General features: G+C 35.8%; 2 protein-coding genes and 1 non-coding gene across 8 annotated transcripts; 1 reads left to right on the forward strand and 2 right to left on the reverse strand.

Moving 5' to 3' along the window:
- Positions 1-807: 807 nt before the first annotated feature.
- ATF2 (activating transcription factor 2) lies at positions 808-74,560 on the reverse strand. Of its 6 annotated transcripts, none has more exons than XM_074338262.2 (15): positions 74,407-74,560; positions 64,560-64,661; positions 54,854-54,928; positions 53,333-53,402; positions 42,459-42,555; positions 39,301-39,419; positions 39,026-39,154; positions 36,815-36,993; positions 36,026-36,140; positions 34,165-34,251; positions 21,322-21,471; positions 17,769-17,975; positions 8,247-8,352; positions 5,666-5,701; positions 808-3,396 (listed from the first exon to the last, which is right to left on the reverse strand). In XM_074338262.2, the coding sequence occupies exons 3-15, from the start codon at positions 54,883-54,885 to the stop codon at positions 3,170-3,172; spliced, it is 1,554 nt and encodes a 517-aa protein (XP_074194363.1). In that variant the 5' UTR covers positions 54,886-54,928; positions 64,560-64,661; positions 74,407-74,560; the 3' UTR covers positions 808-3,169. The 6 variants fall into 6 exon arrangements, with proteins under 6 accessions (XP_074194363.1, XP_074194371.1, XP_019583036.2 ...); XM_074338270.2 differs by lacking the exon at positions 74,407-74,560 and adding an exon at positions 74,180-74,292; XM_019727477.3 differs by lacking the exon at positions 5,666-5,701.
- Positions 74,561-85,919: 11,359 nt separating this feature from the next.
- ATP5MC3 (ATP synthase membrane subunit c locus 3) lies at positions 85,920-89,301 on the reverse strand. Its single transcript, XM_019727479.2, has 5 exons — positions 89,168-89,301; positions 88,861-88,969; positions 87,581-87,658; positions 86,860-87,053; positions 85,920-86,177 (listed from the first exon to the last, which is right to left on the reverse strand). Exons 2-5 carry the CDS (start codon positions 88,894-88,896, stop codon positions 86,063-86,065), a joined length of 423 nt encoding a protein of 140 aa, XP_019583038.2. The 5' UTR covers positions 88,897-88,969; positions 89,168-89,301; the 3' UTR covers positions 85,920-86,062.
- A 4,070-nt stretch (positions 89,302-93,371) lies between these two features.
- On the forward strand, positions 93,372-93,477 carry LOC141568027 (U6 spliceosomal RNA). The gene has a single exon (XR_012491040.1). It is a non-coding gene; the product is annotated as a U6 spliceosomal RNA (small nuclear RNA).
- Positions 93,478-144,179: the final 50,702 nt, after the last annotated feature.

Raw genomic sequence — 144,179 nt, forward strand, 5'->3', positions numbered from 1 at the left:
TGAATATAACAGTGAGAGGAGGTAAGGCCAGAAATGAAGGGGATCGGGAAGAGAGCATCTAGGCCTCAGAGGCCATTATAAAGACTCCAGCTCTGAGTGCAACATGGAGCCACTCCAGGATTTGGAGCAGAGGGCCGAACCTGACTTCTCTTTGAAAAGCATCACGCTAGCTGCTGTATTTGAGGATGTACTATAGTAAGCAGGGCAGAAGCAGGGAGAGAGTTATGAGGCAGACACATAGAGAGTTATGAGGGCACAGGTCAGGGTGATCGGAGTATAAATGGTGAGATGTGGTGGAATTATGGTTTATCTTAAAGGTAAAGCACACAGCATTTTCTGATGGGTTCGATGTGGGATGTGAGAAAAAGAGAGGAAATCAAGAATGGCAACAAGGTTGTTCTGGCTTAAGTAACTGGAAGGAGTGTCATCAGCTGCCTTACGAAGGACTGTGCGAGGAGTACATCGGAGGGGAGGGGAGTGTTGGACATGCTATGTCTAAGATGTTTTGTTAGGCACCAAGACACCAAAGGCTGGTGGATCTGTGTGGCTCAAGTTGAAGGCATGTTTCAGGCTAGGGACATAAATAAAAGGTTCACTGTACATGAACGGAGCTAAACGTGAATGCAGAGAAGAGGAATGAGGCCTGAGCTCCCTGAAGTTAAAAGGTCTTTGAGAAGGAATAAATTTTATCATAGAAATTGAAAGAATGTCAGGTTCTTCTCAGGTAATGAATGCCCTGAAGGAAAAAAATTATCATTATCAGGTGATGTTAGTTTATGAAAGGTAAAAACAAGCAAATTATGAACATAATTTAAAGATAGAATTTATTCTCTGATGGTTTACTCATGCAAACTGCACATAAAAGAAAACAGTACAGTTTGTGTAACATTGCAAATATAAGGACTCAAAATGCTAGGTACAGAAGTAGTGTGACACCCTGAAAATCAAAATGAAATTTATGTTTATACAACTAATAATTTTTATTTGCTGAGTACAGACTGCTTTACAATGAAAATTTTGCTAACGTTGGTAAGCTCATTAACCGTTTACATGACTTCTTACATCTATGTAGTTTTATTTTACAGTTGCAAGAATTCCTGTTATCAAAGAACTTTAACTTGCATAAATAATAAAAGGAAAGGAAAATGCACTGAAGGACTTAAGAGAGAAAAACTGAGGCTTTTCCTAACCCATCCGAACTACAGTAAAAAATAGATAGCCTTCTTGCAGAATTCATATTTTGTGCCTTTGAGATCAACTCCTTCACATAACTATGAGAAAATCATGATTAGAAATTACTTTAAAATTATAAAATCAGTTAAACGTAAAATTTTAGACGTAGAATTACCAACTAAAAATGCTCTCGTTTTCAATAAGCCAAACAATAAAATTCCTATTATCTTCTTAACTTAAAAGTCCTGAAATGTCATTTGTATAATTTGAATGTTTCCCAGTTTGGAACTTAGGCAGGTGGGATATTTCCTTGCATTATCAAGGATTTTCCATATAGGCTTTTAAATGTCAGTCTCATTAGGAGATGGCACTGAGACTTAAGCAAATAGTGTAGTATGGATACAGAACAAACTACACAACTTATTATAAATGCATTACAGATATTTACATAATGGAATCCTGCTTGAATGCCAGAAGTTGCTACTGGGTAGGACTCATAACTATTTTACAAAGTTTTCTTACACACATCTACTACTTCTTAATTTTTAACAATTTAGTCTATTTTAAAATAGTGTACTGTATTTTGAACTTAAGTGCAGAATAAAAATAGATAATGGCACATTAGAAAACTCAGTATCCCACAGATGAATGGATAATGAGAAATGTGTACCTACAATCATCTCATCAGAAACAAACTACATCATGGAATGTTAGTTATCCAAGCCTGCACAGTAATGACGTTTTAAATTGCAATCATCTATTGGCCAGCATCACACTGAAGGCATCGTTAAACATTCAAGCAAAGATTGCTGGCATAAACTATTGAAAGATGCGCGCGTGCGCACACACATACACATACACACACACACACACACACACCTCTATACACATACACATACTGTCTCGCACTCACTCTTGCTTCCCACATTATAATTACATTGTTCTAAAGACAGATACTGATTTTTTCCCACGAGAAACATTATCAAAATTTGCTACTAAAAGATGACAGTGCTTTCACAAGAATAAGTACAAGTTAGCTTGCAAGTACAAGACAATGGGGGTAGACAGTCTTAAATGTTCTAAGTAGTAATTTTTAGGCTTTTCTGGCAATCATACCATACTTGATTATGCATAACCTTCTCAGTTTGTAACCTGAAATCTGCAAAACAAAACCAAGAACAACCTAATTTCAAAAAATTATTAGATATCTGATAACCCTGTATTGTACATTGTATAAATTCATATTAGCCTCAAAACATAGGGTTTAAAATAATACTGAATTTGTCTTGAAAAATAGTCATTTTTGAAATGATTCCAAAATTCATGTCTACTTAAAATCTTTAAAAAGGAATATGCACTATTAATAATCTTTAGTTTCAGATTAAGAGTGCATAAAAGCACTGTATGTCTTTTACCATGTTTTCACTCACTTAAAAAGTGTTCTCTAATGTTCTTCCTTTTGCATAATGTGCAAAATAAAAGGCAAAAAGATTAAAAGCAAATTTCTATCTTTCTCTTGCTAGTGCTTTATGACTTTGTTAACCTTACAAAGTCAATAGGGACTTAAGCAGAACTTTGGTATAAATGATGTAGCAATATTACCATCACAGTTGAGGATTAAGAGGTGGTCAAAAGAAATGGAAGTGGGAAGAGATTCAGCAACACCCCCATTTATTAAAATACCACCAAATTAAAAGTGAAATAAACCACAATGAATTATAATACCATTTACACATTGAGCACAGAAAAATTAATAAATCTAACAATATTTATAAAAAAAGCAAAATCAGTCTTTTTCCAGAGACTAAAAACTGTTGTTCAGTCTGATCATCAACTGCTGCTACACGAACTTTAGAGCCAAATTTAATTTCAAGTAAAAAAAAAAAAAAAAAAAATTTACAACCACAGATTTCACATACATGGAAACCGGTCTTTCCTTGATTTCCCTTTGAAGTCACTAATGAGTATCTAAAACTGCTGCACTGCAGGTTTCTAATCAACTTCCTGAGGGCTGTGACTGGGAGGAAGGAGCCAGAACAATCTGTGAAAGTGCAGGCTCTGTACTCTGGTCCGCCATCTGGGTGAGGACTGAAGTGGCGACAGCTTCTGCCTTGGAGGTTGAACTGACTCCATTGGATGTGCTGACAGAACTATGCTGTATAGCTTCAGTATGTGGACTACTCGGCACTGACAGGTCTTCTGAACTATCATCTTTATCAGCAGCTGAGTGGAAAAAAGATATTACGTGGTTTCTTAAAATATCTATAAGAATGTATCAGTAGGTTGAGTCAATACACAGAGTAAATAGAAGGTATTTTACAAAATCAGTTATTTAGATACATCAGTATACGGGGGTGTGTGTGGAGGGGTACTGAGTAACTGAAAGATAGCTATAAGTCATGAAGCAGACAATTTTACCTGCAACAGGTCAAACGAAGGCACAACCATGCACATAGAAACAACAGGGTGCCAGTGCCTCAGAGAATAGAGCTGAAGAAATATTTGCTAAACAGTGTTAAGAAAATGAGGTAGGAATTTGGGAGCTAGCCTCCTATAACTACTATAATCAAACACTTAAACCAAACAACGCATTTAACAAAACCAGTTTGCCTAACATCCCATTCTTATTAAAAGATTTATAAAAAAATGTATAACCACATGCACAAAATAAAGTCTTAAATATAAATTGTATCTTCAAATTATTCCCTCTGCATTCTCCAGAACTATATTTATTCTGGCTGACTTTCCATCTATTGCAGCACTGGATGATTACAACACCTGATTCTAATGATGCACACACATGAGAATAAGCAACATTTAGAATCTAAATGCCAACCAGCTGTTATAGTTGCATGAATTGAGAGTCAAATAAAAATCTATATAAAATTCCAGATACTGCAAAGTGAAAATCAGATATTCAGGAAAGGGTATTTAAATATTTATGGAAATAAATCTACCAATTTTTAGGCTTAAATAATGAATCTCCTGTATCTTTCTTATTTGAAAAGAATAGAATCCAATCATTTCACTTAGTGAAAAAATGTGATATGCACAACATGCAGTTATATGTCATCTAAGTTCTGAGACACAGGAACATGAACACCTGTGAACCCGACCCCTAACCTAAGAAAGAGACCATTGCCAGTAACACTGATGCTTCCTTCCTGGAAGCTTCTCTCCTTACCAAAGGTACTGACCGCTCTGATATTTCGTTAACCATCCCCTTGTTTTTTCTTTGAAGTTTTGACAAATAGGTATGTATCCCTAAACAATACTACCATGTTTCCCCGAAAATAAGACCAGCTGGACAATCAACTTTAATGCGTCTTTTGGAGCAAAAATTAACATAAGACCCGGTCTTTTATTATTATTATTATTTTATTATTACACCTGGTCTTATATTATATATAAGACCCAGTTATATTATATTACATTATATTATACCCGGTCTTATAGTAAAAATAAGACCGGGTCTTATATTAATTTTTGCTCCAAAAGACGCCTTAGAGTTGACTGATTGTCCGGTTAGGTCTTATTTTCGGGGAAACACGGTATTTAGCTTTATTACTGAACATTCTATGTTATACTGGATATATTATTTTGCACCTTGCGTCTTTCACTTGGCATTAAAATAATATTTAGTGTTTAGAAGTGACAATAAACATGCTTTCTGTCAAACCTGAGAACGCATACTGGCCTGCTTCCCGAAGGCCAAGTCCCTATTCTGAAAGTCAGTTATTAAAAGACTATGGACCCTATGAAGCAGGACTTATCCTATGATTTACATGAAGGAGGAGGAATCTAGCAAGCACAACTTTTATTCAAATAAAATTCCTTATTTTAAGGGTTTTCTGAAATATAGTAGTTCTTACAGAATTTTGATACAGTTGCCCCAAATTCATGCATTTTTGAAGAGCAGGTTTTAAAACATATAAGTGAAATAGAAGCCCCCATCTTCTCTATAATGTGCAATGAATACAAAACCACACCCCTGGATAAAAATTTGACCTCAAGATATTAAGAAAAATCACAATCAGTAATGCTTTTAAAATTATATAAAGAAGAAAGGATACTTTCTGATCAAGCAATAATGAATCTTGTAAATATTTACAATTCAGTTAAATAACCAATACAACAGTTATGTGTCTGAAGAAAACACTAGCAACGACAGTTGAACTGGAGAGAATACTTTTTAAAAAGCCCTCTTTGTTTATTTTACCATTATTCAACAGGACAACAAACCGACCTTCCTCTCCATGGTAAGTTCTAGGGATACACCAGCTTTCAAAAAACTAGAGGCTGATCTGTGATGAGTGGAACAAGGAAATGTAAATACACAGTAGAGACAACGACTCAAAATTAAACAGTAAATTCTAAGGGACAAGGATTATCTCCAGTCTTTATCGCCAGATTCAGGTAAAACAAATCTTCAGTTTGTACAAAGAATCAGGTACTTAGTTATGAATTCTGTAATTATAAATTTAATATATACCTTTATAATGTGATATGTCTGCTTCTATGTCCACCGCTGGAAGGTGAGGGGAGAAAAATGACCAGTGTAATCACAAGCACTCGAAAGACACAGAGCTCCTAGGGCTCTCAAAGGGCCATTTTCAGCCCCACAAGTAAAAAGAAACCAGCTGTTCTGGCAATTCTCTCTCTCTGAAAGTTCTCTACCTATGTTCATACATATTTTCAGTACTGAAAATATAAGCTCTCAATTACTTTTAGGGCCCAGGAAACTTTCCTTCCCACTTATGATTATGGGAACAACTATAATACAATTTTAATTATGCCCAGAGATCTGGAGAATACGAATTAATGGCAATAAGATCATTCTTGTGCTTTACTCTTCATGAAACCCAAACATTTGGAGTGTGTTCATATTTTCATTCATGTTTTATACTATTTGACTGTTAAGGTGCCAATTGCCAAGGTTTTCCCATGACTGAGGGGTTTCCTAGGATGCAGGACTTTCAGTGTTAAAATTGAGACCCTATGACAGTGTGACTTTATACTGTCACCTTTATCTGCAAGATTATGTAATACTCCTTAATTTCTACTAACCCTTAGTTTTCTTTCACAAATGTTTTGAAAGAGTTAACTAGTACCACAACTCACCACACAACTATGTGCAACATGATGAATGTTAGGTATTTGTGATTTCCCCATATTTTCTACAAGATTTAAATATTCACTTAGCCAACCCCTATATTTACCTTGACTATTAAACAACAGAGAAGTCAGATTTTTCCCCAAAGACTTCAAATTTGAGAACAGAAATTACTTTAAAATTTCTACAAAATCTAATTATCTCCCAAGAGCTGAAAAGAACTAATTGTACTCTAGAACTACACTTTAGTTAATTTGATTATCTGGATAACTAGACAGGAAACAAAGGTAGGAATAGTTCCAAAAACCAAAAATGTCTTATTCAAAATGTCCTGCATTCTTACAACCTAGTATAATATATGTTCACTAAAAACTTATTAATCTAGATTTTCAGTCAGTTTATTTAAGGGTATTGCACATAAACCCATACATCTATACACTTAAAAATACCTTTATATATTATTGCTTACAATAAAAAATTAGCTTGCATTTGCTTAACATATATTGCCTGAGTAACAGAAACAAAATTGTTAGGATTATCCAATAAATTATCTAAGATTAAAAAATTGCAGATAATTTTGAATTGAATGCAATTGAAGAGTTAATTTTCTTTCTAATTTTATAGAATCATTTGTATATTTCCTTTTGAACTATCCAAATTCAAGAGAGCTCTCTTGGTTAAGAAAAATCACGTCCGCATAATGCTGAATTCAGTCGCTATAGGAAATTATGTTAAGTCAGATGGGAGCCATAATGGCCTCATCCCTGCAGCAATCATTGTTAATACAAACTCCAAACATATTTCTATATGGTTCCAATTTACTCTACAATGTGTTTCACCACCCTGTCAAAACGACTAGATATCAAAGGACTGATTTACTTGCTCAAAACTGACAAAAATCAATGTTCTAAATATATATGGCAATAGAGAGTTGCTAAATCTACTGAATCTTTTAAATTAAAAAATATTGCCCATTCTGATGAAACTGCTTACAATGACTACAAGTAAAGATGGTGGCCATTAAGTTTTATCGTGAGCACCTGAGGAACTGTTTGCATCCAATACAAAATGTTTCTTTCTTTTGAATTACTGACACTGGCAAATTAAAATAAAGTGGATACATATGGTTGAAACAATCTTCACATTTACAAATATCCTGAAATATCACTAAATCATAAAAAACGAAAGCTGTGGGTTATATATTATGAATGTTGCCTAATGCATTCCCAGCTCTGTTATTTGTTACAAATTTGTGTACAATGGACAAAATTGGCCATTTATTCAAGAGTAACAGCTGTTTCCGACATTGTGTATCTTATAAAAAAAAGGGTATTACAAGTAGGAAAAAGCACAACTAACCTCTAAAATGCTGAAAACAGAAGAAGCTCATTTTGGGGGAAACCATTTAAAAGGAAATTTATAAGCAGATAAAATTTAAATATTGGTCTATTTTAGCATTTGTATGACTAGCTGGAAGACTCAACATAAAGGTTCACAATAAAATAAACTGCACAATGCTGATATCTAAGAAAGAACAATAGGGTCTGATACTATGAATGGATACTAAATTTAAGTGAAGACAGTTGTGGTTTTTTAAAAAATATATATCATTATGAAATAGAGGTTGGAAAAGCAAGTAGTGTTTCAGCCTGTCAATCTAAGACAAAGTGTTACACTGGGAAGATAAACTAATCATCAGTATTTACAGTATATTTTAAATTATTAATTAACCCATTTTGTTGATCTATAGTAAACCCTAGAAAAAAAGCTAGAATAGGAAAATTAAAAAACTCTAGATTCTAAGAGATATACCCCCATTCCACAATAACCTTGTAGAAGTTCTGATATTTAATATGAAATATTAGCACTGCAGTCTCTGGCTTTTTAATGGTAGCTCGGTTCACTCTGGCAGTGTTTCCCTGATGTAGCCTAGGGCTATAGGTAATGGAACATTACTCACTATGATAGCCAGATTTCTTCTGCATGGCGGTTACAGGGCAATCTTTATGAGCCAGAAGAAGCTGTTTCAGCTGTGCCACTTCATTTCTCAGCAGGGTGACTTCACTCTGGAGAAGAAACAACTTATGTACTTTACCAGCATCAGATTAAATATTTCTTACTGTTCAAAACAAGTGAAGATTAAGATATGGAAATCACACATCTTTAACAGAATATCAAGGAATAAACAAAATATGCTGCTTAAATGTTTAATCAGCACACATTTTTTATATCTTAGCATTTGTACAAAAAACTGCAACTTTGATAAAAATTTATAGACGTTAATACCACAACTAAATAGCATATTTCAAAGTTTTTACACTTCCAGTTGCCTTGTGACTGCTCATACTATATTTCAGGTTATCTGTTCAAGGTATTTTTATTTTACATACTTTACATGCTCTTTTGATTATCTGAAAAATTAGTAACAGCAAGGCAGTCAGGATAAATTTTCACTCACTCTATTCAGTTGAAAATGAAAAATTTATCCTGAAAACTCAATTAAGCAAGTTTCGAGTTTTCTAGACACTAGGAAAAGCTCTGTACAGGACACCAAAATAACCAAATAGTCATGGATATCTAAAATGCACTGCTAGCCACTGTGTTGGACACGAAACCAATGGAAGCAGATGTAATACCTAAATGGCTTATTTGCCTGTGAAGTAGGCAATATGTACACATCTACATTTAAATCTGATGAGTCAAGGGTGACTTGTCTTATTCCTCATTACAGAATGGGCACTTTAGCTTTTGTTTTGGATGCATTCATCTGGAAGATTCTATGTAAAGGTCCCAAATTGAGGGAGTCCAGTGAATTTCTTTGGGTCATGCCCAAATAGTAAATACACATAAATTAGGGAGAATTGCCAATATTCAGGCGTTTTTCTAGTATGAACTTAATAAATTGATTAAAAAATCCTAATTTACAAACACCTCTACTTATTTGGACTTACATTAACCTTAACTATTCATATTTCATCTACGAACCCCAAATTAAATGAGTAAGTATAGCAAATGGCTGTACATAAAAGCTCAGACATTTCATTTTCCACTCCTCAGTCTCTTAACCAGAAAGCTGAATACAAAATAATTTAGCCGGTTAGACCCATTAGGCAAACATAATGACAAACATAAAAATAAAAGAATAAAAGTTAAGCAATCTAAAGGCAAGTCTGTTGGGTCAAATAGTTCCTCATACACCAATAATAATGAACTGAAACACTGTATTAAAGCCCAGAACAAAAACTGATGCTCATAATAACTTTGAACCATTAACAGAAAGGTTAAGTTATGTTTAGAATATTGTATTTGAGACAAGAATGGGTTTGTACTTATCAAAGCACAAAAGGGAAAATTTTAAAGGTTTGCTTTGGAAAATAAGCTGTTATTTAGTAAACTCATTTCTATGAAATACTGCAGTCATTAGTTCAATACTGCTAATTATAGATCTTTATTAATGACACTATTGATGAGAAACTATGTTATGAATAATCCAATATACAACATCAAAAGTTTCTCCGTCTTTCTGCTGTGTATCAGCTTGATTTTGACACTCACTTCTAATAAGTTTCTCTCAATTTCTGCAATATAAAATAGGTCTGGATATGTATTTTTAGTAGTCAAACGTATACATGCAATCTTTTATAATCTGTAACCTGTGAACACCTTTCACATTAGTTTGAACCTATGAAATAATCCATATTTAATCATTTTTACCTATAAAAATAGAAATTTCATATGGCTAAATACATACTGTTGTTTCTACCTAGAAAATCTTTCTCCTTTTTGCCTTGCTAATTATATTTCACTCACCTTTAAGAATCAACTCAGTACAGTACAAATTTGCATAGGAAAAGAAGTTAGGTCCATTTCTGTGTTCCCACAGCCATATATACGTGTGTTCACACACACACACACACACACACACACATATATATGTGTGTGTGTGTGTAAATATATATACACATATATACACACACACATATATGTGTGTGTGTGTGTGGGTGTGTATTTACATAGTACTTATCACACTGGATTGTAATTTTTTGGTTTATTTGTTTGCCACCTCTGCCAGATTGGGGTTTTCTCAAGGGAAGGGATTACCTTGCTCTTTGTATTTTTAGAGCATAGCACAGCCTGGTATAGACTGAGTACATAGTTGTATTAAGAGAGGACCATGGTAATTCTACGTCTAAGGGGTAAAAATACTAAAGAGGGTGAAATGAAATGAAATAGCTTAATATAAAACTGGTCAGAGGTCCCAATTTCATTATTTATGCCAACAACCTCACCAACAAAGCTACACTGTTAATTCTCTGTCATGAAATGAAAATTGGCATATTTTATAGCATCATCTCAATTATAGAATTTTAAATATCAAAAGTGTCTTCTTTCCTAAGTACTCTATATAGACATTCACCATAAACTGTATTATGAACCAAATGCTGTATTAGATAAAATTCCAGAAAGCAGTTATGAGTTGACTAAATTGATAACAAAATAGTTGACATAAATAACTCTGAGGATAAACAATTAATATCCCCATGCACTCAACACTGAATACAGATTTAAAATGTCTCTTTAAATAGGCAGATTTGAAACTGATGAATGGACCATCAATTTCTGTATTTGAAACTTAACAGTTGGTGGTGTTATAGCTGTTCATCTAATTAGACTACCTGCACCATTAACAAATGAACAAATATGAAGATGCCACCAGCTAACAATAGGTAATAAACATAAGGACTGAGGAGTTACGGAACAGGGTTCCTGTTACAACAATGCATTTTTCTCTTAACTGAATTTTAATTGGAGTCAAACTTAACAGAGCAAACAACTGAAAACACCAGGAAAAGGGGGAAGAAACTAAAAATAAAATCTTTTGAACATTTTAATATAATTTAATATAATTGTATCTACCTAGAAGATACAATATAAAAGTATGCTGCTGTTCTTTATCCCGAATTCAAATAAGTGAATATTTCCCTTCACTTTTGAAATGACAGAAAGGCTAAGGAAAAAAACTCCAACAAATTCAAGGTATGAATTTCTCAATACAAATTCAGTCCCATCTTTTACGTCATTCTGATCTAAAATGTTTTACAATGATAAAAAGGTGTTCTAAACGATCTTGAATCTCAAAATAACTTTTGATTGAAAGATTAAACTAAATAGTTTATAATATTATTGATATTAGGTTGTTACAAAAGTAATTGTGGTTTAAAGGTTAAAAATAATTGCAAAAACCACAACTGCTTTTGCACCAACCTAATATCTTTATCAATATTTGATATCTTTAAAAGCTGGTACCAGAACTAGACTGAAAGCAGCAAATGGAACACTGAAACTAGCAAGAAATTGGGACTGAGAGAAATATTGCAAAGCAAACACAGAGGGAGTGCTGATTTAGGAATAAGAGTGGGCCAACCCCTGAAGGAAGTGGATTTAGCTGAGCTATAGAACCCTAAGTGTAAGCATTTGCTAGTGGTTAAGAACAAGTCAAGCAGATGTTGAAAACAGGAGGGTCATGCAGGTAAAGGTTATGGAACTGAATTAGACAGGAGAGGCTTAAACCTGGAAGTTTTTATTTGTGATAAATGTAGTAAAATTGGATAATTAATCCAAACATTCATGAATTGTAGTCTCATACCCATAAGTATAAAGGAAAAGACTTAAACATTTAGGTATGATGATATTAACAACATTTAGATAAAGTGGGTGTATAAATCATGACGTTAATTCTGAAATTTTTCTATGAAGAAATATCAGAAGACAGGTAGAATCAGAGAAAGGCCTACCTACACATGAGAAAAATGCCTGAGGATTCTAGAGAGACCTTATTATTCAAAAAAAAAAAAGGAAAGCAATAACAGATATATAGACAGATAGATAGATATATATTTGCACTAATTTGTGTTTATATAAATATATAAAACCAGCTTGCTTAAGCCAAAGTGACTCTCTAAATGGGATAAATGTTAGCCCATAAACAGATTTTTATTATTAAATGAAAACAGGAGTGTTTTCACCTTCTACTACCTATTCTGGATTATTTTAGACGGGATTTTAATTTTTTAATTGGATTCACCTTGCAGAGCCGATCTTGTGGTATTATCTACTATTAATTAGTATATTTGCAAAATACATTATCTTCTGGGTCATTTTGAAGATGAAATAAGGGACATGAAAACATTTGGAAAACGTCAAAGTCCCATTCAAATGTGAGCAATTATTGATTTTCTTTTTAATTAAAGGAAAACATTTGGTATGATAAAGCAGATGCTAAAAAAATTATTATCCTTGTCTAAAATAAAATGTAAATTATTTTAGCATTGTCTTACCATTGTTCCACTCTGTTTGCTGCTATTCAAAAAATTAATTACGTATTAATGAACAAATTTTTTTTAGTTTACCTGCAGCAGATCAGACTGATGAAATCATGACAAGATAGCCAATTGATTAATCAAATCAAAACTTTTCATTGATATCTGGCCATAGATTTATGACCAGGTTTTTCATAAATTTATGATCTTTGACTTTCTAGTTCAGCCACTACCACCTCCCAAATTAAAGAAATAATGTTTGATAGTTTCTTCTTTGAGGAATTTTTCATTACTGAAAGGTACAATTTTTTTTTTTCATGTTTAGTCTTCAGAAAAACTGAAGTGATTAAGTACCATGATTCCTACCACACAGTTCCAAGGGTTGTTGTCATTGATACAAAATCTTACACTTGAGAACAAAATAATTCTTTAATTTATGTCTACCACAATAGAAATAAAAATAACATTCTTAATATTTTGAAAATACTTTGTAAAATGAATGGTAATGACCCTTCTCCTATTTTCATAGTTTACTTGTTTCATGTCTGTTTCCTCTGCTAGACCACAAATTCTCTGTAAGTGCAAGGACAATCTTTTTTTCACTATTATATCCCATGTCTAATGACATAAACCCTGTATACAATAGATGCTTAATGACAGGATAATAAGTAACTAGTATTTATTTGCGTAGTATACTAATTACAATATACTTTTCTAAGTCCTCTGTCAATTGATCTTTATAATAGTATTCTATGACTTTGACTGATGGGAAATTAGTCTTAGATTTTTAGTAAACGCTAGTAAAAAGAAGTGCTAGGTCTCAAACTCTTAATAAAATGCACGAGATAGAGGTGGCATCACTATTACCCTCCCCCCACATCTATAAACAATTAAAAACTCATGAGGAAAAAAAGGAAGATAGTTATATCATAATATTTATCCCCCAGGAATTAAAACAGGCACTGTATAGCATTTTGAACGCTTGCTATTTTAAGTGATAAATAAGGTTTGATCCTATTCCCTTTGAAGTCAATGGACCAATAAACAAAACCTTTTCCATATTAATTTATGGGTGAAAACTCCTCATGTATTCAGCGATCAAAGAATGTTTCTATGAATTTATTGAGCTTCTAGCCCACATACATTTTACAATACCTAAGCTTTAAAAGCAAAATCCACAATAAAATCCCCACAAGTTTTATCCACAGAGTAATTGTTTAAGGAGCTACTGTTAATAAAGACTGATTTTTGTTCATAAAGAAAACACGCTGGAATTTTAAACTGAAAACTAACCCTCAAAAAGAATAAAACTGAAAGACAAAGCTATAAGAGGTTAAAAACCACTTCAAATAAAAGACAACAAAATCATACCGTTTTTCCCCGAAAACAAGACCGGGTCTTATATTGAAGGTTTGCTCCAAAAGACGCATTAGGGCTTATGTTCAGGGGATGTCATCCTGAAAAATTATGCTAGGGCTTGTTTTCTGGTTAGGTCTTATTTTCAGGGAAACACGGTATATTACCTTAAAAATATAGGATTAGTAATTTATAACCAGTATCCAATTCTTGGTCTAGATTACCATAAATGTCTCAATACAATTTGATGAAATTGCTTTTTTAGCAATGATTTTAGAAAGCTAAAACAAATTCAGTGACTGGGGCAATAAGATCGAATTAATAATTTATTTAAAACGTAATTTATATTTGGTAAAAATATGAACAGTCATATCTCAACATTTGTTAAATGTTTTATTGTACACAATATATAAGTAACCATGGGTCATTTCTTCCCACTACACTGATCAGTTAAGCCTGTACGTCATGTGAAGGATTATTAAAAAAAGGTAGAATTGATGAATGTTTTCACATAAAGTAGAGTTTAATTATTTCTTTGACATTCAATTTTCTTTATAAGTCATTCTGTTCTTCACAGTTAGCGGTTTTGCTGCTGGGAGACTGAAATTTTTACTCCCTGAATCTACTCTAAGCAGTTTAACTCTTCACACTCTGAAAGCTATAACCTGACACTTAACTATTTTAAAACTTTTTATTTTATTTGACAAATAACTAGAAAACAATAAAAAATAAAAATCATACATCCATTTGAAACAACAGAGAAAGTTACATCTTGGTATGTGTCATTCCTAAAATTTTACCTGTATGAGAGATTCACTTCTATACTGATTTCCGTACCTGTATTTACTCATCCAACTTAAATATGTTTCATTAATGAAAAACATTTATGGTATACATTTTAGTATGAAACTAAGTTTTTATTAAGTAATGTCCTGAAGGGAAATTCCCATCATATAGAATTAACCATTGTAAGGTGAACAATTCAGTGGCGTTTAGTACAAATACAATGTCGTGCAACCACCTCCCTCTACTTATAAAACACTTCTGTCACTCCAAAACTAAACCCCTTACCCAGTAACTGGTTTCTCCCTCTTTCCTCTTTCCCCAGTCCCTGGCAATGACTAATTTGCGTTTTGCCTCTATGGATTTATCTGTTCTAGATATTTCATATAAATGGAGTCATGTAATATGTGACTTTGTGTCTGGCTTCTTTCATTTAAGCATGTTTTGAGGTTCATCTACATTGTAGCTTGGACATTCCATTCCTTTTATGGCTAAGTAATATTCCATTGTATGTATGTACCACAATTTATTTATCCATTCATCCATTGATGGACATTTGGGCTATTTCCAGCAACTTTCTTTTTGCCCACAACAAAATATTACATACATCTTCCCAGGTTAATACATACAGACAGACCTTATTCTTTTTCATTTTTTGCAGAAGTATTTTAAATAAAATCCATGACAACACATTATTTCACCTATCTTCATATTTTGATATGCACCTCTAAAATGGAGAATACTTTCTTATCTAACTATCATGCCATTATCACTGTTTTTAATGATTAAAAATACTGATTTTACTTGTTCTGTTTGTAATTTGAGGTATTAACCTCTACAGTTAAATATAACTTTAATTAGTTCAGTGATTTCTTAAATTTGACTTCTACTTAAGTTTTATGCTTTGAAAACGATGTGCTGGCTAACTTTTACCTAGATAATAAATCCTGCCCTTATTCTTCCAATCAAGAAATTTCTACCTCACTTAGGAAATATAAAAATGTGACATATTTTACGATGACATTTTAATCATAGTTTGTATGGTGGCAAAAACATGAGATTAATGAAGATCACATTTATTTTGAATACTGAATTTTCCAAGGTTTTCTCAAATAATAAAGCACCACTGCTATTAATGATGATGACCAGCTCTGCAGAACTAAGGAAATAGTAGTATCTCATGAAAAGTTGTTAATACTGCTGTAACTTTGGTCAAATAGAAAAACTGGTGCAACCTAAAGTCCAAGTATACGCTGTAACTGAGACTATGCATTTACATACCATTTATAGTTTTCGAATATTTTTACTTATTAAAAAGGCATAATAAGCCAAACTACAAAAGAAAATATTGATAAATTTATCTGATTACAATTAAATATATGTATTTAAAATACTTGCATTCATTCTAATTCAACTGATTTATGCAAAAACCCTGAGAAGCAGACTAGCAGGTATTCTCTCTATTCTATGGGTAAGACAACTGAGGCTCACAAACAAATGATGTTTAATGTCACACAACTATAAAATAGCCAAGTCATTAAGAAGAATATTTTAAGAACAGAAAAGAAAAAAATAGATAAACCTAAGTCACTTTGTTAATATAATATGAATACTATTTGAAAGTTTAATAGTTAAAATAGTTTTTATAAAGTTATTATTTTAACAGAAAGACCTGGTAAAGAATAGGTATTTTTATAGTATATAAATAAATTGGTACCTATGATCTGTTTCATTTTATTTAGGAGGAAAAAATTCACGTTTTCTTCTAAAAATTTATAAAAATAGTTCTTAAATAAGAATTCATTTATCAGATGATAATACAATAATTTCTTAACATACCCTAGTATATAAGTATATATTGAAGCTTTGTGACGTGGTAAATCATGTTTAGTTTCTCAAAATGGTTAAAATAAATGGTTCAAGATATGTTTTGTAAGATAATGTGTTCCAAAGGTAACATGTCAATATTCAAGCACAACATAGTTTTAAAAAATGTCTGCCTCACATATGAAAAAATTTAAGTTATAAAATTTACATTTGCTGATGCTAAAAACTTTTTCCTAAGCTTTCATTTAAACAGACATCTATATTGGTGACATCTTTAAAGAAAGATAGATTTAAGAAAGGAGCAGGTCTCATCATCAATTATTATTTATATAGAAAGATTTGTTTTAACTGGGAATGAATTAACTCAGAAGGGTGACCAATAACAACTACAATTCACTAACATCAATTTTCTCGTTGATGCTCATCAATTGGTAGTTTATAAGATTTTACTGGAGAAGATTCACAACAGTTAAAAAAGAAAAAAAAGAAAAGAAGGAAAAAACAGAAGGAAGGAAATAAGACTTGGTACTGGCCCCATATTATTATTGGAAATCTTACCAAAGACTGAACAGGAAGGAGCCTTAAAACCTTTACACCCCATGAGGTTCCTAAGAAATGTTATCTGAGGCACACTGGCAGGGCAGTATGAAATGATTCCTACTGCCACTGGCCATATTGTACCTGTTCTGTGGATAATTAGAGTCCTTCAGTTTCCAAAGCTGTCAATCTGGCACCTCTCTTGAGCACTATATTCACTTTGAATAAAACAAACAAAACAAAATTTATAATTCAAAGAACAAAAGAACTTAAAAACAAAACTGTACTGAAGCAACTTTATAGCTGTGATATAAACCAAAAAGATGAACATAAAAAGTGAAACACCAGGGATGTTTTTAATTTTAACATTTTTGTTTGATTTTATATCACAACTTGATAAAGTTTAAGCCAGACAGTTTAAGTACTTTTGTACTACACAATTAAACACTTAAATTTAAAATTCTTCATTGTATCAGTATTGAAAGTTTTATATTACGTCATCTCAGTATTCAAATAGGTTTATAAAACTATGCTTTACTGTAAGTTCCATACACACTCAATGCTATGTCCTAAAATGTTTAGATGGCTAACTAGAAAAAACAGGCAAGAGCTATGCTCATGATTAAAAATAAAATAAAATTTACATATATGCACCATACCTGCAGTTGACCATTTAATGAACTCAAGTCTTCTGCTTTCTTCTCTAAAGACTGAACCCAGACTTTCCTTTTTTGTCGGCATCTTGAAGCTGCTGCTCTATTTCGCTCCAGAAACTTCCTCCTTTTTTCATCAGGATCTTCGTTAGCTGCTCTTCTTCGACGACCACTTGTATTTTGGGTCTGTGGAGTTGTGTGAGCTGGAGAAGCCTATAGTAAACACACATGGAAGCTTTTCATATTTGTATCTAGTGTGTGAATTAACACAGGCAGTAAAGAGTGGCAGAAAGGGAGAGCTACTAACTTTATTTTCCAAGTCTCATTGTACATGTCAATATTTTGGGGTAATGTGAAAATCACCATGGTTTAATAAATTCCTTGAAATAAATTGAGCATTGCTAAAACAAGGAGTCTCACTAAGTCACTATTATATTAAATATATTTTTAAAGTTTCTATAATATTTTCATTTAATATAGAAATAATATGATGTTGAAAATGCTACCCAAATGACCATGTATATAGATCTTATATTTTCCAAAGTGCACTCTTAAAAGTATATTATGGTTTTGTTCAATACATTATGGTATTATTCAACCCTTTTAAAACTAATAAGGTACTAAAGCAAAATATTTAATAACTTATTTAAATTAACTATGGGAAGCCATGTTTTCTATGCTATTTTTGAAATTAAAAAGTGTTAAATCTGTAAATTTTCTATAAAAATTGGTTGCTCTAAAATTCAGGAGAGAAGTATGCATATATACATACTTTGGTATATCGTCAGGTGCCACTTAACAATGGGGATACATTCTGAGGAATGCATCGTTAGGTGATTTTGTCGTTGTGACATCATCATAGAGTGCACTTACACAAACCTAGAGGGAGGAGCCTGCTACACACCTAGGCTGTATATACAGCATGTTACTATACTAAATACTGTAGGCAACTGTAACACAATGGTAAGTATGCGTGTATCTAAACATATCTAAACAGAGAAAAGGTACATTAAAACTACAGTATAAAAGATAAAAAGTTGTGCACCTGTACAGGGCACTTACCATGAATGGAAGTTGCTCTAGGTGAGTGAGTGGCGAGTGAACGTGAAGACCTAGGACACTGCTGTACATTGTAGACTTTATAACACTGTACACTTAGGCTACACTAACTTTATAAAAAAATTTTCTTCAACAATAAATTAACTTTAGCTTACTGTAACTTTTTTACTTCATAAACTTTTAAAGAACTTTTTGACTATAACACTTAGCTTAAAACTTAAAACACATTGTACAGCTGTACAAAAATATTTTTTCTTGGTATTTCTTATTCTATAAACTTTTTCTATTTAAAAAATTTCTGTATTTTTACTTCTGAAACTTTTTTATTAAAAACTAAGGTACACACACACACACACACACATTAGTGTAGGCCTACACAGGGCCAGGATCATCAATATCTCTGCCATCCACCTCCACATCTTGCCCACAGAAAGGTCTTCAGGGACTATAACACGAATGGAGCTGTCATGTCTTCTAAGAATGTCTTCTTCTCGAATACTTCCTGAAGGACCTGCCTGAGGCTTTTCTTCAGGTGTCATTCTTTCCAGAAATACGTCCACGGTGGTTTGCTTGGTTTGCTTCTTTTTTTCTTTCGTCACAGATTTGCTTGTAAGTAGAGACTGATCTCATGGAACCACCATTGCATATGTAGTCTGTCCTTGACTGACACTCATTATGTGGCCCACGACTCGATTCAGCTTGTCTTCAGTTTTTCAAACTTAGGGTCAGTCTTTTTCTAAGGATCAGGTTCATGGAATTATTAATGCTCATTTTCCTGGTGGGTAGAATCCCACAGGAGTCCAGATTTTCATTTCAACTTGTACCCCATCATTCAGTGAATTGGCCTGGTTATCTAAGCTCAGCCAGAGACAGAATCTTCACTCACTAGTGATATTGTCTAGCGCCTAGGAATACAAAACAATAAATATCTCCAAGGCTTTCACAAATCCCCGAATTGTGCCATAGAACATTTGAATGTGGGAATCAGGAAATGAACCCTTGGAAATAGTGCAAAGGAAACAGAATTTTGCGGTCACAGGCACATGATCCAAAGAAGAAGCCTGAAAACAATCTTTTACCTATAAAATTACACTTTAAAATGGTATGAACAAATAAAACTTCTATCTTCTCCTAATCTATATATTAATCTTTTCAAAAAAAAAATTTCTGACTTCAAGAATGGCATCCTTGAAATATTTTCTTCAACCTCTGAACTTACTGATAATAGCAGGTTTTTTTCTTTTACTCATTTGGCTGAATAGGAGACAACAGTTGTTTTTTTAATCGAGAGCTCAGGTGTTACAGCAAAGGCTAATCATACTATTGTTATAAGTGAAAACTGTTATAGAGAGACATTTGTATATTTTTACACCTAACAAGGATTTGAGGTTAATTAGAAGCATATGTACCTCCTTCTCTCCCTCCTTCCATTGATTCATTCATTCCACTTTGTTAAAAAGAGAAAAGAAAGAAATAGGAACTATTCTAGAAACTAGAGATACAGCAGTGGTGCTTTCATCTAATACAATAAAATGTAAAGATATAAACAAAAATTGGATGCAGGGAAACTATCGTTAGCATAAGGAAATACACTACATTTCTTTCTCTTCTTTTAAATGAACTTGTAAAGATGTAAAAACCATACTTAGCTTGCAGACCATACAAAAAAACAGCACTGGGCTTCATCTGGCCCACCACAGGCCAGTTTGCTAACCCCCGAATTATGACATTGAAACACACTCGCTTACTTACTTCTCCTCTCTCAGACCCTTAGTAAAGTTGTTTAGTGGATTACAATCACTATATTTCACTTTATGCTAAGTTTTGTAAATATAAAATATAATTATCTAAATACCTATGCTTAGGAGGCATTCTAAAACTTGCTGTTTACCTGTGTTTCTTTAAATGGAAAGTTCTACTTATTGTCAACGCTAACATTCTTTAAACATTCTTTAAACAGAGAAGATAAAAGGTCTAGAGTTCTGAAACATTCAACAGAAATATAGTAATGCTTTACTGTGAAATATACTGTAGACATATAGAAATATCAATCATCTAATAGGCAGTCACAAACTAGAGATAAGTCAAAAGAACCTCTAGTACAAATGGCTGCCATAAGACATATCTTTTCCTTTGGTGATGTTTCGCAAATTTAATTAAAGAATCACTTTATGTTAGTAACATAATACATATACACATTACTTGTTGAATACAATCAACAGAAAAAATGTTTCCTTTAAAAAGTACTGATGTCCATGTTAGACATACATACAGGGTGTTGTACACAGTAACAACTGCTCAACGGCTTGATGGACTAGACTGACTATATTTAATACCAATACTTTTACATTGAACTTCCTTTTCCTAAGGCTTCTGACACATTTTCGGAATATGACCAAAAATAATTTTTTTCAAAGTATATAAAGTTGTCATTAAGTTTCACTGTACTTGCTCTTTTAAGGATGGTAAGAGTGCTGAATGATAAAAACCACACACATACCGGAGTTTCTGTAGTGGATGTGGCTGGCTGTTGTAACGACTGTGGTCGAGATTCCTCCGATTGAGTCCTAACCAACCCGCCACCATGACCTTTGACAGTATCACCATTGGTAACAGGAGGATGTTGCTGGGTCAAAGCAGCTTTTAATCTCTGAAATGCAAACACCAATTTAAAAAAAGTTCTCTGCTTTCCACCCAAATCCAACTCCTACATACTCTTTGGCTAACCAAAAAAGGTATTTGTTAAGAAATGTGTAATTCATTCGGCTTTAAAATTATTCACTGCATTCCTAAGACCATTATAAATACCCTTATCGATAAGGTAAACAAAAGGACCTTTGGAAAGCTTCCGAGTCTTTTCATCTAGTACTACTAGAGGATTCTATACTTTGCTGTTCCTAATCAATTTTGAAAAAAGAGTGAAAAATAAAAACACCACTGACCAAAAATAACTAGCTTTGTCCAACTCAAATAAGCAACACAAGTTAACTATTTACACTTTCGCCTATTTTTTCCCACCCCATTCCTGTATCCTATAGCCCAATATTCTCAGACTCTTAGATTCTTCGAACTAAATCTCTTTGCCAGGTTTGGACCCATCTGATCTCTGTTTACAGGTCTGATGTCAGTGTTTACTTCGATAATGACCTGATGCTGCATTTTTTTTTAGGCCACTGTACTGTCTGTCACATTAAACCTCCTCTGAAAACCTACAGCTGCTTTTGCTTCCCTTAGGTCAGGGGTGTCCAAACTTTTTTCAACGTTTTTCACCAAGGGCCATATGCGCGGTAAAATACACAAACAGCCGGGCCACTCACTTGAGGTGAAGTACGTATTGCCTCACCTGGTTTATTTAAGTAAACTAAAATATATTTTTGGAATTTGCTGCGGGCCAATAAAAAATGGATCGCGGGCCGCAGTTTGGACACCCCTGCCTTCGGTCTTCACTGTCTCCAGTAAGCAGGTCTAATTCTAAGTCTATCCCTTCCACTATGTTCCATTTTGCCAGTTAACTGGATTGTACCTGACCCAATCTCTGAGTGTAACAGATCTAGCGTTAGAAGGAGGCCCTAGATATTCATGGTTACCTCTTCATAAGGACACAATTTGAATAAAGTTTATTTTTCTATTAGTAAAAACAAGTCATATGTGAACATATTATCTCCCTAACCAGACAATAAGCTTTTTAAGAGCAATCAATGATTGCCTATATATTTCTTTGCTCCCTTTTAGCAACTAGGTACATTGATTTGCTATATAAGTGAACAACTAATATATTTGCTAATAAACAGAAATCGGTTTCTTTGGTGAAAATGTCACGTGTGATTTTTGGGGTGGTTTTATTGTTATGATCTGTAAATTTGAAATAATTAGCACAAGATAATCAATCATACTATACTATAGTATTTTAGCTATGAAAGATACCTTGGAGACCTGAGAAACCTGGAACTATTATTGCTGATATTGTTCTTAATGAGATGTAGTTCTTGAGCCCAAAATAAAGTTTTCTGACAAAATTTGATCCAGAAATATGGCCACTACATTTTCCTAAGATCCACACATAGGTGCGAATTTGGGGGAGAGAGGCTACAAACATTGGTCTGAGAACTGTGCTGTAGTCTATCCAGCGCTTCCCAAACTTTCTAGAAATAAATGTCAGAATGTTGCATGTTAAAAACAGATTCTTGGCAACCTTTTCTTTCTCCCTTTCCTAGATACAGCAGAAAGGGGTGGGTAAGAGAGAAGAGCTTTCGAAAACACCCCCAAACGATTCTAATACAATTGCTTTCATTCACACCAACGAAGAACAATTTAGAAAATTCTACAACTATTTAAAAATTTGTAGTTTCTTTATTTCTATCTATACATATCCTCTTACCTTCTATAAGTGATCCAGATCCCTTAAAAACTGAAGCATATATGAAAAGATCACCAAGTTTTCCACTGAGGCAATAATTATACCTGGACAATTGTTAGTGGACATTTTCTCCTTACTGCTAATCATTGTAGATTCTGGATATGATTTTAAAAACAAAGTCAGTAGTTTAAAAAAAGTTTTATTGAGGTGTAAGTCACAAACAGTAAAATGAACTTGTTTTAGTGTACAGTTCTATAAGCTTTAACAAGCACATACGGTCATGGAACCACCCCTACAACCAGGGTACAGTACAATTCTATTACCCCCCTTCCCCCCAATTTCCCTTATGCTCCTTTCTTGTCATTCTCTCTTCACACACCCAGCCCCTGGAAACCACAACTCTGTTTTCTGATCCCAAAAGTTTTGCCTTTTCTAGAATACCATATAAATGGATTCATATAAATGGATTCATACAGTATAAAGCCCTTTGAATCTGGCTTTTTTCCTTTAGCACAATGTACTTGAAATCCATTCGTATTGTGTTACCAATGAATTTCTAATAGGACAATATCCCTATTTTACAGATTAGGAAACCAGAGATCATTTGCCCAAGCTCAAACAGCCATTAAGCTAGTTCAAATTTTGGGTTTGTTCGAAAAACACAAAGAAAGATCAAGAAATATAATCTGAGGCTGGGTGGCTTAATGATTCAAAAGACAACCACAAAGGATTAGGAATGCCCAATCTGATACTGCAACTGCTAAAGTGATACCATCCCAGGATCAGGTATGTTTTTTCCTTTTCTTACAGAGTACTACTTCATGAATTGCAAACAGCACCATGTTATGTCCTAGAATCTTCACTGGCTGGTATACATAATGTGTGCTATATACATATTTGTGTACATAATATATAAGCTGAGAAGACACTGTATGTTCAGAATTTAACTCTGCCTCAAATTATCTGTGTGACTTAACAAATAATTTAATATTTTAGTCTCAGTTTCCTTATCTGTAGAACTGGCAATACTACAAATTCCTTGCAGGGTTAAGGCAAAGATTAAATATAACATGCAAAACTACCTGACTCATAAAAAGGTTTCTCAAATGTCAGCTTTCTTATTTCTTCAAAAATAGCGATCGAGGCCTCTATTTTCTTAGCATGGGTGTGGGGGTGGAGATGCCAAAGAATTAAGAGAGTTCCTACACTTTTTTATTTTCAAAATGTACTAAGGAAAATAAATGTACTTAGGGAATCATCTTAAGTACTGGATTGGCCTCAGACATTTTTATTATGTAAAATATATTCTCAAGATCACATCATACACTATATCTTTCAGAATTCAGATAAAACTAGATTCCTGGCTCCTTCCTCATTTTTCTTAAACAAGCAGAAATAACCACATTTAGTGGCCACGACTCAGGAAGTTGGGACACTCGTTACTAACTGATGGGATAATGTGTAAGTGGATTAATGTTTTTTTAAAATTAGGTAAGTGACCAAAGCGGTAGTTGGCTATAATCAGGTAGGGATCCCTAGATTAAATGGTCAAAGAACAATTAAAAATTAGAAAGATAGGAGTTTGAAAGTGTGGGTCATACAAACAGAACAAAGGAGAATCTGGGGAGGTCGTCACTCTGCATAATTATATCTTTATATGTTAGACATCAAAATAAAATGAATGGTACCCAGCCTCTACTGTTAGACTTAAGTTTTTATTTCTGGATATAAAATGTGCATAAATATAAGTAGTGGCTGAGATGTGAAGCTTGGCAAATTGTGTTGGTAAAACATTTTTAAGTCCTTTGGTAGAAAACATCATAGAACTGAAGAGCATTTAAAGTTTTATAGTGAAGAGCTTTACTCTTAGAATTAATGAAATACAGTAACTGCACATAGGGGAGTCTGAAGTACATAAACATCACTCTCTTGAATAATCTTTAGTAGGGCAAGTTACTACCTTATAGAGCACTTAAAAGCAACATCAGTATTCATTCATTATCCTCTCTTGACTGCCCTAGGGTATACAGCACTCATCCAGTGAGGAAACGCTAATGTTTGTTTCATGCTGTTACATTGATTACAATGGGTCTGACTTGGAAAGTGTACCACTGGGTACAAAATTTAAGAAAAAGATTCTCAAGGGTTAATTAACACTGCTCTGAAATGCAAATTTTTTAAAAAAGAAATAAATATATAAGTATGCTAAAAAATCGAACAGATTAGGTGAAAAAGTTATCACTAAATATTATTCATATAAATTTTACAATTAATATAAGGATATCTACAATCCACCTGTATATATTTGCTGGACACATTTTAAAGAAGGAAAAATACTTTGGTTCAAAAAAAATTAATGAAAACACATAAGTACAATGGGAGTTTTACAATATAATTTTTGAGCTAGCGGAGATACTGGAAATCAATAGTCCAATCACCATCTTACGAATAAACTAAGGCCCAAAGAGTAAATTACGTTCCAGAATCACAGAGTGAGTTAGAAGCAGAGTTAGGACAAGAAATCCTGTCAACTGTTGACTCCAAGTTCATTGAACAAGTTTTAAACAAAAGTTTTACCGAAGTAGAGCTTTTATCTAATATTAAGTATTCTAAGTATATTAATAATTGATAGGGGTATTAGACATTGGTCAATACATTACTAAGATCAAAATTTCTCTCAATAGAGAAATTTAATAAGTAAAAGATTTGAGTACTTAACGGAATTAAGATTTAAAAGGTCTATATTCTCTAACATGTACATAAAACGTAGGCATAATTTTAAACTAAAGTAGGAACATTGTCTGAAAGAAAACTAAATTATTGTGTTTCTAAGCAGACTAGTGTTTTAATGTTTAGAATTTTTAGCGATGTAACATTCAATACTCTATTGAAAATGTTTTTCTTAGAGTGACATGGACTGAAGTAATTAAAGGGTGAACAGTTTGTTGTGATCAATTTGACCTATTCATTTAAGAGCTGATGTGCTAAAAATAATTTGCTATTCAAATTCTATGTTGTATGTTGTATCCGGTAAACAAATTTTATCACATCTGTCAGAACTTAGTAGGAACAAACTATTCCATCAGAGTTCAAAGAAAAAATATAATGTTCTCTAGAAACAATTTATGAAAAAGTCAGATCCATATTTCATATGTGCCACAAAAGCTCATCAGAGTAATAACCCTCCTTTCTCCTGGGTGTTATCCTACCATCTGCTGCTCTATTACTTATCTTTATTTTGCAACTAATTAACAGCATAATCTTCTAAATTCAGCAAGTTAATTATCATTATTGTGGTCTTTGCAGCATCATCAGTCCTTATGAAGTCTTGTCTCTCCACCCCTAGAGAACATATGAAAATGAAGGAGGTTGGGAGAGAGTCTGTTTCTTTGGAGTGGGCTCATTAGGTGTTTGCTGATTAGCTTGGCATGCAGAGGCAGGTCAAAAGAATTCTGCTGAACATGAGGTTCCATGCAGGGCCCAACTAAGTTAATGTAGGTTTCTGAACATTTGCCAAGATGCCCTCTGTCAGCTCTCAGTAGAAACCCCCTGCAGAAAACCTACTGGCTACCCACTGTGTGCAAAGATATTTCTCAGTTTGTCACACGAGTCTTAAAGGAATGATTCTGGAGAATGCTACTAAGTACTTTACTAAATCTTCTTAAACAAAACGCCTAGATGATTAACATTCAGAAGATTTACTTTTTGATTACAAATATTACATAACAAAATTTTTTTCTTAGAAGAATAACACGCAGTAAATACCTATGGTTTATGTGCTTAATGACAAACAAAACCTCTCAACTTAAATTTGGTGAGATCCAGCGCAATTTTGTAGAAAATAAAGCCCACGAATTTTTCTGTAGTATTAAAAAGTACTGGATAACTATATAAAGGTCTAACCTCTATTCTGCACACCTCAAATTAACACAAAATAATACTGAATGTCACCATAATTGAAACATTTAAAAGAGGGGGGAGGTGAAGGAGAATAAGAGGTTCAAAATTCCAGGAATGGGGGCCAGCCCGGTGGCTCAGGTGGTTACAGCTCCGTGCTCCTAACTCCGAAGGCTGCCGGTTCAATTCCCACATGGGCCAGTGGGCTCTCAACCACAAGGTTGCCAGTTCAATTCCTCGAGTCCAGCAAGGGACGGTAGGCTCCGTCCCCTGAAACTAAGACTGAACACGGCACCTTGAGCTGAGCTGCCTCCCAGATGGCTCTCAGTTGGTTGGAGCGCGGGCTCCCAACCACAAGGCTGACAGTTGGATTCCTCGAGTACTGCAAGAGATGGTGGGCAGCGCCCCCTGCAACTAACATTGAACACAGCACCTTGAGCTGAGCTGCCGCTGAGCTCCCGGATGGCTCAGTTGGTTGGAGCACATCCTCTCAACCACAAGGTTGCCGGTTCGACTCCCGCAAGGGATGGTGGGCTGCACTCCTGCAACTAGCAACGGCAACGTGACCTGGAGCTGAGCTGTGCCCTCCACAAAAAAGACTGAAAGGACAACTTGACTTGGAAGAAAAAAAAAAAAGTCCTGGAAGTACACACTGTTCCCCAATAAAGTCCTGTTCCCCTTCCCCAATAAAATCTTTAAAAAAAAAAATAAATTCCAGGTATGAAACGAGTAAGTCATGGGGATGTAATGTACAGCATAGAGAATATAGTCAATAATACTGTGATTGTATAGTATGGTGTCAGATGGTTGCTGGATTTATCATTGTGATCACTTCTTTAGGTATATAAATGTTGAATAACTATGGTGTACACCTGAAACTAATGAATACTGTACGTTAGCTATATTTTAATAAAAATCTTAAAAACAAACAAGAGTTTTCTCTGGGAAAAAAAGGTACTCGATAATCTTCTAAAAAATTTTTGGCACACTTTTACTTTTCCAAAGACTTATTTTAAAGTTCTTAAAATTAAAAAAAGAAAAAGAAGAAGAAGCTTGCTTTGAAGACATTTCTTCAGCAGAAAAGGAGGATATTATTTCAGTATTTATAGGAGACACGAACACAATATATGTATCTTCCTGTAAGCACTGGGCATCTGAAGATCAGTTTCCCTTCAACTGCAGTTTGCTACTCATTTTATGTGTTGCAGTGCTGCCATTTCTCTCACATTACTTTTTAACCACAGATCATTTTAGCAGAATGACCACTGCTACACTATTTAGCATGTCATTAATAGACTGACCACAAAGATCAAATAAATCCTTAAGAGAGATGCAAAACCAAACAGGGAGGATGTTTTAAATATTTTCAGAGAACTGAACACAACAATAAAGCAAAATCCAACGGGAGCACTGAAAGAAGAAATTATAAGTTTCATTGAAGGGCTGCAGACTGAGGAACAGTCAGAAAAATTATTTAAAGTTTAATGTGAATCTAGATATGAGTTGGGAACTACTCATTTGAAGAGCATAGATGTGGAGTTCTATCACTGATGGAGAAGAGAATAAAGTCCTGTGATCACTTGTCTGGTCACTAAGAAACTTCTGTATATTGGGATATGAACTTTCTTCACTTGGGATGATACAATTATTTCTTCATTTGTAAGTCTTTTTAAGTTTAGATACCTTGAAGCATAAAAAAGTAAATCAATGACAATAACATTTTAATTCAAATTTAGAAGTAATCTGTACTTATTTGGTACTTTATGTTCTAAAAGTACCATGTTTCCCCGAAAATAAGACCTAGCCGGACAATCAGCTCTAATGCGTCTTTTGGAGCAAAAATTAATATAAGATCCGGTATTATATTATATTATATTATATTATATTATATTATATTATATTACATTACATTACATTACATTACATTATATTATATTATATATAAAACCCGGTCTTATAGTAAAATAAGACCGGGTCTTTAACATTAATTATTGCTCTAAAAGACACATTAGAGCTGACTGTCTAGCTAGGTCTTATTTTCGGGGAAACACGGTACCTAAAATAACTTGCCACATAGACTAGTAGATTACCCCTGGATTTCAATTTAAAATATTTAAGAGACTGATTTATTCCTGTGATTTTCATTGAAGAGCTAAGATAACCTTACTTAGCCTCTAAATCATACAGGAATGTTTAAGAAAACCAAGTATCATTATATCTATAATTTAATTAAATTCAAGTGCTATTCAAGTACTTGGGAAATTTTCTTAGATAACTGAGGTACCATAGAGAAAACAGGATATATTACATTTAAAATGAAGTTTAAGATGTTTAATATTAATTGTATTTTAAGTCCTTTAAAAGTGTTAATTATGTAGTTAGATTTGTAAATTGACCTTGAGAACTAGGGAAGAATGAACTTTTTAAATCTGTAACTTAAAAAAAAAAGCTAGTATTATTTTTAAAAAGTAGTCCCTCAATAATGGTTTTGTACATAAATCACCATATCAAAGATACCAAAAACCCGAAAAAAACCAAACACTTCATTAATAATATTGTTGGTATATGTTGAAAAAAATCAATAATGGCCTTCTTAAAGATAAGACTTTTTTACTCTTTTGATGATCACTGGAACATATGCAAAAAATAAATAAATCTCAGAATTTAATATCACATGTGCCGAATTTCTTGGTATCCAAGAAATGTTTGTTAAATAACAATCAATAGAAATAATTGTTAAATGAGACTGAGGCAAAACATATAAACATGAATTAAACTACAAAAACCAAACTCTTTCTGGTTATTCCCACAAATTATTCTGGTTGATAATTTGTTTTGAACTTGTAACAATGTATCAATATAGTTGACGTTGATGAGAATGACGTGCAAGCACTGAAAATTCTTGAATCAAACAAATACTAAAATAAGGTTCATTCTACACAACTTACTAAGACAGTGAAAACAGACTAATAATACTTGATGAAAATATAAAACCAATAGTGAAGTGTGAAATAAAATAATTTCTGTACAACAAAAAAAAAATCCCAATTAATCAGAATTCCCTCAGCATACCATGCAATTGGTATTTTGTTACCAGTTCATGTTAATTGAATAGCATGGCACCATCTATTGTTTTCACAAATGAGCCAAATAGCTATGATATATTAGAAAACGGAAACACAGGACAATCAAATATATCAAAGATGGTATGTTACCAAACCACAATGTAATTAAAATAGAAATCAGTAAGAAAAAGTCTCAAAATATTTGGAAATTATACAATACACTTTTAAATATCCCACAGTTCAAAGAAATCATGAGGGATATTAGAAAATGAATGATAATGAAAATATAGCATATCAAAATTTGTGCAGAAAGAAAATACAGTTTTAAATTCCTGTATTAGGAAGGTAAAAAGATTTAAATCAATAATCTAAGCTTCCACTTTAATAAGCTAAAGAAAAAGATAAGCAAATTAAACCCAATTAAGTGGGAGACAGGAAATATTAAAGATAACAGTAGTAATCAATGATAGTACAAATATACCATTAAGAAAAATCAAGGCAAGTTACAGACTAAGAGAAAATATTTGTAAGATATATGTAACAAACAATTTGTATCTAGCATATATAGGAAAAAATTCATATAACGCCGTAATAAAAGACAAGTAACTCAAATTAAAAATGGGCAAAAGATATCACAAAAATGTCGGGCCAAATTGGAAATGCAAATTAAAACCACAAGATACTGCTATACACTCCTAGAATGTCTACAAGGAAAACGATAAAACCAAATGCTGACAAAAATGTGGGTACAACTGGACTTCCCATGCACAGCTTGTGGGAATGTAAACCTTTGGAAAAAGCTCTTGCTATTTCTTATAAAGTTAAATGTATGCCTACACTCTAAGAAAGTCTACTCGTTGGTAGAGAGACCAAATGAAAATATACGTCCACAAAAAGTTATATAAAAATGTGCATAGTAGCTTTAGTCACAATAGCTAAACACTAAATAAAAGCCACTAAGTGTCCATCAACAGGAGAATGGATGAGGAAATTATGGTATATTCTATTCACACAATGGAATACTACTCAACAATAAAAAGAAGCAAACTATGATACCCTCAACAACTAGGATAAATCTCATATATGCTTAGCTGGACACAAGAGTATACATATAGAATCCAGTTATATGAAGTTCTAGAACTAATTGCTGGTGACAAATATAAGAACAGTTGGGGGAAGTGAACTGATTGGGAAGGAAAATAAAAGACACTTTCTGGGTAGATGTTAATGTTCTACACCATAATAAGGGTGGTGAGTTTATAAGTGTACTTATTTACCAAAACTGTACAGTTACAATCAGTCCATTTCAATGTATGTAAATTTTACATTAAAGAAAAAAAGTCCATGACAAAATAATTGAGTGGGAGGAGGGAGTGGTGTGAGGTATAGATAAAATAAGAATGGCAGTTATATTGCTAATAATTGGAGCTGGGTGATGGGTACATGGGGATTCATTGTATTATACTGTTTACTTTGTATGTTTGAAATTTTCCATAATGAAATGTTAAAAAAAGGAAATAGACTAACTTCCAACTCTTTATCTAAATAAAAATAGGACAACTTTATTTACTATCCCAACAAAAATAGGCAATCATCTAAATATAGCTATTTCACATTAGCAAAATTCTAGTAAGAAATTTATTTGGATTATTAAATTTAAGTGGGGCAATCTGTGACTCCCCATGCTATTTTGGGGCCTTCAACCAATGACTGCTTTCCATATATAAATTTGTGCAAGTTATAGCTTTGGTATTTTTTAATATACAAGCACACAAAACACTTTTATTCTTATTAATTTCCTGGTGACTTAGAAAATGTTATTTAGTGAAGTGCTCTCTCTATAGATATAATAGTTCCTACCAATAGGGCGTACTCTAGTAAGGCAAGAGTATTTCTTTAAATCTGATTTGTTCATTTTGAATTTGTGAGGAAAAAAGTCCTCTGAATTTGTAAAAATATTTTTAGATGCAGTGTACAACAATATGATCTCTTTAACTCCTATTTCCACTCAATTCTCACTACTGAATTTTTCATTAATACAATATGTTTAAAGTAAAAAGTGTAAAAAACATTCCCAGTGAAGCTCTTTGGCTATCAATTGAAGAAGGTTCATCTTAGTATTTCCAAAATTTTGACCTAAACATGACGTTATGTGAAAAATTTCCCTCTCAGGTTTCCAAGATCTCCCACAACCAATAACCAGCTAATTTGCATACTCCTTAAGCAACTACTGTTTATTCAGATGATGTGTAAGTTTTATTGTTAGAAAGTTATCACATGCCAATTTCAGATTGATTATTTGCACTAATGGACAATATTAATTAGAATACTAATAGAAATTGTAAAGACTTGCAATATATAATGACATTTATGTGTACAAATTTACATTGCTAGTATAGTACCTATCATAGAACTGATGCACATAATAGGTACCTAATAACTATCTGTTGATTTCCTCAGGAGACATTCATTAGTTGCTGTTAAGAATTTGCCCTGGAGTATGTTAGACTGTAGAAGAATTACACTGATTAAAAAAAGATGATGATGCACAGTAGAGGCATCATATTGTGTACAGCTTTTTGGAAAACCAGTCCAGCTGCTGGCTGCCCTGCACGTTGGTTGTAGAGGGCAAGACCCTCCATTCCCACTCTGTAATTCCACACAGGCCATGGCATCGTGCAAGGGACCTCTGCTGGCATTCAATCTGGGATATTCTGTGCCCTTTTTTTTGGCAGATGGGCCCACTGAGGTCTCTTCCCAAAGCTGTGATAGATACTCACACCCACTGTGCGCAAGCTCAGCATAAAAAAACTGCTGTCCTTACCCTCACCCCACAAACCACAAAGAGCTTCTCCAAGGGAGTTTACCATAGTCCTGAGGCCTGGGGGCAAGGAGCGGGGAGGCTAATAAAATAAACCATCCACTGAGTTAGCTCAGTGATGTCCTTGAGCACACATAACAACTGCAGAATGATCCCAACAAATATTCGTGGGGACTCCATCTGAAAGAGCATCATGAATTAACATGCGTTAAGGCTTTCTCAGGTCCTACCATCCTTTGCTTCAAAGGTTCACAACTCAAGTAAAAGACTAAACAGTGCTCTCTGTTGAAAGCCATGATTCAAAATTGTGGTTTTGTTATCCTTCAGGATGGGATTAATTATCACAAGGCCTCTTAGGGGATTCATTTATATATGGTATAGAGTTTACTGTCATTTTAAATAAAGACACTAGATGAAATTTAAGACATATGAAGGGTAGAGAGAATGTTTTTTTAAAAAGCAGCAGCTTCAGGTCTTCTGCCAAGAAAATTAGCAAATTTACAGGATTTGGGCTAAGAGAAACCCAGAAATCTAAATTTAATCCCTTTATTTTACAGATGAGGAAACTGAGTCTCAGAAAAGTTAAAGTGGCTTAGTTAAGGGTGGTGAATAGCAGAGTTAGGATTAAAATTAAAATACATGTCTCCTGACTCTTAATCTATAACTCATCCCTTGGTGTTATCAGCTGAGCTCACTGGCCACCCCCTATAGTTCATCCCTTAACATCAATTTCTTAGTGTTCTAAAGAAAATAAAAATTGTATTTATATATTAGGTGCAATGTTTATTAACTTGTAAACTATTTCAGCATTCTTGTCAATACTGTTCTACAAATTGATATCACTGTTTAAAACCCGTTACTCATGTCAGCACTACCTTCAGATTCCAGCTAGTGTCAGCTGTAATATTCCTAGCCTCCACCAGGAGGAGAGTTTGTTTAAAAAGCCACAGCCAAAAAACCATACAAACCAACGACAAGAATTAGAAATTTACTCCCAATGCGTCCATTTATTTTAAAGCATCACCAACTAGTCACTATGCTACTGGAAGCTTTCCTTTTCCAAATTTTCTAATTCTTCTAATAGTGTAATGCAGTCCATAATTTTACAAAATGGGATCTAAACTGTGCCTTTGAAGTGGTCTTTAATGGAAAATAATTCAAAACAGGCTCAAGAAATATACAGAACGAATAAATCTTGTTTACCATCTTTGCTTCTGACTGTACTGGTTGAGGAGATGAAGGACCTGGAATTCCTGGAACACTAGGCACCATGGTGACTGGTCGGACGAGCTATGCGAAAGGCAGTAAAAACAATTGCTAGACAATATATTCAAAATGAGATTTGTACTTTATTTGCAAAATGGCTACAATAATAATTTGAGACTTCAGAATCAGAAAACTGTATCTATACTCTAAACTCTTATCGATCTTACATCCTGATTTATCCTTCAAAATTGTCAATTTCTCTGAGACATTTGCTTCCCTAAACTTCAATTTCAGTTTCTTTTTTTTTTTTAAATGTTTCCTCCTTATAGAAACTCAATATTCAAAGTGATTGATGCAAAACTTCTCACAGATCTGTCACACTTCTATTTTGAATGTGAAAGGAAAGAATGTCAAAGCTAGGAATAAAAAATAATTTCAACAATGAACTGTGCTTTTCTAAAATATATATAAACTTTTTGTGTCTTGCTTTTTCTTTTAAATCTAGTATCAACACTACGTGATTAGTTACTGTTATAAATTATACCTCTTTTTAATATCAGTTTCTTTCATCAAAGTTACATTTAACAGGATAACCATATAACCTCAAGTACAGGGCAAGAATGCTTCCCCCTCAAAAATATCCTCAGAAAAGAGAAAGTTTTCAACTTATATTTGAGTCCTTATAAAGTCTCTCAAACAATGTATTTTAAACAGCGAAGTTGTTTGAAGATCACATAATCCTGAACTTATTTCAATCAATGCTAATTCTGGATACTTAGAAAGGTCACTTGGAAGAATTCATTAATAAAAAAATACTTAACATTAATTTTAGTAATTCCTCGGTGTATAATCTCACCAAAAGTGTTGGATGTTACTATAAGTAGGCTTTTAAAAGTAATTTTTAAAAGCTATAAATGATTACATTATCCTGATCAGAAATCTCTATCTACAAGGTTAAAGAAGAAATTACCTTTTTATTACATAAATGAGTTTTAGGGCTTGGGGTAAGATTTCCAGGAAGACAATGATAGATTCAAAAAGTCTTATATTGAAATTACTAAGGTAAAAATGAAAATAGTGCATTTTGGAAAAGTGTGTCAGACGTCTTAAAAAGTGGTTCTAATGATGAAAACTTTAATGTTGAAGACACAGTCGAATAAAATTGTTTTATAAAATGGTTTTATAAAACAAAATTATTTCTATCTTACATTATTCCAAAGAATGTGCTTTTAAATATTTACTAAATTATTAAATATTGTAAGTAGATATTAAACTACTGCCAATGTCTTTCAAAATTTATGTAACTTAACATGCCCCTCAAAACACTTTTCTTTTGGATTTTCTCATTAGGAAAGTGGGGGACTAACTATTGTTTTAGACTGTTTAGATTTTCACATTCTTGGACCAGCAAAAAAATTACATAAACCGAACTTGATCATAAAAATTCACAGGAAGTGTTTTTATAAACAATTTCTACACTAATCGAAATACCATGGAATTACCTGACAAGTGTTCTAGTATAAATATCTTCTTAAAAAAATAGAAATCTGTGTTAATATTTGAATTCTACAAATCTACTCAAATTGAAATGAGTTGAATAGGAATAAAGTTCTTAATGTTGAAAATACAAGAAAAACAAGATTTTTAGAGGACGAAAAAATATTTTCTATCCAATTATGTTTGCCTTGAATGGTATATATTATCATAAGTATCAATGAGTAAAAAATACTACTTGCCACTAATATTTTGTTGAATTCAGTTTCATAAACCAATCAAGCAGCCCCATGTGTACTTTCTGATTACAAAGATCAGTTTTGCTCTTAAGAAAAGATTTGAATAGTCTAAATTTCAAACTTACTGGGACTGCAGCTGGAACATGCACATTAGAACTTGTAATTGATGCAGGAATTGCAACAGGCATGGTTTGTCCATTGGGAAGGTGTAACAGAAGAGGAAATGGGCCTGGTACAGGACTAAGAAAAACAAAAGAAAGGAAATTAAAGAAATCTGTATCAATTGTCTCAAAAAAATACAAGAGTATAATAGTTTTACTCCTATTACTGTATCATCAAAAATAAATTTTCTAGCCAATGCAAATTGCAAAATTTAATTATTTAAAATCATATCTAAAATGCGTAATGTATCAGCGTGGAAAAAAATGGAAAAAGTTACAGATTTACTTTGGACAATCTCCAGTATGTTAAGTGAGAAAAATTCTTATCAGAAAGCTTTGAGACCTACTTATCTGAAAGAAATGTCATCTGTGACAGAATAATTTTGTGTTTTGTGTGAAATACATGAAAATAAGAGACCACCTTGAAATCACATTCTATGTTGTTTTGTTTTTAAAATGAAGTTTTAGATATTTAATTTCTAATCTATTAGATAACATTTATATTTAACAAAGACCACCCAAGTACTTAATCCAAAAATCAAAGCATGAATATGATTCACAGACCCAGACACAGACAGACAGACAGACAGACAGACAGACAGACACACACACACACACACACACACACACACACACACACACACACAAAACTAAGGTCACAATTTTTGAATAACCAACTGTCTTAGAAAAATATCATGGCAACAAAAATGTAACAAGTCATAAATAGTTCAATGATTGGCCCAAATCACTTACACGATTGGCCTGTTGGAGGACGGTGCCTGGGTGATTACAGTACTTGAGGTTGGTGAAGGTACTGCTTGCTGAATAATTACACTTGAGTCAGAACTTGTAAGCAGCACATTGGGAACCTGTAATGATGCCGGACGAACAATAGCTGATGTGGGCTGTGCAGTTTGTGCCAATGATACTTCCTATTTAACAATGAAATAAAGGGTGGAATTTAAAAATGCAAGTCAATTCATGTACCTTAATGAACAGAATATACAACACACTTCCAAAAGCATCCAAGGGACAATACTTAATACCCCCCAAAGTAAAATAATAGCTAAAATTAATTTTAAAAAATTTTATAAGCAGCTTAAGGTTTCAAATGCAATGTTTATATTTTAATTTTAAAATATCTGACTGGTTTTTCTCAGTACAATTTATTTTCTTATTAATCCAGAAATAAGCTATGCTGAGCAACGTGGTTGATTCCATGAGAATTTTGGAAAAAAAATAAAAAGCAATCCATTCTCATGGAATCAAAAAACTTAAAATCCAGAAGGGATTGCCTAATCACTCCATCATTATACTGTATCAAAAGAAAAGAGGTCAAGGAGACTGTGTTATGGCTGATACAAGTCCAGTAATAGAAACGTTTAATAAATTTTTTAAAGCAGTACAAATGTTTGCTTTTGGTAGCTACCTCTCCATTACCAGTAATTTCTCAGTATCAAAAGGCCAAGTAATATTGATATCTCGAATATAGAATAAATAATTATTGCACTGAGATCTTCCCAAATTAAAGAAAAAACACAGAATCTGTGAGTTAGCCAGGACCTTACAAATGGTCTTTTCCCCAGTTTTACAAGTTAGGTAACAAAAAGATTAACGGTACCCACAACTCCTGAACTAGTTAGTATAAAAATAGGGTCTACTGTGCACTTTGAATTATGCTGCCACTTATTATCAAAATCTTATTAAGCTACACAGGAATAAAGATAAACTAGTACTACTGAACTTCATCTATTCAACACGTTTGAGAATTTAACATTCCCTCAAGGCCTAGTGGAAAGAGAGAGACAACAAACAAGTAAAACAAATAAGAAAATTGCAGATTGAAATGTGTTTGTTACAAAGTAACAGTAAAACATAATAAATCATGAAAGATTAATGGAGAGAAGGTTGGAGTTGGCTATTTAGCACAGTGAAGTAAGATAAGCTTATTTGAAAAATGGCATTTGAACTGATACTGAAAGGATAAGGAGAACATTCTACAAAGAAGGAAGCAACACCAAGAGTAATGTAATGTCTTTGAGGCAGGAAAAAGCTTGACATATTTGACGCACACACCAGAGAGGCTGGGTAGGTAGACAAACCCAAATCAATCAGGGTTTATGGAAGGAGTATAAGTTACTCTAAGTGAAATGGCAAACCGCTGAAGGGTTTTAAGCAGGTTAGTAACAATGGATTATGATGGCTAAAGTGGTGACACTGAAGACAAAAGAGGATAAATTAAGGATATACTCAAGAAGTAGGTTTGGTAAGATTTGCTGTTGGTTTCAGTATGAAGAAAAGGAAGGCATTAAGGATTCTTGGTTTGAGAAACTAGATGGATGGGGAGAAAATTTACTGAGATAGGGAAAATTGTGGAAAGAATCAAAGGCTCTGATTTAGACATATTAAGGTGAGAGCCCAGGTGGTCCCAAGTTACGAGGCTATTCAAGATCCAGGAATGAGGTCCTAAACCATACACCTACAAAAGGCCTGTACTAAGACATCATCTCAGTTGCTGCTACCAAAGATCCACTGCTGAGAATAAGTAACTATGCCCTTACCCCTTTAAAAGCCTAAATAACCTTTGTTCACAGAATTTTTAGTTGTAAAGATTCTTAATTAAGCTGTCACTATAAAAAGCAGTGAAAAATAAAATAGCAAAACCCTGAAAAATTAAATTTATATATCCTTTTAAAAATAAGTTTTATCTAAAACGACTGCTGTTTTTTCCCCTATCATTTTCCTGTGTAACAAAAAGCTAATTGTCTATAAAGGCAGATTCTTCTTTCCCTGATTATTTCTATGAGTATTCACAGGCTTTCACATATAAGATTGTTACAACCTGACACTGAATTATGCACAATTTATTATCTTAACATTTTATATAGATCAAATATCAAACTTTACGCAGGATGCTGATTTTTTTCACTTGATGTGTTTCTACCATAAATATAAATTTCTAACCTTTTCATCACTGGTAGTAGACTCTGGGTGAGGTAAAGGACTATCCTGGTGAGTTGTTTCTACAACAGAAGGCTCCTCAATTTTGCTTCTTATGATGGGTGTTGCAAGAGGGGATAAATCTAGAGGCATCTAAGATAAATGCAAGCATTAAAGAAAATGTCAGGATTTAAAAAATAGTCAATCAGTATATCTAAAATAAGAAAGCAAGAAATGTAAGCTATAATTATCATTCTGTCAGAAGTACTCTTTTTTTAATTACATGGTTAAAAACATACTTTTTTAATGTCGTCTTCTGAGGCTTTCTTGAATTCATTCTCAAATGGACTTGCCAACTCATTAAACAAACCCACTTCTTCACAGTTTTTCAAGAATCTTGTTGGTGTTGGGGTCTGATCTGAAATAAATGTCAAGATGCGATCACACAGATTTTAAATATCATACAGGACCCTAAAATATAGCTAGTAAATTAACAAATTAAATTAGCAGGACTGGTTCAGTCAGCTGTTAATTCTCCCTTTGGGAAGACCTTTTCCTTTAAAGCAAACAAAATTTGGTTAAGTTTTTGTTGCAGTTCAAGATATTTCCTCCCAGTTTATGAACCACAAAAGTATGAAAGAAGTCCTTCTTGCTCCTTAGTCCACACCTTCTCCCTGAGTAGAGTGACATAAGCATCCTCTACTCATAGATCAACTATTACCATTATTTAACACAATAAAAATTTTTAAAAATTTACATTAAAAATCGTATTTAAAATATATGCAATTTGGGGAAAACGAGGACAAGAGCATGTATATTCACTCTAAGTGGGCCCTCCACTAGTGTTGGTGCTCTATTATGAAAGCAAGCTTAAGATAAAACAGAATCTTTAGTAAGTAAATCAAAAGACTACAAGGAAGAAAAAGGTTAAAACAAGAGCACTGAAACAAAAGCAAAACAAAATCCTCCTTATTACCATCTACTGAAGCTAATTTCCTATTTTAATGCATTTTTCAAGCCTGTACAAATTTCTTATCTATGGAATGTTCTATAATAGCTTAACTGCTAGCCATCAGAGGAATAGTCAGCTCTACATTCTCAAAACTTGAAATATTTTAACTATACTTGAATATATATTTATGCTATGTGCATTAGCACATGTACTGAATGTGTATTTTGTATATGTGTTGGTTACAGAACAAGTAACATCCATACTGAATGAAAAATAGTAAATTTATGAATTTTGCCTGTTAAGTCTTATTATTTTCAAGGCTATTTATTCATACTGATCAGAGTTGGTAGCACATTCAAATTCTAGTCACATTTGATAGATTTGAGGGCATCAATTTTACAGGTTATACCAGGGATCTAGCCTAAGCTAAATAAAAGTATAAGGATGACTCCTAGTTTAAGACTAAATACTCATAAAATCTGTGAATTTAAAATTCATATATTTGTTAACTATTGTCCCGAAAATGGGCATTACTAACTCTTTTATCTTCACCCCACATGTATATTAATGATATTATATTGGAGTACTAGCATATTTACTACATGTAAACACGATAATGCCACTTGTCAACACATATTAGACATAATGTAGGCCTATCTCAGACAACATAGCATTATCAGAATTACTGAAGGGGCTCTACTGTGTCATCATTTCACCTATTAGTTAGTCTGCAACTTATGTACCCTCTACCCCACAAAAGACTTCCAAAATCGTATTATAGTAAGGGACCAATGTGCATGCATCAGCTTAGGTCCAGCATGACTGAATTAGTAAACTGAACATAAATTTGACTCTTCTTCTGTTCATTCTTAAAGGGTTTATCTATCTGAGTTGCACAAAGCTCCTAATTTGTGTTAAAGAGACAGAAAAGTCTTAAAAATAAGATGCATATGTATAAATCACTTTTATCAGATTACTGGAATGATCAGGCTTGAGAAAAGTCAATACAGGCACAGTGAACCATGCAGATGGCTTATGGCTGTTGATCATCAAATATATACCACACACATCATGTACTATATTTATACAGTATTGCTAAACTATTCGCCTCAACATGTTAGTAAAAAAATGGTCAAGTGCTGTGTTTGAATGTGTTCTATTTTTCTATTGTATTAAATGTAAACAGATAAAGTAATTTCTAGAAAGCAATCGCAAACATTTGAGTTAAAAAGTTAGAGAGAGATATTGCTCTAAGGCAATCAGTTTCAGAGAAGCAAAGAACTTCATGCCTAGGAGACTGAATCGTCTAGGCTGTTAGGTTGCTTGTTTGACTGTTTCTTTGGTTCTAGCTTTTAATATCTCACGTACAATATTCTAAAGAAATACAAACCTCACCGTTTTCTGCCCCTTTCACGTATGGAACTGAAGATATATTCCCCTACATTTTTCATAAATAAATAATTTTTGATAAATTACCAATTTTTTGTTACCTCCAATTTTTTCATTACAAAAATTCTAATGCTGAAAGAACAGGCAGAACCATTTAATATTTCCCTCCTTATCTCTCCAAAGATTACATATGACAATTTGGTCTCTGGGTAATAATTTAAAAGTATTAATAACATTCGGTATTCCACTATAATTACAGACTTACAAATAGTATAACCTACGCTTCACAAGATAAGAGAATTTATGGTCAATTTGAATATTTATGATATGTGAATCTGTGATTATGGCACAAAAAAGTCTGAAATTTATATATTAAAATTATATAAACTTTTTATTATAATACTTACAAAATATATAAAATGCAGTGAAATTATACATATATGTGTGTACATATACATAGATGTGTGCTAATATATATTTAAATACCAAAAAAGGGGCAACTAATTAATACAGCATGGAGGAAAATAAACCAATACATGAATTGGGTTTCTCTTTTCACATATTATGAAAGATAATCATCTGCTCAGGTGATACTGTATATTCATAAAAGCTCTGACTGAATTTAGGCGAGTATTAAGGAGAGTATTTAGGAGAGTATTTTACTAACACAGTTTAGTCCAAAAATGAAATATAAACAAAATCCTAATGAACAACTTGCTAAATGCTCTTTCTCAACAGAAAGAACTTGATCACTTTCTATCTTCCCACATCATTATAGACCAGATGTAAACAGCTAAAAAAAAAATAACTAAACATCACATTAGTTCAATTATCAGTTAAATGTAAACTTTGGAGATGATATGAATGTTCCTAGGGTTCTAATTAATTTCCACATAATTGACATTAAAATCTACATTTGAAAACCATACAAAAAAGTGAAATGAATGATCAGAAGGAAACATGGAGATGTAATGGGTAAAATACATGTTGCCAACATTTATTTAAATGAAGTTATTGGAATATCACCAGACTATATTATTTACAGAGAATACACAAAAATTGTGCACATTCCAGGTGAAATATGTATATAAGCTATTAATAAAAGCATATACTAACCAGCCACAATGACACTGTCATTACGTGCTGGACCAAATTTCAGTGTCATCTCATGTTTATGTTTATGGACAGCCAAATGATCCTCGTTGGTAAAACGCTGTGGCAAAAAGTTTTAAAATACAGTTAAGATTTTCAATTTGATCAAATAAGTAAAATAAGGAAATTCATTTCCACAACATGTAAAACCACCATTAACAATGAAATAGCAGTTTGTTAACTATAAAGGAATCTATTGTTAGTATAAACATACTCGATTTCAATCATAGCGAAACCCATTACCAAGAATAAGCAATACTGATATATTACTAGGTCACATAACTCATTTGAGAGCATATAATAACAAAACCTGAGGCAAAGAAACTTTATATAAATTTCACTTGGACACTAAAAACAGACCGCTTTTAATTTTTTGCCATTATCACAGTAGAAATATATGCTTCATGGTGTAATGACTTTTGAAAGAAGTACTATATTTACCTATACTTCAGGTTACTTACCACTTTTAAAATGAGAATTTTCTTATAAACATATTATTCCTGGATGAATTAAGAAATAAACTAGGTTCTTTATGCTACCAAACCAAAAAGAAAAAAGAATACCTCTGTCATAATTCAGTGAAGAAATAGCAACCAATATAATAATAAAACAATTAAATTACAATTAAAATTTTAACTTAAAATAATAAAGTGATTTTTTTCATCACTTTGTTTCGTCAGTTGTTGTATTTTTAAAAATGAAGCAAAATTATTTTTAAAACTACACTTAACTTGAATAGGTCCTGCATTAAAGGTAACATTTATGATTACAACATAATAAATTCATTATTTAAATATCTCCTGTGTTCGGATATCAACCTTTATGAAGATGCTCTTTATTGAACAACATTTATAACTGAAAATAGGGAACACTCACTTTTTATATCAGAGCAAAATTATAAAATGCCAAAGAGATCTAAAGTCACTCTCTAGACTATGTCCTTATAACTGGGGATGTTAAAATTATATATATTTGAACTTGGTTGCCCTAAACCGTCAAAATGGATTCCTTCTCTTGTGGTCCATTCCCTCCCTCCTGCTATGGAATTCACTACATCTTTTCATGCAACTAATAATAGTAGCTTTAGGGTTACTATTAAGTAGTAACATTAAAATAGTTACTATTAAATAGTTAACATTAAAATAATGTAAAAGAATGAAACAGGTCTTTTCATTACGCTTTTTATTCTAAAAGTTTTTAATTATTCTAAAAGTACGACACTTGAGTATATCATCCTTAGCCCAGCCCACCAGATCCTCAACCTGTAGAAGTTAATCCCTCTCATTTATGCCCTATTATGCTCTGCACAATGCCTTGGTTATAGCACCTATTAATATTATATTGATATTTTTTATGTCTGTCCTTTGAAGCAGGCTGAGCTCCTACTGTTTGAGATCCCCCAAAGTTAGCATATAGTAAGTATTCAATAAATGTTAATAGAAAGAATGAGCTCCCTAAAATCCGTTGAATCTTCAAGCCCAGTCAAAAAGAAAAACAAAAAACCCACCCAAACCATAGACTATCCAGTAAGGTGAATTAAGCTTTCATATAATTTGGCTATATTTTGCTATCATAGTAAGAATGGTTTACCACTAAGTCCTAAGGTTACTGTACACACCAATGGAAAACTATCTATTATTATGACCCCTCTTCAGAACCTGCTTCTAGTTTCATTGAAGGTGAGTGTTCAGAGGCAACAGTACCTCTATTCCTTGACTTATTTACCCATTCACTCTTCAAAGATTTATTGAGCACCAACTATAGGCACTGGGACCATAATCCAGCTCTTCCCCACTCAAGTGCTATTTTCCTATTGCTTTATCATTATAAGAATCCCTCCCAATTTTGGAGGAATAAAAAGTAGTCAGCCTTTGATAGATTGTTGAATAACAAAGCTCTTGGAAAATGAACATATCTGTAGAGTTTACCGGCATTATTTTATTGCTTTTTACTTTGTATTATCGTTTTAAATGTACATGTCTTAATTCCACACTAAATGTATCTTAAAGCAAAATTCATTTCATGTTCCAAATAACCTAACAATGTGGATTCTTCACAGAAGACAATCCTTAAACATTTGTGAGTGAATGCATTTTGGTAGAGGTCCTAGATTTTAAAATGGCAAAGTCAGCATAATTAACAGATAAAAACAACTTGGAAAGTTATCTCCTAGGAATTTTATTCTACTAGCATCCTCTGCTTGGATTGGCTTGACCACAAATTTCCAAATCAAAGAGCAACCACATACAGAATAAATAACATTGTTTTGTGCAAAATGTGAAAATGTCACCAAGATGATACGAAGTAAAAAGGAGCAGCTAAAAAGGACCCTAAAAAACATTTAGGGTTATATTAATATTAAAAGGGGAAATGCAGGAAATATGAATTTACAAAGGCTCATGTAAGATCTATACATCAAATTCACCTATATGATATTTATAAAGGGACTGTTGATCATATAATGATATTTATATACATGGATAAAATACACTGAAATTTGCACTTGATATAGGTGAGTTTAACCTTGGCTGTCACGTAAGAAACTTTCATTTACCTCTAATAAGAAACTTAAAGACCATGTCAAAAGACAATCTTGTCAAAAGGCAGTCACCAAGAAGATACACATACACACACACACACACACACACACACACACACACACACAGCCAAAAAAATGTATACACATTTTAAGAAAGGAAAACTGTATTAAAATTGTAATACTCAGTATACACCTGTAACAAAAGATGAATACAAGATACAAGTCACGTTTGACTTCTGCAATTACAGGAGGTGCTCAAAGCGGTTACCATCAGTGTCCAGACACTTCTGATTACAGCAAACTACTGCTTGAGCAATGTTGACCGAAGTGTTCACTTGTATACTTTTTGGCACCCCCAGAATATATGAATGAAATGCATTTTTTCAACAAATACAAGTAGCTAAGATAAAATTTTTGCAGAATCTATTTTAATTGCTTTCCCAGCCAAATTAAAAAATTTATTTTAACACTAACTTTTGTAGAAATTTATGATACTGCTAGTAACAACATTGAATTCATGTAATTTTTCGTTTCGGCAACTGAGAGCAGAAATGCAAAATATTGTAGATATGCACAGTATTTTGTTAAACAAGACTTTGAGCATATAGCTGAACAAACAACGGGAAAGGCAGTCAAGAAAGGTAGAACAGGACAACCATCTGTCTTAAAAGGTTGAAAAAGATGGGTAACCTGACAAACTGATATAAACTCTGATATCGGTGAAATCTGTGTTTCCAAGGCTTGAACATACTCACAAGAATTAGCTTCCTAAGAAATCAGTCATTCTGCATTTAACACATGCATTCATATATATGATACACAGTATTATTCTTTTTTAACAGATAAATAGGTACAACTAAGTTATAAAGCCATCAGGACAAGACTAGTTGAAGGATTCTATTCAACATCAGGAAGTTACTGATTAACACAATTTCTCTCTCTCTCTCTCTCTCTCTCTCTCTCTCTCTCTCCCCCCCCTTCTCCCTCCCTCCCTCTCTCTTGCGCACACACACTTCCACTGAAACTTTAAATAAAATGAATCTTTACCTCCTTTGTAGAACACCTTATAATGTATATATTCTATCAAAAAGCAATTTTCAACGAGTGTCACAAAAAGCAAAGATATTATCAATAAAATAGAAAAGTTCCAATGTTAAACAAATCTTTCACTAAATTATCTTTGTCTCTTTCACTGAATTCAATGGAACACCCCTTTAAAACAAATGAAATTAAATTGAACTCTTTTTGTGAAATACCCAACAGTGAATGAGCATATAAAAAAAGATTTAATAGCAAGTCAACAATTAAAATTCTTTGCATTGACTTCTATGCAAAGAATTTCTATCTCTCTGTAATGATATTATCAAAATCTATGTAAAAATTTTAAAATCTATTTAAAAATTTAAGTTTAATGAAGTCTATTAAGTGTGTTAAAGATAAAATTCAAATTTGGAATAAAGTCATCATTTAGTTGTGACAAAAAATAATTTGCTCTACGACTGAACTGATGCTTCTACAATCCATTATTATTAGAACTTTTTATTTTCTAGGGAATACTGTTTGAATCTAAAGAGAGACTATATGATTACTGTTACAGCAACATTTAATAACTGGATGATGCTGACATTAGCCAAATTACTATTCTGTCTGTAACAGTTACAAGATAGTATAACAGAGATTAGAGATAAATAAAATACAGATTATTTTTAAGTCCCTTAGAGAACAAATATAGGCCAAAAAATAGTAATAATACCCCAAATTGGAATGTTCATGATGAAAACAGCGCTTAAACTATTAGAATAAAAAATTGGTTTAAGCTTTTAAAAAATATACGACAAAATGTATGAAGAACCTCAAATATGTGTATACATTTTGACCAATTCTATTTCTAAAAATGTATTTTAAGGGATTAGATACATATAAAGGGTTATGTAGGAGGATATTCATCACAACGTTGCTTATAATACTGGAATTATAGAATTATATGATTATAAAATAGTATAAGTTATATTATATATTTTTATATAATTTATAATGGTATAATAAAATTAAATATCATAAAAATTTTATAAATCATAAAAGCCCATAATAGACGGATACATTATGGGACATGCTCTGGCAATAAAATACTACATAGCAACTTAAACTCATGTTTTCAATTAACACACAAAATACTCGTGATACATATAAAGTCATCTGCATACAAATAGAATACAAATTTGTATGTGTAGTATGGTCCCAATTTTGTTTTAAAAATAAAAGGAGAGACGAATTCATGAAATGCACGAAATGTTAACAGAAGTCCTCTCTGGATTGTATTTTGTCCTTTTAAACCTGTCAACATTTTCTATCATACTTTTTAATTAAGAGGAAATAAAACGTTTTAATGTCAAATGAAAAGGTAACATATACAAACCCTGTATTTAAACATCCCTTAAAGTCTGAACGTTCTATGTAGGGATGTTTCACTATACCAGGGGTGCCAAAAAAATGTATGTTAAGTGGACACATTGGCCAACGTTGCTCAAGCAGTGGTTCGCAGTAATTAGAAGTGTCTGGACGCTGATGGTAACCACTCTGAGCACCTCTTTCAATTGCAGAAGCCAAACCTGACGTGTATTCATCTTTTGTTATCGGTATATATTGAGTATTACTATTTTAATAGTTTTTTCCTTTCTTAAAATGTGTATACATTTTTTTGGCACCCTCTGTATATGTAATGCAGAGTAGGGTTGGGTACAAACTTAGGTAACTGTGTGTGTGTGTGTGCGTGTGTGTGTTTCTTGGGTAGAGTTTTTGTTATTGTTTTGAATAAACTACTTTATTTTGGAAACCTTTTAAGTTTACAAAAAACTTGCAAGGATAGTATAAGAGTTCCTATACAGGCCTTACCCAGTTTCAGTTCCCTTTAATGTCCTTATGTTACCTCACTGTGGTACATTTATCAAAACCAAGAAATCGACACTGATACAGTACTGATAATTAAACTTCAAGCTTCAGTAACTTTGCTTTAAACTTTAAAAGTATCACAGCAGGTCCTTAAATAACATGTTTCGTGTGTCTCGTTATAACGCTGATAAAATGCTGTAGGAACTTAACTCTCATTTATACCACTTAGCTTATGGTACAACTGCTTTCGTCATCCATCATTAGGCCTGAAATCACACACCCTATTGACAACATTGATGACTTGCTGATGTTTTATGTCCACAAATTCAAAATCATCTCTGAAAACTATGGCAAGGACTGCCAACTGTTCTTCAAGATCCAGTACTTTTTTTTCTTCAATAAAAGAACTTCTGAATTTTACTTGAGTACTTCACTGTCCAGAACAAAAACTACATTTTCTAGTTTTTGTCTTGTTTTCCAATTGGGTGGCCATGTGACTGAGTTCTCGCCAAAAGGAGTAAGTGAAAATTACTGGCATTACTTCCAGTTAATGCCCCTAAAATGGCTGGTGTGTGTGTGTGTGCTCTGCTTCCCCTTCTCTTTCCTTTATTGCTGGGATGTGGACTCGATGGCAGGAGCTGAAACAGTCATCTTGGATATAAAAATGAAAGTCACATATTGAAGACAGCAGAGAGCGAGCCAACCCAGAACTCCTACTTCTGGGTTGTTATATAAAAAAACAAACTGTTCAAGCTATTGTTAGGTTGAGTCTTCATCTTAACCTGCAGCCTAAGTAATACAAGGGCTAAAAATGTGCCACCCCTAAGACAATTTAAAATAACATGCCATAGCCTCCATTTCTTTTGTGCTATGGAATAAAAGAAATGTAGTTTTTTTGTATGGTGATTATATGGAAGGAAATTATGTCTATATGCTTTCTTTTTCCTATTCAAAACTTCCACACCTCATCTCCCCTTTATTTTATGCTCTCAGTTACTATGGATTAATTGTCTGCAGTCCTACCTAAGGCCAGTCCCTCTACTTGAGCACTGGACCCCATCCTCTTACCTACATAAGGACCCCCAACCTGCAATAGTCCCCTCTCTCTGCAGTGTCAGATATGCTGTGATAGTCCCACTTTAAAATGCAAAACAAACAAAAAAGCTCCAGCTTCAAGCCTCCTCCAGCTATATTTTACTGTTCCCTTTAAGTCAACTGCCAAGAAATAGCGGTCCTATAATGTCTCCACTTCTGGTTCTCCCCATTTTCTCTTTAAACTACTCCAATCACACTGTCGTCGTTGCCACTTCACTGAAACTACTCTTATCAATGTATCTAATAACTGCCATATTTCTAAGTCCAATTATAAATACTGAATTCTCACCTAATCCTAACAACTATGACTACATTGTTCACTCCCCACCTTGAAACACTTTTTCTACTTCACTTCCAGGACACGATTTTCGTCACTATCTGTGGCTTCTCAGCCTCCTGCTACATCCGTCCCCTCTTTCTGATTTCTAAACAGTGGAGTGCCTTAAAGCTTACTTCTCCCCCTTCTTCTCTATCTATACTATTTAAATACAGAAGCAAACTAAGCAAATATGGGAATTATAGGTTATCAGACAAAATATAAACCTTGACAATGTAAAAATAGAATAATTATCAAACATCAAGAAATGGGAAAGGAGAGGTAGGAGGAAGTGTGAATGTTAACTCCTTTCATAATACGGAGTCTAAAAACAATTCTAACTTAATTTTTTTAATATTAGAGAGGTCTTTTAAGAAACGATCTCTTATGACACATGTATACAACCTATTTTTATATTCAGCAATGTTTCTTTTTGTTAAATTTAAGTTAATTTAAATGTAATACTTTTTATTTAAAAATGGCATGTGTATTGGTAAAACGTCAATCACATGATAACAAACAGTTCTTACTATTTTAAGAAAACAGAAGAAGGAATTAGGGGCTTGTTTGAGACTGACTTTCTATGAATAGTTCCTAAAACAATGTAACAAAACTGGTCATTATCCAAAGGCTGGCTCTAAAAACATTATATTCGCTGTAATCCTTAGTTTAAAGAATCATGTTTTGTCTATTCAATCCACTCCAGTAAAAGGGATGACTTGGGTAATACGACCTCTCTCTCCATTCAACTAAGTACCAAATCCAAAGAGTAAATGCAATTTACCAGAATGAATAAAACTGGTTGGTGGAAGCTCAAATTATAGCCAGAACCCTACTTGCAAAGCATTCTGGCAATTGTAGTTTTTAGCTTTCCTGACTTTTTAGAAAAATGAATGTCAAATATATTTCCAAATGTAAGCCAGTGTTATTTCTCATGTGACTGCTGCCCGACTATATTCTACCTGCTTCCACTCTTAGCTCAGCAATGGCTTTTCATAGCTCCGTGAATAAAACCCAACACCTTATCACAGTGTACAAAGCCCTACAGGGCATGGACTTTTTTCTTCTACCTTTCCGACCTCATTTTTACCCTTGTCCCCGTTGATCACAATATGCTCCAGCCACAACAGTCATCTTTCTGTTCTTCAACACACCAAGACCATTCCCTCCTCAGGGCCTTTACTTGCGGTCCTTCAGCCTGGAAAACTCTAAGTATGTGTGAGATTTGCTCCATATTTTCATGTCTTTATTCTCATGTCACTTTATCAGAGAGGCATTCCCTGATCAACTAATCTAAAATAGCACCAACCCCAGTAACTCCTATCTTTCCCCTGATCAACATCATTAGACACTATGTACATTAATACCAAAACAAGATACCACTACACTCTCACCAGAATGACTAAAATTAAAAGACTATCCAAAACAATCTTGAAAAAGGAAAACTAAATTGAAGAACCTACCCTACCTCACTGGGAGTCTTACTGTAAAGCTAAAGTAATCAGGACAGAGTGTACTGGCAAAAAAACTTGACAGACTGATGAAAGGAACAGAATGGAAAGCTCAAAAACAGACCCACATTTATAGAGTCATTTGATTTTCAATAAAGGAGATGAAGCAATTTAATGAAGAAAAAAATCTTTTTAGTAAATAATGCTGGAATACATGAAAAACCACATGGAAAAAAAGTAAGCTTCAACTCCTACCTCACACCATATGCAAAAATGAATTTAAGATGGAACAAAGACCTAAATAAAAAACCAAGCTTTCAGAGGAAAACAAAGAATATCTCTGTGACTTAAGGTAGGCAATGGTTTCTTAGACAAGTCGCAAAAAACAACATAGAAGAGAAAAATTAATACATTAGACTTCATTAAAATTAGAAACAACTGTTTATCAAAAAATATTATTATGAAAATTAAGATGTAAACCAGACTTGGAAATACTATTTGACAATGAACTGGTATTCAGGATATATAAAGAACTCATAAACTCAATAACAAAATGGCAGACAACTGAATTTTTAAAAAACAGGCAAAAGATTTCAAAAGATATTTCCCAAAATACATGGTATACAAATGGCCAACAGCATATGAAAAGTGCTCCTCTTTTCATTAGTCATCAAAGAAATGCAAATTAAAACCACATGATATATCAGTATACATACACACAGTGAAAAACATTAAAAGATTGACAACACCAAATTTGGCAAAGATAAGGAACAAGATCTCTTATATACTGTTGATGGGAATGTAAAGTGGTACATCTGTTTTGGAAAGCAGTCTGGCAATTTCCTAAAAAAATATACGTATATCTATCATTTGATCTCACATTTATACTCCTAGGTATTTACCCGAAAGAAAAGAAAGCATGTGTCCAAAGACTTGTATACAAATATTCACACAAGCTTTATTTGAAATGCCTAAAAACTGGAAATAGCCTTAATATCCATAAACATTTGGATAAACTAACTGTGGAATAATGAAACACTACTCCTCAATGAAAAGAAATTAACTACCGTGTTTCTCCGAAAATAAGACCTAGCCGGACAATCAGCTCTAATGCGTCTTTTGGAGCAAAAATTAATATAAGATCCGGACTTATTTTACTATAAAACCTTGATACATAATATGGAGAAATTATAAATTAATTAGTCACAATGAAAGAAGCCAGACAAAAGTACCTACTGTGCGATTCCATTTATAAAAAATTCTAGAAAATGCAAAACTCATCTATAGTGACAAAGGTAGGGTCAGTGTTTGACGGGTGGAAGGGATAATAAATGGGCATGAGGAAACTTTGGGGGTAATGAATATGTTCACTACACTAACTGTGGTTTTGTTTTTATGGGTGTATATACATCTGTTAAAATGTATCAAATTGGGCTGGCCCGGTGGCTCAGGTGTTTGGAACTCCATACTCCTAACGTTGAGGTTTCCGGTTTGATTCCCACATGGGCCAGTGAGCTGTGTGAACGGCTCTCCCTGAAGCTGGGCTGCCATGAGCAGCCGGAGGTCGGTGTGAGTGGCCAGCAGCCATCATGAGAGGCTGGCTGCCAGCGAGAACTGCCATGAGCGGCTGACGAACGACCAGCGACCAACCGACTGCTTCAGCTAGGGGGAGCGCAAAGCTCATAATACCAGCATGGGCCAGGGAGCTGTGTCCTACACAACTAGACTGAGAAACAACGGCTTGAACCGGAGTGGCGGGGGGAGGCGGAAAAAGGGGGGAAAAATGTAAGCATGTGAAGTTTTTTTTTCACTGTAAGCAGGTGAAGTTTTCAATTATACCTCAATTTAAAATATGAACTAAAGGAAACAAGAGCCAATAAGACACTTTAATGCTTATTTAATGATTTACAGTTTTTATGTTACTCTGCAATTTCACTACACATTAAATTTATTCTTTCATTCCTTAGTGTCTAGTTATTTTAAGATGAGAGTAATTATAAGAGCAATATATTAATAATTGAATAGCCTGTTAAAAATACACTGAAATGTTATTTTCTGAAACAACACTGAATACTATTTTCTAAAAATGCTTCCCACACATGCTCTGTATTAAAGATGTTAGACTTAAGAACATTAATATATTAGTAATACTCTCAAGTAAATATTAATTTCTTAAGAGTTTAGCCAGTAAAATAATTTTTATATAAGATAATATACATCTGATTTCCAATTAGGCAGATTACAATGATTTTCAACCAATAATGGTCAAATGAAAATATTTTTAAACCCTGGACTTTGTCCAGGTTTTCCACCTTTCCATTATAAGACTTAACTTTTCTTCCCTATTGTACTGAATTTTTTAAAACTTAGATAATGCTATTGAGGAAAAAGAAGAACGTCTTCCCTAAATTTTTCTGGGTTATTTTCATTTAGTTCCAAAATTGTACAAAACATTGTAAGAGAATCCTTTTAATGACAACATATACTGTCATCAGTTGTTTTAACAAATGTGAATACACATAATGATTTAAAGTAATTTATATATTACCTGGCCACATCCAGGGGCAGTGCATAGAAAGGGTTTGTCATCACTCATATTCCACAGGTCCTTGTATTGCCTATAATAAAACATTAAGAGATGGCTAAATGTTTTACCGTATAGATTTTTAAATAAAAAATAATTTAAAATGTAATATTATTTGATTTTCCACTAAGTTTATTACTTTTTCTATTTGAATGTGAAATAAAACACTTTTACTGACATTTTAACCCTGTCTTCCATCTTCTTATTATGAGTTAACAAATACGCATATATGTAACATGCACATTTTATACTATAGAAAAAAAGGTTAAGGATCCTGGTTTACCAGGCTAAATCTTTCCGGTTCAACAGAAAGAATGAAATACTGTAGTTACAAAATCACCACTTTAACCTCCAATGAAATAATGGATCTAGCCAACTATCATCAACGTCTGATAAAACCATTAGGAGAAAAGGTGATGGGAACATTATAATGGCTGGATTGAGCTGACAGCACCTGACCTCACAGGACAGTCTTAAATTAACATCACTAAAAGTGGGACAAATAGACATTACATACCTCTTGATATGATGCAATAGAAAACACATGAAGTATTCTTGGGGGCAAAAAGTCAAACCTGAATCTAATCAAGGTTCTCTAGATTCAACTACAGGAAATACAGGAGACAGGAAAACATGTCAAACAACACCACCAGGTTGCAACTAGCTAAATTCTATAGGATAAAAGACCTGGTCTCTCCAATACATAAATATCATGGGGAACAAAAGAAGAGAGGAAGTCGGGGATCCAGTTTTAGATTAAAGGAGGTTTAATAAACATACTAACCAAATGCAATATGGCGACCTTTTTGGATCCTGATTTGAAAAAAACAACTACAAAAAGACATTTTTGAGTCAAGATTATTTTCCTACTTTTCTATTTAGACTTCAATTACTCCTTCTACCAACTTGTAGATTTTTATTTTGTTTTTGCTTTCTTTCTAAAATTGTATACACTGTATTTGACTCAACTAAAAATTCTGCAACACTTACTTTTCAACACTAGCTTGTGAACTCTGCAGAGCAATGTTTCCCAAAGCATTTTAAATAGGGATGACAATAGCTACTACAGAAAAAAGGTATGTGGCCAAACAAATTTGGAAAATGCTGGAATACTTTGTTTTTTGGTAGGACTTTTCAGAGCCATTAATATGTTCAAGAGAAATGACTAGAGGAGCAACTAGAATATAGCATTTCTGCCACATCCATTTGCTATTTGAACCCTTTTTCTTTTTCACAGAACATCTCCTGGGACTAGTATTACCTGGAATTCATTTTAGAAGATACTAAAACCCTAAAACATGTTTGTCATAGTTAAGGGTATTTTGATGCTCTATTTGATAATTTAAAAACACAGTATCAGCTAAACTACATACGAGATAAGTGTTTTCTTATTAACAAAAAAGAAAACCCCAAATATTTACGTAGAAAATAAAGATTTTTATAATTTAAAATATTAGCTAAAAATACCAAATATTGCATACATACCTGGCAGAATTCACACGTAACTTGAATTTCATAAGTTGAACAACTTATCACGTCCTTTTTTTCATGGCAATGATACTGCAAAACAAAGTGATTTCCCACTGTTAATAATAGTTTTGAAACATTTCTTGAAACACTGTAGAAAGTAAAAACACTCAAATAATTACACTCCCTATAACGTTACTGTCATCCAAAAATCCAGTCACTATTAAAAGTCTTTGTAATATTGTAATGCTTCTGAAATATGAACACCCATGTAAAATGCCTTAAACCCAGGTATATATTAATATATCCAACTCCATCATTAAGAGGATGAAATATTTAATTTAGCCTTTATAGCTGTAGTTGAAGAGTAACCAATAAAAGGGTGAAAAGCCTGACTTCTGAAGTCAGATGAGAAAGATGAGATCTAATATTTCAAAATATCTATTTAAAATGCTTTTAATTTTTTGAAATGTAGTTGGTGGTAGTCAGGTTTTCAGCCTCATTCATCAAAATCTATTATATTTGTCCCGTAATGTAGTTGATCTATATAAGCAGCTATCACTTTCATAACTTTATAACTTACTCATCAGGTACCAGTTTAAAGACAACATACTGAAACTATCCAGGTCAGCAGCCCTCCCATTTTTAAAACTCGGCTAACACTACTTCATCTTACATTCACCGAAATCCCATCTAGTGGTGAACACTGTAACTATATATGCATATTCAAATAAGCTAAGAGAAAAATTTTATTTTGTATATTTTTGCTTATAAATGTAATGTCAAGGATGTCTTGCTCAGAAAAAGTGTCTAAATCATGTAGGGAAGTGTGTAAATAAACAGCCACAGTTCCAAGTCCTGGAGTTAAGAGTGATCTGGTATAGCAGATAGGAAGAAGAAAGTTTTTCCCCTGGCGCCAGGCAAAATTTGTATCTAGTGGGATTCCATTTCTTCATTCACATCCAACTTTACCATGCTGTCTGTGAGAAGAGGGAATAAAACACTAGAATAACCCAAAGGAAACCTATAAAGGTTATGCTTCTATCATTGCCAGTAGAATGTGGGCTTCTCTTTGATAAGGAACTTATCCTTGGGGTAACTACCTAAAACAGTGCCTCCTAGCTTATAGCATTTACCTATTAAATATTAAGGAATGATAAATAACTGTATGACATGAACAAGTCAAATAAGTTTAGTTCACTTTATCTTAACTCAAAAAACTCTTCTAAAACTAATAAGGAAATGCAGATAAAATTGCTCTGAAAAACCAAAGCAATATTTAAACTTAGTTAAGTTTCAGAAACATTTAAACATTAAATATACACCAAGAGACAAACATGAAAAAACAGTCCCCACACTTGAGAAACTTTCACTCTAGCAGAAGAAAGGAATGCAGAAATCTAATTTCAATTCCTTTGGTAAGAAAAAGAGTTAAAATACTAGGAGAACATAGAGAGAGCACAGGGACCAATCTGATAGTTCTACAAATGCTTTCTGAGGGAGTTAAACCCTTAGTACCCTTCTCTCTCATCTTTTCCACACCTCCACCACTACAATTGTCCCCTTCCTCCAAAAAAGAAGGTCCTTACCTACATATCAGCCTATTTCCCAGTAAACCAATAAAAATTCCCATTCCTTATTACTGTTTTACTAATACCTTAGGTGAGGTAACTAAACATAACAGTTGAAGCACCTTGAGACAGACATAAATGATGATCATTCCTCTGTGAGGCTTAAATGCCATCTCTGTTAATCTCACTGAATCTCGAGCCTCTAAATCCAGATTTATCTCCCTTTTACAGCAAGATTGGAAATATGCTCCTAGGGAAGCCTGGAAGGGAGGCTTTTGTTCAACTACAAATTGTCGGGAAGTCACTAACTGCAGCAGAGGATTATCACCACACACCTCTCTGTGGCAGGCATCCACACCTATACTGGCAGGAAAACCACTGTCAGAGAGAGGAAACAGTAGGGGTCCAGGCAAAATGGAAAAGAAGTCAGTTTCTTTGGTTTCTCTAATCCCTCTCTTAGCTCTGCTTAAACTCCTTTATCTTCCTTGCCCACGTGATCTAGTGTTATCCAAGTTTCCCCTTTTCTTCTTTCAATCAACAAATATTTGAGTGGCTACTTTGTGCTTGACACTACACCAGACGCTAGGGATGTAGTGGTGAATTAGGATAAATACCTGCCCTCAAAAGCCTCCAGGATAGGGAGGGAATTTACACTAACTGATCAAGCATCCAGCTCAGAACCCTTCTTTCCAGTTTTCTAAGACAATTCCACATCTAAACACATATGTGTTCTTTCTATTTTCTCTATTTCATTGCTTAAGGCATTTTATTTTAGAATCCCAAACGTGGTTAAAGATATACTTTAAGTTTTGTTTGTTACTACATACCCAGAGCAATTTCCACTAGTGTTAAGTATCCCACATAATCAATCTTACATAAGTATATAAAACCTTTAAAGATTAAGTTTTAAATGGGGTTCAGAACTAAAGTACATCTTTATCTAAGATGTTGTAAGGAACTTTAAATTTTGCTCCCAGAAAAATATAGAAGAACAAAAATAAACAAATAAAAGCCACCCAAAAAATACCACAATTCAGATATAACTACTGTGTAACATTCCAGTCTCATCAATGTATACAGATACATAACTTTAAAAACTGTAAAAACAGTACAACTTCCTTTAAAACGTAATTATCTAAATTCTGCCACATGATTAAATAGTGGTATCATTAAATCTTAGACATCATTTTTAATAGCTATATGGTCTTCCACCATACAGACAAGACATTTATAACTAATTTTCTTTTTTTTTTTTAATTAAATTTATTGGGGTGACAATTGTTAGTAAAATTACATAGATTTCAGGTGTACAATTCTGTATTACATCATCTATAAACCCCATTGTGTGTTCATCACCCAGTCAGTTCTCCTTCCATCACCGTATATTTGATACTAATTTTCTATTAGTGGATTTTTATCCTCAATGAATATTCTTGAGGATAAATTTTTGCACAATACCTTTAATTTCTACAGGATGAATTTCTGGACGTGAAATTACTACGTCAAAGTGAAGGCATATTTTTAAGGCTTTTGATTTACATTGCTGAACTGCCCGCAAATATAGTGTTGACTTCTACTTTACAATAGTGTATAGCAGGAACTCATTTCTCAATACCCACACCAATACGTGATATTATTTTTTAACATTTTAGTCAGATTAGTGAAAAAACTAATTTTAAAGTTGCATATCCTGACACACTAATAAGGTTGAACTTTTTCATATATATAAAATGGTCCTTTATAGTTATCTGTGAAATAACTATATGTTTTTTCTGGAGGCTTATAGTTATCTGTGAAATAACTATATGTTTTTTCTGGAGCTCCCTTTGCTGATTCTTAAAAACCAGAATGTTAGTCCAGCATTCTCTCACATATAGATCATTGGCTCTTTCTCACGATACGGATCTGTGCTCATGTACCTCACTGTGTTCCTGACCTGGTCCTAGCTACTCAGCCTACAAATGCGGTTCCAGAGAACGCAATGACTTACTCAAAGTAAAAAACAACAACAACAAAAACAACCCATGGGACAAGAACCTTCCTACTGCTACACTACGCCTGCCAAATGGTATGTCTTGCTCTACTAAACATATTACACTTTGCTATTCTGTGCCTACCAACTATGCAGTTCTTATGTAAATCGCCTTTAAAAAAAATAGTACAGAAAGTGTCTTTTGGGACTTGTAGAGTCAATCAACTGATCCATTATCAAAGAAAAATCACACATAATATAAAATGCCAATAATAAAATAGTAGAGAACACTTTAATGAAAAATGAATAGAAGAAAATGGGAGAAACTGGCAAACCATTTCGTGTAACTTAAAATTAATATAAAAGCCAAGCCTCCAGAAAAAACATATATAAGGGTGTCTTCATCGGAGGCAGCTGAGGGAGGGCATTGGGAGACAGCCCAGTGCAGTGTCAGAACCTGGACAGGGTGAGAAAGGGGTCCATGGGGGGGTGCGGAGGAGGAGATGGAGGGGAGTCTGAGTTGGGCGAGGAAAATATGTGGAAGGGTACAGAGCGTGATGTGGGGTTTCAATGCCCAAGCAGGTTAAGGAGGTATCCACATGACGTAGGGAATAGGGTTGGCACCAGTCCAGCAAAGGATATCAGGGCAAGCAGGAGGACATCTACTTGATCAAGAGCAGAGGACATGGGGACAGCAGGTAATTCATTACACACACACACACACACACACACACACACACACAGTGATTGACTGACAAGTAAATATAAATATATCAAGCCTGTGGTGGGTAAAGGCAAATTCACACTGAGTGGAGGTAATTATACAGAATGAGCCTTTGTATTAGATGAGATTTGGCGATATTGGTGTAAACTCATGAGTTTCAATATAGATATAATATACAGAAATACATATGATAGTGTGTACATATATATGTGCATATATATTCATGTATTTCCCTAGCTGTGTCCACTGAGAGGGCCTAGGAACACTGATACCCCAGTAGTAATAAGACCACTCAGCACGCAGATCTTGCTGTCTAAATATCATTCTCCACCAAAAGGAACTTGGGCTCCTTGAAGATTTGGCTGATTCCAGGACTGGAGCAGGGAAAGCACAGGATGAGCCATAAGTATCTTGTGCCAGAAAGTAAAGAAGGACTTACATGTGTATTTGGTTGGAAAGCGGCCAAATCCAGGACAATTTGAGAATCAAAATAAATAATGATACTAGTGGATCATATGGTGAATAAAAACAGGATTCCATTAATCCATACTAATATAAAAGAATAAACTGCATTTAGTCATTGAGCCTTTTATATGGTACCTGGAAATTGAATTCCAGAAATGACAAAAGTTTGTGTATTCATTAAAATAAATTTCACTGGAAAACAGTTTAGATTAATTTAATACTACTAACAATTTCAGAGCTGCTAAGATTTTATCGCAGGACAGGATGTTTGAAATACAGCATTCTGTGCTGACGTCTTAAGGTGGAGTCTAAGGATTAAAGTTCCCCTTTTTCTGATGTTCGAGTTGATTGTTGTTCAGTGTAGCTTATATGACAAAAGTATATTTGAGTCAAATACGGATTTCTAAAACGGATGCAACAGTAGTGTTGCAAACAAAGTTAGCACTATATTTCTTAATGATCTAACGATTAAGTTGAGAGAACACAGTTTTCTTAAATATTATAATGTTTAGAGGGTTTTGGTTTTTTTAGGACAGTCTTAGCAAGTATGATGGTTCTAGTCTTACTTGCTCTAATGTTTAAAGGTGCAATTTTATGCCATTATTGAAAATTCTGATTTTAAAAATCTATATACCATATTATTAACATGTGTTTTCAATATGAGGCAGTATTTATGCAGTATTTAACAAAACACTAGGCTGCCAATAGAGTTCGGAGGTGGATATTCAGTTTACAGTGTACAAATTTAAAATATGCATCCCTTTAACAACGCTTTGTGTTAGCATGCAGCAAATCAAAATGGCGCTTAATATAAAAAGCTGGTTTAGGGAAATTTAATGAAAATCCTGTTCATAAATGTAATGCATATGTGTACTTTTAAGTTTTAGTTGCTTCATGTTTACACTCAGCTGTTCAACATAATTCAAATGTAATTTTACTTCATGCTATATTGTGGCTTTGTGTTTTGACTAATGTTCACCTTTCTGTTTTTGCACTAGATAAGAATCAATTCCTTGAGAAGAAATTTTTTATCTCTCTTAAATTCAGAATATTAAATTTGGAAAATCTAAAATTGTGTGTTATGTGGCTGTAAATGATGTACACGCTGTAAAATAAGATTGTCACTGTTACGTGGGATTATTATTTCTAAATGTTACTCATTGAAATGAGCATACAATAAAAAGCATTTATTGCAAAAAAAAAAAAAAAAGAATAAACTGAAAGTTTGATAAGACAGGATATTTACATACTCTCAAAGTATCTCCCTATAAAATACATTTTAACTACTAAGGGCAAAAGAGTAATTTATAGCACAAAAGCCTGGCAAGTATCACCTTAGTCAGCTGATCCACGTTAACAACACTAGACAGACGGGAAACCACTGTCACACGCCCCCAACAGGATGCAAGGAGGACGTATCATCACTTCCACGATAGCAAGGCAAAAGATAACGTTACCTGAATTTAATCATGAAGAAGTACTATACAACCCCAATTGAAGCAAAATAAATGACCTATAACCTCCAAAAGTGTTTAAGTCATCACAGTCAAGGAAAGACTGAGGAACTGTTTCAGCTGTAAAAAGACCAACGAAACATAACAACTAACTGCAATGTGAGATTCTAGACTGAATCTTTTTGCTATAAATATAAAATTATTGGAATAATTGACAAAACTTAAATGTGATGTGCAAATTAGATGGTAGTAATATATTAACGTTAATTTCTTGAGTTTCATGGTTGTATGGTGGTTTCGCAGAATGTCTTATTGTAGAAAACAGTATTTGGGGATAATGGGACATCATGTGGGCAACTTAGTCTTAAAAGATTCTGAACATAAAAAAAATATCAGGAATTTAAAAATTTTTTGAAGTTAAATTTAAAAAACATATAGAAGTTTAAGTTTTATATAAATAATATGCACTGTAATTCACTATATAACCATTATATAATTAGTATGTAGTTTGTAACAGTAGTTGTATGAGAAAAATGCTGCAAAACATACGGATTCTCTAATAATTCTCTATTTGTTTCTGGTTTATAACTTTCATGTTATGAGATGTCAAAGAGCAGAAAAACTATGTTCTGTACTGCAAGGTTAAGAGCAAACAGAATCATACTATACCAGAACAATTTCCAGACCTGAATAGAGATTTGAAGAGTGATAGTGATATCAGACAATTATTTGTCCAACTAGATAGTTTCCTTTTTTAAAAAATATGAAATGTGGGTCAAATTTGTTAAGCAAGATAGATGATCCTGTGGACTGTAGCATCAATATGCCCATGACATTTTGAATTCTATCATTCAAATGATTCAGTGGATGAAAGTATGTGCTTGACTTACATTTCTATCAAAAATAAATAAGAAGTAACTCACTTCATAGAACATAGCATGGGTAAACGACTCTTAACAAATGGGAGACAATAAATTTCTGGTGACTAGCTTCAGAAATTTCTAAAATGTGAATTTGACTGATCTAGTTAATTGGTTACAGACCTATAAATGTTGTAACCTCTTACCTTTAAAGCATATTTCAAAACAGATTTAAAATAAGGGTAATATTAAGTGTTTACTACAATGTACAGCATTCCCAAACATTTCTAATACAATTTATTTTATGAAATTGATTTGGAAAACATCTGACTGCCTATTGTACCCACTGCCATATTAAGAATAAGAGAGATGGTCCATGTCCTCCAAGTCAGCTTAGTAAGGAAGAGAAACAAATAAAACTACTACTACTAATTCTGTGATATACATACAATACCAAAGACATTCCCAGACTCTATGGGAACCTGGGGAAATAAGGCGCATACTGGAGCAGTCATCTCTCCTCAGCATCCATACTCCTGTCATAGAGTCTGACTACCAACAAAGGGCAATCCCATATATCCATTACCCTGACATACCTGGTTCAAGCAAACCAGGGGACACATCTGACCAAGTTAAGCCAATCAGATTACTGCTTCAGGAAATTTGTAAAAAGGAAAAAAGAAATTAGCCAAACCGAGGTGGGCACCAGAGATCCAAAAATCATACTTAGGACTGATGGGTATTTTCTGTCATGTTCATACTATTAAGAAATTAATGAAAGCCAGACTGGAGTAGGCATAGGAAAACAGCCAAGATGATGGAACGTAGTTTGTGATGCCTGACTATGCTTCTATGACTGGGTGACGTGAGAGTCTTCTGTACCCTGAGTATGAGACGGGGGGAGAGGAGAGAGGGAAGAAGAATAAATAAGTAACAGAGACCATATGTGGCCCCCATGAAGCCTAAAATATTTACTGTTTGGCCCTTTAAAGAAAATGTTTTCCTAACCCTACTGGAAAACATGGAAAGATTTCAATTAGGTGAACTAGATAATCACAGGGGCATGTTGGTAAGAACACTAATCGGAGTGTGGAGGATGGATTAGATAGGGCAACAACACTATGCATAAGAAAACCAGTACAAGTTACTGCTGAATTCGGGAAAGACAATGATGGTCTGAACTCAAGTAGTACCAGTTGAAATGAGAGGAAAGGACCAGTTTATGAAAAAAATGCTCTTAGAATAAGGCCTCATATCCTTAACATTGTTTCCGGACCTTTGCATGGATTGATTCCTGCCTCCCACTCCAGTTTTATGCTACCTTTTCATCTCTTGGCTCTAGTTATGCACACTTTTAATCAGCCCCATCTCTCAGCCTGGAATGCTCTTACTTCCCACTCATCTACCCCTTTCTTAAATAACACCACTCACCTCTGCTATCCCTCCACCCACTATCCCCCTCTACCCTGAAATTCAGATCTCTCTCTCAGTCACTCAGTCAATAAATATTTACTGAGTAAATATTTACTGAGTAAATATTCCTAGCAAGATGGTAGGAACTGTGCTAGACTCCAGACAGACACAGTCCCTGCCTTCATGGAATTTACATTTTATGAAAACTACTTCTAACCAAATCAGTCGACTTGAACATTTAAGTTGGAAAAGTAGCTCAAAATTATTTAACGTAGGTATCAGTGGGAATAATGCAGGAAAAAAATTATCAAGTCTTGCCACCCTTTCCTCCTTACACCAGCTTAAAATTTTTTACTTTTTCAAAAATATATATGTACATTTACATTATTTTCCAAATTTTTGTCAAAGTTAGAGTAACTGTATATTTACACATAGAGGTAGTTTCTTTTGTTCTAAACCTCCAGATTCAGATACAACAGCATAGGCCAATTTGCTTGTGTATCAATACATCTGACAAAGTCTATCACCAGACCACCCTATTTTGAAAGATTTTGTATGCCAGGCCACATTTATTAAATCAATATTTTCCTTCCATCTTTAGAAGCTACATCTCCAAGCTATAAATGGCTTGAGACCAGAAACCATTGCACTTTATAACTTTTAACATCAGCACATTGTGGCAGCCACATATTAGATGTTTAATAAAGGTATGTATTAAGCACTATATAACTTCCTATTAATGTTTCTGATCAGCATGAAATAATCATGGAATTAAACTTAGCTGATATAATTCAATCCAAAAGCAAACAACTCTGACATTTTAGTTAGCTTGTACAGCCTTAGAGTATTACCCAATACTTTTTGTCCAAAATATTTTTGAAATACAGAAAATACCTCCTGGAGTAACTCCTGTTATTATCCTTATGAAATTCTAGGAGAATTGGGACTTTCATACTGCGATCCTTTGCTATAGAGAAGGCTCCCTAGTCAGGTAAGTTTAGGAGCCTCTAGGTTAAACTAAATCAAACACTTTAATATAAGTCTTCAGTGTACTACTATGTGCTGCCATACACAGTAGCTCCAAAAGGACATTTTCAAATTTGCTGAACCTCAGAATTTCTTTTTTTTATTAAACACTCTCAGTATCGTAGGACACTAGCATTCTGAGGACTACTGTCTGAAAATATCTGTTGAATTCAGTAACATTTGAGACAGTCATAAAATAAAATACCATTTTTTTTCATTAAAAGCTTAAAATCTCTTACCTTTCTAGCTGGTGGGCCATGAGCTTTATTCACTTTGCTGCCAGGAATTCCCTCGGCTCTAATCAAGCAAGCAGTGTTTCTCAGGTTTCCTTCTACGTATCCCTATAGCAGAAAAAAGTGAACTCATTACTCTGCAAGATCTAAAGAAATAGCCTCATGCCGTCCAACTCCACTATAGCATTTTAAAAATGTGGATTTTATACTTAAAATGCACGTGAATTTTGCTTTCCATTCTATTACTTTTTATATAAAAGTTAAGATTCCCTCCAAAGTCTTCAGTGCTCCAGGAAGATGTTTATCCTGTGGCCTCCCATAACTTCCAGCACATTGCCACCTATCAGAGGTATGTTTTGAGGATGGACTACAGCAATGGAATCTTGGTGAAAGGAGAAAAATGAAGCTTTTTATTATCACAGCATCGGCAGTGCTGGCGTTGAGCATCACAATGCTTACTGTGGAGATTATAGTGTTTCTTACGTCAGTGCTGGACCGCAACACCCATGGGACCCACTATGTGCTTCTTACTAGGAAATAGCTTGACTTTTTTATACCTGAATCAGTTAGGATTAGGTTCATGTGAGTGACAGAAAACTCAAAATAACATTGGCTGAAATCAGAACTTTATTTCTCTCATATAAACACAGGCAGTCCAGAACCATAATCGTTAGGAGCCGAGGCTCCTTCTACTTTGTTGTTTTGCCATCCTTAACATGTGGCATCCTCTTCATGGTTTAAAATAACCGCTCAAGGTCTAGCCATTACATCTGCTGATCAGACAGCAAGAAGTGGGGAATGGGGGGGATAAGTAATAGCCTCCCTCTAGGGAAACTTTTCAAAAATCTCACAGGAAACTTCTATTGACATTGCATAGGCCAGAACTTAGGTCACACAGCCACAGCTAGCAGGAAAGCTGGAAAATAAATTCTTTATTTCGCCACATGCTCAGTTACAAATTGAAGCCATTTATAATAAAGAAAAATAGGAATGAATACTGGTGGACATTTTAGTAGTTTCTACCATCATACTCATCTCATTCTAAAATGTAAGATGGTTGGATACCTTGTAGGGCTGCCTTGGCAGTCTACTGAAGAAAGCTTTCAAAAGCAGAAAGTCCTGCCAAGTGGCCAAGGAGCAACACCAATGTTCATAAGGACTTCTCTACATAAGCAAGGCCAAGATGTAGGTGACAGAAGGGAAAGAATCTGAAGATCAGAATAACAATGCTAGAGTAAAGAAACAAGCTAAATGATTGTACTTGTGTAGGCAGTCCATGGAACACAGCAATCATTACATGGGACTGTTATGTAGGTAATGGGAGTGACCAACATGAGAGTGGGTAAGAACTTGGAAGAAAGTTGTTAGCAAATGCATTAGGAAAATGCAGTGAACAGAGAAGCAAGACGTAAAAGGGAAAGTAGACTTTCCTATACATTATTTGAGGCCTCAGCTCCCATAATTAGGCTATGTATGAACTTTGGAGATTTCCCTGTTGTACAGACTATTGCAAAGAAGGTTGCACTTTATCTTGAATAAGGTTGGCTGAAACAGCCTTAATATGTTTAAGAATTTAATGTGAATACCGGAAGCTAAAAAGACTACTTCAAAGCTGGCAACAAAATTATGCTCTATATACAGACTATTCCTTAAAGGGAAAGGGACCCAAACAGGATATACCACTATACAAACGTAAAATGGGGACTATAAATGAAGCAACAATTCAAAGGACAAATGGCTCTGTGGGATGGTGTTCTAGGTAAATTACTGCTATCCTACCCTAGCTACTGTACATGTGTTTCTTATATTTGTATATAATTAACCTGTGGGTAAAAGGTCGAATCTCTGCTGAAGGGGGCAAACACTGCTAATAGCAAGTATTCTAAAAAGAAGTAGTTATTGTGCCAGGAAACAGGACCCAAAAGGTAGACATCAACGTGAGAAATTAATTCTCTTGGACGTGGAGTCAGAAGACTCTAACATACTCAAGGGCAATCCTGGGTAGTAGAGAGGTTGGCTTCTGGCCTTGTGGGAAGACAAGAGCTAGCAAAAGAGAGACGGTCTTTCAAGGCAGCAGTGTTCAAATAGGTTTACGTATTACCAAAGGTTAACTAAGGCTTTCCAAAGGACATCTGAACAGGATAAGTTGTAACAAAATCAATTTCCATCTCTTCAACTTCCCTATATTTGCCTTCCTAAAAATGATCTGCCTACTTTCTTTAAATCGTCATTCTTCCGCATTTCAAAATTCATCTCTCTCACCCAGACCAAATCTTATTACAATGCATTACTCCAGGTTGTAAAAACCTCCATGGAACACAACAAGGGGATAATTTTATAGTGTCTTAAAGCTTCCATTAATCAAGGCACCATTAAACCTCAGACTTGTGTCTTTCCCTGTTTTATAAATATTTCTGTTATAGCAAAGCATGGCTTGAAGAATGGTGTTTTGCCCTGTGTTTAGGAATGCTCTGCATTCAGCTATATTGTACAGTGTGATGACAGGAACAATAAAAACTTTCATTTAATGATTGGCTCTTCCATCCTCAAAATACTGTCCATAAATGCACTGTCCTGACAGAGAGTTGCATGAAAATAAAGCAAAGAGGAAATAATAAGAAACTTTGAAAAGTTTAATTCATATTTGTTGCAGCGATAAGGTGATTAATAAAATACTGTAAAACATCAAAATATACTGGATCCAAATAAAATGTTAGAGACATGGAAATTAAATAAAAGTTCAATAATAAAAAGGAACAATGAAAGTTTCCAACTGTTAAAGATGAATTAATTCAAGTTTGTTTTTTAAAACCAATGATAACATCATATCACCATGGAAATTAGGTACTTCAAAATGGTGTCAATATCTACAAAAGCCAGAAATTTTATTTTTTTTCAACTACTTAAACTTATGATGAAAACTTTAGGAATCAATTTAGAAATGTGCAAGGGTACAGTTTATCAAAGTTTGTTTCAGGCTCATGTATGAGTGGAGTAGGCAGAACAGCCTTCCAAAGATGTCCACACAGTAATCCCTGGAACCTGTGAATAGGTTGTGTTACATGGAAAAATGGACTTTACAAATGTAGAAAGATTACAGAGCCTAAAACAGGAAGATTATCCTGGGTTACCCAGGCGGCCCAATCTAATTACATGAGCAGAGAACGTTCTCCCTTTGGAGCCAGAGAGAGCCAGCTGCAGCAGCAGTCACAGAGATTAGAAGCCTGGGAGAGACTTGACCTGCCATTACTGGAGGAAAGCAGCATTCAAAGCATTTCAGCTTCTGCGAACAGTCAGAAGAGGGACCTTGGTCCTACAACTGCAGTCAGCTTACAGTCTCTGCATGAACCTAGAAGTGGATTCTGCCCCACGCCCTCCAAAAAAGAAATGAAGCTCTGCCAACATACTGATTTTGGCTTTGTAAGACCAGAAGCAAGGGCCCAGACTTCTGACCTACAAAAACTGTGAGACAAATTTGTGTTGTTTTAAGATGTAGAGTATGTGGTAATCTGTGATGCAGAATTAGATAATAGAATGAGCAAAAACGTTGAAGGACCCAGGAGGACAGGCTGCGTCCCAGTCTTCATGGGCAGCGACACCTCAGACACAGAGTTTTGTCTATGCTATAAATTCCTTCTTATATCTTGGTCAAGCGCCACGAAATGCAAGGACTGATCCTAGGGCTCACCGTGGGAATAGCAAACTGGGCCTAATGACAAACTTAAATCTCAGAGTTTGAAAACCTGTAGCTATGAGCTGGTAAGGTTACAGTTGAGTTTTTATATTAGAAAAATTTTAAATGGTATGATTTCACTAAGATCCACTCTGGTAAGAAACAGTATACCAGTTACAGGGTTGTTAAAAAGAATAAATGAAAATAATATATGAAAAATACATATTATAGTAAATGGTATTCACTCAGTAGCTATTAAGTTTATTAGCAGTTTTACTGTATTTTATTTTGACTTTAAATGTATTTTCCTAATGCTTAATTAATCCTAATCTTACTACCTTCTTTATTTTTAAAACCAGTAACTGAGAACGACATGTTTAACTCTTAGAAGATTTTTACATTAGTCTTTAACCCATGAGTTTGATGTCATCCCATAAGGCTATTTGGTACATAACGCTTAGTTCATCAATGTAAGGAAACCAAACTCCTCAGATGTGAGAAAAACATAAGCCCAGCTTTAATGAGGAAAGCAGCAGTTTAATTCTGCCCCACTCAGAGCGGGCATGACAGAGTCCTTCACACATATCCAACTCCCACGAGTGTACTAGGGTTTTGATGAAACTCCTCAAAGTTCATGGGATACATAAAGAACATCACAGACTTTTCTCAAATATTGTATTCGTGAAAGTACATTATTAGTAATGTGAATAGTGATATCAGCCTAACATCTCAAAATATAATTTAATAAAAATATCAGTAGCCCAATTTTTAAGTTAAACTTCCTTTTTTAAGTGAGTCTTGATTACTCCCAGACCTTTAATCCGTAAGTGATATAAGCAAATTCGTTTTAAAATTTAAAATTACAACAGAACATTAAACATATATATACATACAAAGAACTTACAGATTAATGGTTACGAATATGAACAGTGCTAATGCAAGCTTTTACTAATAACATCACTTCAGATTTGGTAATCATATCTGTTATATAAATAATGTCCACAACATTGTTTTTGCTCAAGGTAGATATATAAAATGTACATATCAATGCTTTTTTTCTTACTAAAAACTTATCTTTTGTAAAATTAAAAATAGAAATTCATACCTACCCAAATATATTACAATAATTCACAATCTTCATCACTATTAAGAGTACATGAATAATAAATTCTCATTATTAAGAGAACACACAATAAGATAAGGTCTGGGTTAAGTACAATTCCCATCACAACACTGGTAAGCTCCCCTCTCCTCTCCTCAAAGTATGTCAAAATTCAAGTAAGTGAAAGAGATGTACAGGAAAACCCTCAATTCATAATCTATATTTCAACAATTATTAAAAACCTTCCTTATAAATGATAAAAGACACCAGTGACTCTTGACACTGGTTGAGAACCAATGATGTAGTTATATTAGTTGATAATTAGTAACAAATTCAAAAGAACAAGGATTAGAAATGTGCTACATATTTTAATTTAATCATCTCTTCCACTATGGAGAGGAAGAATGAAAGTTCTCACTGAAATGTTTATAAAGTGGGATTGGTGGAAAATAAAATAATAATTGTGTTTTATGGAAATCATAATATCACAATTTATCAGCTCAAAATATGGATATGCTATACTGCATGAGCTTTGTATAGAAAAAGTCTAACTCGGGGAGAAGGCGGGTATGTGAACAAAAAATATGAGATATTCTCTCACATGGATTTATGAAAATTCTATGAAAACCCATCTATATTGCCAAAGCTACCAAAGAGATGGTTGATATACTACCTTCAAGCCACATCACACACACGCCTGGAGAGGCTGTGATAAATTATTGTTCTGAATGAACTTTAACAATAATTACCACACCATATACTCAGTACTCATTAAGTTCCTAATACTGCTCTAAGCATTGTATATACATTATTTGAATTACCACAAGCTAGGAGTTAAATATTATTCTCAAAGATAAGGAAACTGAGGCACAGAGAAGTTATATTATTTGCTCAAGGTGACACAGATAAGTGGTAGAACCATGACAATCTGGCTCCTAATAATTGCCCTAAAACATTGATTATATACTTACTATGTACCAGAAAATGATATTGAGGAAACAACAACTCCAGTTAGCTACAACATGCACATTCTTTATTTCAACGGTTACCTATATGGAAATGTTACTGTGAATTTTTATAACTCATAGATCTATAGTTCAAAAAGTAGCTCTTACATTAAAAGAAACTGGCATAAGACCCAACATGTAAACTATGTAAAACTGCATAAAATTTAAGTACTATTAGATTGTCAAAAAATGTCAGTAATCTTTCAAGAGAAACAAAGTGAAATGACAGAAAATATGCAATATACAGTATCTGTTCCAGCACATAGATAGCTCACTGGTAGATAATACAGATTGGTATGATCAACTAAATAATACTGCTAAAGAAACACAACTTATTCCCATTAACAATTCCTCATTAAGTAATCGTACTTTATTAATAAACATAACTCCAAAGGTGGTAAAATCATGACAAAGTTGGTGCATTCATAGTCTGATTATGGTGTAAACTTGATCAACTGTTTGGGAGGCAAAAATGTGGCAACCATAGAAACATTTATATCATTTGACCTAGTAATCTCATTTGAAATTAGTACTCTATGGAAACAATTCAAAATAAGAAAAAAGATATGTACAGAGATGTTCAATTCAGTGTTAAAATAGGCAGAAACTGAAGACAATCATTTTCCTGTTGTTCATTTAAAATTAAGGAAATTTTAAGTCATTTGGTAAATATCATGTTAACTATTCAATAAATAAAAGGAAACACACAAGCCCAAACAGCAGAATTAGAAAAACAAAGCTATAAAATTGGGGTAACAAAGGTTTAGGATGAATTAGGCAAACTAAAGAGCATTTAAGAAACATATTTATAAACTTAATTATAGATGGTGGTAACCATATACTACCAAAATAAGCAAAATGCACTTGGTATTTTGCCAAAATGGCTTTTGCTAATTACAATCATTCCCCCTCTGTCTTGCCCCACTAATCTTGTTGAGAATCGCCGTGGTAATAAGCTATTACTACTGTAGGGAGTGCTTTCTATTCCTTGGGTATTAAGACAGAGAAAATGGTTGAGAACCTCTATCTTTAAGATACAGAACACAGACATGGGTGACTGGGACTTGCCCCCAAAGCATTCTGTTTATTCACATCCCTTCTTACTGCAAAAAAAAAAAAAAAAAAGGAAAAGTTTTTAATCACTTTACTGACACTGTCAAAATGTCAAGAAAAAAAGCATCACTAAATGTACTTAAAAATGTAAACGAATGTACCAGTTTCAAGGTTAACAGAATAAATGAAAATAGTATATATAATATACAGAGGGTGCCAAAAAAACGTATACAGAAAGGAAAAAACTGTACTAAAATTACACTGACGGTAACCACTTTGAGCACCTCTTGTAACTGCGGAAGTCAAATGTGACTTGTACTCATCTTTTGTTATCGCTATATATGGAGTATTACAATTTTAATACAGCTTTTTTCTTTCTTAAAATGTGTATACAATTTTTGGAACCCTCTGTATATGTATTTCTAATTATTAATTATAACATATGACATATTTATAATAACATATGTAAAAGAATTCCAATTATTGTTGGCCTTAAAGATCCACAAACTTTCTTAAATGCCTATGAAACTATACCTTATTCTAACTTTTTAACCTTTAGCTCAAGAAAGAGAACAAAAGAAATAAAATGTTTTGTGGTGTTTTTCCCTAGAAATAGGTAAATACTATCACTATTACCCAACCATTAAAAACTACATTAAGAGAACATGTAGCATTTTAGGTAAGTTAGCCTCAAGGAATAGGTGTGAGTATAGGATAAACGCAGAAATACTAAGTTAAACTACTGACTATAGCAATGCAAATTTATAGCTTTTTTGTTTAAGTACATTTTAATTACAGAGAATAGATAACAAGTACTACATGTATTGATTTCTATAAGGATCAGCTGAATTTCCAATTGTTGTTATTGGGTTTTAAACGAAGTTTGATTATTTGCCGAAGCTGATACAGATAATAAGATCCACAGAGTTGATCTAACATGATCTAACAATTTTAATACCAGCAGAGAACATATAAATCATTAAAACCCAACTTTTCCAAATTACAAAAATTTAGGTAGAAAAAATGTAGATGATTTCTTGAGAGGTAATACTATTTACAAGTAGCAGACATTCGATGCATAGCATGTAATTTTTTGATATTCATAGCTTCCAAATACCGAATACCAAAAACAATCATCCCTGCAAATTATTTGTTAAAAGAGCTGACATAATAACCATTTCTACTTTTATCTTAGTTGAAAAATATGAAACAAAAACTCCAACTAAAAAAGTAAATACAGGGATTTCTGGAATACATATTTAATAGAATAGAATATAGTGCCCCAAATATGAAATATTCTAATAAGGTATTTAAAAAAGAACTTTCAGGAAATGCAATCAGATCTACAGAAGGCATTATATACCTTAAAAACACACACAAAAGTCCCTGAAAGCTCCTTTCTTACTGACAATTCAAACACAAACAACTAAATTCTAAATTACCACAATATTATATTTCAAATAATTAAAAATGTAATGGCAGTAGCATCTTCTCAAACAAAGATTAAACATGTTTTAGGAAAGCAGCATACACACCACTGTAAATTTGGAAGATTCCTATAAATTACAAAGACTAGGATTGTTAATTGTTAATTATTGATGGCCTTAAAGATCTATGAACTTCCTTTATTCTGTTACTTGATCTTCAGAAAGACATCTTTTTTTTATAATACATACTTTATATCAATATTCCCGCAATTTTGAAAAGTGTACAGTGGATTCCTCAAGTCAGTGTAGCAAATTGAATTAGAAGACATAACTGCTACTAAATGTGTCAGTAGGGCACTTAACCCTGTAGGGTTGACTTTTTAACAAGCTACTCACCTTCACAGCTTTGTTACAATGGACTAAGAATACATGGTTATTTAAAGATTATGCCTAGAAAGGCTATTACTGACAATGCCAGTGGTTATGAATTTCTTCAAATAGGACAAAAAGTGTGCTCAGAGAACAGTTTTGTTCTGCTTTCAAATACATACATTAAATTTATGCATTGTTACCGGTTCCATAATTTAAAATTCCTAAGAAAGTGTAGCTTTCACATTATAATTTCGGGATTACTCAAGAGACCTAAGGTCCATCAGGAGTTATCACTTTCATACCATCGTATTCACTGTAGTTTTGTTCTTGGCCTCACCAGTTTTAAGACTCCCCATTAAGCAAAGACAGTTTTATACTGCCTAAGGGCACAAAAGTAGTCCCAGGTCTTTCACCCTCACCCGCCTTGCAGCCTCGGTTCAATGAGCGAACACAGAACTCGCTCTCTCTCTCTGGCCCTTCGGACATTGATAAAAAGCACAGGTTATTTCCCACCAGAAGCTCTGCAGTGCACCCAAGGAGGTAAAATATGGGGGAAAACACAAGAATCAATCTGCACCCACACCTCAGCCCCGCCCCAGCGGGAAAAAGTGGGGGGTGGCGGGGGCAGCAAGGACAGAAAAGGCCGAGACTTCCAAGTCCCAGGTTCTCCACACCATTTGTTCTATCGTGTTCCACCGCAGCCAGAGACCCTGACCCTATTTTCAGCCGCGCCTCCCTACCCACCTCCCCGCCACCATCACAAACACAGTCCCCAACCACTGAGTCCTGGGTGGGGAGACCAGAGCCAACCCTCCTCCAGGGTTGAAGCGGTCTCCCCGAGCCCTGGGCGCATCCGATGTGTGGCCCAGGGCCCTCTCAACTGACCAGAGAAGATAAACCGGGGGGAGGGGTCTCAGAGCCGTTATTCCTTTTTCCTCTTCGTTAGGAAAGCGTGCGAGCGGGGAGGGGCCGGAACAACGAACACCGGTTACCTAACGGTCCGGCCCGGCCGGTCGGGCTCTGGCAGCAGACGCCGCGCGGCCGCCGAGGCGGCAGCACAGCCACAGTCGCCGGGAGGCTAGGAACCGAGGCAGGAGCGCCCGAGGTGATGGGGAGCGGGGGGTGGAGACTATGGTGAGCAACGTCGCCATGTTAGTGCCTTCTTTCTCCGTATCCCTACAGTGTCTAGTCCTGTGGCCCTCTCCCCATCATTACTCACCTTTCCAGGTCACTCATTCATGGTTCTTTCGGTCGCCAGCGAGGCCTGAGCTCAACCGTGTTTACAAACTACCCCTGGAGGAAAGGGCTGAACGGCACTTTAAAGGCCACGGGCTCCCACAGGCTTCCGTCCTCTCTCGCGAGATCGGATTGACAAGCCTTCTCCCCGCCCCACTCCCGGCATTCCCCCCCTTTCTTCTCGTGCCCCTCCCCTCCACGCTCACGCCCCTTCCTCCCTTCTTTCAGACCGAGCGCCTCGGGGTCAGGTGATGCCGTCAGGCCTGAGGGGAAGGAGGCGGAACTTCAGGAAGGCGGGGATGGAAGAGGCGGAACCAAAGACACTCAGTAGCTGATGATTGGACGAAGCGCCCGGAGGGCGGGCAGCAGTTCTGGAGGGGGCGAGACCACAGAGCCAATGGAGGTGTCTCGGTAGCCCGGCCCTGCGGAAGCCTGTGATTGGCAGCCGGCTGGGTGTGGGGCGTTGGGGCAGGTGGAGGGTGAGGTCAGGGGAAGCGTTTGACGGTGTGCGGAGAGGCAAGGTGAACTCTGGAAAGGCTGTGAGTGGCCAGGGAGAGCGCGGGCTGAGTTCCCCGAGCCCAGCCCCGGGAGCCCAGTATTTCCGTTGCTGTCACTTCCTGGCCCTGGGTAGGACGAAGGTAAAGCACAGGGAGGCGCGCGCCTAAACCCATCTTCCGGTACCCTGAAGCCTGAGAGGGGGAGTTTGGATTACGCTGAGGTTTGGAAGGGGCGGAGTTTGCCGGGAAAAAACCCGCAAACCAGCTACAAGCTTAAAGCGGGAAAGCAAGTATGTCAGTTCTAGAAAGAAAAAACCTTTACTCTGAATGGCGTTCGAATTTCACTAAGCTATAACTAGAAGTGATTCTTTTAGCTCCTAAGCACCTGCCGCCTTTCCCGGAAAATAAGACCTAGCTGGACATTCAGCTCTAATGCGTCTTTTGGAGCAAAAATTAATATAAGATCGGGGTCTTATGTTAGATAAGATGGGATCTTATGTTAGATAAGACTGGGTATCATAGTAAAATAAGACCAGGTTTTATATTAATTTTTGCTCCAAAAGACGCATTAGAGCTGATTGTCCGGCTAGGTCTTATTTTCGGGGAAACATGGTAATAGTGTAGTGTATGTATGATGTTAGCATATAATTATGTTCGAAGTAATGTACCAAAAGGAAATAGAATGCCTTTTACTGTACCACGGTAATTTAAAACAGTGCAAGAACTTGTTTGTAAGAAAAGTCTCCCATATTATGGTGTATCCCATTTTATTAATTTTCCTTTACTTAGCAGTTATAGATAAAACTTATCAATTTAGTAGAGATAATTTCAAATCTTTAAAACATCAACAACTCTATTTTAGAGAGACCCAAAGGACACCAGATTAGAATATGGCATAGAGATGGCACTCTTTCCACAATACTATCCCACTGCTTAATAGGTGGCTGCAATGCCAAAGAAATGGCTGTCAAGCTTTCAAAGTAGTTCTTTAAGAAGAGGAGAGGGGGAGATGACTTGATTAATTTAACATGAGAGACAAAAGAGACCATATTTACTTCTCTGCCTTCACTGTCACAGATAAACTCCTAAAAACACAGAAGTACAGTGCTGAAAATATTTCTTAATGTTGCTCTATGATTCTCTATACAACTTAAATATTTAAATGTTAACTTTAGGGATATTGATTGTTCAATAAATGCATAGTAGCACAAATTGAAAAATATGACCAGGGTCCCTGTAAAAATTTCCATTAACTACTTTTTTAAAAAGCAAGTTATTTTCAGTTTCTTGTTTTCCACTGGTAGATGCTGATTTCTAGTCTTCAAAAAAATTATGAGTAAATTTTAAGTACTAACATAAAATGCACTCACAAACATCTCTAAACCAAAGTGAAACCGAAATTGTTAGAAGATTGTGGGGGATAGTATTTGAGAGTAAATGAACCTGCAGTTCCATAATGGTATTTGGCATAAAAGTGAAATTGTAATGGCACTGGGCCTTTTAACAGGTTTCTGGCCTGTATACATGTACGAGAGCCAACTCACTTTTAAAACTAATTTCATTACAAGAGACCAGAAAGAAGCCAGGTTATTAACACTGTTTACTTCTCAAATTAAATGAAAGTACCCTCCCTATATAATATTAATAACATTGTAGTAGAGTTAGTGTGTAGTGTAATACTATCAACAAAACCTCAGCAGCTGAGATTACTGATGATGAACATGCTAATGGACAAAATGTGCAACTAACAAATCACAACTTGTTAGGTCTAGAATGCATTACCTAATATGGTGCTGCTTCTCTCCATCCCCCAAATTGTCTAATGTGAGAAGAAGAAAAAAGCTATAAATGCTATGACATTTTAAAAGAAGTTTGCATTGATTAGAGTAGTTTTTTAAACTATGATTTTTCATTCACATATCAAAAATTTGAAATTCTTTTCTCCAATTTTGATTTGTTTTCAGTTGACAGGTTCGGTTTTAAATTTTTCTTTGTCCCTATTTCTCCAGTCTAAGTAATTATCTACGTAATGCACTAGAGCAGGGGTGACCAAACTGTGGCCCGCGGGCCAACTGCGGCCCACGATCCATTTTTTGTTGGCCCGCAGCAAATTCCAAAAATATATTTAGTTTACTTAAATAAACCAGGTGAGGCAATACGTACTTCACCTCGAGTGAGTGGCCCGGCTGTTTGTGCATTTTACCGCGTATGGCCCTTGGTGGAAAACGTTGAAGAAAGTTTGGAGACCCCTGCTCTAGAGGAACATGTTATTTTAAAGAAAGTCTTTCAGGAGTCCTCTTAGACAAGAGAAGAATCATTAGTAATACAAATAGTACTCTTATCTGCAGTGAGAATGCCATTTTTAGCCAATTTTCTAAAGAGAAGGTATAAAGTGAGATAAAGGAGATCAGGGAGAAAACAGGTGGGAAGGATGCAAATCTGTTCTATATGCATGTTGACAGCCTGGCGGTTAGCAAAGGCTTTCACTTTATTTACATATTTCTAGCTCCACAGCAGTTCATTTACTATATAGCTTTTCTACAAGTGGAGAACATTGGTGTAGACAAAATGCATGTAATTATTTTTGGTTCTGATCCTGTGAATGTATAAGTCTCATATTTCTCCATATCCTCATAAAATGCTTTCGTTGTGTTTCAGTTTTTTCCCCCACTTCCTCAGTATTCCCCCAAAAGCCCTAATGGTCTTTCCAATCTTTTCTTTACGAATGCAGGAAGCTTCTTCTGGACCCCTTCTTTGCCTGCCTTATTATTCCATGCATGCGTCTACCCAACTTACTCCTAGGAAAATTAGTAAGGATCTGGTAAACCTCCTTTAAGAACTCAGGATAAAACTGGCATCCTTTATTACAAGAACAAGTTATGAGAAGAAAACTTGTTTCTATTGCAAAAGTACCCATTACTAAATACCACACAAATATAATAGTGGCCTCTAAATGCTCTCAAAACTTTCGAAGTGCCACATATGTGTATTTCCACCTTGTTTAAAAGTATTATGTGGTTGTTAAGCCATTTTATATTATTGCTTATAAGAATTCTACTCAAACCTTGCTCAAATTAGATAGATAAGGAGGGAAGATTTAATTTATAAAACATAGCTTCTGTTTGTCTATAGCTAAACAAAACATAACATACTCCAGGGTATCCCTTATATCTGCCTTGGACTCAGGGAAAGAGCCTCTGCATTTTCCCAGGTATCTGCAAGATGTAGCCCAGTACAGTGCATTAGCTGGGATTTTGCCAGTGAGCTCAGTAGGGTGTGTGGTGTGTGTGTGTGTGTGTGTGTGTGTGTGTGTGTGTGTGTGACAAAAGGCGTGGAAGAAGCAGAGCATGATTATCCACCTACCTGATATCAGAGAGATGAGGACAGCATGGCCTTAGACATTTTAGTTGATTTTTAGGGTAGCTTCTATCTCATGGCAGGTCTTCTTTCCCCATCTCTGACAGCCCAGGGTGCACGTTGCCGAAATGACCTGTTATAGTTACCTGCCAGTGCCTATCCTCACTATGGAAATGTCGATTCAGAACATTTCACTGCAGGGAGGACCATGTCCACCTCCCACCCCCAATCTTTGGTTTCTCAAAATTATTTATTGTGTGTGGCATTGTGGGGGAATAAATGAGAGGGCTGTGTTTATCTTCAAATCATACCAATTAGTTTATGCCAGCTTCAGTGAGACCAGCCCAAGGACAGAGAATGGAATTTAAGGGCCTTATTTTCATCTTTCATACCAATACCTTCAACCAATCTTTCATCCCACTCACTAGAAAGAAGGCTTTCCCTTATATTCTGCTTTCCAATAAAAGTAGATAGAATCTCTCAAGGGTAAAGCCTTTTGTCTGGCATTCCAGTATCTGCCCTCCATGGCTAATCTATTTGTCAACCTGAGGCCCACATAATACAAAAGCCATGAATTCCTAGTGCCAGAAACCAAGGAGGGTCTCGTCAAGTGGACCCTTCTGGGCCTTTAGACTAATACCTGGCTCTTTCCAGTTACCTTCTTACCTTAGATACAGGCTTCTTGGATTAACTGTCAACCGAATGCTCTATCTCTATAGTTCATTACTCATAAAGCTGAGATTTATTGAGCGTGAAAATGTCAGGCACTGTTTCTGGCCCTGAGGCTACAACTATACGCAAGACAAAGTCCCTTAACGAGAGTCTCAAGGGAGAGAGGAGACACAATACATGTATAGACAATGAGATAATTTAAAAACTGGTAAGTGTTATTCAGAAAATACAGCAAGGGTGTGACAACATGCAGTATTATAAGCTTACTTTTATATGACTTTAGAGGACTTGAGAGCTACAGACATTTTAGATACCTCGAGAGATGGATAAATGCTTTGAGCTGTCCCTTTAGATACAAGTCTTGAGGGAACAATACTGAGCTGTCCAGGGACTGAAAGACTCAGCCAACCTGTGTAGCTATTTGAGGAGGCAAACCTTGGGACTCGCGTATAAGAGGAGCAGATTCTGGAGTCTCCGTGGCTGGGAAGTGCTGACTAAAAGCTGTTGTTTAATGGCAGCCACTGCCAAGAACCAGGATCCTCTTAGGAGTCTGCCAAGAATATTGTAGTATGTTAGCTCCCGCTAATAGGTGAAACAATCAGAAGCCCTTGGATTTACGAGTCCCTGTTGATCTTCGGTCAATTCCTCTCTTCAATATTTAAGCTCTCTTGAGAATGGAGCTCTAAGGTACTAAATTTCTAAGAGGAGATCATTGCATCAGTCAAGAGAAATAAATACAGATTCTGACTAGGAACCTGGGCCAATTTTTAGAGATTATAAACAGATGGATAACTGAAAGGATGTGATCTAGGGAGACAGAAGATACAGGCATTCCTCAGAGATACTGTGGGCTCAATTCCAGACCACCATAATAAAGCGAGTATTGCAATAAAGTCAGTCGTAATCTTTTTTTGCTGGTGGAGGGTCTTGCCTTCACTTTATTAAAAAATGCATCACCTGTGAACTGCAATAAAGTGAAGTTCAATAAAAGGAGGTATGCCTATGGTTGTATTATTGTATCTGCTTCTGCATTTGATCTGTTGCAATATGTTGTTTTGGTTGAAGTATATGATGAAAATCTAGCCCCACACAGCTATGTAAATGGAAAAGGGAGGACCTCATGAAGCCCTGAAAGGGTCTTGGGGCCCTCAGAAGTCCTCAGACCACACTTTGATAATCACTGATCAGCAGTACATTCCAATGCGAGGGGGGGGAAAGTCTCCCAATGAATGAAAAGTAGTCTGAATCCAAGTCTGGATCACCGTGTGCTGGAAATGGCAGTGTTCTAGTACAGTGCTTCTCAAAGTTTAATGTATATACGAATCACCTGGAATCCTTGTTAAAATTCAGGTTCTGATTCAGAAGTTCTGGGGTGAGGCTCTAGAACAGGGGTGTCCAAACTGCGGCCCGCAATCCATTGTTAATTGGCCCACAGCAAATTCCAAAAATATATTTAGTTTACTTAAATAAACCAGGTGAGACAATGCGTACTTCGCCTTGAGTGAGTGGCCTGGCTGTTTGTGTATTTTACCACATATGGCCCTTGGTGAAAAACGTTGAAAAAAGTTTGGACACCGCTGCTCTGGAGCCTGTATTTCTGACAAGCTCCCAGGTGAAGCCAATGTTGCTGACCATTGAGTAGCAATGCTCTGGTTATGTTACACGCATCACCAGGAAGCCTATAAGAGCATGCGCAAGTGAGCTCAAGTGTTGGGGGTGGTGGGGTACTGGGGAGGGTAAGATAGGGATGGGCAGAGGGAGGAGAGGAGTATAAATAAACTCGTGGTCTTTTTTTTTAATCTATAAAAAGATATTTTCTTATAAATCCTACACTATGACAAGAAATGTAGAAAAAAGATTGTATTATAAATCCTACACTGCTACTTTGTAACTATCTCTACATCAAAGCAAGCTAAGGCACAGTTGCTATTGACAGAGACAGAATCCAACTGCCATGCTTGTTGAGGCACAGGAGGATGGCATTAGATCTGAAAAAATAATTTTTGCCTCTAATAATGTGAAAAATTGGGCAGCTAATTGATGGACTCGGTGTTTGGGACTTAAGTCCATAATATTCTCAGTAGACCTATACCAGGATCTTACTATTATATGCTCAGCATGTAGAAAATTCAACTAATTAATAATTTTATGTGTAGAAATCACAGTGTTTTAAAAGGCTTTGCAGAGACTAGTACCTAGTCAATACAAACTCTTCCTCTCCCAAACACTCAACACCCAAATCAAACCATGTTGGCTAAAATTACTTAGTAGAATTTAAAACTTACAGCAGAAGTATGAGTATAGTTTATTTGGTTCTCAAATGTTACTTCCCATTTGTCTACAATCCTTCCTTAAACTTAACTTCAATGGCATTCATTTCTACCCACCTGTAGCCATCAGCAACTTGATCATAAATTGCAGGTTCACTACAAATGCATGTGATCTACCTGGAGCTGTGTCCTTACTGCTGCTCTGCACTTACTCACATCTACTTCATACCGTACACCATACCTTTTCTCTTTTCAAGCCCACGAGTCTCTCTGTAAGATTATACTTCAATTTTGTTTTTAAAATTCTGTAACAAAACAAAAATGATCACTTCTCCCAAGTTAGCCTTTTCCTTGCCGTCCCTAACATAATCATTCTAAAAATCAAAGCATGGATGTCATGCATGGTGTCAGGTGGGGTCTCTGCTCCCACTTCCCACACAAGAACGCAAGGATATGGTGAGGCCAAAAAGGAACACCCACAGAGCCATAGATAGAGGAGTCATACCACTATATTCTTGCTGGCAGTGGGTTGGAGACACAGGAAGCAGGCGCCACACGAACTGCAACCTGCCGTCCACTTCTCTGCCAACCAACCAACCTCACTTGCTAACTGCAATCCGCTCTTGGTAGCTCAGCCACCATCTTCTTGCTAGCCCCCATTTTCTGCTAGCGTAGCCACAGCAGTTATATTAGTGGCCAATGGCTCACTGGTTACAGCTGACGGCCAACTAGCCACAGCTGATGGCCATCCAATCACAGTTGATGGTCATTTACTACCTGAGCCAGCACCTTTCCACGTGAGGCCAAGAGCCTGGAAACTGCACTCTAGGCTGTCCCCACAATGGACTTTGGAATCAAGGAAGATCTGAATCTGGATCCTTTGCCACTTAATGGCTATGTAATTTTGGGAGTTGTTTAACCCGAGTCTCTTTTTTCTGCCTCTTGGAAAGTAATCCCAGTGACGTAGCATATGTGAAGTCCCTAGCACAGGGAGTGGCACCTAAATTTGATGCATACACCCTCTCCTCTCCTAACTGGTTCCCAAGGTCTAGATACCAATTCCTACTGATAAAACTTAGGCTTTTAAAAAACTCATCCTAGACTAGGCCCTCATTACCTCAGCAAAGCTCCTATAGAGGGGCCGGCCCGGTGGCTCAGGCGGTTAGAGCTCCATGCTCCTAACTCCGAAGGCTGCCGGTTCGATTCCCACATGGGCCCGTGGGCTCTCAACCACAAGGCTGCCAGTTCAATTCGACTCCCACAAGGGATGGTGGGCTGCGCCCCCTGCAACTATAAACGGCAACTGGACCTGGAGCTGAGTTGCACCCTCCACAACTAAGATTGAAAGGACAACAACTTGACTTGGAAAAAAGTCCTGGAAGCACACACTGTTCCCCAGTATAGTCCTGTTCCCCTTCCCCAATAAAAATCTTACAAAAAAAAAAGAAAAAAAGCTCCTATAGAAACCACTGATCACTACTGGCTCTAGTCCATCCTGCACACGGGTCTTATATTAATCTTTCTAAAACACAGCTCTAAATCTTCAATGGCTGGCTGTGGTCAGATGAATAAAACCTACATTGTTACATCTGCCAGTTTACATAATCTGGCCCCAGCCTACCTTTGCAGCCTTATCTCACACTATTTCCCTTCCATACCCATGCAGCTTTTTTTCTCACATACCTTTCCTGATGCTATTCACTAGCCAAGATACCCTCTTCTTCTGGCCTGTCTTCATTCTACCAGTTCCTTAAGGTTTATCCTGATTTGTAGATGAATAACACTTTTTCATGTGATTCCATCGCTGGAAATTCTTTCTACCTCCTCCGAACATCTTAGTACTTACTGACGTTCTTCTGGAACTCACCATTCTACTTTGCTTTAGTTATTTCCACATATACCTAGTGTTTGTGGCTAGATGACAAATTTCTCTTTAGTTCAAACACACATTTCATACTCAAACCTGTATTTTGAGTTAATCCCAAAGGCATTAAAACTGTCACATTTCTGCATTGAGGAAAGGTTTAACAATACCAAAAAAAAAAGTATACTGGAAAACTGAAGCTTTGGGGAACTATATTCTGAACAAATATAGTCGAATGGGCACTCTGCCTCTCAAGTGCTCTTGCCTATTGGATTTTATGAACAGGCCAAACTCTTTTATCAAAATGAATTCATTTGTTATTTGATGGAAAATCATCTTATTGGCCTGTTCAGAAACTGTTAGTGAAAAGCATTTACCATTAATATTTGTAAGGCTAATGAACTAAGGGAGGTGGTACTTCCTGTAAAAAGGGTGCGCAATAAACATTTCTGCTGTCAGATGTATTCCAGTGATGTACTTCAATGTCAGAAACTTGTTACTGGAAATAAAAATGCAGTAGAGGGATATACTCCAGGATGTTGATCTTTTGACGCAATGTATCTTTTTCCCTTCTAGGTAAGTCTGTGGTTGTACTTCTCAGTTATACTGATTTTCTAAAGACTATTTTTTCTTTTTGCTCAGTAACATGGCGCTCAGGAAGCCACAGTCCAGATACTTCCTTTCCATTTTCAGATTTCCTCAGCTGGAGCATCTCTTGCAAGAAACCTTGTTCCAGAATCAATGTTTCAGGCCCCTTCAACCAACCACCAAACCAGTACTAAAAAGAGTTTTGCTTTTTAAAAAACAAAACAAAACCAAAGTTGATTTTATTCAAATGAACTTGGAACAGAGGACTAGTTAATCTAAGTATTTCCCCAGGATTTAAAAATTTGGTATGATTTATACTATGTACTTTGTGTTAATAGTATAGTACTTAATAGTGAAATATAGTTGCTATTTTAACCATTTTAGTGTACAAACTCAGTGGCCTTTAGTACATTCAGTGTTGTGCAACCATCACCACTAATTCCAGAACATTTTTATTACCTGAAAAGGAATCCCATACCCAGTTAAGTAGTCACTCCTCATTTCCCCCTCTCCTCAGCCCTGGGTTATCACTGATTTGTCTGTTCATATAAATGGCATTATACAACATGCAGCCTTTTGTCTTGCTTTCACTTAGCGTGTTTTCAAGGTTTACTCTATTCCTTTTTATGGCTGAATAATATCCCACTATATGGATATACTATATTGTTTATCCATTGAGCAGTTGATGGACATTTGGTTGTTTCTACCTTTTGGCTACAGTGAAGTGTTGCTATCAACGTTCAAATACAAGTTTTTGTTTCAACACTTGTTTTTAATTCTTTTGGGTATATACAAAGGTGTGGAATTGTTGGATTATATACCGTGTTTCCCCGAAAACAAGACCTAGCTGGACAATCAGCTCTAACGCGTCTTTTGGAGCAAAACTTAATATAAGATCCGGACTTATTTGTCTTATATTGTTTTGCTCCAAAAGACGCGTTAGAGCTGATTGTCCGGCTAGGTGTTATATTCAGGGTAACATAGAAATACTGTACTTTTTATTTACATTGCCAAGTTCAAATACTGAGTAGTACTGTTCAAGAAAATACTGAAGGCTCCAGGAATTTGTTATATAGACTAGATGATTAACCAACCAAAAAGCAATAGTAACTTTTTAGCTCATTAGCTTTTTCATGGCCTCGTTTCACTTTATAGACAGTGGAAAGTACGCATGTAAGTTAGTGATTCTCTAACAGTATGTACAAAAATTAGCTGGGAAATCTTTTTAAAAATGCAGACAGCTGAGTGTCATGGCCCAAGATTCAAATTCAGTGGGTCAACAACCCAGGGATTTGTATTTTAAACAGATATCCTAGGTGATTTTGATGGAGGTGGTCTTTCCTCCGCACTCTGAGAAACCCTGGTAATTGATGGCTCTTTCTCAATTTAAATCATATTAGGCATTAAGGAAGTAAAATGCAGGTTTCCTAATTATCATCCTAACCTTCACAGAAACCCTAAAACTGAGATGAGAAAGAGGGGTATTATATTTGCTATGGGGAAAACTCAGTCTTTCTATAGCAACACTTTCTTCCTTTTCATAGGAAAGATTTGACCAAGAAGCAACACATACTGTTAGTAATAAAATACTGTTGAACCAACTATCATTCCCAAAACTCCTACTATAAACATCTGTATCAACGATAAGCAATGCTTCAGCAACTGTTGGCTTTAAAAATGTAGCCAATTCAGTTTACTTACTGGTACCTGGTTTTTAATGAGCCTTGTGTAGGCAAGAAACTAGCTGCTAGACTGAGTTTCTTCTTAAAAGACAGATAAGATTCATTATAGACACACAACTGCTTAATGTAACACTTACTGAAAAGCAAAAATTGCCTCCCACCCCCATTTAACAAGGTTTCAAATCCTAAAAAGCTGATGTGATTTCTAGATCCCGCTGTGAAAGACCAGCCAAGTTAGTCTTGGAAGGTGATCCTGTTTCCAGTATTGAATTCATGTTGGCCCTTAAAAACACAGAATCATCTTAAGCAATTAACTATCTTGGTTTAATTAATCATATCTCATAGAAGCTCAAAGCACTCAAATATTTCTCATTTAATGAACAAAAGCCCTATAATTTACAATGTGCAGAACACTATATAAAAGAATTCCCACAAAAATTACATTAGGATCTTTTTCATCAGTGAGGCAACTGCTGTAGTTCCCTTTGACTTGAACAGCATCTGCCTGAATGCAAGTCCTTCTTTATGAGGATCTAAATTTAGGTAAGTACAAATCACAGCAAAAATTAAAGTTTTCATCTTTAATGAAATAACTTTGGAAATAACGTATATTTCCATGACACCAATACTATAGTTTTCGGAGTCACAGTAAGATACACAATTAATCCGTAATTAAGATGAATGCCAACATTTCAAGCAGTAATTTCTGTTACATGGCAAACAAAATCAAGAAAGCAACCATCAAACAAAAGAGACCCATAGCTTCAGACAAGGCAAATCCCAGGATAGCATATGAGAACAGCTGCTGCTTCAGCGAAGGGTTTCTAAAAGAGATACAACACAATTGTTACTTTGAGATATTATTTGAATTTCAATTGTTTGGTAAATGTTAAAGAATCAGATTACTAATGTGGAGATCTTTGTAAACTGCAAAGCACTGGAAAAGCATTTGCCTGTATCTTTTGCTTTGGCTTTTGACATTCCTTTCTCCTCAATCCTAATCACATGGGGGAAAGGGAGAAAGCTGTCTTTGTATGTCAATATAAATGGTTAGTCTTCATCCATTTTGGAGGGTTCTGACATTTTCTTATCCCTGTGAAAGTATGCTCTATACCTTTTAGGATCTGACAGTTTAGAAATAAGGTCTTAAATAACAAAATGGAAATTGATACTTTTAAAGAATTGCTCTAGTATATTCCTAGTATAGCTTAACAATTGAGAATGCACACTGTAAACCCAAATGCAGTTACAATTTATTTTCTGAGACTTACTAGCTATGATCTTGAGAGACCTGTGTCTCTAGTCCTTCACAGGTAAACTGGAGTGTATCTCCAACACGTGTTAAGGGGAGTTAAGTGAGATAATGCATGTAAAGCCCTCAAAATATAATGCAAGACATAGAGGAGGTACTTAATACAAAGTAGCTATTATTATTTCACTAGTTTTCTAAATTTCCAACTATTTCAAGCATGCTCTTAAACTAGCTTATCTGACAGTGGAAATTACCTGGCGTAGCCAATGATAAGGCTACCAAAAACTGTTCCAATACCAGCACCAGAACCAGCCACTCCTACTGTTGCAGCACCTGCACCAATAAATTTGGCAGCAGTATCAATGTCCCTGCTGATTGCACTGGTCTGAAACTCCCTTTGGATTAGCTGAGACACACCATTCGGGGCCCCATTAAATACCGTAGAGCCCTAAAGAACAGGAAATAAAGGCAAAGGTCAAATCAGTCATCACAGATAGCTATTTTAATTACAGTTTGCCAAAATGATACCTAGTTCTCTATTTTGTAGCCAAGTTTGAATGTGTGTGGTGTGGCACAATAGAAAAATACCAAGGGCTTAGAATAATTCCAATAATGTAGGAATAACAGTATCTACATCCTATAAGTTTGTTGAAAATTAAGAAACAGTGTACGTGCATATGCTTTTTCAGAGTAGGCTTTTCAATGACTGTAGCTATTATAATCTTAAATATAGGCAACCCAAGAATAAATACTTAAATATACATACTGACTATATTTCTTAGCCAACTTGGGTGGATATATTTTGGATACAGAAATTTATTTTACTGGTTCATCTTCTGCACATTTTTTTTAAGGATTCCACTCAAACCATTAATTAATGAGGGTCTGTGTTGTTTTTGGTTTTTTTTGTCTTCACTTTAATCAAAACCATAAGACTTACTGGGAGTGTCACTTAAATTCTATTATTACTATTACCTCTCCAGTCCTAGCCTCTGGTCGGGATAACACTGATGCAGAAATTGGTCTGTATGTAACTCTGGATCCAGCTCGGATCTATTAAGGAAAAAAGATTCCATGTAATAAGTAAGAATACAGATAAGACTTCAAAGACCCTTCTTGCAGCACGAGTTCTAAAATGCAAGCAGCAAAAATGAATCAGAAAGTTCATTACTTTTCTGTATTGGCACATATCTTGGCTCTTATGTCATTTTCAATACATGAAGCAATTTCAGTAGTTTTAAAGTTGCCAATGAAATTTTAAAGCTTGCCTCATAAGCTACTTGTAATACACTAAACAAAATTTCTCACAACAATTACTTAAAAAGAATAGGTATTGCTTTTAAAATTTCAATTATTGTGGTGCTACAATTCAGATCAGAAAAACGACAATAAACACCCCACATTCTTTGGTAAGTTTAAGAGGACCAACAAGTGTCATTATAAAAGACCGTCATTTAAAATAGCTCATCAGTTAATATGGGCTCTCACCATTTCCAAGGTATTCCTGTATGTCCATTAATCATGAAATTAAAAAGCAGTTTAAGCAATTCTACATCAGAGTAAGAATAATCGGTGAGATACTCTGACCATAAGGCCATATTCCAGTCCAGCTGTCTGCCTGTCCTTGAGTGTCCACTAAAGTAAGGTCACAGAAAATCCCTTCAGAACCAAGATCTGATTCTCTAGGACAAATCTCCCAGATCTTCATTTCACCTAAAGCCTCCAAAAAGGTTATGGAAATAACATTTCAGACGCAGGAAGAAAGGCTTTAGGCTCCTCCGCCACCTTCCTCCACCCACACAGGGTGAGGCAAAGTCCCTCTCTCTGCAGCAGCGAGTTTGACCTACAGATACGTAGGCAATGGAGAGCGCTGCTGCGCTGAGGTAGGCCTCGGTGGCCCCCTGCATCCTTCACAGTACCCCAACCTTCGTGTAGACACCAACCCCCCAGAGTGACCGAGGAGGTGGGGGAGGGGGACGCCCCAGGCCTGGGGACAAGGAGGGCTTGACCTACACCGCGTGGGGCCTGACAGCTAGGCCTCGGCTGCCCTCCACCGCCGCGGTGGGGGGAAGGAGCAGAGTGAGATGCCCCAGAACCAGGAGGAAAAGGAGAAAAGGACACAAAGGTTAAGGGGTGAGGGGAGAGCTGTCGCAAGCGGGCGATGTGCGCCGCCCGGAGGCGTCCCATTCAACAACGTGGACGCTCCAGGCCAAGAGGTCCGGCCCTCCGTCCCCGGCCCAGCCTGGGCTACGCACCAGAGCGGGGGTGCAGGCAAGCTTGGCGCAGAACATCTTACACTCCTCGGGGCGGCGCGGCTGGAGGACTTGGGTGACAGGCGACGTGGGCTCCTCTCCCGCTTCCTCTCTGAGGAGGCAAAGAGGCTTAAGGTCAAGTGCCCTCCGAGGGCCTGTCCTCTCTCCCCGACCCACCCTCAGGTCCCGCGGGCTTCTGTGCACGCCGTCAGCTTGGGCCCCGCGCCCAGCGACACGCCAGCAGAATGAATGGGTCCCCAAGGGCGCTGCTCGGCCCCGGCCAGGCCCTGCTCCCGCGTCCTGGGCTTACCGTCCCGGGAGGTGGCGGCGGCGGCGACGGCGGCAGAGGTCGAAGGAGTGGCGCTGGGCGCGCAGGCGCGGTGCGGCTCTTATGCGCGCCGCGGCACCCGGATGGAAAAGGCGGGGAATCGGGTGCAGCAGGGAAGGCGCTCAAGGTCACTTTGTATCAACTTTATTGGTAACCGGTTGGGAAGGAGTCGGACAGGCATCCAATGATGGGCTGGTGGACAGTGGGTGGTAAAGGAGAGACAAAAAGAAGAAATTGAAAACCAGCCCCGACAAAGAGGACTGAACAGGTTTTGCTCTGAGCTGGCGGGAGGAAACTGCTACTTTTTCTTTCACTTGACACCTTGTGAAATTTGCCTTTTATCAGTTGCTTTTTAGTAGAGGGTTCCTCTTCCTGGTCATTCTCTGAAATAGGAGTGTGTGTGTGTGTGTGTGTGTGTGTGTGTGTGTGTGTGTGTGTGTGTGTAGAAGGGGTTCATTCACTGCTTGACAGAAGATATTAAGGTCCCCAGCAGAGTGAATACATTTCTCTAAAGGAATCTGGAAAGGATTCCAGATGTGTGGCTAATCCTTGGGTGAAAGAGGGCCTGACCTAGAAGTCCTGGGACAAAGAAATTAGCAAATGAATAGATCTAAGAGTTTTGTCAATTTGGGCACAAAGTTGGCTCTTGTTGTAAAGTGAGGGAGGTAAATTTTTCTTCCTGCTCTGATTGGAAGAATTAAGGGATTGTAACATACTTCATGTAGGGCCTGGGACTAGAGAAAGTCTGAGTATTTTCAAAGCCTACCCAACTTTAACACCGGTTTTTGGTAACTGTGGACAAATCATTTTCTTCAGATGAGTACAGAAATGTCTCAGAAAAATGGCTTTTACTGAATATATTCACAGATACAAATGCCAATCTCATCCAGAAGCACCTTCACAGACACACCCAGGAATCGTGTTTAATCTAGGCACCCTCATGGCCATTCATGTTGATATATAAAATTAAGCATCATGTCAACGAAAAGACATCCAGCCTAAGAGAAAGCTCATAAGAGTTTATTTGAGCCAAACTGACAATTGCCAGGAAGCAAAGTCTCAACGGATTGGGAAAATGGCCGTTTTGCAACTTATTTTATATATCAGAATCCAAGGAGGAAGGTTACATGAAATCCATTGGTTGCAGATTAAGGGGGTAGGAGAAAGCAAAGCAGGTAAATCTCTAGGATTGGATAAAAAGCAACATGGAGAGACACACACTTCTTTTACATTGGTGGGTACAGGATAGTCAATAGCATTTTACAGCACATAGAGATGGTATTTGGGGAACAAGTTAACAATGAGAGATTTTGTAGTTTCCTGCTCTGGTGTGATGGGATGTGCCCCTTGGGGGGATCTGGATATAAGGATTACTCTGACATTCCAAAGGGTGTATTATCTTAGATGCAAAAAGACAACAGACAGGCTCACTTAAGGTAAAGATTGACCTTTGTCAAGGAAGCTACAGGCCAAGGCTGTGACATCCTGCCATGACCTACCTGAGTTAGGAATTTTTATGTTCACGTCATCCTATGTGGTTATTTTCAGTCTCCTGAGCTTATCAGGTTTAACATGTGGCCCTTTTTCCATTCGCAATCATATGTCTTATATTTCAATAATAGATCCTCTTAAGGGAAAATTTATTCTAAATGGATTTGTGTATGGAATTGGTTTACAGGAAGCTCCTGTCCCTTCAACCATAAATCGGTTAGTAACTGTTAAGGAAGAGGAGGAGGAGGCGGCAGGGGAGAAGCCAGGATCCCTAACAGAAGCTCTTCCAGAGAACACACGGGCAGATGCCTATGGCAGGGAGAGGTGAAATCTTAAGTTCAGGCCCTGTACTGTCAACATGTCAATAAGCAGATGAACTGGTCTAGAAGAGGAGAGAATAGGTCCTTTGCAGGTTCTATTATTTAGAGTTTAAATATTTATGAAGAATTTTAGCTGTTCAAAGAGCAGATGTTGTATCTTTAAGTGTGTGTGTGTGTGTGTGTGTGTGTGTGTGTGTAACAGAGATAGAGAAACACAGACATACAGAAAGAGAAAAAGAGAAAAGATCCAATAATTATTTGCTGGAGGAAAAAAAGACTTTAAGGAATGAGAAAGCATATCCACCTCACATGTCCTCTGAGAGAGCCAGAGGGTTTAGGCTAAAATTTATATTCAAGAGTTACATGAAAACAATATACTTAATAAAATAAATATTATTCCATACTTTTTTTTTGGTAAGATATGCTAGTTATTGAAGAAAACCTATTTTATGTCATGGCCAATAATTAATATAGAAAGACTACTTACATTAAAAGAAAATGAATAAGTACATATGGGTATGTGATTTAGTCTCTGCGGACTCTTGCTCATCTCAAAAGTTTACTCATTTTTCAATTAATTTGTGATATCCACAGCTAGTTGTCTATCCAATATCCATTTTCCCCTTTTTTCTTATTTACAGAACCCTGTTCATAGTTAAGAAATACTGAGCTTCCCAGGTTCCTTTACAGTTAGGAATGGTCAGTGATATGTGAGTTGAGGTTGCCTCCAAGAATGTTTAGAAAGGGGCTAGATTCAACTGGCTCATTTCTTTTTTTCCTTTTCCCTTTCTTTTTCCTGCCTGGAATACAAACCCAGTGTGTGGAAGTGAAGCAAAATCTTGTACCCATGAGTACAGAAGCCACACATTAAGGATGGAGAAGCTGGAAACTAAAAGGAACTTGGGTTCTTAACTTTTTATTTTTGAATAGCTATGGCAGCTCTCAAATGCCTATTTATGGACTTCATGTTACATGAGAAAATAAATCTCTATTTGGTGAAGCTACTAAAGTTAGTTTTGTGTTATAAATTGGTGAAGCCACTAAAGTTAGTTTTGTGTTATATGCAGCTCAATACAACCCAAACTGATATAAATTCTATAGATCTCTGAAGCTGTTTGATCTTTGGGCTGTGATTATAGCAGAAATGGCCTTTCTTGCACAGAATTTACTAACTTACATTTGTCTTTCCCACCCTTTTTCCATGATATATCTGCCAAGGACCAACCAGGATACAGAAACCATATCAGTAATTTGAACAAGGAAACCTTACTATACAGATTGTTAACTAGTAAAAGGTGTCTAAGAAAGATAGAGTGGACTCTAAGGGATGCAGAAACAGCAACTGTAGGAATAGCTACTACCCTTGTCTGAAGAAGAACTTAGAAATATAGAGGGTGTGTGGCTGCCATAGGAAAGTACCTTCCACCTGTATGGGCCACAAGTGAACCGCGAGGACTGCTGAAGTGAACATAACCAGTCACCGGCCAACCAATCTACTGGCTCCATGTGAACGGCACAGAGAAGGAAGTCCTTTTTCTCTTGCTCTAGCCTCACAGTGTCTTTCCATCGCCCTCTATTGGCAAAGCCTAACATTTTGCCAGTTATCAGAGCAGAAATACCTATAGTGCCCAGCTCTAGAATAAGGAGGCAAGACAGAGGATGGATTTGTAGCCGAGAAGTCATAGGTTAATAACTAGCACAGATGGTAAAATTCTCAAGGGCAGGGATTGGGTCTAATTCATATCTATTTCTTCTATAGCAGCTAACAGAGTGTTAGACATAGTAGTCACTCAATATATTTTTGCTCAATAATAAATAAGCTTAGTATGTACAGAGTAATTTGCAATAAATTTATTCTTCTCTTTTAAACTAAGATTTTAGTCAATTTGGACAAATTATAATGACCTCTAGAATGTCTTTTCCTTTCTAATATTGCAAAATTCAAACTTAGAGAACCCAAGGAACATTTTTTGGTATGTGGCATGAGTTTGTTCAAACAAACATTTTTTTGTGCCTATGAAGGATTCTGTGTTTACAATCTCATGTGCCTAAAAAATTTAATTAAAAAAGCGAAAACATTAAAGCACTTCATTGATCCATTTTTGATGCAACAGAATATTGGCAGGAATTGGCCATAAGCTGAAGCAGAGCTAGGCCCTAGGCTGAGCTGTGAGGTAGGCAATGTCTGTCTGCGTTTACCCTTTCACTTCTTTTTTCAATGCCTTTGGTCCACCCCCAGGCAATTTACTCTCTCTGCAGGTACCTGGTATCTTCATGGTATCTCCAGACCATATAAGGCTCTCTGTGGTGAGCCATCTCTCTTCAGGCAGTCTCCACGTTCTGAACTCTTATCCATGTGAAATCTTAGTCTCTTCATGCTTGCTTCAGCAGCATATACACAAAATTATAATGATACAGAGAAGATTTGCATGGTACCTGTGCAAGGATGACATACAAATTCTTCAAGTGTCCTATGTTTTTATAGTATGCTACCATTTACCTCCATAGAAAAAGTGGAGAGAATTGCATTTCCTATATGTAAAAACTAGAAGGTTCATAGATGGTTACCTATGGGGGAAAGAATAGGTTGGAGGAAACAGGAATAGAAACTAGACTTCTTTGAAACTAAACTTCTACAATGCTGTGTTTTGTAGACTTGAATTTGGAACCACGCAAACCATTTATAAAAGTAAATTTTAAATTTACTTTTAAATTTTACTTTTTTAAAATTAAATTTTAAAAAATTTTTACTTTTTTAATTAAAAAAATTCCCTAAAAATTGAAAGTAAATGAAATGAATGAATTTAACAGTATCTAGTTGGTAGCATAACTATACAGGGTAAATACATAGAGTTTCTATAAATGAATAAAAAGACAACTCCTTAATCACTCTGCTTTGGGGGCTCTAGCCCTTTTGCTATTCCTCCAACATGCCAACCATATTCCACCTCACAGAACTGCATGTTTTGTTTCGTTGGCTTAGAACACCTTCCCCCTGGATATTCACTTGGCTTACACCTCCACTTCATTCAACTCTTTGCTCCAGTGACCTCTTAAGCAAGGCCTTCCTGAATCCCTTACATTTCTTTATTTTTCTTCATAGCACTTATTGCGACCTGGCATTATTTAGTGTTTGTTTGTTTAACTCTCACATTAGACTGTAAGTCCATGAGGGCAGGAACTTGGTTTTGTTCCTTGCTGTCTCCACACAGTCTAGAACATACTTGACCCATTCATAAGCACTCTATTGAGTAAGGGGGTTGGAGAAAGAAGAGAGTAACTGTTAACTTTTCTTCACATACCTCTGTATTATTTGGTATGTTTATCATAAGCATGAATTACTTTAAAAATGTAAACACCAATATGTTAGGAAAGTTTTAATAATTCACAATAATTGATCAAATTTATTACATTATCCCCACAATGGTGCTTGCGTTAATTAAATCAAAGGGAAGTGTTCTTAAATGTTGAATTTCAGTTCTTGTTGATGGTCTTGGGCGTAGTTTTAGGCCCAATACTTTTCAAATTATACCAGTATTCAAACTCTATTTATGTCAAGGCCATCCTTGTTTTAAAGTAGTATGTGTTGTGTGTGTGTGTGTGTGTGTGTGTGTGTGTGTGTGTGTGTGTATCTCCTTATCTCTACATTGTCTGGAGTTTCTTATATGTGATAGAAAGGTGTTATGTCAATTTCAGCTATTTTTTTAAAAAAGATAATCAGTTAAAAGTATAAATCCTTATTCTCCTTCAAGAAATTAAATCCATCTGTATTCAGTGGACCCAGATATTCAACTTCTTATGGTTAAGAAATTTTTCAATGCTAACAAACTGTTTGAGAGGACTCGTGTTTATCAAATTTTTCTGCTACTCTAGCCCCAGTGAGGTTTCTAAGAGTCATATTCCTAGTCCTGGTGCCACATGATATATGAGGGTCTTACATCAATTTAGGGAATTATAGGGTTTCTATATGGTGCAAATGCATCATGCTCAGTAGTGCTTTATTTTCTTTCCACTTTTGGATTCTCATGACTTTATGGAGGAGTAACATGGTTACACAGCACAAATCACTCTCTCCTTGGCCATCTATTATATCACTGATTTTAGTCAATTATACAATTACACACTTTGTTCAAATAGTTCCAGACTTTTATTTACTCTTCTCACCTTTCTAAGAATTTCTAAATTATGAGCTTTGATACTAAGGTTAATTTCCTACGTCATGTCCCCAAGCCACGTGACTTGACTTAAAGTAGTGATGGCTGGCTATCTAATAATTTTAAGGGAAGTGTGATTTTCAGAGGCAAAACTTCAAGAAGATACATTCTACAAAGTGGGGTCTGTAAGTGGAAGCCTCAAGGTTCATTTAAGCCTCAAGGATTAAATTAGAGAGCTTGCTGAAATTGCCTTTCTTGATTTGAGCTAGAGGAAAGCATAAGCAAAATGTGCAAGTTTCAAATGAAAAACTTGTATTTGAACTTGAAGTAGAAAACATGGTCAGACAAACACGCAAGATCAATAACTACAGGAAAGGGAAAAAAAGTTCATAGTAGATAAAGGCTTTAATTTAGAGGGTTGCATTCCTGAGTGATGGGAATATTCCAGTTTGGAAAGCCACACGTGGTAAAGCATTTGTTTTATCTCGTTATATTTTTGTTTAGTCTTGTACAATCTTACAGGGCAGGTCAATCATTTCAAGAGAATGGTCATATATTCATGGTACCACAGTTATTTAATTGCAAATTCTATCAGTTGTTCCAGGTTGTTCTTTGGCCACATTCCATCTGCCTTTCTTGGCCATTTAAGGGAGTCCTCTAAACTTGTTCTACCAGAGAACTCCTACCAGCAGAGAGGCATAAACCAATCCCCTACAGAAGTATAGCCTTAAATGACCAGTGAAAGTTTTTAAAAGGTCCTTGTTCTACTTTATCTCTAAAATGCCATGCAGTGTTTATATCATACTCTATTGTAAAGACTGAGATAACTTAAAATGCTTTAACTCACCTGTTAAATTATTTAATTCTCCCCTTTATTCTTCTTCAGTAAAACAGATATACCAGGTGCTAGGTATGCTTTTCTGTGGTTTAGCTCACTCCTTACCCCGCTATTAACCCAATAATGCAAGGACCTCAGCTTTAGTGGGGGGATTTACTGTCAGAGCTTCTCTTCTCTGGTCTGCTCATCCCATGGCCTCTGGCTAATAGAGGGTATATTAATATATAACAATATGGACAGCAGGTAGATAGTCCAACTTTCTGAAAACTTAGTGGACTACAGTAAATTATACACAAATTCTTTTCTAAAGATCTTAATCATTTTAATTTCTCAAGAGTTAACTTGAATCAAATCCTTAACCCCACCCCACTCCATTTCCTCACTATCTTTCAATCTCTTGGCTCAAACATCCCATTAATATTTTTTACACCATATCCTTATATCTGATCAGCATCAGTTAACTTCATTTGATTACATAGCATGCTGAGAGCTCTGGGGAATGAACTGGGAGGGGGAGGACCAGGTATGAGGAATTCAGATTAAATGCAGGGCCTGAAGTGATAGATTCTTTCCCCATAGAAAGCCTGTGACTTCTTTAGCTAAGTTTGAGAGTTTATTTTTGGGCAGAATTATGCCATTTCCTAAAGATGTCCATGTCCTAATCCAAAGAACCTGTGAATATGTTACCTTACACAGCAAAAGGGACTTTGCAGATGTGATTAAGCTAAGGATTTTGAGATGAGAGATTATCCTGGATTATCTGGGTGAGCTCACTTTAATCACGAGGGTCCTTATATGAGAAAGAGGGTGGCTAGAGGGTCAGAGTCAGAGAAGGAGATGTAATGATGTAAGCAGAATCCGAGTGATGCAGCATGAGAAAGACTCTGCTGGCTATTACTGGATTTGAAAATATGGAAGGAGGCCACTAGCTAAGGAATGCAGGCATCCTCCAGAATCTGGAAAGGCAAGGTAATGGATTCTCTCATAGAGCCTGCAAAAGGACTACCGCTCTGTCAGTACCTTGGTTTTAGATCAGTGATACCTATTTTAGGTTACTGTCCTCCAAAATGTAAAATAATAAATTTACGTTGTTTGAAGCCACCCAATTTGAGGTAATTTGTTAACAGCAGCAGTAGGAAATCAATGCAGTAGTCAAACTCTTGTCTTGTTCCAGGCATGGGTCATTCATTTGGAAGTACAAATAAGGAAAGGGAGGGGGTCTTAATTTTGGAATTCAGGCAGCTCAGTTGCCCAGTGTTGTATGGGACGGATCATACATTACGGATCTTAGTTTAGTACAAGGCCAGGGAGATAAGTAGCAGGGGTGTGCTCTGACAAATGATGACATGAACTCCAAGAGCCTAGTAGGTATACTAGCCAGCTGACGAGGTCATAGGACCATGCCCATCCTTGGGAGGACAAGGAAAAAGTCAGGTACCCAAGAAATTGCCCAGAGGGTATCAGAAGATAAGATTGATATCTCTAGGGAGGCAAATACAGGAAGCTGATACATACTCATGCTGCTAAAATGCTCTGGAGCATAAAGCAACAGAATATTTTCTGAACCACACTGACTTCTAGACAAAGAGCTAGAAATAGCTTTCCAGGTTCACCTCCAAGATGCTCATAGGGTAGAAAACCCTGCAGGAAGAGGGCAGCTAGAGGAGAGTCATCAATGATAGGGTGTTGGCTGGAAAGGGAATAGAATGAGGGTCTCTGATGATGAATTGGTTTTAGTCATAGCTTACTGGAGGCTAAAAGTCATAGGCTTCTGGATTCACACTTCTTGATTATTCAGGGGACGTATGCAAGTGGCAATGAATGGGCAGTAAGTCTAGACACATTCCTTTGTGTTCTTCCCCCACTGAAACCGCTCTGTTTAGACCAGTATCTTACTAGTACTAGTCTTCTCGTACTTAATCTACTTGTCTTTATCTCTTCTTCAGAGTCAGATGTCATTCATTTAGTCATTCAGCAAGTATTTTATTGATTTATCATATACAATTGTAAGACTGCTTTCCAAAGATATTTCTTTAGTGAAAACTCTAGAAAAAAATGTATTCTAACTAATGTAAAATTAAAAGCCTTTCCTTTTTCCTGTCCCTGTGCTACTCAGCTATTAAAACACTCTGGTCTGGCCAAAATAGTCTGAGTTCTACCCTCCAAACAACCACTGCATAAGAATCTCTTTGTAACTCTGGCTGCTTTGCTCTGGCAAAGCTCATAGGGACCCCTGAGTCTTCAGTTACCTCTTATATCAACAAAACATATGCTATCCAAATATATCTGAAGATTAAAAACAAAATAAATAGGTGAAAGGTTAAGAATTAAGACCAAGTCTTCTTAACTGTCTCTATTTACTATCGTTGTTACCAGATTATCTGGACAAACAGCATTACCCTTCAGATCTGCTAATTCCTTCCCACGCTATAGTTCTCCAGCTTCAGAGTTTTTAATTGAATTTGGATCTCTAAACTGCCAAAATATTGACCTTTAGCCTACTCGTCCCATGCTTTAACATCCAACCAACTTTATCTTAAAAACAAACAGGAAAAAAAATACCCCACAACTATCTGTTAAAAATTATATAAGTAGGGCCGGCCCAGTGGCTCAGGCGGTTAGAGCTCTGTGCTCCTAACTCCGAAGGCTGCCGGTTCGATTCCCACATGGGCCAGTGGGCTCTCAACCACAAGGTTGCCAGTTCAATTCCTCGAGTCCCGCAAGGGATGGTGGGCTCTGCCCCCTGCAACTAAGATTGAACACGGCACCTTGAGCTGAGCTGCCTCCCGGATGGCTCAGTTGTTGGTTGGAGCGTGGGCTCTCAACCACAAGGTTGCCAGTTCAATTCCTCGACTCCCGCAAGGGATGGTGGGCAGCGCCCCCTGCAACTAAGATTGAACACGGCACCTTGAGCTGAGCTGCCGCTGAGCTCCCGGATGGCTCAGTTGGTTGGAGTGCGTCCTCTCAACCACAAGGTTGCCGGTTGGACTCCCGCAAGGGATGGTGGGCTGTGCCCCCTGCAACTAGCAACGGCAACTGGACCTGGAGCTGAGCTGCGCCCTCCACAACTAAGACTGAAAGAACAACAACTTGAAGCTGAACAGAATCCTCCACAACTAAGATTGAAAGGACAACAATTTGACCATTGTTCCCCAATAAAGTCCTGTTCCCTTTCCCCAATAAAATCTTTAAAAAAAAAATTATATAAGTAATGTATGAATATGGGCTTATAAATAATGTAAAAACTACAACATATATAGAGCGAAAACTGTACCTCTTGTATATCCTCCTCCCCAATATTGTTTTTCTTCCCAGAAGTAATCACGATTTACAGTGTAGTGTGTATCTTTCCAAATCTTTCACTATATTTTTTACATAGAAATATATAAATACAGTTTTTAATTTTCTTAAGTAAAAACTCGTATCTTCTTTTTAACATATAGTACTGGGAAAATTGGATATCAACATGCAAAACAGTTGGACCCTTACCTAATACCATATATAAAAATTAACTCAAGATGGATCAAAGACCTAAATGTAAGATTTAAAACTATAAAAATCTTATGAGAAAACACAGGGGAAAATCTTCATGATATTGGATTTGGTGATTTCTTGTCTATGACACCAAAAGCACAGGCAACAAAAGAAAAAATAGATAAATTGGACTTCTATCAAAATTAAAAATTTTGTATATCAAAAGACACTATCAAGAAAGTGAAAAGACAACCCACAGAATGGGAAAAAAATGCTTACAAATTATATATTTTCTAAGGAATTACTATCCGGAATATGTAAAGAACTCCTACAACTAAACAACACAAAGTCCAAACAACTCAATTTAAAAATGGGAAAAAGTATTGAATAGATCTTTCTCTAAACAAGATATACAAATGGCCAATAAGCACACGAAAAGATGCACGGAACTACTCACTGAGGAAATGCAAATCAAAACCACAATGAGATCCCATTTTACACTTATTAGAATGGCTATTACCACACACACACACAAAAAAAAAAGGAAAATAACAACTGTTGCTGAAGATGTAGAGAAATTGGAATCCTTGTGCACTGTGCATTGGAATGTAAAATGGTGTAGCTGCTATTGAAAACAGTGTGATTATTCCTCAAAAAGTTAAAAATAGAGTTACCATGTGATCCAGCAATTCCACTTATAGGTATATACTCAAAATAATTAAAGCAGAAACTCAAACAGATACTTATACACCGATGTTCATAGCAGCATTATTCACAATAGCCAAAATATGGAAATGACACAAATACCCATCAACAAATGAATGTATAAGTAAAATGTGTTATATACATACAATGGAATATTTTTCAGTGTTAAAAAGGAATAAAATTATGACACATGCTACAACATGGATGAACCTTGAATACATTATGCTTTACTGGTGACCAGAGGGTAAGTGGGGAGGGAGGATGGTAGAAAAAGATAAAGGGGGTCAAATATATAATGATGGAAAGAAAACTGACTCTTGATGGTGAGCACACAATATGATATATAGATAATGTTTTACAGAATTGTACACTTGAAACCTATGTAATTTTACTAACCATTGTCACCCCTATAAATGTAATTTTAAAAAATTTCAGAAAAAAAATCATTATGCTAAGTGAAAGAAGCCAGATGCAAAAGGATAAATATCCTACTTATATGAACTACTTAAAATAGGCAAATTCATAAAGACAGGAAATAGAAGCTACCAGGGGTTGAGGGGCGAGGAAATGAGGATGTATTGTTTAATGGCTATAGAGTTTCTGTTTGAAATGCTGAGAAAGTTCTGGAAATAGATAGCGGTGATGGTTGTACAACATGTCAATGTACTTAATGCCACCGAACTGTACACTTAAAAATGATTAAAACAGTAAATTTTATATTATGTATATTTTGCCATAATAAAAACCCCAAAAATTGTATCTTGATTTTTCAGTGAATGTGTATTAGTAGTGATTCAATTTCAGTAAACACATACTACCACAATCTCGTAAAAATAATGTTTAAAATTTTATAATGGAAATTTCAAACATATTCAAAAGTAAGGGGAATAATATATTAAATTCTCACCCACCACCCAGCCTCAATAGATATCAACAGTCAATCTTATGTCTTCTATTTTCCCTCTCATCTACTTCTTTACCTCTCTACCCCATGTTATTTTGAAACAAATTCCAGAAGTCATACTATTTAAACTATGAATGTTTAAGTATGAATCTCTATAAGGATTTCTGAAAAACATAATCACATACCATTATCATACTTAAAATAATTAACAATAAGTTCCTTAATATCATTAAATGTGTAGCCAGCGATCAGATATTCCTGATTGTTTCATAACATTATTTTAAGTTTGTTGAAATGAAGAATCTGCACAAATTCTATATACTGTAATTAGTTATATGTATTTTAATTTATTAGTTGAAGAAACTCAGTTGTTTGTCATGTACAGTTTCCCACATTCTGGATTTTGCTAATTTTATCTTCATGATGTCTTTTAACATGTGCATCTGAACAATTTCCTGTAAATTGGTAAATAGATCTAGAGGCTTGGTCAGTTTTTTTTTTTCTTTTTCTTCTTAAAATATCCTTTAAAGGTGGTATTTATACTTCCCATGTGCACCATTTAGGAGGCATATAATGTCTGGTTGTCTTTTTTCTGATATTAAAATTGATCAATGAAGTCAACTTAATTATCCATTATAAAGTTCCCCATCAGCTTTTTACTTAATGATTTTAGTGGTCATTGATAATTATTTCCTAGATCCATTATTTCATTAGGATTGAAATATGGTGATATTCTTTTCCTATCATTTCTTCTTGATTTATTAGCTGGAATTATTCTACAAAGGAGAACTTCCCAATATCAACTACTTTTGTTACCCTGTATTACAGTTAGGACAGAAAAGGCAAGATAAATTGTTGGTTCTTTCTATTTATTTACCAATTTTCAGAACAATGAGTCATATATAATTTTAAAACATCAGGAAATGAGTACAGAGTGATTTTTCCTGTAGATTACATGGGTGATGTATCTTTAAGGAAATTTGCATGATTTTCTGCCTTTGAAAGAAGCCTGGACTAGGTGATCTCTAAGGTTCCTTTGAGCTCTTATAACTCATAATTTTTCTTGCTCATGAAAAACATTTATGCTTTAGTCCTCAGTTTCAAAAAGAACTAGTTAATATATTCCAATGTTCTTTAGAGAGTAGACATTCTTTTAACATAAAGCCAAATAATTCGCAATAATTTTGTGGGTTTGTCTCAAAGTCCCGGACAGTTACCTAATATTTTTTGGGGTACTATTTCACTATATTTTAAATTTTTTATATAAAACATTTTAAATCTAGATTTTTAAAAAATGGTTTATTTATTTCCCTATTTTGTTCTTTAGATTCTGCACATAAGAAAAATCACATTTCATCTGTCTTTCTCTATCTGACATACTCCACTCAGGTATATAAAATACCCTCCAGGTCCATCCATGCTGCAGCAGATGGCAAGAACTCATTCCCTTTCATCGCTGAGCAATATTCCGTTGTATATATGTACCACATCTTCTTAATCCACTCATACATCGATGGACACCCAGGTTGCCTCCGTACTTGGCCATTGTAAATAATGCTGCAATGAACACATGGATGTACATGTGTTGAAGTAGAATTTTGGGTTTCTTCAGATAAATACCCAGAAGTGGGATTACTGGGTCCTTCTTAGTCTCTTGTTATAGCCTTTGTTTTAAAGTCTATTTTGTCTGGTATAAGTATTGCTACTTCAGTTTTTGTTTGTTTGTTTCTGTTTCCAAGAAATATCCTTTCCATCTCTTTACTTTCAGTCTATGTGTGTCTTTCTATCTGAAGTGAGTCTCTTGTAGGCAGCATATGTAAGGGTCTTATTTTTGTATCCATTCAGCCACCTTATCTTTTGATTAGAGCATTTAATTAATTTACATTGAAAGTAATTGTTGATAGATATGTATTGTCACCATATATATATATAATTTTTTTTTCCATTTAAAGAAGTCCCTTTAAGATTTTCTTATCTGGGAAGTTCTTTATCTGTCCTTCTATTGTAAATGATAGCTTTACTGGGTAGAGTAATCTAGGTCCTTGCTTTTCATCACTTTGAATAAATATTTCCTGCCAATCCCTTCTAGCCTGCAAAGTTTCTGTTGACAAATCAGCTGACAGTCTTATGGGAGCTCCCTTGTAGGTAACTAACTGCTTTTCTCTTGCTGCTTTTAAGAGTCTCTCTTGTCTTTAATCTTTGGCATTTTAATTATGATGTGTCTTGGTGTTGGCCTGTTTGGGTTCATCTTGTTTAGGACTCTCTGTGTTTCCTGGGCTTGTATATCTATTTCCGTAATGAGGTTAGGGATGTTTTCCATCATTATTTCTTCAAATAGGTTTTCAATTCCTTGCACTCTCTTTTCTCCTTCTGGCACCCCTATAATGTAAATGTTAGTATGCTTGATGTTGTCCCAGAGGCCCTTCTTTGTCTCTCATGACATTGACATTTTTGAGGAATACAGGTAGGTTGACCTCACTCTTTTCCACTGCCATAATCATATACATTGCTCAGTTTTCAGTCATAAACAACAGAAATTGCCTATGGTTTATTTAATCAGGGAAGGAATTAATTTTTTTGTTAAATTATTATTTTTTCAATTACAGTGGATATACAATATTATATTAGTTTCAGGTGTACAACATAGTGATTAGACATTTATATACTTTATGAAGTGATCACCTAGATAAGTCTAGTAACCACTATACATAGTTATTAAAATATTATTGACTATATTCTCTGTGCTGTACTTTACATCCCTGTGATAGAAAAGGAATTTATTGAAAAGGTATTAAGGAGCTCCTAGAACTTTGATGTATCTCAATAAATATATTTATTTTGCATATGTATCAAACAATATTGTTTATAAGCAAAACTAATAAATGATATTTATTGAGTATTTATAATGTGCTGGACACTGTCCCTATTACCTGTATTATCTTGTCCAAAACATAACCCTATGAGGTAAATATTCCTAAATCCCATTTTTAAAATGAGACAATTGTGGATTAAGGAGGTTAAGTGGATTGCCTAAGGTTACACAAGTAATAAGGGACTGAGAATTCAAAATCAAGTTTTGTTTGACACTAAAGTCCATCCTTTTTCTATTCCACTTATATGGTAGCATAACTTGAAATGTTTACTGTAAGATATTTGCAGAAAATAAATGACCTGTGGTAACCTGAAACATTAAATATTGTTTCAGTTGATATTATATAATAAGAGATGTATGTTAAAAAATACACACTTTTGTAGCTTTTTTTCATTTTTAAAAAACACTTCCCAGGCATGACCTAATGCTAGAGGAGCTGGCCAGAAAATGCACCGTGTGCACATCAAAATGTACCCACTTGGGGGCACCCACAATGCAGCTTTTCTGCCTGTTCTCCTGCCCAGAAACTTCAAGCCCTGCAGAGCTGGAGTTGAGCCAGCTGATGAATTCAGTCTGTTCTACAGAATTCAGACAGCCAGATCTGATGTCTCAAGGAATAGCCTCCTATATCTCTAAGTTTGGGGAATAACTTACTTACCCTGCTTCCTGTAAAATAAGACCTAGCCACACAATCAGCTCTAATGCGTCTTTTGGAGCAAAAATTAATATAAGAGCTAGATCTTATTTTCGGGGAAACACGGTAGCATGTTGTTTGCACAAAAATAAACCATTATGTGCTATTTAAAACATTAATAATTAGTGCATTTTCTATGGGCCAAACATCCTAGATATATTATTAGGATTTAATGAACAAGAACTAAAAATAATTTGTGATTAAAAATGATATATTTGTCCAAAAGAGTTTTTGGATTTATGCTATGTCAAAATTAAGAACATAATTAACCAGCAGGGATAAAAATATGCCATAAAATCAAGGTGTTTTAAATTGATCTTACATGGCTCATACCAGAGGCATGCTCTCTGATATTGGTGTGTGTGTGTGTGTGTGCGTGCATTTTCCCTACAGCAAGGAGACCTTCTGCAGGTACTGCTGCTGACATCGCTAGGTCAGTCATTTGGTCTTCAGCAGCATCAGACAGTAGAAATGCTCCTGAGATATCCTGATGTCAAAGATGTCATTGACCCAGATGTAGTTGCTGTGACTCTTCCTAGAAACGGTTATTATTCCAGAGCATAAGGAGTGAAGATATTGAAAATGAGGTTGTACCAGACAGGGCTATCACAGTGTCTTTTATACCTACGGTCTTTGCTAAACAGGTGGATAAAGGCAGCTATGTTTTGTAACTTATAAATCCACCTTTCATATGGCTGATTGCAGCAGAGGGAGCCAAAATATAGACTGGGGAGCTGCTTATGGCGTGGCCTGGCTCAAAAAACTCTACTCAAAGAGGGACAAGCAGACTAATCATATGCTCACTCATGGGAACTTGATTTGGGAAACAGAATATGAGGTGAGCAACAGTAGGAACTGATATAAAAGGATGTATAGAGAGGGTATAATGTAGAAAAGAGGCCAAGATCGCAGCTGGGTTATAAGGAAGCTAATCTGTGAAGAAGGTGAGACAATAAATAAACAGAACCCATGAGAAGGAGAAAAGATAGAGTAGAGGGATCCAGTCTTTAGTGGGAGGAGTAGCAAGAAGACATGATGAGAAGCAGAGACAGGGAGAGGCTGAGTCCTGTTTGAGATGGAGCACTTGAGAGCAGAGTCACAACTCTGGCTCCTGATGACCTTTGGGTACAGTTCTAGTTACTGTTCCAGTCTGGTCCCTGTTCATTAACTGAAATGTGATCCCAGCTCCATCTTGAGTCTTACAATCAACAGCCATTACTTGTGGAAACTTGAGTGAATATCTTTCCCTCCTCCAACCAAAGAAACTAACTAGAATAGGAGACTTTTTAGAAGTCTCTCCAATGTCTTCCTTAAAAAAAATCGTGGTAAAATATACATAACATAAAATTCACTACTGCAACTCTTTAAATGTACAAAATAGGGGCATTAAGTATATTCACATTGTTGTGGAATTGTCACTTCTATCTGTCTGCAGAACTTTATCATCATTCCAAACTATAACCATGAAACAATAACTCCCCTGCCCGTTCTCTGCAGCCCCTGGCAACCAATATTTTACCTTTTGTCTCCATGAATTTGTACGAGTCAAATGGCATTAAATGGTTAAGATACTATTTGTACAGAAAACCTATAAGTGACAAAGGCACTACCCAGAGTTTTGGGGGAGCTGGAGTTATCCCAAATAGCCTGGAAAGTGTAGACTATTTATTGCGTGCAGTCAATCAACTGCAGGTGGAATGCAAACCAGACAGGAAACCAAACCTGAGTGGGAGGCCCCAAGGGAGTCTGAAACGTTGAGCTATGGTCTTTCGACATGTTCTAGCAAAGGGCTTGGTATGTTCAGAGGAACACTTCCTTGTTGTATGAAGTAAAATGGCCCTATCTGTGGGAGGAAAGACTAAGATCTGGGAAGAAGGAAGCCAAAGAAATTGTTGGTTAACGTCTGCCATCTCTATTTGGCTAGTATGGAATGATTACAACAACATGACTCCTGAAGCCTGTACTTTGGAAACAGTTTCCTAAGAGGTTTCAAAGTGTCACAGAATATATGTTTTGCTAGTGGTCATCCTGGACGCTGAACTGTGGGTCTATGAGAAGATGTGAGTAAGCTTAAGCTCCATGAGGCAAGGGTTTTGGGGACTGACCTGACCAGTTTCCAAGGAAGCTGGATGAAATCCAAATCACAAAATCCAAACTCAGGTATCAGAGAAGGTGAGCTGGGATCGGGTAGCGAGATTGTCTGAGCGGTAGCTATGTTGGTGATACTCAATGGTGATATCATTTTGGTTTGGATGAAAACAAGATCCCAGGTAGCATGTGGGGATCAGGGATGTGGTCCAGATGCTGGGAAAATAGATTGGCCAGGACTAGGTGGACTGATAGATTTTCAGCCAAGCAAATACATTCAAGGCAGGGCTGGCCCATTACATAAAACAGAACTGGTGTCAAAAGCCCACTGCTACCAACTGAATTTCTATGTAATTCATGTAAAAGGCTGCTATTTGTCTCTTTCAGGCAGGATTGATGGAAGGAGAGAGAAGCAACACCTAAATATAGCCATGTTTGTTCTCTTTAGCATACTAATGGGGCGGGACTGAGCTGGAAGACTGAACATGTTAACTGCCTACTTCTGGGCTTGAGTGTGCAAGAACAGAGTGTGTGACAACCAATGTCTTGCTATTGAATCTAGAGAAGTTCCATGGCTTTATTGACCAATTTCCTCTTTCAGACCATTTCATGCAAGGCTAAGTGGGCATTGTCTTGAGATGATGCAACTTTCCTACTTCAGAGACCAAACTTTGGACATGGAACTGATGTGTTTCATCAGGGTGTTCATGACCTGGGAGATGGTGGGGCACTGACCACCGGGATTCCATGTTATTCTACACACTTTGTCCATCCTTATTATACGTCACTCAGATCCTCCTTCAATGAGTCTTATTAACCCAGCTGTTCGGAGTGTTGTTAGCAGATAACCTTCCATTGTCAGACACATCAGGAATTAACTAACCAAGAAGAATGGCCTTGCCCAAGATCACACCCCTTCCAGGGTAACCCATATCCAGTGATTGACCAATGGGGAATATAAAGACACTGACATCTAAGCCTAACTTGAGACAACACTGAAAGGCCATTCCAGCTTCAATACTTCCTATCGATTCAGCTGAGGCAGCTTGATTTTCCCCTCTGACCAATTTTGCTTCTGTCCCTGCTATCGTCTGAATGTTTGTGTCTCCCCCAAATTTATATGCTGAAATCCTAATCCCCAAAGGTGATGGTATTAGTGGGTAGGGGCTTCAGGAGGTGACTAGGTCATGAGGGTGGTACCCTCATGAATGGGATCAGTGATTTTAAAAGAGACATCACAGAGCTCCCTGCCCCTTCCACCATGTGAGGACACATGGCAAGAAGATGCCAGCTACGAACCAGGAAGAGGGCTCTCACGAGCAAATGCGACTGTGCGGGCGCCTTGATCTTGGACGTCCAGCCTCCAGAACTATGAGAAATAAATGTATTTTATTTATAAGCTACCCAGTTGGTGGTGTTTGTCATAGCAGCGCACACTAAGGTAGTCCCCTTCCTTCCACAGCTGTTCAACTTAAGGGTATTTCTTTATAATAAACATCCTTGCCACAGGCCTGTTTATACTTTGGTGCACATTCTTAGTTTCTGTTCTCAAGTCCCTGTTCTGGTGACCTGTCGTATGGCCCAGTCATCACACGGGGGCCTGGTCCTGCTCTGACTGATCTCAACGTGGATGCTATTGCCATTTGGTTTCCATTCATTTGAGGAAATTCAGTCACAGTGGCTAAATGCCAGTAGCATTCCTTAGCCGTGTACAGCCAGAAATGTTTTCAAACATTTCCACAGACTCCCTAGCTTGTCAGCCTACCCTGACTGAAAACCACCAAGGCAGCACGCCTGCCTAGGACCCAGGGGCTCTGCACTGAATCCAGCCTGGAACCTCATTGTCTGAAGGCAGAGCGTGCCTCACCATGTCCCTAGAATTTGCTGTGCCCTGTTCTGTTCATATGTTAGAATGGTTAAATGGTCACTACTTCAGTAGGTCCATATGTCAGAGCCAGAGGGGATTGAGACAAGGGAAATGAGAGCTAGTAATAGATCCACAAAATACAATCGTTAATAAGAATAATGACCACTTAATCACGGCTTACTATGTGCTTCCACACATTAGCTCATTTAATTTTCTTAACAACCCTATGAGAAATAATAGTACCTATGGGTACTAACAGGCACTTTTGTTTTTACATTTTCTAGGGAGGGAAATTGAGGTCCAACACAATTAAGTTACTTGCCCGAGTCACACAGCTGGTAGGTGACAGAGCTGACATTCCACTGCAGGAAGTGAAGTCCAGTCATCATCTTAAAAGAGATCTGCTGAGAAATTGAAGGGACACCAAATAGTAGTTTAACGCGTCTCATTTTCCATAGAATTATATTGATATTTCATCCATGAACCTGAGTTTCATCAATTCAGAGCTTCCCAACAATGAGTTGTGTGTGTGTGAGATCCTGATGTCTTGCCCTTAGAGTGGCCAGATGGTCCACATCCTCTCCCATCCACTCTAGGGGACGTGCAAATATTATCATGTCTACATGAGCCTTGCTGTGAAATGGGTAGTGGAAGCACAGCCAATGATGGGTATTTCAAGTTTCCCTGCTTTTGCCTTCTTAGTCAAATACTTATACTAAATATGCTGGGTAAGTTTGAGGCTTACAGGGGCTTTTTTTTCCTGCTTCTTGTTTTTATTAGCTCAATTTAGACTGTCTGAAGTTTAAATTTTCTGTTTTCAGAACTCTTTCTGTCTGGGAAGAAGGCAACGTTTCAGTATTTGAGACACACAAAGGAGTGAGATATGGGTAGAATACAGTTTTGGGATATTACATTAGAAGATGTCAAGTTCATGGAGATTAAAAGTACACTGAAATCGGAAGTAAACTTAAATGTGGTGCTGCGTGCGAGAGAGGGTGTTCTTAAATGTAAGTGACTCACCGAGCACACAGGATTTTGCCAAAAGCCACAGACGACATAAATTTTATCTTATCTAAGGGTTTTGAAAAAACTGATCAACCAATCAAAGAATTATTTAAGCAAAGTCCCATACAAATGGTCCTCCAATAAAGACATCTGCATTTCCAAAGTCTGAAGTATTTCTCCTCTAAGTTGGTGTGAGGTAATCTGAGTAGTTAGAACAGTGCTGCTTCTCAAACTTTGCTGCGCGTTAGAACCATTTAAAACCAGGGGGGATTTTAAAACCAGGCCCTGGCTGCACCCTCTACCAATTAAATCAGAATCTCTGGGCCTGAGACTTAGGCATCCATATTTTTTAAAATTTCTCAAGTAATTTGAACATTTGAGAACGTGGTTTAAGGCAGCTGTTGTCAAACCTGAGCTGCATTAGAAACACCTAGAGGGCTTGTTAAAGTACAGATTTCTGGGTCCCACCCCCCAGGCTTTCTAATTCACTAGGTCTGGTGTGGGGCCTGAAGATATGCATTTCTAGCAATCAACCAAGTGGTGCCAATGCGGCTGTTCCTGGGAACACCCACCTTGAGAACAACTGATTTGGAGAATTATTTACATATTCATTAATGCCATTTGAAGATATGTAAGTCATAAATTCTTTTTCTGGGCCGCTTAAGTAGATGCAACATCTTTGGAAAGGAATCTAACCACAGTTGTGAGTTCACTGCACACACAGATTCTTGGGCAGGGTTATATTTGTGCCCATCTGTTAGGCTGGCAGCATGCCCATGGAGAACGTGCTATGCCAATTTCAGCAGGGCATAGGTGCTAACCAAACACGGTTGTAGAGGGGCAGCTTTCATCACACAGCAAGTGCCATTTCTTGGGCCAGGCAGTCCTGCTGTTTGCAAACAGCTCCAGTCTGAGGCCACATGCCTCCTTACATCTGTAGATGCTTGAGGACATGATTAAAAAATAAATAATCAACAAATGGTTGATTATATTTCCCCCTCAATCTGCCTTCGTGTTGTAATTTGGCACGTAGAGAAACACTCTCTTTTCGGTGAGCTGGAAGCCATTCCTAAGGATTTTACATATGTAATGCTTTAAAACTGCAAAATGTGTATCAGCTGCACTTATTCACTTGTAGATATAATTCTTTTTTTCTTTTTTCTTTCTTTATATTTCTTTATTTAAAATTATTTCTCTTTATGATTTAAAATGTTTTAATTTAGGTTCTCACTGTTTCTGAGCTAGATTCCCCACCCCCCACCCCCATTTTATCTTCAGTTTTCTGATGTCTCTGATTTGATTTTTAAAATACAGAAGAGTCCTATTATAAATTTAGACTGGGAGTGGGGGAGATTTTGCTACAGAATTCCAATTACTTTATAACTCAATCACATTGATTATAAATCAAAGGATATGTATTATTTTATTTGTCCCATAATCAAACCTGGGCTATAAGGAGAACTTTGAACACTTTTAGATTAAAAGTTGCAGTTTATACATTTTTTTAGCACTTTAAAGTAAATAAATAATTAAACAGTAAAAAGAAATCAATTTATTTATAAGAAAAAAAATCTATTCATTTACAAGAACTGCAATAATGTTGTTTTCTTTTAAGAAAGCATATTGATTATGCTGGGATTGTGCAAGGGAACCTAGGGCTGGAAGAATGGATGCGCGAGGAAAAATGAGAAGAGACACACTTCTTCCTTTACTGTGGTTGGATTTAATATTGGGTTAAAGGGGCTTAAAAGGGAGAGGTCTGAAGCATTACGTACCCCAAATTCTGGTGTAAGGAACCTCTGGCTTTAAGATCTAAAGCAAAGCTAAAGAATAAATTGTGACTATGGAAAACAATTTTTATCAATTATCCCCACTTGCTTGAATGAAGAAAGTCATAGTTAAAAGTGGATTTAGAAATGATAGATAACCAGCTAACTTTCCTTGTTAGACTCTAAAGCCCTTGACAGTGTCTAGAAGCCTCCTTTGGAATTTCTACAGAAGTCGCCATTGACCATTTCTCCAACTTCTCTACACAATTACTTTTTCTCTCGAGGGCAAGTTTTGGAGTTAAATTAAGGGGGAAAAACCATAATTAAATGCTATTTTCTTTATTAGTAGCAATTATTTTTCAAGAAAAGTTTTTAAATTTCTTTTTATTTTCAATGTTAGATTTATGGCTATACTAAAATAGGATTTGGGGAATGAGCCTATGGACTCATCTAGAATTTACAACATCATTCCATTGACAAAATATGATCCAAGAGTAGAGCACACAGCTTAGAAATGGACAAAGAGCTTGGGAAGACAACTTATTAAAAAAATGAGAATTATCTGCAAACAAGAGTTTTATGAGTAGAAAATCAACATACTAAGTATACTTTTCATATACTTTTCAGTTGGGATATTATGTAGTTTATAGACTAAATTACTATTCCATTGCAACCTTAGGGAAACATTCCCTTAGAACAATTTGTAATTACATGAATAAATTGACCTCTGTATAGAAAAAGGAAGAAATGGAAAAAGCCAAATATATCAAACATCTAAAACATAAATTTAAAACATTTTACGTAGCATTCTAGTAAAACTTTTGAAGTTTCAAAAGGTGGACATTATTTAAATTTGCAAAGTCTAAAGGCAAATTGGTGGCTTTAAAAAACATCTTTATTTAGGTATAATTGACACACAATAAACTGCAGATATTTAAAGTGTATAATCTGATAGGTTTTGACAAATGTATAATTTAAGTCCATCACCACAATCAAGATAGTGAACACATCCATCATCCCCAAAGTTTCTTTGTTGTCCTCTGTAATCCCTCCCTGCCCAACAGCTGCATCCCCCACCCCAAGGGACCACTGATCTGCTTTCTGTTACTATTGATTAGTTTGTGTTTTCTGGAGTTTTATACAAATGGAATCACACAGTCTGTACTCATTTTTGTCTGAATTCTTTCACTCAGCATAATTATATTGAGAAATTAAAAATCAATAACTGAAGGAAATTTGGGAAATTTAAAAATATATGGAAATTTAAATTATATACTCCTAAATAAGCAATGGCTCAAAAAATAAGTAAAAAAGGAAATAGAAAATAGTTGAGATTAATGAGAATAAAAGTGCAAATACTAAAAAAAATATATATATGGGATGCAGCTAAACTGATGCTTAGTAGGAAATTTACAGCTATCAATGCCTATATTAAAAAAGAAGAAATATCTCAATAAATAACCTAACTGTTCACTTTAAGGCACTGGAAAAGAAGAGGAAACTACACCCAAAGCAAGGAGAAGAAAAGAAATAATAAAGATTGGGCAGAAAGAAATGAAATAGAGAATAGAAAAATAATAGAGAATGAAGATACTGAAAAAGTCATTTAAAATGATCAACAAAATTGACAATCCTTTAGCTAAACTAACCAAGAAAAAAGAAAGAATGAATGAAAGAAAGAAAGAAAGAAAGAAAGAAAGAAAGAAAGAAAGAAAGAAAGAAAGAAAAAGACTTAGCTTACTAAAATCAGGAATGAAAGAGGAAACATAACTAATGACCTTAAAAAAATCAAAAGGGGGTGGCCAGATTGCTCAATTGGTTAGAATGTGGTATTCTTAACAACAAGGTTGCTGTTTTGATCCCCACATGGGCCACTGTGAGCTGTGTCCTCCACAACTAGATTGAAACAACTACTTGACTTGGAGCTGATGGGTCCTGGAAAAACATGGTTAAAAAAAAAAAAATCAAAAGGATTATAGGAAAATGCCTCGAACGATTATATGTCAATAAATTATATAACCTAAATCAAATGGACAAATTCCTACAGAGACACAAGCTATTAAAACAGACTCAAGAAGAAATAGAAAATTTGAATAGACCTATAACAAGCAAAGAGACTGAAGCAGTAATCAAAAAATCTTCCTATAAAGAAAAGCCCAGGACCAGATGGTTTCACTGATGAATTGTATCAAATGTTTAAAGAAGAATTAACACCAATCCTTTAAAAAATCTTTAAAAAAAAGAGAAATGGAGAGAACCCTTTCCAATTTTTTCCTTGAGGCCAGTATTACCCATATACCAGAGCCAGACAAAGGTATCACAAGAAAACAAAACTGCTGCCCAATATCCCTCATGGATATAGATGTAAAATTCCTCAACAACAAAAAAACTAGTACATTTAATCCAACAACATAAAAAGGGAATTGGATGTACACCATGACCAAATGGTATTCATCACAGGAATGCAAGGTTTTTAACATATAAAAAGTCAATAAACATGATACACTACATTAATAGAATAAAGGACAAAAAACAGAGGATTATCTCAATAGTCACAGAAAAAGAATTTGACAAAATCCAACAACATTTCATGACAAAAGCACTTAACAAGCTAGAAATAGAAGGAAACTTCTTCAACCTGATAAAGGAAATCTATGAAAAACCCACAGCTACATCATACTTAGTGGTGAAAGAATAAATGCTTTCCCCCTAAGATCAGAAAGAACAAAGATGTCTACTCTCACCGCTTCTATTGAACTTTGTATTAGAGGCTCTAACTAAGGAAATTAGGCGAGACAAAAATAAAAGGCAGCTGGATTGGAAAGAAAGAAGTAAAAGTATCTCATTTTGCAGGTGACCTGAGCTTGTAAAAAGAAAATCCTATGGGATCCACTGAAAAGCTATTAAGCTAATAAATGAATTCAGCAAGTTACAAGGTACAATATCAATATACAAAATCAGTTTTATTTCATATACTAGCAATGAGCAATCTGAAAATGAAATTAAGAAAACAATTTCATTTGTAATAGCATCAAAAAATAAAATATTTAAAGTAAATTTAACAAAAGAAATGTCATATTTGCACATTGAAACCACAAAACATTGTTGAAAGAAATTAAAGAATATTTAAATAGAAAGACATTCACGCACATAGATTGGAAGACTTACAATAGATAAGATGGCAATACTTCCCTAATTGATCCCCAAATTCAACACAATCCCTATAAAAATTCCAGCCAGGATTTTTTAGTAATTGATAGTCTGATCCTAAGATTCATATGAAAATACAAGAGCCTCAGAACAACCAAAACAATTTTAAAAAATAGGAATAAAATTGGAGGTTTCACTATTTCTGTTTCAAAGCTACAGTATTCAAGACAGTGAGTGGTGTGCCAACATAAGGATAGATACATAGATCAATGGAATATAATTGAGAGTCCAGAAACAAATCTGTATATTTATGGTCAATTCATATTTTGACAAGGGTGCCCAGACAATTCAATGAAGGAAGAATATTATTTTCAACAAACGGTGCTGGGATAACTTAATATTCACATGCAAAAGAATCATTTGGATCCACAGCTTGCCCCATACACAAAATTTAACTCAAAATAGGTCAAAAACAGAAAAGTAAGAGATAAAACTATAAAACTCTTAGAAGAAACCATAAGTATAAATCTTCATGACCTTGAATGAGTCAACAGTTTCGTAGATAGTACACTCAAACCCAAGTAACAAAATAAAAAAATAAATAAATTGGACTTCATCAAAATTAAAACATTTTTGTTTCAAAGAGAACTATCAAAAAGTGAAAAAACAGCCCACAGAATGGAAGAATATATTTGCAAATTGTATATGTGGTAAGGGTCCAGAATATATAAAGAACACATAACTTAAGAATAAAATAACATATAGCTTCATTAAAAACGGACAAAGGATTTGAATAGACATTTCTCCAAAGAAGATACACAGATGGCCAATAAACATACAAAAAGATGCTAAATACCATTAGCTTTTAGGGAAATATGAATCAAAACCACAATGAAATACCACTTCTTGTGGCTTGAATTGTGTTCCCCCAAAAGATACGTCGATGTCCTAACTCTGGTACCTGTTAGTATGATCTTATTTGGAAATAGAGTCTTTGCAGACATAGTCAAGATGGGTGGGTCCTAATCCAATATGATCAGAAAAGAGACACAGAGGTACAAGGGAGAACTCCATGTGATGACAGAGTCAGAGATTGAAGTGATGCATCTACAAGACAAGGAATGCTAAAGATTACTGGCAACATAAGAAACTCAGAGAAAGGTAGGGAACAGTGTTTCCCTTACAACCTTCAGAGAGATCATGACCTTGCTGACACTATCATTTTAGACTTGTAGTTCCCAGAATGTGAAAGAATAAATTCCTGTTGTTTTAAGGCATCCATTTTGTGGTAATTTGTTATGGCAGCCCTAGAAAGCTAATACACCACTTCATTCCCACTAGAAGGGCAATAGTAAGAGAAAAACAATAACAAGTGTGGAGTTGTGGAGAAATTCGAACCCTCATATATTGCTGGTGGGAATGTAAAGTGGTGCAGCCACTTATAATATAAAATGTCCAGAATCGGCAAATCTATGGAGGCAGAAAGTAGATTTGATTAGTGGTTGCTTAGGGATGGGTGTGGGGAATGGGAAATTGACTGCTAATGGGTATGGTATTTCATTTGGGAGCTGATGAAATGTTCTAAAATTAGATAGTGATGATGGTTGTACAACCTTGTGACTATACTAAAAAGCATTGAAGTGTACCTTTTAAAGGAGTGAATTTTATGATATGTGAATTATATCCCAATAAAGCTATTAAGAAAGAAATTCACCATTGGGTACCTTTCATTTTAGCTGTGTTGAACTCACTTGCTGTTTCCCATTTCTAAGATCTTATACATTCTGTGCCAAGAATGTTCTTCTCAGTTTTGTCTACTGGTAAATCCCTATTTAGTTTTCAAAACCCAGTTTATACATCATCCCTTCCATGAAGATTCTGTCCTCCCAGGAAAGTAAGCACTTTTCTGTGTTGCCTATTCTTTTTTATCATTGAGATGTAATTGACATACAACATTATATTAGCTTCAGGTGAACAACACAATGATTCATTATTTGTATATGTTTCAAAATGATCACTGCCATGTCTAGTTAACATCTATTACCACACTGTTACAAATTTATTTTTCTTGTGATGAGAACTTTTGAGATCTATTTTCTTCGTAACTTTCAAACATACAAAACAGTATTATTAACTAGGGTCACCTTCTATACATTACATTCCACAGGACTTATTTATTTTATAACTGGGAGTTTGTACCTTTTGACCCCCTTCACCCATTTTGCCCACCTCCAACCACCACCTCTGGCAACTACCAATCTATTCTTTGCATGTATGAGTTGTTCTTCTTTTTTTTTTTTTCAGACTCCTCATATAAGCGATATCATGTGGTATTTGTCTAACTTATTTCACAGCATAAAACCCTCAGGTATTGCCTCTTGATTTGGTACTTGTAGGAACAGTGGCACATTTCTCACTGAATTGCCTTTTGACTTCAGTTTCCCCTGTAGAATACGCTCCTCTCTGAGGATGAGGAACATATCTTACCACATTTGCATCTATACTCAGTGCCCATCACTGTGCCTGGCACATAGTAGGGAGCAGGTGCTCAGTAAGTGCTTGCTAAATCCAACTGGATAATTTGAAAACATATGGACAAAGCTCAGGAATAAACAGCGAAGAAAGGATTATATACATAATGTGTGGTCATGAATAGCATTTCCTAATTAGACTGTTAAGAATGTGGTAATAACATGGCATTTGAGGCATCTATGGTTATAAAAGCTATCATTTTTTCCCTTTTATTTTCCTAGCTATACTTCCAAAAGCCAGCTAGCTTTTAGCTTTTGTCCTCTTTATTCCTACTCTCCCTCTCTCCTTCCCTCCTTTCCTTCCTTCTGTCCTCCCACTCTCCCTTCCTTTTTATTCATGAATCAACATACAAATGTTTTTCTCCTATTAACTTTTTTTAACTTTCAGGCTTACAAAAAATTAATTGCAAAAATCATTCAAAGAATTCTCATATGCCCTTCACCCAGTTTCCCAAAACTTAACATTTTAGAAAACCATAGTAACAATGATCAAAATCAGGAAATTAATATTTATACAATGCTATTAACTAACCTACCAACCTTATTCAAATTTTGCCAGTTGTCACATTAATGTTCTTTTTCTGGTCGAGGATCCAATACAGGATCAGAGTCATGGGATAGTTTCTTAGTCTTTCATGACCTTGACACTTTTATGGAGTACAGGGCAATTATTTTGAAGAAAGTCCCTTAATCTAACAAATGCATGCAGATACTTACTTTTTGTAGGTACTGTGCTAGTCTCTGGAGTACTTTAGTCTCGGTTCAGTCTTTGCCCACAGGAAGCTTGTCCTTTAGTGAAGAGAATCAGAGATGCACAAATTAATAGTAATTACAACATAGTGTAATAAATGCAATAATGGAAGTAAACTGAGTATGGAGAGGATATTGGAAGGGACAATTGAATATATCTTGGGGAACCTGGAAAGACTTCTTAAACCAAGAGGATAAGGAGGTGAACAAGGCAGAAATTGGGGACCCCAGAGAGAAGAGTGTTCCAGGCAAAATTTAATCCATCAAGTATAGCAGAATACTGTAGTCATTTTCAGAAAGAACCTAAATACTCCTTGTAAAAATCTTTATAATCAGGACCATATTTGAAAGTGTTGAGGAAATCTGCTTTGACCTTTTCTGTCTTCTCAGAATTCATTTAAAAACTTTTGACACTCTGATATTCATCCTTGTGCTTTGGCAATTTCAGAAGTTCTGATGATAAAATTGACTTCAAGAAGCATGATAAATGTGAAGCTAAAGAAAAAAGATTCTTTTACTGAGGTGCATTCATACAAGTAAATTCTGAAGTATATGAATGATTAAAGGTGGTATCAAAAGAAATGAACTTATCAGAGGGACTCTGGCCTTGGTCATTGGCAAGAAGCAATCATATAAATGTCATCATAAAGTTAGACAAAATCATGCAATCATGTAACCTTTTTGTATCTTGTAATACCCAACAGGAATAGTCCTCATTTGAAAACAAGAGTTATTATAGGTTCATGCAAGGTGTAGCTAGCCAGACTCATTTAAAGCTGGGCATCCACAGTTTGACTTATGAACCGGAACCTATCCTCACTCAGGTTCAAGTGTTTTTGGTTAGGAACCTCCTCCTCCTCCTCCCCCCTCTTCCTCCTTCTTCTCTTCTTCTTCCTCCTTCTCCTTGTCCTCTTCCTCTTCTATCTTCTTTTTTGTTCTTTCTTTTCTGGTAACAGCCCTTCCCCACCATACCCCAGCTGCCAAAACTTGACCAATCATAATCTTTCATCTCTTTGGCCACTGTGATTGGCTTGAAGAGTGGGAACAATACTGTAGCAGGGCCAATCAGAGCCTTTTACTGGCATATTTCAAACTTGATCTAGAAAGAGAAGCCCCATTCCTCTCCAGCTGTGGAGTTAAGCAGGTGCGAGTCTGGAAGCCATGAATAGCTTTGAATCCTCTTAATGCTGAAAAAGATCTGCAGCAGATATGTGAGAAAAACAGAGAAAACAGGCTGAGAAAGAGCTCTAATGGCATTGGCTCCAACCATCCTTTGTTTTTTGAATTTCTTTTTTCTTTGTTTCATTTATTTCTTAACAGCTTTAATGGGATTTAATTCACATACCATACAATTTGCTCATTCAAAGTATACACTTTGATAGTTTTTACTGTAGTCAGAGTTGTATTACCATCACTACAGGCAATTTTAATATAAGAGTTTCTCTCTGGACTCTCAATTCTATTCCATTTGATTTACAAGTCTATCCTTATGTGTATGTCTTTTAATTCACTATTCTCCTTTCTCGGCTCACATACAATTCATACCATCTATTTCTATTGGTTATCCTCAAAATTTTATTACCGTATTTAACTGAATATAGCCTAAAATTACACAATTCTTATCTTAATTTCCTTTAGAAGAATACAAGTCCTTAGAACTACTTAATTGAGTCACACCCTTTCCCCCTTCTGACTTACAGGCAATTGTCTAATATCTTACTTTTGTCCTTTTCTTTTTCTAATTTCACAATTTAGATATTATTATTTAAATAGATAGTAATTATACACATTATTGCTACTTAGTTCCTTACTATTTCTTCTCATATCTCAGATCATCATTCTAGAGTCATTTTCACTGTTTTTGAAGTACCTCTTTCAGAAGTTCATTTAGGGTAGGTCTATAGGTAGTAAATGCTCCCAGGTTTTGCTTAAATGAAATTGTCATTATTTCAGGCTCATTCTTGAAAGATAGTTTTGTAAGGTACATGATTCTTGATTGGATTTTTTGTTTTCTCTCTCCCAGTATTTGGGAGAAATACTGGTTCTTTTATTCCATTATGGAGACTGGTAACTCTACAATCAGTTTAATTGTCATTCCTTTGTAACTTATTTCTCTTTACTCTTGGAATGATTTTAAGATCTTTGTCTTTGCTGGTTTGCATTTTTACATGATACGTTCAAGCATTAATTTCTTTTTATTTATACTTTAATTCCAGAAAAATTCCATCCACTACTTTCCCAAAGATTTCTTTTGTGATTCTCTTTAATCTTTCCTGCTGGAACTTCAATTAAACATTGAAACATACCTCACACTATACACAAAACAAGTTTGGATTAAGATTTCAATGTGAAAGTCAATTGTTTCTAAATTTTAGGAGACTATTTTTATGACTTAAGGGTAAGGAAAGATTTCTTAAACAAGATATAACAAAGCACAAACTTAAAGGAAAGTGAGAATGAATCTGACTACATTCAGGTTAAAAAACATCTGGACAAAAAAGAACACCATAAGAAATATAAAGAGTTTTTTCGTTTGGAGTCATTATGAATGTATGAATTTTAACATATAAGTTGTATTTTAATCCTTTAATTATTATTCTTTCAAATGCTTAAATTACCCTGTCTTTGGTCAGTGGAAACCTCTTCAAGTTGGCTCCTGAGCACGACTGATGCGACACTAGCAGACTTTTTAGCTTCATCACTTTCGTTTGTGATGTGTAGACTCACCCTGTACATTTCCTGTTCCAGATCAGAAGGCAGCCATTTCTCCAAGGACCCTTGGTTTGCTTAGTGGGAAACAGTATTTGGAGTCCACAACCTGCTCCCCTTTGTAGGATGATAGGGCACTAACTGAAGACTGTTAAAAGGGAAAATAGCATTTATCTTGCCTTTTCTATGTGAACTGTACCTCAGGGTATCAATAGTTCATAAGGGAAATTTTTGTTTGTTTTAATTTCTGTGTTTTAAAAGAAGTATTCCAGCTAACAAATTAAGATGGACTGGATCGTTAGAATATCACCATTTTGCAACCCCTAGTAAATTAATGGCTCTGGGCAAAGATCACTAATGGCTGCTAGAACCTCAAAAAAAGAGACAGCTAGATGTTATGTACCTCTTGATGGAATTACATGACATCATCAGTGAAGTAATCTTGCCAAAAAAAATTGCAGTAGAGTCTATTCAAGTGTCTCAATCTAACTACCAATTTATAGAAAACACAAGGGACAGAGGAACATGTTACACTATACTATATAGATCTGACCATCAAAATTCCAACCTTAGGAACTCTACAAGACAAAAACCTGAGCTCTTCAACAATAATGAAAACATTTCCAAAAAATAAAAAAGAAAGAGAGATGGAGTGGTAACCTATAGATTGAAATGTACTTAAGAAACCTATCAACCAATTGAAAGGTTATTGACTATTGGATATTAATTGTAATTGGTTATTTGAATATTGACTCAAACAAATAAACTGTAAAAACATTTAGGATGCAATTGGAGAAATGTGAACATTGACTGGATAATTTGAAGATATGAAGGTATTGCATTTTTACATGTTATTATGTTGATGATGGTATTATCGTTCTGGCTTTACAAAGAACTCTTTTCCTCAGAGATTCACACTGAAATATCTATGTATGAAGTGATATGATAGCTGGGAATTTATCTCTAAATAAACTAGTGGTGGGGAGAGCAGGGTGGTGGTGTAGATGAAACAAGATCGACGAGCTGGGTGATGGGTACATTGGGGTTCATGATATTATTCTTTCTGTCCTGTATATGCTTGAAGATTTCGATAAGAAGACATTTTTTTAAAATTGAAAAGACAATCTACGTCCTGGGAAGAGATATAATTAATGCCTAAAACTTGAAAAAATCAATTATATAAAAAAAACTTTCCAGTATTAAGAAGAAAAAGGCCAAATATCCAACTTAAAAATTGGGCAAAGGATATGAATAGACAGTTATAGGTCAAACTCTAATGATAATGAAGCATATTTAAAAATGCTCAGCTTTACCATTAATCAGGAGAATGCAAATTAAAACCACATTGAAATGTCTTTGCACAACCAATAGTTTGGCAAACATTAAAATTCTAGATGACACCACTTGTAAGAAACTATGTGGAGAAAAGGAAAATGTCCTTTGCTATAGTAGGAATTAAAATTTGTATTTCCACTTTGGAGATCAACAGGGAAAGTCTGAAAATTTGCGTGTCTCCCAGAAATGAAAATTTACAAGACTCTTGCCTTCCTAGCCTTCTGTGAAGATGAGATGCAGGTGTTTGACTCAGTCTGCCAAACAGATGCATCAGCTCCAAACTTTGAATCTGAAGATGGTGTTAAAAAGCAGTGCTCAAGTGGAACCCCTGTAGTGAGAGTGGCAGCAGCAACAGAACTTACATACAATTTCTGGAGGCAGCAATGACTATAGTCCTAGAAATAGCACCAGCGTTGAACATACGTCATTTTGGAAATAAAAGGGGCAGTTCCTGTGCCTTTAAGTGGAGTAGAATTGTCCTCATTAGATCAAGTCCATTGTGTGATATTAGCCAGTTTATCTTCAAGTTGGTTCTCAAGCACTTCCTGAGATTCTGTAAGCTATTCCAAACCCTTTAAAAAATATTTTTCATGGTTAAATGATCCATAATAGTTTTCTGTTGCTCAAAGCTAAGAATCTTGACTGATGAGGAAAACAATTTGGCAATGTTTATTAAAATTGAGGTTATACATACCATATAACTCAACAATTCCACTGCTGCATATATATTTTAGAGTGGTATTATGCAATAGAAGTTTCTATGGCAATGACTGTGCCTCCAGTATGCTAGCCACCAGCCACATGTGGCTACTGAGCACTTAAAATGTGGCTAATGTGAGTGAGGAATTAAAAATTTAATTTTAGTTGATTAATTTAATTGAGTTTAATTAATTTAAAGTAGCCTCATGTAGGTAGTGGCTACTTTATGAAATAACACCACTCTAGAAAAATGCAGCAATATTTGCAATAATAAAAAATCAGAAACAAGCCATAATCACAGAAATACCATAAAGCAGCCAGAACCAAGAAATTGAGTTTATGTTTTCAACATAGATAATCTAAAGAACACAATTTGGAGGGGAAAAGTAAGCTGCATTCTGATAGATACAGTGTGGTACCACTTCATGTGAAGTTAAAACAAAGAATTATTTTTTATATTGCTTACTGATTTAAAAATGTAGTGAAATTTTAAAAATCACAGAAGAGAAGGCTTTGCACTAAATTCAGGAGTGTGCTCCCTTTTATAACAGAGGAGAGAGAACTGGAGGTCTTCACCTATGAACATTCTAAGATTTGTTAATGCTTGGGTGAGTATCATAATTTGTTTTATTGTTATTAGAATTTTTATCACCATCTGAATATTTTATATATAAAAATGAAATATTAAAAATTTTATTTATGCATAAACCTTTTAAAAAATACATTGAGTAACAGACTAACTTGCCTCTTCAACCTCCTGTCATTCCAATGATTGTAAGGATTATCTGTGCTCCCAAATCCATCGCCTTCTTCTTCCATAATCATGGAGATGAGACTAAGATGAGATTTCCCATTTCCCAGTCCCCCTTGTAGCTGGGTACGGGTGTGTGGCTGAGCTCTTGCCAATGGACAGTAGGTGAAAGTGAGGTGAGTATCTTGTCTCTCACAAATTCCTGGCTCCGAACTTTTGGGCTTCTGCCTTCCTGGTGGCTGGAATGGCAACAACCACAGTGGCCTTGGAAGCCACCTGTGGGAGAGGGAGAGCTGTCATGAGCCTCAGTCTCTGAGTGACTATGGGGAACAGAACTGCCCCATAGTCACAGGTAGATAGTCACCTACCTGTAACTGTCACCTGAGAGAAAAATAAACTTCCTTGTTTCTTAAGCCTGGTTATTGTGGAGTCTCATGGCAGTTTCTTTAGATATACAATCATCTCCTTCTCCTTTTTTTTTTTCTCACTTACTGTGTTCCAAATTATTTTTCTGATATCTGCATTGTTTGTGGAGTTTACTGCTCTCTTTACTACAATAAGGGACTAGGAGTAAGTGTAAAATAATAGTAATTTTCACTCCTATTTAGGAAATATTAAGTATGGTAAGTTTTTATAACTGCTAGACATAGGACAGTGGGTAGAAGATAATACAAATAACATTTTTATAGCAGTTGTAATTTACTAAGAATTTCAAATTTGACACATGTTGGCCTGCCTCTGTTTCCAACCTCTCACTCACAGATGAAGAAACCACAGCCCAAAGTTGTTGAACTTGAATTAAGCTCACCCCATGAGTTAGAAGCAGAACCTCCTGGTTATTCCGACTCCCACCTCCTCCCACTGCCTCCCTTGCTTAGAAGGGAACTTAGAGAGAACTTGGTTGATGTATGATGCTTGAATTCTACCCATAACAATTTATTGCAACCTCAGGAGAAGATACACAGACTCCTGGGAACTGATAAATCTGGGCCATTCTGAATGTTCACATACGCACATATTGTTGGCGTGTATGTGAATAAACTTCTCAGAGCTAGATAGGAGTTTTGAGACACAGTAATAAGTCTGAATGTAAATTCTGTTGCACTGACTCGAAGGCACAGATGATATCCTTCACATTGGAAGATGAGAATTCACTTTCCATAAGGCGATGCTTCTCTAACTTTTCCCTTGAATTTCCTCAGTGACCAAGAACAGTGAACAGCCCTTTGTGTGAGGGGAAAAGGAGAGAGAAAGGTACTGGGTGTAAAATCTACGGCTCCTTCCTCATGAACAAAATCGCTTTGAAGGCTTGTGTGTTACTCTTAAAGTTCATGCTGATTTTTGCATGTTTCTCCACAACGTGGCTTTGTTTTCATACAAAGAGAATCTTTTAAATTATTATAGTTAAATGTCTTAATTCCTCCTTCAAAATCTTTCTGGAAAGTTGATGCCTTATTTGTCCTGTGTCTGGAAACACTTTCTCATGTCCACAGGGTATAAGTCTTCCGTTTTTATAGCTATTTATAGCTATTTCACATGAGAGTACTTAATGCTCTTTATTCCAGAGTATCATCTCTCTTTCACCTGCTCTGAGATTTAGGTCAAAGTTGCCTAGAATGAAAATCCTCCTTCAGGGGCTGTTTACAAACTGGGTCTAACTATATTCCCATGAGAGCCTATAAACTTTTCTTTTGGCAAGGGGTTGGAGGGGCAAAGAAGGTCACTTACACTTTGAATGGAAAGAATATGGACAATAGAACATTAGTGCTAAATGGGATGCTGGAGATTATTTAATACATAGCATCGACCCAGAGAGGTTATGGCTCTTGCTCTAAATTGCAAAACTGGCCAAATATTAACACTTATTTTTTTCCTTGATTAACAGTTAGTTGGTATATCTTTTGCCCACATTCTACATTATTACCAGCTATAGAATGTACAATGGCTATCAACTGCTTCCCAAATTACCAAGAAGTTATCAAACATTTATACTTTTTTTTTTTTAACGCTTCAAGGTGGTCAGTACAATTGAGATGGACATTTTGGTAGATGATTTTAGAATCCTTTTGCATTTGAAATGACATTGAAAGTCAACATCATTTTAAGCAATGTTCAGTAACAATACCTAATAGCATTCCTGAATCGTAGAAGAAATCAATTATTTATGCAATGCTATAATTAAAAGGTGTAGAGCAGGGTTGGCAAACTTTTTCTGTAAAAGGCCAGATAGTAAATGTTTTAGGCTTTGCAGGTCATATAGTCTCTGTTAAAACCACTAAACAATGCCACTGTAGTGTTAAAACAGCCATAAACAATATGCAAAAGAATGAGTGTGACGATGTTCCAATAAAACATTATTTACAAAAACAGGCAGCATGCTGAATTTGGCCTTCAGGCTATAGTTTGCAGACCCCCGTCTTGGACTCCTACATTTTATAGGTTTTAAGTGGTGTGTGTATGTAGAAAGTCACCCAGAATGCTTGCTCTAAAAATGCTGCTAATCTTTTGTTTGGTTAGTTTTATTTATTTTTTAAATAGCTCCTACATATTTTAATAAATTAACTATAAATCTAAGTGACAGGATACTTCTAGAGATGTGTGTGTGGCCTGGCAAGGGCCATGTACTGACTCATCTCGGTTACCTCACCTATAAAATGACATGTAACACAATCCTTATTTAGTTGCTATTTCTGAGCTAGCTAGCTAAGGAATGATAGTAGGACGCATTAAAGACACAAAGGGCATATTATTTATTTAGAGAGGAATTTGTTATATCTGTCTGCTTCTTTATTTTGTTCTTTAAGGATGCCAAGTTTCTATCCCAGCCTCTTGTGTGGCCTGCTGAGAGTTAGCTCAGCTTATCTGAATCATAATGACGCTTACCCACGTCGTATGGGTGTGGCCAGGAAAGCTTTACACATACGCCAAATGTCATCTATCTAGCATCTAAATGTTATTGAAGCTGGACGCGTCCACACACTTTAATTGTTACATACTGATGACTACCAGGCCTCGTGGTCTTGTGGCTTTCCACCAAACAACCTGAGAAGGGAGATAAAAAGGAAAGAAAACTAACAAAACAAAAAGGGAAGACGATAAAAGGTAAGGATAATGGCTGAGTGGATAATAGCAGGCAACGTCTTTGGCTACCATGAAAAGTATTAAGCCAACGTGTTTGTTGAATTTATTTTGTTGGTGGTCACTTTGTGTTCACTCTGAACATCCAGCAGTTAGCTAAGTAAACACACATGACTGATGAAAGAAGAAAGGGAACTATTTTTACAGGGGCCATTAAACTTTAACTACCATCTGGCAGGGAATGATTAGAGAAGATCAAAATTAAGGCAGTCAACACAAATGCTGTGTGAATACCTCAGGGAATTAACATGACTAAAGACAGTGAACTTGTGGTTAAATAAAGAGACAGACATAAGAGGGAAGTGGTGAACACATCCTTTATAGCTTTGGACCTCATGGTCACATTCATTGCCAAAGGAGCTCAAAGAGGGGGGAAATAATAAGGACCATGAGAAAATCTGAAACACCTGGAAATAATCAGATGCTCTGCACCAATCATAAAAAAGAAAGTTAAAGAACTACACAGGACCATATCATTTGGGCTTCCTCCCTACCCAGGAAGGAAATGTTTATAGGAGAGGTGTGTTGAAATTGGCAGATAGTTAATATTCAGATTAGTCTACTATTTAATAGTAGGAAATGGTTGTATATACTGCTGGGAAAAAAACATTAAGAACTATATCCCTGTGAACATTAAAGACTCCATAATTTCTGGGAATCACTGTTTGCCCACTAATTAAACAGTCACCCAGCAAGTAGTCTGAGAGAGAATACAAAAAAGGGAAGTTCAGCCTTACTTTTTCAGGGTGCGTCTCTGTCTTCCACCATTTGATAGCATCGTATTTAACTTGAAGGCGACTTCACCCTGTTGAAAGGACACCTAAGAGATTCTTGGAGAAAGTCTTTTTTTTTTTTGGTCGTTTGTCTCTGCATTCAGATAGACTCAGAAAGCCAAACTTCTAAACATCTGAAAGAACTGTGACAGGTAGCTGTGCTGGGTGGCCCCTTAGCCTGCTCTCAGTTCTAAAATAAGAAGCTCCCTCTGGGGAAAATCCAGGGCCCTAATTAATTAATTATATTTAATATATAACATTGTGAAATTTAAGATATGCAATACATCGATTTAAGCCATTTTTATATAGTAATACTACGATTGCTATTGTAGGAATAGTTAGCCCCTCTATCATGTCACATAATTATCATTTCTTTTTTGCAGTGGGAATAATTAAGATCTAGTCTCTTAGCAAGTTTGATGGTTATAATACAATACAATATGGCTGTCCACATTCACTGTGCTGTGTTTAGGGTCCAGAACTTTGATTATTGGAGTGATCAAGACAGGTTTGGAACAAACGAGCTGAAGCCAGTCTGTCCCAGGCATCAAAATGGAAACATCCTGAGGCAAAAGTATATGTTACTTGAGGCAGTATATATGGAAATGAACGATGCACAATTTTTCTCTCACTTTCTGATTTCTTCTTATTTAAGGACCCAACTCAATAGCAGGGCGTGTGCAGAGTACATTTTCCTCCCTTACCTCGTTTCATCGTCAGTACAGTCCTCTGAGGTGGGCATGATGGTCCCCATTGCACAGGCGGGAAAACTGAAAACCAAGACGTTGAGAGGTTAAGTAACTTGGTCCAAGGATAAGGCCACATGGTCAGTAAATGCTGGGTGCCAGGACCGGAACCCAGGTCTTACTCTTAGCACAGCTCTCACCATGGAATAATCTCTCTCCTACAGCTCTACTGGCACCTAAAGTCCTCACTCCAGCTCCCCAGCGTCATGGCTTCCACACTTTCCCTTTCATGAATAAGGGTGGGCCCAACTTCCCTTTAGGGTCAGAGGCTTAAAAATAATGGATACGGCCTAGTAAAGTGTTGGAGCCAACATGCTATGGTCCCCCTGCCACCCACCTCCACCAGGGGCCAGAGGCTCCCTTGTGCAGTCAGGGAAGCAGAGCCAGGGAGGACTGGGCAAGTCAACACCAGGAGGGCCGGTATATTTGGCCCAGGCCACATCGAGGGCCTTTGCAAAAGAAAATAATGGGAAATACCTGAATTTTTTTCAGGCTTTGAACAATGGCTGGTGAAGCCTGGTGATGATATAGAACATTTTCTTTGCTCCTTATTTTTAGAGTAAAATTCTGTTTTAATTAAAATTCAAATAATGGCACAACTCATGCACGTATACCTGATGTGCAAGAAAATGCAATGTGAAAAAGTAAGAAAATTCAAAGGTGTGCCAGAAACCTCATCATTAACGCACTTCCTTCTGCCTTTGTACTTGTGGAATCTCTAAACATCTGGTGATTTTACCATCAGGAAACAGTGCAGTGTCCATCTGTTAAATCAGGCTTTGGTTTCATTCACCTGGGAGGATCAACCAGATGTGGGCGTCCTTTACATTATTAATGATTTCAGTCTTCCCTTTGTACATGCCCTGTGAGGGCACAGTGTGGGGTATAGCCTATAAATCACTAAAAAGTGAAAAAGTCATATTTTACTTTATTTTGGGCATAATGAAGAAGCTGAACAGTTTTTTTTTTTTTTTTTAGTCAGAGCATAAATCATTAGAATCTATTTAAATTTTTGCCACCAGCGAACTTTTAACTGCTCTTATTTCCTTTAACAGAAAAGCATTACAAACGTTACCTCAACACACAAAAAAACTTTTCCTGATGCCGAGGCAGCGGATCTCCCAAGTGAATCACGCAAAGATTTTCTCTGGATCTCTCATTTGGTGGCCGTCGATGTGAGCTGTACGACTTATTTATGAAAAGCTTCATATGAAATTTTAGTCCACAGTCTTTCCTATCCCATCGGTTATTAGTTATGCTCACATGTTACAATGTCCCCAAGACATAGCACTGACTGCAGTTAGCATCTGTGGCCTGAGACAGCATGGCATAATGAGGACAAGTGCAAGCACTGTCTATTGTGACACCGTGGCAAGTTACTCACTCTTTCCAACCCTCATCTCTTCCTCTGTAAAGTGGAGATGATGATAATAATAGTACCTACTCTCAGAGGTGTGCTCAGGATTAAATGTGACCAGGTATATAACTGTGCCTGACGCATAAGAATTCAGCAAAGTTAGCAATGATCAAGTGGTAAGACACTGAGCAAATTCCTTATGGAAAGCCTTTAAAGCAAAATTGAGCAGAAGATACAGGGATTTCCCATATACCCCCAACCCCCACATGCACAGCCTCCCCAATTTTCAACATCACTCCCCACGGCGGTACCTTCGTTACAACTGTTGAACCTACACTGACACATCACTATGACCCCAAGTCCATAGTTTCATCTTCGAATTTGCTCTTGGTGTTGTACATTCTATGTGTTTGGACAAATGCATAATGACATGTATCCATCATTATATCACACAGAGTAGTTTCACGGTGCTAAAAAGCCTGTGTTCTGCCTACTCATCCCTCCCTCCGTCCTAACTCTGGCAACCACTGATCTTATTCCTGTCTCCATAGTCTTACGTTTTCCAGAATGTCATAGAGTTGGAATCACACACACAGCACGTATGTAGCCTTTTCAGACTGCCTTCTTTCATCTAGCAATATACATTTACGTTTTCTCCATGTCTTTTCATGGCTTGATAGCTCATTTCTTTTTAGTGCTAATAATAATATTCCATTGTCTTGATATACGAGTTAATTTATCCACCACCTACAGAAGGACATCTTGGTTGCTTCCAGGTTTTGGCAATTATGAATAAACCTGCTATAAACATCCACATACAGGAGTCTGTGTGGACATAAGTTTTCAGTTCATCTGGGTAAATACCAAGGAGCCTGATGGCTGGATTGTATGGTAAGCGTGTGTTTAGTTTTGTACAAATGTGCCAAACTGTCTTCTAAAGTGGCAGTACCATTTTGCAGTCCCTCCAGCAACGAATGAGAGAGTTCCATTCAATTTTGCTGTGAACCTAAAACAGCTCTAAAAAAGAAAGTCTATTAAAAACTTGTAAAAAGTCTTTATCATGACAAAGACTTCTGTGACCTGTTTCCTTCCATGATCCTGGTTTGTAGTCCTGTGGTCAGAGGCACGGCCAATCTAATCTTTCAAAGTTTCTAGTTCTCTGCATATGTTAGTGACGATTATACTCATAGTAAGATGATTACATTTGTGAAACCTAATGGTATTAATTTCAAAAGTTATCACCATCTTCTCAGCAGCTGTTTATTGGGAGTTTCCCACCTGCCAGATCTGTACAAGGGCTGAGACATACGGCGTAGGTTAAGACAGGAAAGGAGCATCAGATACTTTCCAACTTTCACTATTGGAACTCTGAGATATAGTTTGCATCCTAAAAAATTTTTGAAAAGGCCGTAAAAAGCCTCAAAGATAATTTGTATAAATCTGGTAGAAATGTCAGCTTTTCCTTATTTTCTTCGTGAGAGTACTTAGGCTAGAAAATCACATTGAGCAGTGAGAATCAATCCATGTTGCAGCTAACTTTTGAGAAGCATAGAAACTGGCCAGGGAACATCTCATATAAAACCAACAGGAAAAATGTGGTAAGCCAGCTTGTGTTGCATTGATTACTGTCTCATGGGCCCCGGGGACACACCTCACTGGTGGTTGGCCTTAAGCATCTACTCTTCCCCTTCCCTCCACTTTCTCTGACTGGTATTAAGCCCACTCCTCTCCTCATCCTGCTCTTTCTCAACCTGGAGCACAACTGGGACACTTGCCGTCATTCGCCAGCTCCCTCAGGGCTAGGTTAAGAGTTTTTCAGAGTTACTGTGGGACCCTCCCTACATTACCTCTTTCTAGAACCCCTCTCTTGCCTCCCCGATTCCATCTCCCATCCCTACTTCTTATACCGCTAGATCCTTTTCATGGTTCAGAGTCCCATCACCTCTCGCCATTCACCCCTTGGTGGTGACTATGGCTTGTATTTTTAGAGCTTGGAAGCCCCAGCTCTTTCTATTTGGCAGGGAAGGAGAAGGGGAAAGACAGTGTTCCTGCTCCCTTCCAGGCTGCAGCCAGAGGAAAGGCATCACAAGTATCTCTGCTCCATTTCCTGAACTCGTTTTCAAAAAAAGATTGAGCCAAGCTGTGGTTATTTTCTACAGTCTTTGTTGATTCCATATTTCACCTGCATTCAATGTTAAAGGGAACTCTGTGGCAACCGGAGGGATACTGATTCACAAGTCAACATGACTCTTCATTAAAAAGGGGATACGAGTGTAGGGAATAGAACGAAACCTACTTAATTGTTCACTAACAATATTTTAATTCAGATGTTTTCTGGATATAGCTATATTTCTGGGATCTTCACTCAGTCTGACTTACATTGTATGAATCTAACATCTAGTGCTGCCCATCAAATATCTTCCCAACTATGAATTGGCCTTTCTCTTGGCATGTGGGTCATTTGAGGGAGAGAAAGTGCAGAGAAAATTCTAAAGATTGGATATTGTCAGGTTAGGGTCCCGTGTGGCTGTAGGCTCTTTTGATTCTCTGTCTTATGATTGGGTCATAGGTCCTTTGGGGAGCATCTTCCAGATGTCCGTCAAGCTATTCCTGATCCATTATTCCCAAATCCAGAATTTCACCCCCCCCACCCCCCTGAAATAAGGCCAAAATCCTTTCTGTTCATATAGTTAAAAGCTGAACATGAATTAAAGCACTAAGGAAGACTATGGATAATATTAGTCAGGATGCTGTTTATAGTTCTCTATTGTAAAGAATAACCATTTGCTGATAAGGACATACCAATATCTTAATTGTAAATTTAATGAATGAAAATATTAGCTGAATTTGGCTCCTAATATCTAATTTATGATTTCGTGATATAACATTTCCATGTACTGTTGTAAATGACAAATACTGACTCATAAAATATAATTTAGATTTAGTGAACAATTGATTAAAACTGGAAACCGAATTTTAAATAGGATCCAAATTCAGGTTTGAAGTATTTTTTCTCCATTTGTGTATATAGAGATGGTAATGTACATGTGTCCTACATGTTAACCAGGAATTAAACAAAACCAAACCCAAAAACTACTACCAGAATGGCATTGAACATACTGTGAGTCTTACAAATATTGATTTATTTTTATACGTTTAGTAGACTATTCATTTTCTTGCAAAATCAGTCTCTACTCCAAGATATAATCCTTGCTTTTTCTTTTACATCTTGGAGTGGCGGCTCATTTAAATGAGGTAATATCTATGTCTTAGCAAGTAAGAAAATAGGGACCCATTTAAATGAGGTAATTCTATGTGCTAACAAGTTTATAGATTCTGTAAGGTGTCAGATGGGCACATGTCTTATCAGGGAGACCACTTCATGGATAGTGTAGATACCTGACCACTGCACTGTCCACCTGAAGCTGAAGCTGAATATTAATGAATGTCAACTATAATTTAATATATATATAGTCACGGGATATGAAGTACAGCATAGGGAACAGAGTCAATGGAATTATAATAGATACATACGATGTCAGAAGGGCAATAGATTGGGGGAGGGGGTATATCATTTTATGAGGGGTGAATGTCTAACTATTACATTGTTTTGTACACCTGAAAGCACCTGAAATTAAAAAAAATTATAAATGGAGATATTGATGATTGTTAAAAATGGAGCTTTTTATGGATCATAAGAAGGTACTCTTTTATGGAAAATGATAATACCAATATAATTGATTGAGTACCTACTCTGTGTAAGGCATGGTGTTAGATGCTTCTCATTCATTGATTTTGCCATTTAATCCTCAAACTTCTCAAGGTTGGCAAGCTTCTCCAGAAAAAGTGATGCTCAGGGAAATTAAGTAACTGGATATAGCTTATAAATATTACACAACGTTTGGTTAGCAGCACAGCGTATACCTGCCTTAGAGTTTACCTTCTGTTTGCATATGTAGGTTCTCCTCAAGTCAAAGTGAAGAGTACTGCTCCAATCGCCTGGCTGATTGCAAGCGCTCCCTTACTTGTCTTCCTGGTTCCAATATTAGCAACCTTCAGTCCATTTAGTACATAGCAGTTAGAGAGGTCATTTAAACACATGTCACTCCCTTGCTTAAAACCTTTCAAAGGCTCTCATTGCACGTCAGGAAGCCCAGATTCATGAGCTCTACATGATCTGGTCCCAGCCTCTCTCCAACGCGACGGGCCCCACACTACACCTCACCTGCTCTGCCTCAGCCACACTTGGCCTTCCGTGCAGACATCCTGGCAATGCCCAGGAATCACTGAACACTTTCCTATTCCTTTTTCCTGGAACTCTGGGCACTTCTCACCTTGCAGTTGTGACTTACTTGTAAATGTCACCCCAGAGAGGCCCTCTCTGACTATCACTGCTCCCTACTAGTTTTCTTTACAGCATGTATCACAGTTTGTAGTTGCATATTTGTTTACCATTGCTCTCTTCCACAGACTGCAACCTACAAAAGGGCAGGGAGTGCATACCTATGCATACTTAGTGTGTAGCATACAGTAAGAGCTCAATAAATACTTGTGGAATGAATGAATGGGTGTATGAATGCTAGGACTGAACAGGAAACAGAATTTGATAGAACAAAGCCCAGACCTTATATGACTTCAGAAAAGCACAAGCGATTAGAAGGATTGGGACATGTGGACCTATCTTGATGGGAGACACTGAATTCTTAAACCTTATTCTGGAAAACAACCCACCAAACAAACCCAGATGAAGATGGTAACAGCATTTACATCCTTCACAGAATTGTTGGATGATTTAACCAACTAATTATTATGCAGTACATTTAGAGATTTTTACTCGTCATACATTTCACAATTTAACACCTCGATATTTTGAGAAGTTAGGGAACTGGGGTCCTGAATTTCTTACGCTAACTTTCTCTTAGACTTGGCTGGACCCCAGGGGCCCAAAGGCTGTGACAAAAAAGCATTCTGCATAGAACATTTACACGCTTGATGTAGTACATGGCAGTTGCTAAGGCAGAAAGCCAGAGGTAATGAGCACTGTGAGAATTATGTGCAGATCTTCTTTGCAGCACTTCTGACTGTAATTGAACTATCCCCTCCTCATCCTTCAGGTGCTATCAGGATAATTTTCTGCAGACTTCAAGAAAACCCCTGACGGGCCAAAGACACTTTCTTAGTGTTATAACCTTTATTTCAAGTGAAGTTAAATGTTTGGCTCCTAAGTATTTTAATATGTTTCAAGAAAGAAGGAAATTCTAACTTGAGAGTTTTCCTACTGCACCCACCCTGCCAAATGAGAAGAAATAGATCTTTATACTTATTTATTGTCAAGGTAAAAGAAATGCATGACATTCAGAGTTATACAAGAATGAGAACTGAAAATAGGGGTTTTCAACATAAAGCCAAAACATATCTGTGATTTGCATATTTTTTAACTGTTCTCTTGGATGGGTGGTGGAAGGAATCAACGTTCCATTAAAGGAAAAGTGCAGAGTCAGCATATGTGCCCATCTAAGACACCATTTGACAATAAGCTATCTTTAAACCTAGCAGTGGGATGGATACATAATGCCTATTTAAACATGGAAACCTGGCATCCCTTCACAAATGAAGCCTATAAACTTCGAACAATAAGATGGTCCGAAAGCTATGTCTCTGTCAAAATTCATGCTTGTAGGTCTACAGGCTTTTTTTTTCTTTAAGCAAGAAAATGGTTTAGTTTTCTGTAAGTGGTATCCACAATACGAAGAGTATAGAGAGCATTTAGTATTTGTGGCCTCAGCAGAGACCAAGCACAAAATAAACAGTGATAAAAATTATTTCTCCTTCTCTCATCCCTTGGGGTTGACTTAAGGAGATTGAGGATATCTACCTCCCTGCACTCTGTTTACATTTTGGAGGTTTAGCTTTCAGTCTGTCTGTAGTTTGTCCTTTCTCTATGTATGAGGTCTGACAATTAAGTTCGTGAACTCATCCTAGAAAAAGTGTTACATACCTCTGTGTTGAATATCACTATGGTCACCTTCGAAGTACTCCCCTTGGGAAGCTATGCATTAAGCCAGTGCCTAGTCCACCCTACAAGGCAATTTTGGGACTCTTTTTCTGGAATGGCCATCAGAGCTGTCGTCCTATTACCTTTGATGTCCTAAATGTCATCAAAATGTCTTCCTTTACAATATTTCCTTTATCTTAGGGTAAAGAAAGAAGTCATTGGGGGCCAGATCAGGTGAGTAGGGAGGGTGTTCCAATACAGTTATTTGTTTTCTGGCTAAAAAGACTCCCTCACAGATAGTGTCGTGTGAGCTGGTGCATTGACATGATGCAAGAGTCATGAATTGTTGGTAGTTTTCGTCTAACTTTTTCATGCAGCCTTTTCAGCACTTTGAAATAGTCAAGTTGGTTAACTGTTTGTCCAGTTGGTACAAATTGATAATGAATTATCTCTCTGATATCAAAAAAGTTTAGCAATATTGTTGCAACAAGTTCTCAAATTTAATTGTCAGACCTTGTATTCCCATTTTTATTGGTCTCAACATTTCAGGAGGCAACCAAAGAAACACAGGAACTATGACTTCATCAAATCAAAGTTATATTTATGGAGAGAAAAATAGGACTTCAATTCAGCGTTGAAAGTTGGACTGGCAGAATGTATTTGATATGGCTTTCTGTTTTAACCATGATTTATCGCTTTGGGAGGACAACTGGTCACCAAGTATGTAACCCTGAATCTCCATTTCTTGCCCTTGTCAGACTATCTCAACATCAAAAGGAGAAAAATCTTCCTTTACTCCCACTCCTGGAGGCTGCTGCCCAGGAAGGGTAGGGGACATAGCTTTCTGAGCTGAAGTACAAGTACAGAGGAAGAACCCGCTGTGGAGACTCGGTAAAGGTGGCCCTACATGGATAAGTGAATACCTATTACATGGGCTGCCAACTCTGGCTGCTCCCCTCCCCCACTGGGCCCTCATCACAGCCTCCAAAGATAGAGGTTTGCACTCAGGCATGGAGGAAGAGACATGCATTCTTCTCTAGTGTAAATTTTCTCAGGGGTCTCTCTTTGGGTTTGTAACAGCCCAGTCTAAGCCAAGTGGTGGAGTAAATAATCCTTATCTAGTTAGCAGGCAATATAGGCTCTTCAGCTTATTATGCATTAGAGATTATAAAATGTACATTTCAGTCTTGCTCTCTGATAGTATGACTAGACTGGAGATGGATTTTTGTGTGTGAGTTTTTTATACTTTGTCTTTTCTGTGGACCTGAGTGGTAATTAGATTTGTATCTAATTTGCATCTGATTTATACACAAAACGTTGCTCCTAATGCCAGTATGCCCACCTCTAGCAATACTTTGCTTCCCGGGTAACCAAGCTTGTTGGAACATATATAAAAATAAGAGTACATAGACTACAGAAGAGGGGCCAAGGAACTTTCTCACGAATAAAGTAGATGAACTTCAGCCTGATTTATTTTTATTTCTTAGATGGCTTTTTTTCCCTTGTTCCTTGGTTGGTGCTTTCTGAAGAATGAAGTGAAGTACCCAGGTAAGATATAGTTAAAATGTTACTATACTTTTGAAAGACTACTTAGGTCTGTTTTTTTCAATTGTTGACAAGATCAGGGAAAGAATACAATATTTTTGTGTGTCTGTGTGAAGTCTAAAGGTCAGGTGGACCAGATTTCATTCCAATTAAGAGTTATTGGAGTAGAATTTGTGGGGTAGACGATGACAATTTCATCTATCTGCATTATCTAACATTGAAATATAGTTGAAATTTGATCTCATTGTAGGCTTTTCAGAGGCAAAATGTTTGCTAAAATTTCTGTTCAGAAAAATCATGTATTTTTATAACTGAATGGATTTTATGGCTATGAAAACAATAATTTCATATTTCTGATCTTTATTTCTTATTGTAAGATATAAGTAGCATCTGTTCCATAATAAAATAAACGTGTTTTTTTTTTGCTATGGAAAGTCATTTCATATACCTGCATTTAAGATATAGGTAGTATCTCTTCTACGATAAAATAGATTGATATATTTTTGCATTTTTATTCAACTTGAAAAACAAGCATAAATCTTTAGAACGATTTCTGTACCAAAACATTTTTTAATGAAAAGTTGTCAATTGTAATAGTTAACAAGGATAAAATGGCAGGTGTCTTTATGGTAACAAGGATAAAATGAGCATTCTTACTGTCATGGCACTGCTCGTCCCTGTAACCTTGATAGATGGCCCCTATAAGTATCTCTTGGGGTGAAAAGTAATTTAATCCGTGGATCTGTATATTACCTCCTCATGAACATCCTATCAAATGTGCCAGAGTGCTTTCATGATATGCACTGAACTGAAACCATCAAACCTATTTCACTGAGGATTGTTAGTTAGACCAGAATCTTTGGTCTCAACTCTGTCATTAAATTTTGCTAAAAGGTTGTTCACTTATGCATGGGAAAAAAGCTAAGTTCGTGATTTGGTTTCAAAAGGCTCTCTGCTTATATTTGTAGGCCTGGGTGACTCCTGGGAACGGGAGTAATCATTTGTTGAGGTTGGCCCAATTACAGCCCATGGTTCCATACCATGTCATGACTCTTAACACTTCCCAAATGATCTTGGAACTCAAGAGTTATGAGAACACAGCCAACTCTTTATGTATCAACATAGTGGATAATGCTAAAATGATCTCCACCTCACCAGTTTTGTTCTTTTTGTTCTTCTAATTCATTGCCCAAACCTTTATTTGGAAATTGACTACAGCTCTCAAGAGAATTTGGGTTCATTAAGAGGTGTTCTGAATAGGGTATTGTGAAGCATAAAGATGGACAGGGAATTCAGGATAATTTGCTTAATACAAAACTGGATAATTTAAATAATTTTTTTGATGCCTTTTTATTAAATAGTTCTCGAGAGCGAGAGAGACCTTCAGGCCTTATTGGAAGAGCCCAAGGCTCCTCTCTGACCTCAGTTACTGTGCTTGTTAAATGGGGATTATAGTATCTGCTCTATCTCAAGGGTTGTTATGATAAAATGTGGTGATAAATGTGAAAGGACTTTTCAAAGTTAAAAGAGCACTATATACACTAGTACTCAGTCTCAAAGGACTGCAAGCTGAACATATTTTTTTCCAATTTTTAAATGTATTTTTATGTTTTATGTTGAGATATTATGGCCCAGAAAGTAATTGTTTTATTGGATGTATGTGGGGTGTGTATTTATGTTGCAAAGGAATTATATAGGGAAGGATGAAGTAGTTTGGGTAGCTACTAAATCTTCACTATGTCTCTATTAAGTGTTCTGTTTCCATTTATGTAAGCTGTTTGTAATCATCTGTATAAGTGATGTTATAAATTACTCTGTATAACTCTGGCAAATATTTATTTTAAATACAAAATAGTTCAATTTTCTGTGATGAAAAGACTAATTAATTCAACCACAAAAATATCACTTAATCTTTAGTGGAAAAGCTGGCTAGTTGTAAACCAAAACCCTTGGTTTTATTGCATAAGTGTCCAACAATAAATTTGGCTTTAATATAAATGGCACAAGTGTGGTAATAATATTAACCTCATTCTTAAACTCTGTAAATTTGTCGTTTTTCACTACCAGCAGAGGGAGCCCTGAGAATTGCATCGTGCCAAGATGACTAATTCTTTTGTATTTACACATTTAGCTCATAATAAAGAAAAAAGAAAAAAATCACAGATTAATGGAAAGTTATGATACTTGGATTAGGCTGTAGATGAGCATTTGATTCCAGACTACTAATTATGAGCTTCAATAGACTAGGAATATGTACAGCCTGTCTCCACTCACTCTATCAAAGAATTAGCTGATAGCTTCCACAATCTAATAAATAAAGTTCAGTAATAATATCACAATGCACAATGTACTGCACAGGACATCAGAAAGGATGCACTCCTCAAAACATAATTTTATCAAAAACACTGCAACAGTATTATGAATTACTTTCATTGACTAAATCTCTGCGTGAGAACTGGAAAACACACACATCATGTAATCAGTTTTTCCTCATTTAAACATGTTTCACATCTAAATTTTACCATTTCTTTTTAGGAGAATAGACTAAAGTAATCTGAGTGGCAAATAAAAGATGAAGCCCCAACACTTATGATTCAATGAAAAGTTCATTTATAGTATCTCATTGAAAAAAAAGGTTTTCCAAACTTCAAGAAAAATAACATATTTACCAGAGAGCACTGTCATTGCTTTATTTCGCTTAATTAGATATAATAGTGCAATACAATTATGTATGTTATGTACCTGTGACTAAAGGAATCTACTGAAAATTGAGACTGCAGTAAATGCCGCTTGATATTATAACACAACTCTCATTTTAATAATGGAATTTTAATATTGGCATAACTGCTAACCTAATATAAAAAATCCACCCTTTTTTGGCATCAAGAAACTGACAAGCATGGGTTTCTGCCTTCAAGGAGCTTTTCTGTTACAGTTGGAAAGCCAATGGTGATTGTGTCCCTTCTTTATGTTAAGGAATTCACATCAGCAAACATTTACTGCGTATCTATCACAAGCTGGCAATGTGCGCAGTGCAGAGGTACAGATATGGATAAAACAGCATTCCTGCTCATAATCAAGAGGCCACGGCTGACATACAAGCCAAGGGCTCCAAGGCAAGGTGTATATACGGAAATAAAGGCAACACTCTGCTGGGCTTTACAATTATTGGAGGCAAGTAACATATCTAATCTTTGTAACCCCAATACCAAGCACAGTGTTTGGCGTATAGTTAATGCTTAATAAGCACATAATGAATCAATTAATTAACTGTAGGTGGAATGTATTACTAGTAAAGCATCTTCTTAGTAAATACGTTACTTGAATGTTTCCTACTCCTTCCTCTTCCCATCACTCCAGTCCTCTCTTGCCTAGTTCTTACAACTTATGGAATAGCCATGCTTCCATTTTATACAACATAGCAGCTCCGTCACATGGTAATGGATATTTGATTATTTGCTATTCTTTATGCTGTAATAGCTTGGAATACATGAGATGGATGTAATAATAATAACCAAAATCAGAGCCCAAAACAAAACCACAACAAAGACAGCAGGGATGGGCATTCACCTGTTACCATATATGCATTATCTCAGTTGATCCTTAAAATAGATCTCATTATTTTCAGGAGAGGGGTTTTATGCACAGAAAAATAACTTGCTTCAAGTCACAAGACTGATAAAAGGTGGAGGTCATATTTGAATCCAGGACTCTACATCAGACTTCCCGTTCTGAATGACTGCACTAGAAAAAGGGCTACATACCTCATTGCTAAATACTGTCACCTTCGAAGTACTCCCCTTGGGAAGGTATGCACAGACGCCAGCACCTAGCCCACCCTTCAAAGCAATTTTGGAACTCTTTTTCTGGAATGGCCATCAGAGCTGTTGTCATATTACCCTTGATGTCCTGAATGTCATCAAAATGTCTTTTTCAATATTTCCTTCATCTTTGGGTAAAGAGAGAAGTCATTGGGGGAAGATCAGGTGAGTTGGGAGGGTGTTCCAATACTGTTATTTGTTTACTGGCTAAAAACTCCCTCACAGACAGTGCCGTGTGAGCTGGTGCATTGTGGTGATATAAGAGCCATGAATTGTTGGAGAAAAGTTCAGGTCATCTAACTTTTTCACACAGCCTTTTCAGCACTTCCAAATAGTAAACTTGGTTAACTGTTTGTCCAGTTGGTACAAATTCATAATAAACAATCCATCTGATATCAAAACAAGTTAGCAACATCGTTGCAACAAGTTCGCGAATTTAATTGTCAGACCTTGTATATTGTCTCTTTGAGTTGCTTAGAGGTAATTTGAATTAGTAGTGCAAGTACTTTCTTCAAAGAGATGTCTACTTCCTCCAAGAATATTATAAATAAATTGCTTTTCATGCATAAGATATATTTAAGCTTTTAAAATTTCTTTATGAACACAGTAAAAGATTTAGGTTATAGAAGCACAAATGAATCAACTAATAATGCTTTCTAAACAACATGTTTCTTTTAAAACGGAAAAGCTAAGAGTTCAATTTCTATAATAGGCAAAACTCCTTAAAATGTATCTTTAGATGCTCAACAGACCCCCAAAAGACTCTCCAGACATGGACCACAGTGCAGTCTGCTGTGGAATGCTTAGTAGCTTTGTTTTCCCAATTAGACTCATTAGTAGAACCAAGTGGTAATAACTATCCAACTGATTCCTACTAGTAAAAAAAAAAAAAAAAATCTGCCTAAAGTCACCATGGACTCTTTCCCCCGTTCTCTGCTTCATCTTTGACTTGATATGCTTTTGGAAAATAATTATGCGTGGCAGGCAGTTGCCATTCAATAGAGAAGGATTGTTGTCTCCTGGAATTATATAGGATCTCAGATCAAATACTTTATATTGTAAGAAGGATACATTGGAAAGCATAGTTTTCACTAGCATAGCACAATGAAGTCTATGTCTTCCTTTTTTTTGGTTCCTGTTTATTTTATCATTAAAAACCCAATAAAGGAAATGATTTACCGATTTAGGAGAATGCTAGCCTTGGTGTTTAGCATTCAGCATAATCATGTAGATTCCAGAAACAAAAACAGCTCCAGGGTCTGTCCAAGTCACCTAGAATAAAAGAGTGGATATTTTTAAACTGTCCTTTCCCCCCATTATGCATTGTTATTTGTCAGGCATAAATATGAAGTAGTATGTAAAAGCAGTAAGTACCTCATCAACCATTCTCTACATAGGAAGAATTTTCAGATAGCTAAATTTTGTTCCTGCTTCATTTTTAATTAAGAAGAGGAAGATAATAAGGGGGAAATCTGAGGATATTTTAAAAAGTAGCTTCCCGCCACCTTCCAAAGGTTACGTAGTTAGCCAAACTCCTAGACCTACACTATCCTAGCCACATGTAGCCACTTGAAATTAAGATGTGCTAAAGTCTAAAATAAATACTAGATGTTGGAAACAACGCAAATACAAAAGAAGATCAAATATCTCAGTAATAATTTTTATACTGATTACAGGTTGAAAAGATACGATAATATTTTAGATACACTGAGTTCAATAAGATTCATTATTAAAATTAATTTCACCTGTTTTTTGTTACTTCTTAGAAATGTGGCTACTACAAAATTTAGAATTACATATATGACTTGCATTGTATTTCTATTGGACAACACTTTCTTAGGCTTTGGGACGTCATTGCTCCCTGAGAACCAACTGACTGAATAACAGTAAGACCCTCAATCATAGAATTAAAACTTTATTCAACACCCTTTGAAAAGAATTTAGAAATACATGTTAAGAGGCTTAATCATGTCTGAGCTCTTTTATGCAGGAATTTATATTTCTAGTCTTATGATCCAGCAATTCCATTCCTAGGATATATGTACATATATAACAAAAAGAAATGAAAGCATGTCCACACAGAAACTTGTACACAAATGTTTACAGCAACATTATTCACAAAAGCCAAAAAGTGGAAACAACCCATTTGTCTATCAATTGGCAAGTGGATAAAAAATATGTGGTATATCCATACAATGGAATGTTATTCAGCTATAAAAAGGAATAAAGTATGGATACATGCTTCAAAATGGATAAACTTTGAACATGTTTTGCTAAGTAAAAGAAGCCAGTTACAAAAGACCACATATTACATGATTCTATTCATATGAAATATCCAGAACAGGGAAATCTATACAGACAGAAAATAGAGTAGTAGTTGTCTAGGGCTGGTGGGAATGGGTGTAAGGTGGGGGGTACGGAAGTGATAAGTGAAGGATACAGGGTTTCTTTTTGGGGTAATGAAAAATGTTCTAAAATGGACTGTACATATTTGTAAACATATGAAAAATAATTGAATCATACACTTTAAATGGGTGAACTGTATGGTATGTGAACTATATTCAGTAAAAAGCTGTTAATAAAAGAATTTCATTTTTGAGAAGTTGAAGTTAAGAAAACTATCCTAAATAAATTAGAAAGCCCCTTTATACATAAAGTTGCAGGTTGCTGCATTATATATAATAGTGAAAAATGAAAAACCCGAATGTCCAATTAGAAAAATAGTTAAATAATTTCTGGCAGAGTCCAATAATGGAATGAAAATATTAAGATGAGTGTAAGCACACTCTTATAAGAGTTTGTAATAATATGAGAAAATTCCTGTTTTCAATTACTAAATGAACAAAAAAACTGTGATACATATCATTTGCATAATATAACAATAAAAAATGTCTAGAAAAAAACTGCAAGCATATACTGGTCCCAAAATATTAATAATGTTTGGGTTTGTGGGCTATGCGAGATTTTTCCTCCTCATACTTTTCTTTATTTTCCATATTTTCTATAATTAACAATGTTTAATTAAGAATATTTTACTTAAAAAAAATCCAATAAATCCTATTTTTAAAAAAAAGGCTTTTACCACTAATATAAAGATTTTATAGGGTATCAGATGAGCACTTGTCTTATTAGTGAGACCACTTCATGGATGATGTAGATGCCTGATCATTGCACTGTACACCTGAAGCTGAAGCTGAATAATAATGAATGTCAACTATAATTATATATATATATATATATATAGTCACGGGATGTGGAGTACAGCATAAGAAATAGAGTCAATGGAATTGTAACAGCTATATACAATGTCAGAGGGATAGTAGATTGGAGGAGGAGGTTATTACTTTGTGAGGGGTGAAATGTCTAACTATTACATTGTTTGTACACCTAAAACTAAAAAAAAAAAAAAAAAAAAAAAAAAATGGCTTTTACACTTTAATTGCCAAGAAAGAAAGGAGAATAGACTAATAGATTTTATAAAATTTAAAAACAGAAGCTGGAACAAAGTCACAA

Source organism: Rhinolophus sinicus, chromosome 17, assembly GCF_057876585.1.
Source record: "Rhinolophus sinicus isolate RSI-liver-muscle chromosome 17, RSI-T2T, whole genome shotgun sequence".
Classification (NCBI taxonomy): domain Eukaryota; kingdom Metazoa; phylum Chordata; class Mammalia; order Chiroptera; family Rhinolophidae; genus Rhinolophus; species Rhinolophus sinicus.

Coding starts and splice junctions, on each gene's coding strand:
- ATF2 (XM_074338262.2), bottom strand. CDS start 54,885: ATGAAATTCAAGTTACGTGTGAATTCTGCCAG. Junction 39,155..39,300: donor CAGAAGACGACATTAAAAAA/GTATGTTTTTAA, acceptor CATTTATCTTAG/ATGCCTCTAGATTTATCCCC. Junction 5,702..8,246: donor GAAGAAATCTGGCTATCATA/GTGAGTAATGTT, acceptor CTCACCTTCCAG/CGGTGGACATAGAAGCAGAC.
- ATP5MC3 (XM_019727479.2), bottom strand. CDS start 88,896: ATGTTCTGCGCCAAGCTTGCCTGCACCCCCGCTCTG. Junction 87,659..88,860: donor TTGCCTGCACCCCCGCTCTG/GTGCGTAGCCCA, acceptor TTTCCTTAATAG/ATCCGAGCTGGATCCAGAGT. Junction 87,054..87,580: donor CAGAGGCTAGGACTGGAGAG/GTAATAGTAATA, acceptor CCTGTTCTTTAG/GGCTCTACGGTATTTAATGG.